Raw genomic sequence first — 107,761 nt, forward strand, 5'->3', positions numbered from 1 at the left:
CCTCTCTTTTCCAGTTTGGAAAGCACTACCTAGTACTTCCTCCCTAGAATTTTTCCAGTGGGCCACAGTGAGGTTTATGAGTCCATTATGTGATCCATACATACTCTTGCTCATAGATGCAAAGCCCAACCACTGAAAAAGGGGTTTGTCTATTATTTTATTCAAATTTATTTTATTTTCTCTTTAGTCTCTTCCACCTATCTTCTATCCAGGGGAGTACATTAATGGCAAAACCTCTGAATGCTGGCAGAGGGGAAGAAAGAATGAGAACTTGGTTATAAAAAATCTGAGTCAATCTCCTGAGTGACTGGGGAATGCCTTTCTTCATTGATACTGGCTCTGAGGGTGCTCTCTCTGCTTTTCAAAAGTTACTGATATTCTCCAATTATCTTCCCTACTCCCAGTAAGATCCAGAGTGCTTGATTATTTCTCAATTCCATACTCTCAGAAGAGCTACACTATTACAGGTAGCCTCTGGCCAGTTGTTCAGGCAGATCCGAGGAGAAGCAACTGCAAAGAAATTAAAATATATCTTCACAGTGAATTACTGACAGTTAAATTTCAAGCACTTAATATAGGAAGGAAAAAAATGTTTTCTCTTGACACATCCCTAGACCCTTCTTAAAGAAGAGGCAGATCAGACAATCTTTTATTTATTTTCTTATTTATTTATTGCTTTTTGGGTCATACCTGGCGATGCTCAGGGGTTACTCCTGGCTCATGTACTCAGGAATTACTCCTGGCAGTACTCGGGGGACCATATGGGATGCTGGGAATTGAACCCGGGTCAGCCACGTACAAGGCAAATGCCCTACCCGCTGTGCTATCACTCCAGCCCCCAGACAATCTTTTATTTTAATGTTCATTTATATTCACTTATTTTATTGAGGCCCGGGTCGGCTGCGTGCAAGGAAAACGCCCTACCCGCTGTGCTGAAGTGATGGCGGTAGGACGTTTGCCTTGCACGCAGCCAACATGGCCAACCGAGTTTGATTCCTCCGCCCCTCTTGGAAAGCCCGGCAAGCTACCGAGAGTATTCGATATGCCAAACACAGTAACAACAAAGTCTCCAATGGAGACGTTACTGGGCCCACTCGAGCAAACCGATGAACGGGAGGGCCTTTACCTTTACCTTTTATTGAGGCAATGTGATTTTACAAAGTTATTTGATATTGAATATCAAATGCATGCAATGTTCCAAACCAATCCTTTCACCAGTGTCCAGTTTTCCTCCCTCCCCTCAGTTTGCCTCTATGCCTGGCAACTTTTCTCCCCCTTTTAGGCACTGTGGTTTACAATACTGCTACTGATGTGGCTTCATGCATTCCACTTTACCCCCTTCCGGTGCCCCCTCTTCTTCAAGAGTGACCACTTCCCTTAGGATCAGACAATCTTGGCCAGCCACAAAGCTGGACCTCTATTTTTCTAAGAAGCAGGGATATTGCTAAATATAGTTCACTGCTGTGTCTAGGATTTGGCTCTGTCTACATCTGGCTATTTGGAGGCGCTAGTGATTACTTCCAGCAGAGGTAATCAGGGATTAGCTAATTCCCTGGAGAATTGACATCATTATTAATGCAAGGCCACGCGATTCATTCTTAAAGGGCGGTCACGGGACAAGATGGTGCGAGCTGAGTGAGTTGGAAAAGGCATGCACAGGACCATGGACATGGGAATCGCTCACAGCCAGGTGCAAGGGCCGGTCGCATTCGCTCCCAGGAATCCCGCGGGGCTTTGTGAATCTCCCTCACACCTAGAGTTGAGTTGCAGCCGGGTGTTAAAGGCTCAGCGCAGGCTCTGCGCTCAGCAGGGACGCTCACCTGCGCCTGAGGGGGAGGTGGAGCTAAAACCGGGGGTGGAGCTAAACTCGGGGGTGGAGCTAAACTCGGGGGCTGGAAATAAACCTGGGGTGGAGCCAAACCTGAGGGTGGAGCTAAGCCCAGGGGTGGAGCTAAGCCCGGGGCGGGGCTGGCGCGATGACGTCACGGGCACGCCGCCGCCGAGCCTCGGCATCCCGGAAGCGGCGGCCGTGGGGGAGGCCGAGGAGGTGCTTGGACCTGGGATTCCGGCGGCCCCGGCTCGGACGGGCCTGGAAGAGGCTCCAGGGCCCAGCGGGCCTACCCGTGCCGTGGCCGTCGCCGCCGCTCCCCTTCCCAGCCCAGCGATCGGGTAGGTGCGGTGCCACCCCCGTGCGCGCCCCCGTGTCCCCGCCGGCTGTGCCCCGTGGGGCGCCTGGACGCCGCGTGGGCTGCCACCTGCTGGCCCCGCCACCTCGGGCGTGGCCTCCCCCGGTTCGGGCCGCGGCGCCCATGGGGCTCTCCGGGTGGCCGCGAGGCGGTGGTCTAGGCCCCTGCGGGCGCGGGCCTGCTGCCCGCCATCCCGGGCTCCTGCTGCGCCCCCCGGGCTAGCACCCCAACTCTGCCCGCGGGGTTTTCGGGACCCCGTGACCTCTGCGTCCCCCTCCGCGTCCCCCTCCGCGTCTGAGCGCAGGTCAGTGCCTGTGGGTATGGCTTATGTCACGGGTCGCCCAAGACCCGCCGCCTCCTTTCTGCTCAGCGTCCCCCGTCGTGGGTGCGGGGAGGTGACAGCAGCTTTTAAAGGTGACCACTGCCTCGGGATTCCAGGAGGGGTCTCGGGCAGGGGGCCTGCAGGGAGCTGCTGGGAGCGACGGACTGGTCAGGGTCCAGGACTGGACTGCAGGAAGCACCAGAGGCATGGAGCTGTCCTTTGAGATGACGCATGTCAGGGAGAGTATGGAACTTTACACTGAGTGGACAGGTGTCAGTTTCTGGCAGGGCCCTCAAGTGGGGACTGGGGGGGGGGGCAACTGAGATCTCTCTCTGCTAGGGCTGGGAGGCCAACCCCTGAGAGAGGCGTGGACACAAACCTAGCCTAGGGCCCACTGATCTGTCCCCAGACACCCCTGAAGGATGAGTGGGCACTAACCCTTACCAGGGACCGCTCAGTTATCCTGGGACATCCCTGGGGATGAGTGGGCTGTGATCTGGACCAAAGCCCACTGAGTAAGTTATCCTAGACACCCCTGAGAAGCAGCAGACTCTAACTTAGTCCAGAGCCTGCTGTTATCCCAGGCTGGTCCTGAAGGAGGAGTGGACACTAACCTAGCCCAGAGCATGCTGGGACACGGTTTATCTTGAGAATGGGCACATGTTGGGATGGTTTGTGCTCTCGGGAGGGGGCTGGTGTGGGGCAGAGAACTTCAGGTATAGCCTTCCCAGGTGGGCTTGGTCAGTTCCCTTGTCCTTGCAGAATGTCCTTGTCTTCCGTGAAAGGGATATTCCCACCGCCCAGGAAAGGGGCATTCCCACCACCCAGGTTTGCTCCAGGCACCGCAGGAAATCGCCCATGGTCGTGGGCATCGACACAATGCAGGAATTATGGTTACAGGATGCAGACGGCTGAGCGTGAGGGGAGTGGGCCGGAGGCCAGCCCCACTATCATGTCCGAGGCACCCCCAGAGTCTCCACCCGCCCCTGCCAAGTCCCCAGCAGCGTTTGATCTCTTCAACCTGGTTCTGTCCTACAAGAGGCTGGAGATCTACCTGGAACCCCTGCGGGACGCGGGTGACGGTGTCCGGTACTTGCTCAGGTACAGACTTGTCAGGTTGCTCTGGCTCGCTCGGCCTAGGCCTCTCCCGTTCTTCCTCCCCCTTTCAGCCAGTGGCCCACTGGGCCTTGTAGTCCTTGTGAAGCGCTGTTCTAGGAGGTGCTCTGGGCATGGGGCTTCTTCCCAGCCCACCCTGTGTCTCGGGCTCATTGGGTCGGCAGGCCCTGGGCGTCTAAGCAGGGTTTCTGCTATGTGACTGCCGAAGCTTGCATCACTCCCTTGACTTGAACATGTGGACCTTCTTTTTCTCCCTTTCAGGCTTTTTGCTTTTCTTCTCTCCCTGTCTCAGTGTAATTAATATTGGAATCAATGTATCATTTTGAATGAGTTAAAGAAATACAAATACTTGAGAGGAAATGGGCACTGTTTTCACTAATAATTTTTCACCTTGGGATTAGGGATTTCAAATTTATTTGTTCTTGTTTTACTTTATCCTGGGTGGAGCGATAGCACAGCTGTAGGGCGTTTGCCTTGCACGCAGCTGGCCCAGGTGACCCAGGTTCGATTCCTCCACCCCTCTCAGAGAGCCCGGCAAGCTACCGAGAGTATCTCGCCAACATGGCAAAGCCTGGCAAGCTACCCGTGACGTATTCGATATGCCAAACACAGTAACAACAAGTCTCATGATGGAGACGTTACTGGGCCTGCTCGAGCAAATCGATGAACAACGGGAGGACGGTGCAGTGCAGTTACTTTATCCTGTGTGTGCCTTATGGTTCATGCTTGGAATTGTGGTACTGGTGGGTAGTGTGTGGGTCGGGGGTGGGGGAAAGCAGGTGAATTTTGCATTCTAGCTCTTTGAGCTATCTCCCCTGTTCTAATTTATTTTTTCCCCCTTTTAAAAAATAAAAGCCCCCAGGACTCAAGAGTCCTGGGGCCATCCCTGGTGATGCTGGGGAATCCGACTTGAGGTCTTACTCTTGCACGGTACATGGTTTACCACTTGAGTTGTTTTCCTGGTCCCTTCTGCTTTGATTTTTCTCTTCTGTGATCTGATTGTTTGGGGGCCGCTCCTGGTGGTTCTCCGGGATTACTTCTGGTTCAGTGCTTGAAGTCACTCCCAACAGTTTTGCAGGGAACTTGAGGTGCTGGGGAGTAATTCCTGAGTGCAGAGCTGGGAGTAACTCTGAGCATCTCCAGATGTGGCCCCAAAACCAAATCAACAAAACAAAAACCTTGTTGTTCAGCTGCATATAAACTCTGTGTGTGTGTGTGTGTGTGTGTGTGTGTGTGTGTGTGTGTGAAGAAGCTTCTAATTTTCATCAGATTCTCCTAAGGATGCTTTAATATGAATGAGAAAAATGGGTAGGAGGTCAGGTTAACCTCTTGAGTATTCATTCTTCCTTTAGTCTGGAGATAGTGGAAGATTTATTATTATTATTATTATTATTATTGTTATTATTTTCGCATGCTGGGGGTCAAACCAGGGTTGGTGGCCTGCAAAGCGTGAACATTCACCCCTGTGTTATCTCTCTGGCCCCAGGGAAGGAATTTTTCTGGGGACCCACACCTGGAGGTCCTTAGTGGCTACCCTGGCTCTGTGCTTGGGGGCCTGTCATTACTGGGAGAGGGCCGTGGTGTGGGGACCCAGCTGGGATTGGCCATGTGCCTTACCTGCTGGACTAGCTCTTTGGTCCCAGGGAAGGTTCTTACTGTCTGGCCAGGGCCCTAATTTTTCGTGTTCACTTTGGAATCCCTTTAATTTATGGCAGGACCCCTAGGAATGTGCAGGTTACTGCCCCCGAGCAGTGATTTTTGCCCTGTTGCCCCATCTTTATTGAGTCTGTGTTCCGGCACGGATAGGGAGATGGCGGTGGGGCTCATCTCCGGATCCCATCGCGAGCTGAATTGAACCTTGGTCTTTAGGGGTGGGGCGGCCTCCGGAGGGGGCTTGCTGGTGTTTACACTGTCCGTGTGCCCACACGCACGCAGCTCTCTCTCTCTGTGCCTTGCCAAATTAAACACGTCTTGACCTTCTCTTCTGCCCGTGGTCCATTGGCCTCTTGGTTCTGATGCGTGAAGAGTGTTTCCATCTTGTGAAATTAGAAATCTGAGGCTGTAGTGGAGAAGCTGGACTGCGAGTTGGGTTGGGCCTGACCTGCCCCAGGAGCTGTGGTCTCGGGTCTGCTGGGACGGGGAGCACTGGCCTGTGAAAGTGGCTGTCAGAGCAGCTCGTGCGCTTGATTGTTCTTTCCTGGGTAAAGAGGATTTGACTGCAGAGGGACCTAACCTTGAGCTTTTCTATTAGGTCTGGGACCTGGAGCTGCAGTAGAGTTCTTTCTTTTTTTCTTTTTTCTTTTTCTTTCTTTCTTTCTTTTTTTTAATTCCCCTTCCTGTCCCATCCCATCCCTTTGTTTTGTTCTCATTGCACACTTGATTTCAGTGCTTGCACACTTCGGGCTGCTTGCTGGGGCTCTCTCTGCTCGTCCACCCTTGGTTACAACGTGCAGGGCCTTATGGGGCTGGGGGTCCTGTGGGTCATGCTGCTGGGATGGTGCTGGGCACATGTAGGCTGTGCTGAGGAGCACGTTGTCACCGAGCTCTTCCCAGGTCCTGCAGTAGATTTTAAGAAAATCCCTCTCTCCTAGCGCCCCTACTCGAGTACCTGTGTCTGGTGTGGAGAAGTCAGATAGGATGAGAGAAGCTTTAGTGATACATTATTTCTGTTTTTTTTTTAAGCTACCGAGAGTATTCGATATGCCAGACACAGTAACAACAAAGTCTCCAATGGAGACGTTACTGGGCCCGCTCGAGCAAATCGACGATCAACGGGAGGGCCTTTACCTTACCTTACCTTATTTATTGAATCACTGTGAGAACAGTCACAAAGCCTTTCAGTTAAAGTCTCAGTTGGTCATACAGTGATCAAACACCTGTCCCTTCACCAGTGCACATTTTCCACCACCAAGAACCCCAGTATACCCCCCTTCCCCCCCTCTCCCCGATACATTATTTCTAAAAGGACCTTTAGACCTGACTTTTACTTTGCTTTTAACCTTGAAGAGGCTGCTAGTTCTGAGACCAAATAAGTGTAGTAGGAGTGGGTTGAGTTTTAAGGAGAAAGGCAGAGAGAGATCATTTCATTTCCTTACTCGTGACTTTTATTTAAAGGAATGAAAGAATGTAAATTAGTTGACCTCATTTAGTAGCTGTGAAATACCTTGATTAGGCTTAAAGAAACTGCATTCACGTTCAGGATGCATTGATTGCAAGCCACTGATGCACTTACCACTGCTCTTCTGAACAGTGGCAGTTCCCTTTTCCCTCCTACTGAATGTTCTTTATCAGGGATGAAGGCAGCTGGGTTTGTCATCCTGATCTTCTTTCTCTCCTCTTTTGGGGGCTTCTGAAGTGCCATTTATTTATTGGAGTGGGGGTGGCCGGGTCTGTGTGTACTTCTGTCTGTTCAGTTCACTTAGGGCACGATTGGTTTGTTTTTGGGCCACACCCAAATGATGCTCAGTGCTTACTCCTGGCTTGGCACTCAGGAATCATTCTTGGCAGTGCACAGGGGATCCTATGGGATGCTGGGGGTCCAACGCAGGTTGGCTGCATGCAAGGCAAACTGCCCACTGTATTATCACTCCAGCTTCCCCATCTTCATATTTTTGTATATTAAAAGAAAAAATTGTTCTCCTTTCCTTTTGAACTAATACGGGTTTAAAGTAACTTGAATGAACTCAGGACATTCTAGAAATAAGTCTCAGATGGGTTTAAAGAATTCCTTCATATCTCATTTCACTGATTTTCCTACTGGAAGAATATAGTTTCATATCTGTGTTCTCTTGGATTTGTAAAAGAATGAAGGCCGGTCATTGACAGCAGGCAATGAGGATTATCTGGGTTCCTCACGGGTGTGCTGTTGCTTCTTCCTGTGTCCTGCGGGTTCCGAGGAGAGAGCCTTCCCAGAGGGCCCCTTGCCAGCGCTTGCCTGACTAACTGGGTCCTTCAGATGTTCATGCTTCTGCTGGTCTCACCTTGCTCAAGGGTCTCCTTTGCTGCACCCAGAGATGGGGATTCAGTGGGTTCCTGTGAGTAGGGGATCCCAGGAGAGAGGCATCTTCTTTTTTTTTGAAAAAATTTTTTTTTTTATATTTATTTATTTTATTATTATTTTTTTTAAATTTATTTATTGAATCACTGTGGGAAAGGTTACAAAGCTTTCAGGTTTATGTCTCAGTCATGCAAATATCAAACACATTTCCCTTTACCAATACTTATTTTTTCCCATGAAGAACCCCAATAAAACCCCACCCCCACCCCTCCCCGTCCCTGTGAGGCAGATGAATTCTAGTTAACACTCTATCCGCTTTGATTAGATTGTTTCAATAAAAGATTCACCACTATTATTTAGAGTTTACCCCCCCCCCCCCAAATCAGACATGCTGAAAAAGCATTGTGAAGTGATTTGCTTTCTACAGCTGGGTTCAAGAATTAAATGTTGGTTTTGGATTTCTGCTATTTTACCTATTGACCCTGGAAGTATTTCTACTGAAAGTCAGATAGTTAAGAAATTGGTTTCTGTGTTCTGGAGTCGTGGCCGTGCTGGAGAGCCGCTCGTGGGGGGCAACTGGTGGCCTCGGTAGGGCGTGAAGGGCGGAGCGAAACGCCCCCCTTCCCATGAGGTTTTAGTCGCCCCCACACTCCCGGCTCATACCTGCTGTCCACAAGGCTCCCATGTGGCCGCCATCTTTCTTTCCAGAGAGGAGAGGGCGAATGGGGCAACACCCTTTCCCCTCCGGCAGACTTGATGGGCTGGATCAACGCATAGTCCGTTCACTTTTCTGCTCCAAGCTGCTGGGTTCTGCATTAAGTCCTTGTGCTTCTGGGGCCATGGCCGTGCTGGAGAGCCGCTCGCGGGGGGCGACTGGTGACCTCGGTAGGGCGTGAAGGACGGACCGGAACGCCCCCCGACCCATGAGGTTTTAGTCGCCCCCACTCCCCCGGCTCATACCTGCTGTCCACAAGGCTCCCATGTGGCCGCCATCTTTCTTTCCAGAGAGGAGAGGGCAAATGGGGCAACACCCTTTCCCCTCCGGCAGACTTGATGGCCTGGATCAATGCATAGTCCTTTCACTTTTCTGCTCCAAGCTGCTGGGTTCTGCATTAAGTCCTTGTGCTTCTGGGGCCGTGGCTGTGCTGGAGAGCCGCTCGTGGGGGGCAACTGGTGACCTCGGTAGGGCGTGAAGGACGGACCGGAACGCCCCCCTTCCCATGAGGTTTTAGTCGCCCCCACACCCCCGGCTCATACCTGCTGTCCACAAGGCTCCCATGTGGCCGCCATCTTTCTTTCCAGAGGGAGGAGGGCGGAAGGGAGCAACACCCTTTCCTCTCTGGGCAGAAATGATTGCCTGGATTAACGCATAGTCCTTTCACTTTTCTGCTCCAAGCTGCTGGGTTCTGCATTAAGCCCTTGTGCTTCTGGGGCTGTGGCCGTGCTGGAGAGCCGCTCGTGGGGGGCAACTGGTGACCTCGGTAGGGCGTGAAGGACGGACCGGAACGCCCCCCTTCCCATGAGGTTTTAGTCGCCCCCACACCCCCGGCTCATACCTGCTGTCCACAAGGCTCCCATGTGGCCGCCATCTTTCTTTCCAGAGAGGAGAGGGCGAATGGGGCAACACCCTTTCCCCTCCGGCAGACTTGATGGCCTGGGTCAATGCATAGTCCGTTCACTTTTCTGCTCCAAGCTGCTGGGTTCTGCATTAAGTCCTTGTGCTTCTGGGGCCGTGGCTGTGCTGGAGAGCCGCTCGTGGGGGGTGACTGGTGACCTCGGTAGGGCGTGAAGGACGGACCGGAACGCCCCCCTTCCCATGAGGTTTTAGTCGCCCCCACACCCCCGGCTCATACCTGCTGTCCACAAGGCTCCCATGTGGCCGCCATCTTTCTTTCCAGAGGGAGGAGGGCGGAAGGGAGCAACACCCTTTCCCCTCTGGGCAGAAATGATTGCCTGGATTAACGCATAGTCCTTTCACTTTTCTGCTCCAAGCTGCTGGGTTCTGCATTAAGCCCTTGTGCTTCTGGGGCTGTGGCCGTGCTGGAGAGCCGCTCGTGGGGGGCAACTGGTGACCTCGGTAGGGCGTGAAGGACGGACCGGAACGCCCCCCTTCCCATGAGGTTTTAGTCGCCCCCACACCCCCGGCTCATACCTGCTGTCCACAAGGCTCCCATGCGGCCGCCATCCTTCTTTCCAGAGAAGAGAGGGCGAATGGGGCAACACCCTTTCCCCTCCGGCAGACTTGATGGCCTGGATTAATGCATAGTCCTTTCACTTTTCTGCTCTAAGCTGCTGGGTTCTGCATTAAGTCCTTGTGTTTCTGGGGCTGTGGCCGTGCTCCAAACTTAACTCTGACTTTCAGTGAGAAAGATTGGGTGGTTTACTTCTCATTGATCACTTTGTATATAGAGAGATGTCGCTCGGCCGCATAAGCGGCCGCGCGGTTTTGAGAAAAAGTCCTCGTTCCCGCATACTCGAGCTGTGTTTGTAGAGATTTCTGGTCACCGGGGTTCCATCTGGGGGAGGCGGGATGCGGCACCTACTCCATCTGGAACTTGCGGGTGAACTCGGCTCTTTTTGGAACCTGTTTTTTCTTTTTTTTTTTCCTCTGGGATCCCGCACCCTCCATGTGTTCTTTCTCTTATGCTTAAGGCTTCAAAGATGGCGCTGGGGGGCGGGCTGTGGGCGTGACTTCCGGAATCCGAGGTTACCTGGGAGGTGTAGTCCGGCAGATTTGAGAAAAAGTCCTCGTTCCCGCATACTCGAGCTGTGTTTGTAGAGGCTTCTGGTCACCGGGGTTCCATCTGGGGGAGGCGGGATGCGGCACCTACTCCATCTGGAACTTGCGGGTGAACTCGGCTCTTTTTGGAACCTGTTTTTTCTTTTTTTTTTTCCTCCGGGATCCCGCACCCTCCATGTATTCTTTCTCTTATGCTTAAGGCTTCAAAGATCGAGAGGCATCTTCTTTTTTTTTTTTTTTTCCCTTTATTTTATTTTATTTTTTTTAAAGTTGTAGATTTACAATTTTTTGTGCTTTGGTTTCAATTATACAATGATCAGATACCCATCCCTCCACCAGTGCCCATTTTCCACCACCATGGATAATATCCCTCCCACCCCCATCCCCCCATCCCCCCGTCTCTGTGGCAGGGCAATCCCCTGTGTTCTCTCTCTCCTTTTGGGTGTTGTGGTCTGCAAAAGAGGCATTGAGTGGCAAACATGTTCAGTCCATAGTCTACTTTCGACAAGAGAGGCATCTTCTTAAAAATCTCCGGGCCCCATTTTCTTGCTCCTGTTCTGGGAGACTCCCATGCACAGTGCTCCCTGCCTTCCTGTTGGTGGGAGTGGCCTTCGCAGTGACCAGACTCTTGTGTTGCAGGTGGCAGATGCCTTTGTGTTCCTTGCTGACCTGCCTGGGCCTCAATGTCTTGTTCCTCACGTTGAATGAGGGTAAGTGCTGCCCCCAGGGCCAGGCTGCTTTTGTCAGTGGGTGTGGGGAGGGGTTCCCAGAAGCAGCATTTCTGGGAGAGGGCGTCTTCCTCCCGACTACTGGTGTACACAGGCCATAGTCCTGGCTGGACAGAGGGCTGACCTCAGGCCTGTTCTCCAACCTGTCTGTGGTGGCCTGGTGTTCTTCTCTGAAGGGCTTTCCTCAGAGGGTTCCTGTGGCAGAGACGGGATCTGTGGGTGACAGTGCAAGGGCCCAGCAGTCACTTGAGCTGCCGCCAGGGTGGTTTTTTTCTTTCACTGCTGGTGCAGTAATTCTTCAAGCTGATGCAGACTTCTTTTGGGGGAGGCGTGACATAGCTCGAGGGTGCTGGGTAGATTGGGGACTTTTTTTTTCTTTTTGGGTCACACCCGGTGATGCACAGGGGTTACTCCTGGCTCTGCACTCCGGAATTACTCCTGGCGGTGCTTAGGGGACCATATGGGATGCTGGGAATCGAACCTGGGTTGGCCGTGTGCAAGGCAAATGCTCTACCCGCTGTGTTATCACTCCAGCTCCAGATCAGGGACTTTTACCACCGTTGTTTTTCTCTAGCTCAGCAGTTGGGCCCAGCAGGGATGGTCACCAGCAGTGAGGTCAGGGGGGTAGCTGTAGGGATCCTGGGAGAAGTGGTGCCTGTGGGCCTTTGACCATCTGGTGCGCTGTCACCCAGCCTGTCCCTGGGTGGAGCTGGTGGATGGCTGCAGAAAAGTCAAACCCCACTGAAGTTTGGGAAGGACCGGGGTGGAATGTCCTGACTGACCGGATCCTTCATATGTTCATGCTGCCGCTGGCCTCACATTGCTCATGTGTATTTTCTTTGTTGCACATGAAGACAGGGATTCAGTGGGTTGAAAATGGACCCAGTTTGCAAAAGACCTCATTCTCTTTATCAGTAAGGCTGTTCTTCATCCACTCAGAACTCGGTTACCCTTCCTAGGCTGTTAGAGTTTCTAAACATATTCCAAAAATAAATCAGTTTATATGACAGATACTGGGCTAGAGAGATAGCTCAGTGGGTTGGAGCACATGCTTTGCATGCTTAAGGCCCAGTTTTGGTCCTGGACACTGCATGGTCCCTTGAGCACTGCTGGGAGTGACCCCAAGCACCAAGCCAGAGTAGTCCCCTGAGCACCACCAGGAGTGGCTCCCAAACAAGACAAACCACATGACATATTCAACGAGTGTTTACTCTGTGCCCAGAATGCCCCTTCCTGGCTCGCCCCTGAGAGAATCGCCTTTGAAGATTCTCTCAGCTTCACCATTTGTCAATGCAGTATCCTAAGAGCCGGGGAAAAGACCTCCAGGTCAGAATGTCAGTCACCAGTCAGTAACTCCCCGCAGCCAACCCCCAAGCTTGGGCTTCCCACTATGGACTCACAGTTTGATCATGTGGGAAAAACAGATGTCGGCCGACAGCAGTGGACAAGTGAAGCCCAGTCCTCACGCACAGAGGAGCCTGGGGCCGCTCCCACGCTGTGCCACTGAGGACGTTCTCGGGTGCCAGAGAGGGACGGGGAGACAGAGGAGGTGGGAGAGCTGGTGTGGGGGCGTCTAGCCGCCCACGGGGTTCCGGCCCAGGTGGCCTGCTGACATGCCCCGGTTTTGGTCTCCCAGGTGCCTGGTACTCCGTGGGGGCCCTGCTGATCTCGGTGCCCGCGCTGCTGGGCTACCTCCAGGAGGCCTGCCGGGCCCGGCTGCCCGAGAGCGAGCTGGTGCGCAGGAAGTACCACAGCGTGCGGCAGGAGGACCTGCAGCGGGTTCGCCTGTCCCGGCCCGAGGCGGTGGCAGAGGTGAAGAGCTTGTGAGTATGGCAGGGGCTGGGGGATGGGGAGTGACCCCCGTAACAGCATACCCTGCTCAGCGTGCCAGCCCTGAGCCGGGCTCTGTGTGGGGAACCCCCACACACTCTTTATTTTATTTATTTTTTTTTCTTTTTGGGTCACACCCAGCGATGTTCAAGGGTTACTCCTGGCTCTGTACTCAGGAATCACTCCTGGCCATGCTCGGGGGACACATATGGGATGCTGAACTCGGGTCAGCCGCGTGCAAGGCAAACGCCCTCCCCACTGTACTATCACTCCGGACCCCCCCACACGCTCTTTCCTCTCTTTTTAACCGTTCTGGGGGCCACCACTTAGTGATGAGGGAGAAGGCTCATGGCAGCTTGAAGGGGATCAGGCCGGGACCCATATTCAGATCTCAAGGGTGCAGCTTGTGTACTTTCCACTAAAGAAACATTTAGGGTCCTGACAGAGCAGGTGCACGTATGAGACATTGGCGGGTTCCAGTCCCAGCTGTCGTCGACTTGCCCAGTAGGAACACGGGACCAGGTACCCAGCCTGTGAAATGGGATAATAACAGGTGTCCCTCTGCGGTGGCTGTGAAGAGGTGTCTGTTGAACAGGTGCCTGGTGCCTGAGAACTGTTCAGTCACGGCCACTGCAGTATGGCACATGACTGAATAGTTCAGCTTCCTGAGTATGACGGAGCCGGTGCTTCCAGGGTGCCGTCTATTGAGTGATGCCAGCTGTGACAGCTTCAGTGGCAGCTGGCGTCTCCTGAGCCTTCTGGGACCCACCGAGCTCTCTCCACACGGCAGTGGGCTTAGCTTGCCTCCCAGGCTACTTGGACGTCTGTGGAGCCTCAGAAACACAGAGGCCTGGGGCCGACCCCGGAAACGCTCTTGCATTGTGGGGAAACTCCAGGCAGTGCTTGAGTGCCACCAGGGCCTCCTCCCATGGTACAGGGGAGCCAGACAGTGCTGGGGATCAAAACCCGGGCCTGGCACATGCCTGGCATGTCCTCTCCCACCTGATCCCCGACCCTGGCCCCAGTTATCTGGAGTGAGACTTGCATCTGGGATTTTTGTTGTTGTTCATTTGTTTTTGTTTGGTTGTATTCAGGGTTTACTTCTGGCTCTGTGCCCAGGGATCACTCCTGGCAGAGCTCAGGGGGCATTTGAGCTACCAGGGATTGAACCTGGGTTGGCAGCGTGCAAGATTCCCTACCCTCGGCACTATTGCTCCAGTCTCCACTTTGCTTTGGAGTGACTTGAAGCTTGCAAATACCAACTGGAGGAATAACACAAAATTCTATCTACCCTCTATTTAGATAGAAAATGGTTCTATCTTAGCACATTGCTTATCTCTCTATGCTCAGACAGTATCTTTTCCTTTCTGAACCATTTGAAAGTAAATGCAAACATTCTTTGTGGGTACCCCCAAATTCTTCACTTGAATTTCCTAAGAACAGGGACATTCTCTTCTGCATCTGCAGTCCCGAAATCAAAATGAGGAGCTCTGACATCAGTAACAGTAACATTTGTACGTCTGATAGTTCCTAGCCACATTTGTCATGTGTGTTTTTTTTTTTAAATAGAAATTTTCCTGATCCAGGATCCAGCACAGAATCATGTGTTACGTTCGATTTTTATGTTCTTTACTCTCCTGTGACTGAGAATAGTTACTCTGTCCTTATTTCTTGTGACTATGACGTTTTTTAATATGACAAGGTATATTGTACAGTCTCCCTCATTGGGAGTTACCTGATCAGACCCAGGCTGTGCCTTTTTTGGGTTTTGTTTTGGTTTCTGGGCCATACCCAGCTGTGTTTGGCGGTTACTCCTGGCTCTATGTTCAGGAATCACTCTTGGCAGTGTTTAGGGGATCATATGGGGTTCCCAGGTTCAAACCTGGGTCAGCTGTGTGCAAGGCAAGCATCCTATCCTTTGTCCTACCACTCTGGCCTTTTTTTTAAAAATTTTTATTAGTGAAACACCATGAGGTACAGTTGTAGACTTACAAATTTTTGTGCTTGGGTTTCAGTTATACAATGATCCAGTACCCATCCCTGCACCAGTGCCCATTTTCCACCACCATGGGTCCCAATATCCCTCCCACCCCCCACCCCCCTCTGGCCCTTTTCTTGATATATCTGTTTGTCTTTTTAATAAAGCACCATGATTTACAAAGTTATTCATAGATGAGTTTTAGACACACAATGTTCCAGCACCAGTCCCACCACCAGTGTCTTCTTCCCTCCTCCAGGATTCTCAGGTTCGTCTCAACTCCTCACCCCCCCCCCCCACCCCCCCAGCCTGTCATCCTTATAGGCACATTTTTGAGTTTGGTGTTGACTCTGTGGTTTGGGTATTTACCTAAACTACTCATTTATCTACCCCTCCAATGTGCCCAGATCCCCTTGACCCCTGCCCCTCTCTGCTTCCTGTCTGCCTCTTCTTCCTTTCCCCCCTGAGTTCTTTCTTTCTCTCTCCTTGTCCTCCCTATATTTTAGGACCAATGGTGAGCGAGGCATCCTGCCTCTTTAAAAGTTTACATCCTTTTGTCCAGTTATTTTTTGTACCACAAATAAATGAGATCATCCTGTGTTTGTTCTTCTTCTGGCTTATTTTGTTTAACGTGAGACCTTCCAGTTCCAACGATGTTGCAGCAAATTGCATGATGTCGTCCTTTGTTACCACTGCGTGGAATTCCTTGGTGTACATCTTCACGACCCACTTCGCTATTGTTGGACACCTAGGTTATCTTAGCTAGCATATTAAGTGCTGCGTGAATAATGGTGTGCATATGTCCGCAAGGGTGAATGATGAGCATTATTAACTGGCATTCTTCTGTTACCCATGTGAACTCAGATTTCTGATTCTATTGGACAGGTCATGCATTCTGGTCTCGGGGGCTGCCCACATTGCAGTGTCCTGTGGGCTTGTAGGGAAGAGTCTACGTAGGGATGGCAAGGTCTGCACGGCAGTATGGTCACTCTGGGATGTGCCCACTGATGGCATGACCCAGTTACACATTTCTTTGACCTTATCCCTGCCTCAGGTGCTACTTGGCGGTGCCTATTATTACTGTTTATGCAGTCTCAGGTTGGCCAGTAGGGGGAGTGCTGGGAGCTGGTGCCCGTGTTCTTCCCATGGTGCCGGCTGTTTTCTGAGCTGTTTTCTGAGTGTGGCTTTGTCTGCAGGACAGCTCTGTATTCAGGTTCCCTTACTCTGCCTGCCCGGCCTCTGTGATCAGCCCTTTCTCGAAAGAGACCAAGGTTTGGGTACCGCGCTCTTTGCTCCTGGGGGCGCATCTATTAAAAAACCGCGGCAACAGATACCGGGCAGTTGTTGGTGTGCGTTGACCTTACGCCTTGGGTGGCCGCACCTGGTCTGCCTTTGCCCCTGCATCTGAGTGTACCCAGCTGTGGGCCTCTGAGAGGGGAACTGCTGCCCTGCCGGCGTCAAACAGTTCAGTAGCCGCAGCGGCAGCCAGGATAAGAGTTTCTGTCTTAGTGCGGATGCCGGGCCTGCTGGGAGAGGCGGGGGTGGGGGGGCGGAAGGGGGCTTCTCCCGAGCCCTCCGTGTCTCCGGCTGTCCCTGAGCAGCAGGGCTGGTGAGTGTGCCGGGCCGGCCGGTGGGCTCACTACTGCCCCTGTGCCCCCAGCTTGATCCAGCTGGAGGCCTTCCTGAGCCGCCTGTGCGGGAGCCTGGAGGCCGCCTACCGCGTGCTGCACTGGGAGAATCCGCTCGTGTCCTCGCAGTGAGTGGCCCTCTCGCCCCACCGGGAGGAGGGAGGTGGGAGGTGGGGCCCAGGGAAGAGTGTTGCCCAGCTCCTGTGCCAGACCTTGCTCCTGTGCCCAAGGAGTCGCCCAGGCAGGAGAGGGACCCGTAATTGCATCCCCTCATGCAGCTCGGCCGAGCCTGGGCTGTGGAGGCGGAGAGCCCCCCCCCCCCCCCCCCCGTGGTTGGGACTCGCTCTCTGTACTGTGTCCTTTCTCTCCAGTGTTGGGAGTGGCTCTCGCCATTGTCTGGGACGTTTTTTTGTGTTTATAATAGATTAATGTAGTCAGTGAGCAGACTGTAACTTACAGACCACTTTTACAAGCTTTTTTTTTTTTTGGTGTTTTTTTTTTTTTTTTTTGCATCACATTTGGCGATGCACAGGGGTTACTCCTGGCTCTGCACTTAGGAATTACTCCTGGTGATGCTTGGGGGACCACATGGGATGCTGGGAATCGAACCCAGGTCGGCCGCGTGCAAGGTAAACGCCTTACCCGCTGAGCTATTGCTCAAGATCCAGGAGGGTTTGTTTTGCAGTGCCAAGGGTGAATGTAGACTGTGTGTGTTCAAGGCATGTGCATTACCCCTGAGCCACATCCATGGAGGTTTTTGGGGCTAATTTGTTAATAGTTTAGTCAATGTCTCCTTTTTTTTTATTCTTTTGGGTCATACCTGGCAATGCTCAGGGGTTACTCCTGGCTCTGCACTCAGGAGTTACTCCTGTCGGTGCTCAGGGGATCATATGGGATGCTGGGAATTGAACCCAGGTAGGCCGCATGCAAGGCAAACGCCCTAACCGCTGTGCTATTGCTCCGGCCCCTCTACTTTTTTTTTTTTTAAATAGAGTGACTTTTTAATTTAATTTGTATTTTGACTCATACAAGTTTAGTTACATATGCTCTCTTTTTATTTGCCTGCTTTCTACTGTTTATTTTTTTTTTCTTTTGGTTTTTGGATCATACCCATCAATGCTCAGGGTTGACTCCTGGCTCTGCACCCAGAAATTACTCCTGATGGTGCCTGCGGGACCAGATGGGATGGCAGAGATTGAACTTGGGTTTGCAGAGTGTAAGGGTGTTGTGCCTGAGTTTCGGATCCCCAATTGCAGAGAGACCAAGTCCACACACGATAATGCAAAAGGAACTTTTTTGCTAGCTCAAGCTAGGGTCCAAGTCTCATCCAACACAGTGGCAACGACAGGGACCCCCGACTCCAAATCACAAGTGGTTTATATTGGGCTCAGTGTTCAGAAGCAATTTACATACTGGTCTGTTTTTAGCATTGGCCGTATTACAGTTAGACAACAGTTTCTCAGTAACAGTTTGTGGTGTTTCCAAGGAGGGCACAGTGTCCCCTCGTGACCAGCCAGACCCAACTACCCAGTTCCTTATCTCGGCGAATTACTCAACTGAGAGTTTACCAGAAATCGCAAGTCCTGCTTCGGGGAAACAGACACTGAGGCCTAGTTGAGACTTAATGTTAGCTGCAGCCTATCATGGCGTTCATCTTGCTCTCACAAGGGAAGAGCCCTTCCCGTTGGACTCTCGCTCTGGCCCCCACTCAGTTGCATTTTGTCTTTGACTGATGCTAGACCACTACTTTCCGTTTATTAACTGTGTCTGCCCTGTCATGCTGGGCTGAGCGTCCAACCGCACTGTACAAGGACCTTGCCTGGGGTCACACGGGAAGTGGCTCAGACTCGAGTCTGTGTGTCTGTGAAGCTCAGAGCCTGGGCCTCTGAGGAGTGGTGGGTGTGGAACCCTGACCCTCTCCGTGGCTCCGGCCTCAACCACTGATGTGGTCCTCCCTTATGTCTGCTTGGGGTCAACCAGCCCGGATGTGGAGGGAGTTGTGAATCCATCCACCCTGTGCAGTTTCCTCTTGGCGGGCAGGCGGACCTTGCTCATGGGCTGTGCCCCGCGCCCCTCTGGAGGAGCACCCCGCTCTCGTTCCTTCCCATTTCAGGGGCCGCTGCTCCCATTGTTTTCTCTGTCCGTGTAGGTTCTACGGGGCCCTCCTGGGCACAGTCTGCCTGCTGTACCTGCTGCCGCTGTGCTGGGTCCTGGCCCTTGTGAACAGCACCCTCTTCCTGGGCAACGTGGAGTTCTTCCGAGGTAAGCCCTGGGCTCGGGCCAGGGGTGCCGGGGCCGACCGTGGTCCTGCCCTTTGTGCCATCCGCGAGGGGAGAGGGACACTCGAACTCCATCACTACGGGTAATGACTTTCCGCTTCAGACTCTGGTGGCTCTTGGTGTCGAGGGAGGGAGAGAGGAGGGACCTTCTCCTGGGGGTGCTCTGGGATGCAGCCGCCTGGGTGATCCCCGTGGATCCGGCTGCTGTCTGACTCTGAGCTGGGGGCGACCTGGAGAGGCCCTGGGTCCCGGAAGCTGGGCTCATCCACATGTTGGACGGGGGGCTTGATTTGTCCGTTCCCCCCCACCCCCGCAAGGGCCTGGGGTGGTAACTCATTATGGAAGCGTCATTTACTGGGCACTTTCTGCATGGACTCTCTGGAACATGCTCACGGGAGGCTGTCACTTTGTCACTTCTCGGGTTTGCCTCGGAGGCTTCCTTCCGGCTGTGTCAGGGAGGTGGTGCCGGTGGTGCAGCCAGCCTGCTGCAGAGGCGGTTGCCCCCCAGCGCCCCTCATTCCATTCTGCTCTGCTCCCACCCCATCCGCCTCGCCTGGGTAGTGGTGGCTGAGTGCAGAGCGTCCCTGCAGCGACGCCTGAACCCCGGCCAGGAGGAGCCAGCCTGTGAGAGCCCACCGCCGCCGGCCACTGTCGGGAGGAGCACGCTGCCCGACTACACACCAGTGTCCACGCCCACAGAGGTGAGTCTCGATCCTGGCACATAGCGCCTGCAGTCCCAGTGCCAGCTTGCCCATTGCTGCTGCTGAACACGCACAAACACACACACACACACACGCCTGAGCACACTGTGCTGCACGTACACATGCACATGCACACACACACACGTGCGCGCGCGTGCCCGCACAGAGCCCATACCTTGCGCAGCGCTGATGTCAGCGATACTAGTCCCGCCCTCTTTGTTGAGCGCTGACTCAGCTGTCCCCAGCACTTGGTCCATGTGGCCCCAGGGATACAGCCTCTTCCTGAGGACGTGGCTGTTCTGATTTCTCGAGGAGAGGTAAGGGCCCAGAGAACACCCCCAAGATTTAGTGCCAGGCCCCCAGCCTGAGCTGCTCACAGGACGCTGCTACAGACCCACCTGACGCTCTCCACCCAGTGGCTTCCTGCCTCGAGGCCTCGGTGGGCAGCGGCACACACTCAGGGGGGCTGGCAGGGCTGCCATCTCTCTCCTGGAACAGTGTCTCTCTTGCCAGGAGCTCACACCGGGCAGCATCGAGGAGGCAGAGGAGGCCGAACCCGACGAGGAGTTTAAAGACGCGATCGAGGTGGGTGGTCCTGTCCTGCACCCCCACACGGGCAGGGGCAGAATGGGGGTGATCCTGAGCCCTGGTTTCTCTGACTGCCATGCCTGGCTTGACAAAGTTCTTTGCGCTTGCCACGAGAAGCCAGGCCCGGCTCTGAGCAGGGAGGGGTCGGGCACGTCCATGTTCTTGCTGCTGACCCATCATCTGGGGCTCAGGTTGGGACTGGGGGGCTGGGTGGGGGGGTCAGGAGGCCTTCTGCAGAGCCCGCAGGTGTGGCTGTGAGGAGGGAAAGGCCCAGGGCTGCCTGGGCTGGGGCCTTTGACCCTGAGGCCGAGGGAAGGTTGGAGGGAGCAGTGCTTGCTCAGAGTCCAGACTTCCCTGACTTCAGGGCAGTGGCTCACCCTGGTCACTTGCAGAACTGTCTTTATTCAGGTCCAGATGATCATTTGAAACCTTTGAAGCTAATACTTGGGGCTGGGGCGGGGTGAAGGGGAAGATTTCAGTGAAAACTCTGGACTGTCACTTTTTTTTCTGGAAACCCAGCAGCTTTGGGGCTGGGTCTGCAGGGGCCCGTGCTGCTGAGCAGTGGCAGTCTCCTTCAGACTCATATGTCCCCCTGCCCTCCGCAGACGAGCCTTCCCTGTGGTGGTGCAGCTCTGGGGGGACTCATCTCCCTCCTGTCTCTCTACAAAGTGGGGTCTGCAGGAAAGGGGTGGGGTTCCCCGAGCCCACGTCCCTTGGGTCTCAGCCTCACCCATGTGGGTATTCTCTGTCTCAGCTGCTCACGAGCTGGAGACACAGTTGTAGCCTCTGGATCATCGTGGTGGTGATGGTGGTGGTGGTGGTGGTGGTGATGGTGGTGGTGGTGGTGGTGGTGGTGGTGATGATGGTGGTGGTGGTGGTGGTGGTGATGGTGGTGGTGGTGGTGGTGATGGTGGTGGTGGTGGTGGTGGTGGTGGTGATGGTGGTGGTGGTGGTGGTGATGGTGGTGGTGGTGATGGTGGTGGTGGTGGTGGTGGTGATGGTGATGGTGGTGGTGGTGGTGGTGGTGGTGGTGATGGTGGTGGTGGTGGTGGTGGTGATGGTGGTGATGGTGGTGATGGTAGTAGTGGTGGTGGTGGTGGTGGTGATGGTGGTGGTGGTGGTGGTGGTGATGGTGGTGGTGGTGATGGTGGTGGTGGTGGTGGTGGTGATGGTGATGGTGGTGGTGGTGGTGGTGGTGGTGGTGATGGTGGTGGTGGTGGTGGTGGTGATGGTGGTGATGGTGGTGATGGTAGTAGTGGTGGTGGTGGTGGTGGTGATGGTGGTGGTGGTGGTGGTGATGGTGGTGGTGGTGGTGGTGATGGTGGTGGTGGTGATGGTGGTGGTGGTGGTGATGGTGGTGGTGGTGGTGGTGGTGGTGATGGTGGTGGTGGTGGTGGTGGTGGTGATGGTGATGATGGTGGTGGTGGTGGTGGTGATGGTGGTGGTGGTGGTGGTGGTGGTGATGGTGGTGGTGGTGGTGATGGTGGTGGTGGTGGTGGTGGTGGTGATGGTGGTGGTGGTGGTGGTGATGGTGGTGGTGGTGGTGGTGGTGGTGATGGTGGTGATGGTGGTAGTGGTGGTGGTGGTGGTGGTGGTGGTGGTGGTGGCGGTGGTGGTGGTGGTGATGGTGGTGGTGGTGATGGTAGTAGTGGTGGTGATGGTGGTGGTGGTGGTGATGGTGGTGGTGGTGATGGCGGTGGTGGTGGTGGTGGTGATGGTGGTGGTGGTGGTGGTGGTGATGGTGGTGATGGTGGTGATGGTAGTAGTGGTGGTGATGGTGGTGGTGGTGGTGATGGTGGTGGTGGTGGTGGTGGTGATGGTGGTGATGGTGGTGATGGTAGTAGTGGTGGTGATGGTGGTGGTGGTGGTGATGGTGGTGGTGGTGGTGGTGGTGGTGATGGTGGTGGTGGTGGTGGTGGAGATGGTGGTGATGGTGGTGATGGTGATGGTGATGGTGGAGAGTCTTTTGGGCATTTCCACCCTTGGCAAATTTCAGCACCCTGTTTTCCATCATCACCCGTTTGACACAGAGAGCTTAACTGAAGCATGGTTTCCTCAACAGTGTGCTGCCAAGAGATCTTGCTCTGTTCTCATAAATCACGACCCACTTAATCAGCTGCACCCAGTTGCAGCAGCAGTGGGGCAGAGCCTTTCCCGGCAGTTCTCTTGAGCTTGTTAGCTGTCAGGGTCCTTTCGGAGGGAGCTGTTGGTGTCCTCTTTGGGACAGGCTTAGATGGGACCCAGAGTTGCCTCCTGCGTCTCCTCTTGGGGGGCCTCGCCTGCTGCCTCCTCTCTGCTACCTCTCGCTTTCTCTTTCTCTCTCTTTTCTCTCCTCTCCCCCCGCGCCATGGGAGACAGGAGACCCACTTGGTGGTGCTGGTAAGTAGGAACCTGGGGGAGGTGGGCAGGGTCTGGGCAGGGGGAGGCTGCACTCAGGGATCCTCCTGGCCGTGCTCAGGGGACTACACGGGGTGCCAGGGATCAAATCTTGGTCAGCTTCTCCACGCCCTGGGGGCCTGCCAGGCCAGGCGGGGGCACTGGAACGTGCTTTTCTCCGCAGGATGATGACGAGTGCGCCCCGTGCCCGGTGGAGGATGAGCTGGTCCTGCAGGACAACGGCTTCCTGAGCAAGAACGAGGTGCTGCGCAGCAAGGTGTCGCGGCTCACGGAGCGTCTGCGCAAGCGCTACCCCACCAACAGCCTGGGTAGGGCTGGGAGGCAGCAGGTGCCTGCTGGGGGAGGGGGGTGGGGACAGGGCTGGGGGCTCAGGCTTCATCATTCCGGCCTTTGGCTGCCCTCTGCGTGGGCTCCTGCAGTCAGGAGGGATGTCCAGAGGCAGGTCTTGGGCTGCAGGTGGGCCTCCGCCCAGTGGCCGTGCCAGGACCCTCTCCCTCTCCACTACTTCCTATCTGCCTTTGGGGTGGGGTCCCATCCCTCCTGGCGGGTCTGGAGCAGCTCCCCGCCTAGGGTCTGACCCAGCCTGGGCTGAGCTGGGCTGAACTGTGACTTCTGTTTTCCAGGGACCTGCACGGGCTGCTCGGCCACCTTCTCGGTGCTGAAGAAAAGGGTGAGTCTCCCCAGGGGGGCTTTGCAGGGACCCGCGGCGAGGGCGGGAGTGGGCTGGCCACCTCAGGACCCCCCCCCCCCCCACCTTCTGTGGCCTGTCACTTGGTGTCACTCCCTGGTTCCATGGGTCAGAGCAGCAGGCATGCGGGAGAGTGCAGCTGCCCCAGAGTGGGGGTGGGGGGGGGGCGCAGGGTTGATGGGGAATGAGGAGGGGGCCTGGTGCTGACGTGACCTTGCTTGCGGTTGCAGAGGAGTTGCAGCAACTGTGGGAACAGCTTTTGCTCTCGGTGCTGCTCCTTCAAGGTGCCCAAGTCCTCCATGGGGGCCACAGGTGAGCAGGGGCTGCTGGATCGGGCAGCGGGGCAGGGACCAGCGGGCAGCGACCAGGGAGGCAGTTCCATGGTAGATGCTTGTCTTGCAAGTAGGAGGCCCCTCAAGGAAAAATAAGGGGGTGTTGCGCTGTGAAAGGAAGGAGGTGAGGGCACTAGCCAGTTAGTCAAGGCCCTGCGACTGGGTCTGGCCTGTAGTCACGTCTCTTTCTTCCTCCTTAACAAACGAAACCCGGAACGTCCTGCGTCAGAAGGAAGCAGCACCGACAGAGCCCTTTCTCATAATTTGCCACACGTTACACAAAAAATCGTTTCCTTTTATGGAAATGATCATAAATAAACCTTGTCAATACTCACTGTAAAGAAACCATAGGAAATTAGACCAGAGAGATTGTCCAGGAGTAAGGCACTTGCCTAGCACACAGCTGACCTGGGCTCGATCCCCAGCACCCCATATGGTCCCCCAAGTGCCACCAGGAATGATTCCTGAATGCCGAGCCCAGAGTAACCCCTGAGCACGGCCAGGTGTGGCCCCAACTCATCCCCCCAAATATAAAATTGTTGATCAGCAGAGGGAAAAGCATCATTCCCAGGTTCTCAGAGACCACTCCCAATCGCTAGAGAACATTCCCAGTCTCGGAGAGTATTCCCTATGTCCCAGAGAGCATTCCCAGCTTCTGGAGAACACTGCCAGTCTCAGAATATTCCCAGTCTCTGGGGATCATTCCCAGTCTCAGAGAGTATTCCCAGTATCTGGAGAACATTCCCAGTCTCAGGGAGTATTCCCAGTGTCTCAGAGAACATTCCCAGTCTGAGAGGGTATTCCCAGTGTCTCGGAGAGCGTTCCCAATCTCTCAGAGGACAGTTTGGCATGAGCCCTTCCTGGCTGCCGGTGCAGGACAGGAGCACGTGTCCAACCTGAAAGCACTTTTCATCCCACTCTGTTAAGATGCATCATATTGAAGCAGGTGCTTCTTACCCCTTTGGTCATGCAAGTAACACATCCTCCAGCTGGAAGTCATAGAAATTACAGAAGTCATAGAAGTTACAGAAACTACAGTTAATAAGAGACATTATCCCGCAACCTCACCATGCAGAGCTAACCACAGTGAGGATACTTCCCTCCAGATATTTTATTGAAAACGTACTCCCACATGTTCAAAGACGTTCTATTGGCACCAGCATCATCTCCAGTTGTGGAACCCCTGGGAGAGGTCAGCTGTTGGCCTGATGACCCAGAGTCCCCTATCGGGGGTGGGGGGGGTGGGGGAGCGAGGCTGCCTGGGGCAGGCTTGTGAGTGGTCAGTGTGGGCGCGGGCTAGTACTTTGTGCCTGGGAAGGTGCTTCTGGCTTGCCGGGGAAGCCACTCAACGGTTCTTCTTTTCAGCCCCCGAAGCGCAGAGAGAGACTGTGTTTGTGTGTGCATCCTGTAACCAGACGCTGAGCAAGTGAGCAGAGGCCGGGCTCCTCGCTGGCACTGGGCCTGGCCGCTGGAGACCCCACGTCTGCTCCCCGGCACTCTGGAGCGTATGTGGGGCCAACATGCCCGACTTCTGAGTAGGTTTCCTCTCCTGCCTCGCTCTCTGCATCCGGAGCTGCTGGACCTTCAGCTTCTGGGGCTGCACCCTTGTCCCCCGATGGCCGCCTGGCCCCACTCCTGAGCCCCCCATGGGAGAAGAGTCCTCCAAGGCCTGGCTCAGTTGCCCTGTGCTTGTCAGGCTGTGGGAACTCCGCAGGGCAGGGAATGCCCACTGGAGGGCAGTGGTGAGCCAGGCCTGCTAGCCCAGAGGACTCCTAGCACCAGGGCCTCTCTGCAGGCCTGGGAGCTCGGAGACTGGACACCTGGCAGGGAGGTCCTGCTGCTGGCAGGGTCTGGGACAGCCGTACCCCAGCCCTCAGGAGTTCTTGGTTTCCCCCTTCAGAGGGCAGGGGCAGGGCTGCCGGGACCAGAACTGCTTCTGGAGACAGGGGTGCCTTTCCCAGCCCCCCTATCCTCCGTGGAAAGGCCTTTGGAGTTAGGCTGAGCAAACCCATGCTCAGCCCGCCCACTGCCAGTCGCTCCTGCTCTCCCATGCCGCCCTGGTTAGCAGCTGGGCCCCAGGCTGGTGCTGAGGCCGCCCCTGCTGCAGGACGGCCTCGGTGTGGAGCAAGGACCCCTGGGCTCCCACTGCCTGCTGTCCCCCCACCCCACGCTGCCCCCTGTGCCGGGCGTGTCCCCCTAAGCCGTGAGCAGGCTCAGGCATCCCTGGCCCCCGGGGCCGCCCCGCTCCTCCTGTATTTATTTATTTATTGCGTGGTTCCCGGGGGAGATGTGGGCCTGGGGGGGCTGCACTGGGTGGACCAGGGGCGCCTGCCCAAGGTGGCTTCCCCGGAGCTACCCATGGGGTGGAGACATCTGAACCTGAGCAGGGACCCCGGAGGCAGGAGGCACAGGACTCCCCCCGGACAAGTCTAGCTGTGAGGGGTGGGGTCGGGGGTAGGGTGGGGTGGGGGCGGTGTCGCTCAGGCCGGGGTTGGGGGGCGGGGTGTCTGCGCGTCCAGGGGGCCAGGCGGGCCTGGGCACACCCTTGCTGCGCCACAGATGCCCTGCGCTGTATTCGCCCCGTGCAGGGCCGGGGAGGGTTGTCAATAAAAAGATCTCGCACAGCTGAGCTCGTCCTGGTTCTTGCACTGTCCCTCCGTCTCGCGGTCCCGGCAGGGCTCAGCTGGGGTGGGGTGGTGCCTGCTGAAGGGATGGCGGCAGTGGGTGTGTGTGGGGGGGTCCCGATGCCTGAGCACAGGCCAGGGGTGGGCGCAGCAGTTGGGTGGGATGGACACGAGGCTCCGGACCGTGAGCCGTGCCCCAGGGCTCGGCTCAGGACCAACACGGGCCCTTTCCAAGAGGGGATCCATCCAAGGGCAGCTGAGGCCCAGCCAGGAGAGGACGGCTCTGAGATGGGGTGGGCAAGGGGTCCCTCTGCTTGCCCTGTGTGGGGAGTGCTTGGGTCTCCTGGGCTCTGAGCGTGAGGCTCCCAGCAGCCAGCATGTGGCCTTGGAGGCAGGCCCGACTCCCCACTAGGGGCTGGAGGGTGGGTGTCTGCGCAGTGGGAGAGGGCGGGAGGAGGGGTCTCAAACGCAGTTGAAGAGCTCAAGAAATACTTGCATCTTGCAGAGGAAGGAACCATGATTTCTATGGTAAGTGAACTCTGACCTGCCGCCTTGTTTTAGCCTCATAGCAAGCAGTATCAGTAACTTACTTTAACGTTGCTTTTCATTTACAAGATCAAATTTTTCTGAGCTATTTTTTTTTCAGACTCAGGAAGATTTTATAAGAGGACAAACAAAAGAGGAGTGGCGGGTGTGGCCCCAGCAGAGACAGGGCCCGCGCCTGCCCTTTGGGGAGGACGATCCCCAGGAGTCGGTGAACAGTGGGCAGCAGTGCTGAGTCCTTCTGGGGATGCTGTTCCAACATTGGCTGGTGGAACCGGCGAGCACTTTCCCTGGAGGGGGAGCAGCCGGGGCAAGAACCCGCACCACACGCAGCCCCGCTGTCTGGCCCAGCCATGCTGGGTGGAGTCTCCTCAGGACCTGTCCGCTCTCTCCCGCTGCCCATCTGTGAAGTGGGTATGCGTGTGGTGGCTGCTGCCCACGGCTGCCATGAGTTGCATAGGGCAGTGGGCGTAAGGCTGCAGGGCAGGGCCTGACCCATAAAGGCCAAGTACACGGGGCTGTGGCCTCCTGGGGTGTCCCTTGACCCCTACCCAAACTCTATGAACAAAACCCCAGCCTTTATTCTGATTTTCTCTACTGTGTGGGCTGACTTACACTGGCTTATTTATTTTTTATTGTTTGCTTTTTGGGTCTCACCCAGCGATGCTCAGGGCTTCCGCCTGGCTTTGCACTCAGGAATTACTCCTGGCAGTGCTCTGGGGACCATATGGGATGCTGGGGATCAAACCCACGTAGGCCACGCACAAGGCAAACACCCTACTCCCTGTACTATCGCTCCAGCCCCTATTTTATTTATTTATTTATTTATTTTTTAAGTTTTATTAGTGAAACAACCAGTTGTAGACTTACAAATTTTTGTGCTTGGGTTTCAATTATACAATGACCTATTTATTTCTTTTAAAGCTAGAGAACTGTCCTAGGTTTTTACTCAGGGAGAATCTGGCCAGGGTGGAGACTGAGAAGGCAGTCAGCTTTGTTCTCCTTTTTTTTTTTTTCTCAGTTTCACAGTTTACTTGGCACTTAAAAACTGAATCGATGCGATGCAATGTCAAGTCCTAATGATCTGGTAGTGACATCAGGTTCTGTGTCCAGGGAATCTCCTCTGACATCCAGGGAGCCAAAAATGCCTTCCAGCTCTCATGAACTTGCTTTGTTTGGATGCAGTGGGGGTTGGCCAGGCGGACTGGAACTGCAAAGCTGGGAAAAAGCTCAGGCTTTCTCTCTCACAAGGGGCATCTTTCTCCTGTGGGAACACAGAGAGTGTCCAGTGGGGAGGCCAGAGAGCATGACGGGGTCCCTGAGACACAGGACCCATCCTCCAGGGCAGTGGGGGCTGCCGCCTGTCCCCTGGAGCAGAGGGCTGCCTCCTTGTTCCCAAAGAGGACAGACTCCTGCCTGGGGGACCCGTGTAAGAGGCCTCCCTAACCTTCCCAGGGGAAGGGGTGATCTTTTCTGCCATGTGTTTGTCCATCATTTGTGTGTGTGTGTGTTGGGGGGGGGGACACAGTCTCCAGGCAGTGCTCAGGGGGCCACTCCCTGGGAAACAACTCAGTGCTGCTGGGGCTGAGTACTGCTGGGGGCCATTGGGGTGGCTCAGATGGTGCCCAGGGGACCACGCAGTGCCGGGAAGGGAAGCCGGAGCATCCGTGCCAGGTGCTCACTCCAGTCCCCTGAACATCCAATCCACGTGATGTGACGGGAGCATCTCTAGGGATTCCCAGCTGGCCCTGGGCTGGCCGGGTTGCTGGGGTCTTGGGAGCTGTTGTCCTGCTCACCCGTCCCTCAGAGCATCAGCCCTGGTCTCTCTGACGGTTCCTCTGAGCCCCGGTGCCCACGTGTGCCCTGCAGCTGGCATCCCTGATAGCGAGTCTGTTTGTTAGGCCCCATGTCTGGTAGCCTGCTGAGCATATTATTAGCTTCTTATTTATTTAGTTTTGGAGGAGCGATAGCACAGCGGTAGGGCGTTTGCCTTGTGTGCAGCCAGCCCTGCCAAGCCGGGTTCGATTCCTCCACCCCTCTCGGAGAGCCCGGCAAAGCTACCAAGAGTATCTCGCCCGCACGGCAAAGCCTGGCAAGCTCCCCATGACATATTCGATATGCCAAACACAGTAACAACAAGTCTCACAATGGAAACGTTACCGGGCCCGCTCGAGCAAAATCGATGAACAACGGGAGGACAGTGTTTGACAGCGTTTGATTTATTTATTTTTATTTTGGGAGCCACACCTGGCAATGTCAGGTTACTCCTGGCTCTGCACTCAGCTGGCGGTGCTTGGGGGACCAGACGGGATGCCGGGGATGGAACCCAGGTGGGCCGTGTGCAAGGCAAGCACATTCCTCGCTGTCCTATCACTCCTGCTCTTCTGTGTTTATTTTCTTTTCCTTTGGGAGGGGGCCTCCCCAGAAGTGCTCCGGAGTCTGGGGGCCACTCCCAGTGAGACTGGCCAGTGGGGCCCGAGGGGTCAGGGGCTTCCCGGGCTCTGTGACAGGGTCACTCCCCGGCAGTACAGGGGAAGCCGTGTGGAGCCGGGGCCTGCACCTGTGCTCCTCCCTTTCACCCACACTTGTCTCACTCAAGCCTCCTGTTATCTCCTAGACCCGTTTTTCTGATCTATGCCACCTAATGTCGAGTCCACTGAGCCCGGGGGCCGGGACGGGACCGTGCAGGGAGCCGTGCAGGGAGCTGCTGAATCCTGCGCAGATGTTGACAGATCCCCCTCAGAGAAGCTGGGAGAAGGGGCGCGGGGTCCTAGCCAGCACCCTCCCCAGCCCCCACCACGAGCTCCAGGAGCTTCTGAGTCAACAGGAGGTGCCTGCCCAACCCCCAGCCCACATGAAGTGGACTCAGCCCCCAGGGGGAACAGAGGCTGCCTTGTGGCAGCGCACCCCCCCCCCCCCCCGAGCCCCCAGCACCCCCATCCTCCCTTGGCTGGGTCTGTTTCCACCCCGAGCAGCACATTCCATTCTCCGGGCCCGACTGGGGGCTGAGGATTCCGGGTGCCCCCGGCCCCCTGTTGGCTTCCCAGCCGCAGCCTGTCCGGGACACTGGGTGCCCGCCACACACATTCCAGCGCCAGCGCCCCCCACGTTGGATTTCCCAGGGAGGGAACCCGAGCCAGGATGCTAGCCGACTAAACAGTTGTGGGATGTGAGCTGCTTTTGTGGGACGCAGGAGGCTGCGTGCGGAGAGGGGTGTGGGTGGGCTGCCTGGGAACCCGGAGAAGAATCCCGTGACCCAGCCTGGCTCCGACACTGCGACCCGGGTCCGTGGGAGGCAGCCCATGCTGGCTTCCCAGAAATCTTCCTGTGCAACAGGTGGCAGATGTGTGGCTGCCCGAACCCTTCTCTGCCTTCCCCAGCCCCTCTCGACCTCAGCCCCTGAGGGTACAATGGTGAAGGACGTGGGGCCAAATCCTAGCATGTTCACTGTGGGCAAGGTGTGTGTCCTCCAACAAGTTAGTTGGCTTCTCTGCACCTCAGCCTCATTAAAAGGGAGGTGATAGGGCTGGAGCAATAGCACAGTGGGTAGGGCACTTGCCTTGTGCGCGGCCGACCCAGGTTTGATTTCCAGCCTCCCAAAGGGGTCCCGGGGCACCGCCAGGAGTAATTCCTGAGTGCATGAGCCAGGAGTAACCCCTGAGCATCGTCAGGTGTGACCCAAAAAGAAAAAAAGATTAAAAGGGAGATGACAAGAGTGCCTACCTGGAAGGACTGTCGGGAGGCCTGAGTCAACAACTGGCGAGGGCTTCTGCTGACCGACCACCCCCACAGTGCGTCTCATCCTGGCTCACACACCAGTGGGGGTGGAAGTAAAACCCCAAATGGAAGTTCTATCCCCTCTTGCTGCAAGTGACAATTCGGGTTTTGAGTAAGAATATTACTAAATATTCTTCCTCCCAATAGTATTTTTTTCTTTTTTTTTCTTTTTGGGTCACACCCGGTGATGCACAGGGGTTACTCCTGGCTCGTGCACTCAGGAATTACTACCGGCAGTGCTTGGGAGACCATATGGGATGCTGGGAATCAAACCCGGGTCGGTCGCATGCAAGGCAAACGCCCTACCTGCTGCTATGCTATTGCTCCAGCCACGCTCCCCTCCACCGTAGTATTCTTAATTGACTAAAGAATTGACAAGGGAGGTGCCCAGCACCCGTTGGGGGGGGGGGTCACCAGGCCAGGGCATGCCCTTAATGATAAAGATACCAGTTACCATATCGTGAACCCCTATGTACCAGAATTCATTTCCAGGTACTTTTCATCCACTTCCCCATCCCACTTCACACTCAGTAGTTGTGTGAAGGACACTTTTTTTTGGGGAGGGGAGGGAGGGCAGGGGCACACCCAGTGGTGCTCAGGGGCTTCTGACTGGGGGGGTTGCTCCAAGTGGTGCTCTGAGACCCATGCAGTGCCCAAGACCAAACTTGGGCCTCCTGCATGCAACGTCATGCTCAGCCCCACAAGAAGGGCCTGTTTCCACTTCCCTTCTCAGCTGGGAAAAGTGTCTCCATGTCCCCGTGGTCACCAGGTCTGGGACTGGGACCCAGAAGGAGCGCTCCTGCCTCTTCTCTCCCCTACCTGCTGGTGGCGCTGTCCCGCTACCTGGCTGATGCCTGAGTTGCGTCAGGCCATGGAAATGGACCAGGCAGTGAATTTCCTGATCACGTCCTGCTGGGGGGTCTGGCTCAGCTCTGTGTCAGGCCCTGGGTTCCATTCTTGGCACTGTCTGGTCTCCAAGCACCCGTGGGTGAGGCCCTATACCCCAGCACTGTGACCATGACAAAAGGGCCTGGGTAGGGCCTCCTGCCCCTGGCACACCACAGCAGAAGGACAGGCAGCTCTTCTCAGCTGCCTGTTGGCTGTTAGCGGGCAGAGCAGGCAGACAGATGGGTCGGGACTCTGTGGACTCAGGCAGAGGCCCGCGGCTCCCTGGGGCTCATGCAGCCATCAGACGCCACAGCCAGCGGCTCTGTGCTCCTGTGTCCTGCTTCCAACCGGCAGAGAGGCAGCGTTTTGTGGCTGAAGGAGAGGAAGGGCGGGCCCAGCCTGGAAGGGCCCGTGCGGTGTCTGGAGGCCCCCAGGCCCCTTGCAGTCTCTCTCCGGGAAGTTTGACAGAGCCCGTGCCTGAGGCGTGGAGGGGTGCCGGCCGGGGTGGTGGGTCCTGTGTGCTGGGCGCCCTGTCCCTGGCTGCCAGCACCTGACAGAGCTGGGCATTATGCTGCGGCCAAAAGCAGCCTGAATCCTGTGTGTTGGCTGGAAAAGCAAATCCCGTCTGGGCGGACAGCGAAGTGTCCATAAACATTTGGTCAGAGCAGGAGGCCCAGAGACAAGGGGCAGATTCAAGGAGGCAGGTGGGCGGGGCCCCCCAGGTGGCACCGTGGCCTGGGTGGGGGCCGCAGGCAGCCGGGGGCTCCCGATGTGGGCAGCCGCCACCTGACTGCAGGGCTGTGAGGGCGGCTGGCACAGCCCCTGTGGATGCACCCGGCCGTGGCAGAACTGGGCCGTTGCCGCACCTCTGAGAGCTGTGGAAACAGTGCAGGGTGCCCAGCCAGGGAGGGCTGTCCCCCGTCCTTGGCGTCTCAGCTGCTCCCCCTGGCCAGGGCATCTCCGGGGTATCCCCCGCCTCCTGCTGTGTCCACCAGCCACATCCTTCAGTGGCTCCAGGAGCTCCTGGCACCGCCCTGCTGCCTCTGGCCTCTCCTTCCTGCCCTGCCAGTCCCCAGGGTGGACCTCTGGCCACCAGGCATGGCAGGTGTGTCCCCTGGAGCCTGCAGGACCAAAGTGGCCAGTCACTGACTCGCCCCTCCTGTCTCAGACGTGACTCCCCCAGATCTGTTTTCAGCAGGGCCCTGGGGAGGGGCTAGAAATGTGGGTTTCTCAGCACCTCCAGAGAGGCCTATTGAATTTCCTCATTGTTACTCTTATTTTAGATTTATTTGAGGGGCTACACCCAGCTGTGCTGGGGCACCATGCGGAGCAGGGGTGGAACCAGGACCTTGTACACACAGAGTGTGACAAGGACATTGCCCTTTTTCAGGCCCCATTTAATCGCTTTGAAACAATTCAGGGCCGGAGCGACAGCACAGCGGGTAGGGCATTTGCCTTGCACGCGGCCGACCCAAGGTCAATCCCTGGCATCCCATATGGTCCCCAAGCACCGCCGGGAGTAATTCCTGAGTGCAGAGCCAAGAGCAATCCCTGAACATCCCTTGGTGTGACCCCAAAATAAGCAAAAAAAAAAAAAAAAGAACAGGGCTCGGCATTTTGTAAATGCTCCCTCGTAGATTAAAATGTTATATGCTGAAATTCATATTCTGAGGCTGGGTATTCTCCCAAAGGCCCGGAGCCCATGCCTGTATGCCGGGGACACAGTTTAATTCCCAGCACAGTCCCCCGAGCACTGCTGGGTGTGCCCCCGCCCCCCTACCCCCAAACCAAGCTCAACCATGTCAGACTGCAGTTCTGCTGCTGCAGGTCTGAGTTTTCGTCCCCTCCTGGGGAGCCAGTGCTGGTGGTGGCAGTTTCGGCCTGTCACCCTTCAGGCCAGTTCCCGTGTTTCCATCTGGGGAGCACGTTGGGAAGACACAGGGGGCCACAGGGGAGGGCTGGGGAACTGGGATCGCTGCCTGTCCTTGGGACAGAAGGACCATCCCGGCTGTCACTTAGTGGTGAGAGGGTTGACCTGAGCTGTGACTGTGGGGGGACAGGGTCTTGGGGTGCAGAGATGGCCCAGTGGACTGAGCACACTATTGGCATGTGGGAGGCTCGGGTCCGGCCCCTGCACCACATGGTCCCTTGGTACCACTAGAGCAAGCTCTGAGCACAGTGCCAGAAGTAACTTCCAGCACCCGGGTGGGGCCCAAAAGCCACAAATAAATAAATGTAAACAATAACACCCCTCCTCCCCCAACCCATGGACCTTTTATTTATTTATTTATGCTTTTTGGGTCACACCCAGTGATACTCAGGGTTTATTCCTGGTTCTGTGCTCAGGAATTACTCCTGGTGGTGCTTGGAGGAACCATATGGGATGTTGGGGATTGAACCTGGGTCAGCTGTGTGCAAGGCAAACACCCTACCTGCCGTACTATCACTCCGACACTCTCCCCCCCACTCCATGGGTCTTCTTGAACTAGAAATTACAGAAGGGCAGTGGAGGAAGGTCCCTGTGCTCTGGTGGTGGCGAAGGGGCAGGGACTGAGCCCATCAAGCCGTGAACACTGCAGGACCATGGTACCCACCTACAGGAACAGTGAGAGCCGAGCACAGGGTCCTTGCCAGGACACAGTCTCCTCCTAGGAGTCGCCCCGAACCCCCCTCTCCCTGCTCTCCTTACCGCTGGGGAACCAGGGACAAAGAAACCACCTGCTCCAAAACATTCTTTTTTTGATTTAATTAAAAACGTAAAAAATAATACACTCAGAGACCCAGCCCCCCGCCAAGGCCTGGCTGACGCAATAACTTACTCATGGTGGGTGAGAGGTGAGGCTGGTTGAGGGAGAACCCCAGGGTGAGCCCTGCAGGCAGTCTGGGCTGGGCCTCTGTGCCGGGGGTGTAACTGGGGATATGGTGGCCCTAAAGTCCCCCCTGCCTCGGGAAGGAGGTGGACACAGGAGGAGCCGCCTCTAAGGAGACCCTCATCCAGGGGACGCTGAGACCATGGTCCATGCTCAAACTACTCCTCAGGACCCCCGAGCTGTCTTCCCTTCCTGAGACCCTCACGTTTCTCCCCAAATGAGAGGAAGTCCCCCTGGGGACCCCAGGCACCCTCAATGCAGCCCGGTAGACCCTTTCCTAGAGGCAGGCCTCACGGCTCTGTAGGAAGCCGCCCTCCGGCTTCCGGGGCAGGGGGCAGGACAGCAGGGGGGTGCTGCAGGCCAGATGGGCGGGCAGGAGGGATGTCCCCTATTGGGGCTCAGCGGCCCCATAGAAGAAGGGGTAGTAGAGGGAGCAGGGGTAGGAGAACATGAACTTGACAGCGAACTTCATCTCCTTGTTCTTCTTGTCCCAGCGGTAGATGGCCATGAGTAGCAGCTGCCCGTCCACCTTGCGGCCCAGGACCAGGAAGCTGCCGGCCAGGCTGTCCAGCTGCGGGCAGGGGCAGCCCGCTCCGCTCTTCATGTGCAGCACCAGCCTCTTGGCGTCCTTGCGCTTCAGGGGTCCCGGCTTGAGCAGCTTCTTCTTCTTCTGGGCTCCGATCAGCTTCCGGTCGCCGTTCTCTATCTTGATCTCCTTGATGCGCATTTTGACCACTGTAGAGGGGTTAGGGGGGGTTGGGCAGGGAGGTGGACAGAAGGACTGAAGGTCTGCTCAGGGGGTGGGGCCCTACTGATGGGGCTGAAGCTTGAGCACAAGCCTGGGGCTGGGAGTGGAGCTTGAACATGCACATTTGGATATTCATGACGCTTCTAAACCCCGCCGGGAATGAGATTTGCAGGGACTGGGACCCCGTCCCAGCTCTGGGGTCTGGGCGGAAGTGCGATCTGACCCCCACCAGAGAGCAGGCTTCAGGGAACCACATGGATGCAGGTGGATCCTCTTGGGAGGGGAAGCTGCCCACGCCAGCATCTGTGGCAGCCCACCCTGTCCCCGTGGGGGTGCTGTGCATGCATGCGTGAGGCTGTGTGTCTGGTCATATGTGGGGATAAGTCGGGGTGTCTGGCAGTGGGAGGGGTGGGAAGTGGGGTCTGTGCTCAGAGGGCGGTGAAGAACCCAGTACAGCGAGAGCAGGAGCCTGTGTTCCTCCCCGCTTCAGCCCTCTGCGGGCTGCCGGAGAAAATCTCGTCCACTCAGGGAGATGCGCCATAAAACCTCTTTCTTTCTCTTACTTTTTCTCCCCCCTGGCCCTGCCCCTTGCCAGGAGCATTAGTTCTCTCGCTCCAAACAGAGTAATGATGGGAAACCTGCTGAAATAAGGATTTCACGACAATCGCTTTCTCTGTAGACAGCGGGGCCGAGGCCCAGAGTAGGTGCTGACTCGGCTAAGAGTGCCCTCGGGCGGCACAGCCTGGTCCAGATCAGATCCCACTCTGTGCCCAAGAGTGGGGACACGCTGGGTGGGTGCCACAGGGACAGTGACCACAGGTATCCCCCTGGAGTCCATCCTTCCCCCTGCGGTCCAGGACTTCCTGGAGCACAGCCTGTCACCCTCCCTCACCCCGGAGGTGGCTTTGCTGTGTGTGTGTGGCGGGGGGTGGGGGGTGGGGAAGGGGGTGCAGGGAAGGGTCCCTCTGTGGATGGCTTCCAGGCCAGAACTGGATTCTGAGCCCAGGGGAGGAGTTGTTTGTGAGGCATCCTTATCCCTGAGAGAATGTACAGGAGAACGGAGGTACCCAGGAGTCAGTGAAAGGGTGTGGGGTGCCCACGCTGTGCCGGCTTTCAAGAGGATGTGAGTGTGGGCGAGGGAGCGGGGCCGGGCTGGCTACACTCACCAAAGTCGCTGGAGCACATCTGCTCCATGAGGGCGTCGGCGCTGTGCTCCATCTCACACTGGGCGCAGATCCGGGCCGCTGGAGAGAGAGAACAGGGAGCCTGGGGGGCGGGCTGGAGACCCCAGTGCTGCCGCTGCGGGTGCCGGCTCCTCACTGGCCGGCCCCGGCCCCTGGCCAAGCCTCAACTTCCTCTCTGGGGAATGGGGTAGTGGCAGTGACAGTGGGACCCTGTAGTGGCTGGGACAAGACACTGGATTCCCCTGGGACCGACGGCCTCGTGGCCCTGACACTTCCACTGGGCTGCGCATTCACTCCTAACCTTTGTCTCACGTACTCTCGGGCCGTGGAGTGTTGTTATTCCTACTGGGAAGGAAAGGAAACAGACGTCCAGAGAGGTGGCCACACCGGCAGAGGAGAGGGACCTGGGTGGGGTGAGAGTCTGTGACTCCCAGCCAGTGCTGGTTGTGCGGGTGTTTGTGGGGACAGGCAGACGCTTGGCTGGACAGTGGATGTGGGAAAAGGGGGAGCATTCCTCCAGGTGGGCAGCTGAGCAACGCCAGAGCTTCCTACTTGCTAAGGGAGGCCGACACTCTCAAATTTTCTATGGAACATCTGATTATATTTTTTCTTTTTGGATTACACCTGACAATGCACAGGCGTTACTCCTGGCTTCACATTTGGGAATTACTCCTGGCGGTGCTCAGGGGACCATATGGGATGCTGGGAATCGAACCCGGGTCGGCTGCGTGCAAGGCAAATGCCCTACCCGTTGTGCTATCGCTCCAGCCCTGTAGGACTGACTTATCTGTTGTTGCACCAACACTTAGTCAGGCCACCACACAGCTCTGAACCGCTGCTCTCCCGAGTCTCTGCCCAGGTGTGGGGGGCCCCATCCCAGGCCCGGGAGTACATGAGGGCACTGGGGATCAAACCCCTCTAGGCCAGGCTGAGAATGTCTGGCTCAACAAACCAGAAAGGCACCGGTGAGGATGCCTGTGGGGAGCTTGGGGGCTGGAATGTACCAACCCCCACCCAGCCCTCCTCTTCCCGTTCTAGCCTGAGGAGAAGGCGATTTCCCCTCTCAACACACCCCACTCTCCGGATCCCACTAAAAGGACTGCTGGAGACCTGATATGTGTGTGTGTGTGTGTGTGTGTGGATGCGTGTGTGAGGATGTGCGTGTGTGAATGTATAGCATGTGAGTGTGGATGGAAGGATGGAAGTAGTGTGAGTGTGTTAATGTGTATGTGGGTGAGAGAATGTGGGAGTGTGTGTGTGTATGTAAGTGTGTGTGTATACATGTGTATGTATGTGAGTGTGGGTGCATATGTGTGGGGTGTGGACAGCACGCAGGCTTAGTTCTGAGAGGGGTGGGGTATGGTGAGGCTGGGCTGTCCAGGGGGCTTAGGGAGGTCAGGAGGGAAAGGGGTGCTGCTAACCCTTGGAAGGCACTCAGAGTCAGGCTGGCCACTGGAGCTCACCCACTGACCCCTACTGGGATTAGGCTTCATTGGTGGGTGGGGTTGGGTCGGGGTGAGGTTCAGGCTCTCATAGGTTTCTGGACCCTGGGATTCTTACTATAGACTGGGAAACCGAGGCTCAGAGAAATCTAGCACCCGCTGAGGCTTTCTGTTAGGGGGTGCCCCCCTCTCTGCACTGACCCCCAGGCCACCCTGCACCCCTCCCTCACTTAGGGAACTCAGGTGCAGCAAACGGGGATGGAAACCACAGCCAGGACGGTTTGAGTTTAGGGAGTCCTTGGTGATACCCCATTGCTCTCCCCAAAGTCCCCGGGCCCGTGCAAAAACATTGGTTAGCGACCCCTCTCTATTTTTCACCGGAGAGGTGAAAAAAGTATTTAACCGGGTTCCCTAGGATAGAAGGACGCAGGGACCCCCCAGATTCCGGCGGCTTGTGAGGATGGGGTGGGGAGTTCAGGGCCTGAGGGGGTGAGAAGGTGTAGAGCGTCAGCCCCTGGGGAGATGGGGCGCCCAACCCGGGGTGCACGTGTGTGTGCGCGTGCGTGTGCGTGCAAATGGACTTGGCATCTGGGTGGGGCGGGGGTGGGGGGTCGAGGATCCAGGCTCAGGGGCGGATGGGGGGCGGCGGCACGTCCGTCGGAGAGACCCATTCTCGGGTCTCCCCCATCCCCACCCCTACCCCCATCCCGCGGGTCGGAGCGCGCGGGGCCGGCGGCGGCGGCGGCGGCGGCGGCGCTACCTGGGGGCGCGGTGGCTGGCAGGTGGCCGAACTGCACGGCGATGCAGAGGTCGTTGTCCAGGGGGAACTTGTGGCAGTGCAGCATCTCGGGCCAGGGGAAGCCGTAGGCCTCCATGAGCGGCGCGCAGCCGGCGCGCACGGCCTCGCACAGCGAGCGGCACGGGTAGATGGGGCGGTCCAGGCAGACGGGCGCGAAGAGCGAGCAGAGGAAGACCTGCGTGTCCGAGTGGCAGCGCTTGGCCAGCAGCGGCAGCCAGCTGCTGGCCTGCTGCTTCACCTCGGCCAGGCTCTCGTGCTCCAGCAGGTTGGGCAGCCGCATGCGCTTGTAGCCCACCGTGTGGCAGAGCGGCAGGTCGGCGGGGATGTCCAGGCACTGCGGCGGCTTGGCGTAGGCGCGGCCGTGCAGCGGCTCGGCCGGCCAGCCGTAGTAGTCGTAGTCCTGGCCGCGCGCCGCCCGCAGCGCGCCCAGCAGCAGCGCCAGCGCGGCCGCCCCCCGCATGGCTGCGCCCCGCTCCCCCGACGTGCGGCCCGAGCCCGAGTGCCGGCCGGCCGCGCGCCGCCCGCGGGCGCACCCCGGGCGCCTCCCACCTGGGGGCTCCCCCCGCGCGCCCCAGCCAATCTGCGCCGCGACCCGGGCCCCTCCCGCCGCGCCGCGCCGCCTCCCTCCGAGGGCCCTTGCCTGCGCCGCACCTTCTCCATCCTTCCCCCTTATCTCTCTCCCACACCGCGCGCCTCCTGGTCCTTCTCTCGCTCACCTCCCCGGGGCTTATCTCGGCCGCCCCCCGCGCCGCTCTGCTTTCTCTTCCCGACACCTCCAGCACCCCCTTTCCCCTGGCGGGGGCTCCCGGGCCGGGAGGGCAGGGCAGGGCAGGGCAAGAGGGTCGCTTCTCAGCGCTCCAGCTCCTGCAGGGTCCGAGGCCTGTGCCAGACGGGACACCCAGGGTCATCCCAGCCTAGCGGGGGCGACGACCCTCTGACTACAGGAACAGTGCCGCAGTCAGTCCTGGGGCCCACTGCCCGGCTCGGTCCTTTCTCACTGCAACGCTGGAGCTGCCGGGCATAGGTGAAATCAGGATCTGTGCCAGCGCTTGATTCCTTTTTCCTTTCCGTTTGGGCCACCCCCGGGGGTGTTCAGGGGCTACTCCAGGCTGCGTGGTTGGTGCTGCAGGACCCTGTGGTGCCAGAGCTGGAGCGGAATCTGTGCTCTGCCCTTTGAACTGTCTTCCAGGCAGTGGTGCCAGGACTTGAACCCACACGCCGGTGCCAGTGCCAGAGCCCAGCACCCACAGGAGGCCAATATGTGCCTCTCAGGCTTCCCCTCACCCCGCTGTTTTGTGTTTGGGCCACACCTGGCTCTGCTCAGGGCTTACTCCTGCTGGCTGGCTCAGGGGTCCATATGGGCTGTGTGCAAGGCAAGGGCCTTACCCGCTGTACCTCTCTGGGGTCCCTCCCGACTTCATAGGTTTAATGGGTATTGGGTGTGTGGGGGCAATGCACAGAGAGGTAAAGTAAGGGGCCCTTGGTCACATCACAGGGGCTGGAGTCAGGATAGGGGCTCGGTTTTGAGCCCCCAAAGCCAGGATGACCAACTCTGCTCTTGGGTCAGTTCTAGCAGGGCATGAGTGAACCCCTGGCAGTGAATCGTGGAAGGGGCTGGGGAGGGCGTCCTGGAAGGCTCAGAGAGGAGCTGGTTGTCAGGGATCATGGTGGGGGTTGTTTCCTCCTATTGGAGACCTGCCCTGCCTTTCCTGTGTGTGCGGGGAGGCATGAAGGGATGAGGGTTCCTTTTGAGAGTTGGGCAGAGACATCGCTGCCCAGTGCTGGGTGGGCAGGGTGCCTTGTGGATGCATCTCACAAGGGCTGGGGCTGTGCTGGGGTGCTCCCACCCATCCTGCATGTCTCTGGGGTTCCTGTCCTTGGGGCAGAGGGGAGAGGGAGAGGGTGGTGCTCATCTTCAGCAGACACCATGGAGCCCCTAGAATGGGCAAGGTTGGGGTGCAGCATCCTCCTGCCCCGGAAGTACAGCTGACTGATGCTGCAGCCAACAGAGCGTCAGGGAAGACACGGCAGGGCAGAGATGCAGGAGAATGTCCAGCCGGTGGCTGGACCTGGAACAGGGTGTCTGTGATCTCCAAGAGGACCCAATGGAGACTGAGCAGAGAGCCTTTCCTTCCACTTCTCTGTCCCCCATCATCCGTGGCCCCCCCACCCCTCCGGCACAGAGAGGTAGAGGAAGGAACCCCACAGCTTACCTGTCACAGCATAGGGAGTAGAAATGCAGGAACTTGGACTCTGCAGACAGGAGGTTCAAATCCCAGCTTGGGGAGCTGAGTGGCCACGGGCAGCTTCTTTGCCTTTCTTTCGTTTTTCTTTAAGGGTCACACCCGGCAATGCTTAGGGGTTCCTTCTGGCTCTGCACTCAGGAATTAGTCCTGGTGATGCTCAGGGGACTATAACGGATGCTGGGGATCGAACCCGGTTTGGCTGCATGCAAGGCAAATACCCTACCCGCTGTGCTATCGCTCCGGCCCCTTCTTCTGACCCTTGTCCCCAACTCCTCTACAGGCAGAGAGAAAGGCTAATGTCCCACGGGGCCGCAGACACTCAGTGCCTACAAGAGATGTGTGGCTTGAGGGCCAAATGTGGAGGCTAATGAATGCTCCCTTGACCTGGACCTTGGCCCGGCTCTAGTTTGGGGCTCCCTGCACCCTACACCCTGCTTAGGAATTGGCAGGGCCCTGCAGGGGGAGGATGGGGGGTGCGGCAGTGGACTCTGGCCGGGTTGGGTCCCCAGGTGCTGTGCATGGGGCCTGCTCAGGGCAGCCGGCTCTTGGTGTCCCCAGCACTGGCGGCATAGAGCGAGGCATTGTTCCTGCTGCAGGTTATGTAAGAATTGCATGGACCCTGTCCCCAGTTCTTAGGGGCTGCAAAGGGGTTGAGGTGGGGCAGGCTGGGGAAGCCTCATGGAATGCCTTCATCCCCGGGGAAAGCCAGGTGCGGGCAGCGCCTTGGGGGAGTCTCCATGAGGGGGTTCCCTGAATCTGAGACCTGAGAAGGGGGTGCCTTAGACAAGCTCTTCTTCGTCCTCCTTCTTCTCCTCTTCCTCCTCCTTCTCCTCATTCTCTTTCTCCTTCTCCTTCTTCTTCTACTTCTCCTCTTCCTTCTCCTCCTATTCCCCCCCCCTCCTCCTCTTCCTTTTTTCCCTCCTATTCCTCTTCCTCCTCCTCTTCCTCCTTCTCATCCTCTTCCTCCTTCTCTTCCTCCTCCTCTTCTTCCTTCTCCTCCTCCTCTTCCTCCTTCTCATCCTCTTCCTCCCTCCCTCTCTTCCTTCTACTTTTCCTCTTCCTTCTCCTCCTATTCCTTCTCCTCCTCTTACATCTCCTCCTCCTCTTCCTACTCCTCCTTCTCCTCCTCTTCCTTCTCCTCCTCTTCTTCCCCTCTTCTTCTCTTCCTTTTGTCCTCTCCTCCTCCTCCTCCACCTCCTCTTCTCCTCTCCTTCTTCCCCTTCTCCTCCTCCTCCTTCTCTTCTTTCTTCTCCTCCTTCTCTTTCTTCCTCTTCCACCTCCTCCTCCTCTTCATAACCTCCTACTCCTTCTCCTCCTCCTCCTCCTCCTCCCCCTGCCCCCCATTCTTCAGTTTTGGGTGACAGCAGTACTCAGGGGCTATTCCTGGCTCTGTGCTTGGGAGTGACCCCTGGGGGACCATATGTCAGCACCGAGTTAGGCAGGATGCAAGGCAAGCAAAGGTCTTAGCCCTTGTCCTATCTCTCCAGCTCTAGTTTCTTGTTAAAAAAAGAGAAAAAACCCCCTTATTGGATCACAGTAATGTTTATGTTTATGTTTGGACGTGCTAAGTTCTGCACCTTTCCCATCATCAGTGTGACAGCCCTCCTGCATAGGATTGGGCGCATGACCAAATCTGCTGCAGTTGTGGGCTGGACAGGAGCAGCTGCTGCCCGTGAGGACACACTCCCATCAGGGACTGTCCGTGCTAAGTGGAGTGTAATGCGGGTCCCACTGGGCAGCTAGTTCTGTTGTCAAACCCTGTGTTTTTTCTGCGTTAGCTATTGTCCAGGGGCCCCAAGTTCCCTCCAGGGGCCCCACAAGTTCAGGACTGTATAGTACATGATAGATTCATGAAATTTTCCTTTGTGGGGTGGTCAGAGGCTCCCAAATGGTACTCAGGAGGCCAGGGAGCCCCTTTCAAGAGTCTCTCGGCTCATGGGGCCAGTGCAAGGACCCGAGGACGCAGCTCTGCTCAGGCCCTGGGTGTGGGGGACGCCTCCAGGGCTGCACCTCGTGGTGCTTGGGGGACCAGGTGAGGCTGGGGATCGACCCGGTGCATGCAGAACATGCGCCTTTCCCTGTACTCTGTCTTTAGCCTTCACTCATAGAATCTAAGGACATAGCAAGAAAATCTTATTAGTACAGTTTCAGATTCTAATTTATTATCAACCTCTAAGGGACTTTCACATATGCATTTTTTTGGTGGTTTCAAAGACAAATAGTCACAGAACTGGAGCAATAGTATAGCAGGTGGGGCACTTGCCTTGTACGTGGCCGGCCGACTCAGGTTCGATCCCCAATATCTCACAGGGAGTAAAGATAGGAGATATGCCTCACCAGGAGTGATTCCTGAGTGCAGAACCAGGAGGAAGCCCTGAGCACCTCTGGGTGTGACCAAAATAAAAAAGATGAGTAATCACAATGTCTAAAAAAATGCTAATTTTGGAGGGGACCACATCCAGAAGTATGTAGAAGATACTCTTCATCTGGTGCTTCAGAGGTCCCTCCTCAAGGTGCTTTGAGGGTCAGCAGTGCTGGGGATTCCTGCAGGAAAGCATGAGTCCAGCCATGGGAGCTGTCTTCTGGATCCACTGATTTTTTTGGGGGGAGGGTCACACCTGTTGATGCTCAGGGGCTACTCCTGGCTCATGCACTCAGGAATTACTCCTGGGAGTGCTCGGGGAACCATATGGGATGCTGGGAACCGAACCCAGGTCGGCTGCGTGCAAGGCAAATGCCTTACCCACTATGCTATCATTCCAGTCCCCCCTCTTTTTGTTTGTTTTGTTTTTTTAATGCCAGATCCGCTGTTTCTTTCAGCACCATAGTCTTGGGTGTAATAATGCCATAGACCCACACTTGACTAGGGTCTGCCATGGGGCAGATGGGTTGAAGGATGCCCTGACTGCGTGGAGAGTGGGGACACAGAAAGACAGGGCAGTGCTACAGGGAGAGTCTGGGCATTGCACAGGACCAAAGGTGGTAGATTCTGAGCCACTCCCCGCGGTGTGACCTCATGGTTTATGTCTGTGGGGCTCTGAATCTCTGCTGAGCGTTTCACCTGGAAGGTGGGATTGAACGCCCTCATTGGACAGGGGGCCAAGCAGACTTGAGAGAAGCACCAGGAAGAGTGCTCAGCAACTGAGAGAGGTCAGTGTCATGGGCACCAGACCTCTGATGCACTCCCGGAAGAGGCAGAGTGCCACAGCCTGGCTTCAGACCATCTCAGCTCTTTCCTCCCTTCGGGGGAAATTTTTTGGATTATTTTGGGAGCCACACCCGGTGGTGCTCAGGACTTAGTCCTGGTTCTACGCTCAGTGATCACTCCTGGTGCAGCTTAGGGGACCACATGGGGTGCCGGGGACTTAACCTGGGTCAGCTGCATGCAAGGCAAGCACCCTACCTTCTGTCCTATGGTTCCAGTCCTGCGGTTGTGCGTTTTCAACATCATAGTGAGTTCTCCCACATTTGGAGCCTCGGTTTCCTCACCTGCGATATGTGAAGGGGCGGACCCCCACCTTGCCTGCCTTCTCCGGAGCTCTCTGAGGATCACAGGTGCTGAGGAGGTGGGGGCTGGGCTTGATGGAAGGGTGGTGACGCTGGGTGTAAGGGGAGTTCTTCTCTCACTGCCGGGAGGGGTCCTGAAGCACAGGCTGGCCTGTCCCTGGGGAGGCAGGGGGCCTGGCATGGGAGGGCAACCTGTCCTCGTGTCAGAGGCTCCTGACCGCCTCAGCTCACCCTGCTGCTGCATGCTGAGTGGGCGGGGTCAGTAAGAGGGCACTGGGCACTAGCAGGGACCCCTGGCTCGGTGGCTTCACGACTCTTCCACCCATGTCGCTTTCCACTAGAGGAATTTGAATGTGCTCCTGAAGATGCTTCCAACCACACAGCACTTTGTCCGGGCCTGCGCTGCCGGCAAACCCTGAAACTCTTTAAACCAGACTGCACTGGGCCCTATGCTTATCTGTCTCCTGCTCGGTGCTCCAACCCCCACTCACTGCCCCAGACCCTGCTCACTGCCTCAGCCCCATTGCTCAGGGCTTCCTCCAGCTCTTTCTCTATTCCAGACTATGAACTGAGAACCTCCCCTTCCAACCCCAGGCCCCCTCCCCTCAGCATCAAGTTCTTTCATTTTAGGGGCCACAGCCAGCAATGCTGGTGGGAGGCTTGGACTCTCCTGGCAGTGCTCATCAGGATAAGGTTCTTACCACACCTCCTCTGGTAGCCAGGCCTTCTGGCTGGGCACCCTGGGAGATGTCCATGGTAGTCTCAATGCCCAGGGGCAGGTCACTCATTTTCTCTGGTCGGACTCCCAGGAGCTCGGCTTCCATCAGAGCAGCCCTGTGGGGCTCACCTGCTTTTCTTGCTCCCGGTACCCACAAGCTGTCACTGGTGCTCAGAAATGCAAAGCCGAACAGATGGTGGATTCTTGGTGGGAGGAAGTGGCTGGAGAAAGAAATCTTTGGAGCCAGATGGACTGGGTCTGGAATTTAAGTAGTGTGGAGGCTCCTCTGGAATCCCTGGGCAGCCAGGGAAGACCAGGAGGGTCTTGGTGTGAGGGTGGGGAGGGCCGGGGGACTGAGTGCAGGTGTTTGGTGGGAGGCCATGGTGTGGGAGGGGCACGGACCAGCCCCTCAGCTCATGGCGAACCTCTTCCCTCCCTCTCTGGCCACTTTTTCGAACACTTGCTTAGAGTGTCCCAATACTGGACATGATGCTCTCTGCTTTCCCATGTATTATCACACTCCGTCACCCACTAGGTGCTTGGAGAGAGGAATTATTATGGAGCTTTAAAAAAAACTTTTTAAAAAATCTTTTTTTTTTTTATTTATTTATTGAATCGCTGTGGGAAAGGTTACAAAGCTTTCAGGTTTATGTCTCATCATGCAAATATCAAACACATTTCCCTTTACCAATACTTATTTTTTACCCTGAAGAACCCCAATAAAACCCCACCCCCCACCCCTCCCCGTCCCTGTGAGGCAGATGAATTCTAGTTAACACTCTATCTGCTTTGATTAGATTCATTGTTTCAATAAGATTCACCACTATTATTTAGAGTTTACCCCCCTCCCCCAATCAGACATGCTGAAAAAGCATTGTGAAGTAGTGATTTGCTTTCTACAGCTGGGTTCAAGAATTAAATGTTGGTTTTGGATTTCTGCTATTTTACCTATTGACCCTGGAAGTATTTCTACCGAAAGTCAGATAGTTAAGAAATTGGTTTCTGTGTTCTGGAGTCGTGGCCGTGCTGGAGAGCCGCTCGCAGGGGGCAACCGGTGGCCTCGGTAGGGCGTGAAGGGCGGAGCGAAACGCCCCCCTTCCCATGAGGTTTTAGTCGCCCCCACACTCCCGGCTCATACCTGCTGTCCACAAGGCTCCCATGTGGCCGCCATCTTTCTTTCCAGAGAGGAGAGGGCGAATGGGGCAACACCCTTTCCCCTCCGGCAGACTTGATGGGCTGGATCAACGCATAGTCCGTTCACTTTTCTGCTCCAAGCTGCTGGGTTCTGCATTAAGTCCTTGTGCTTCTGGGGCCGTGGCCGTGCTGGAGAGCCGCTCGCGGGGGGTGACTGGTGACCTCGGTAGGGCGTGAAGGACGGACCGGAACGCCCCCCTTCCCATGAGGTTTTAGTCGTTCCCACACCCCCGGCTCATACCTGCTGTCCACAAGGCTCCCATGTGGCCGCCATCTTTCTTTCCAGAGAGGAGAGGGCGAATGGGGCAACACCCTTTCCCCTCCGGCAGACTTGATGGCCTGGATCAATGCATAGTCCTTTCACTTTTCTGCTCCAAGCTGCTGGGTTCTGCATTAAGTCCTTGTGCTTCTGGGGCCGTGGCTGTGCTGGAGAGCCGCTCGTGGGGGGCAACTGGTGACCTCGGTAGGGCGTGAAGGACGGACCGGAACGCCCCCCTTCCCATGAGGTTTTAGTCGCCCCCTAAAAAAATCTTTTAATGAATCACCATGAGATACAGTTACAGACTTACAAACTTTCATGCTTATGTTTCAGTCATACAGTGATCGAGTACCCAACCCTCCACCAGTGCCCATATAATGCAGCTTTTATGTGAGAAGACGGAGACTCAGAGAGATTCAGCAATTTGCCCAGAGTCACACAGTCATGGCACAGGACTTCCTGTGGGCTGTGTTCCCTTGTGCTGGGCACTAACCCCAGCTGGCTGCAGGGGGGAGGACCCTGGGGCCCAGCAAACACGTGAGGCTGCAGCTGTGTGACCCTGGTCACTGGGGGTGGGGGTGGACAGGGTGCTGAAGGGACTTCCGGCGGGGGGCAGATTGGGCCCTCCTAAACCACCTTTTGTTGTGGAAAGGGGGTTAAACACCTACAGGGGTTTTGCCTTGTACTGCAAAAGCTGTTGGACAGTAAAAACTTGGCGAAAACACAACCCCCCTACCCCCCACCCCATGCCTCAGTTCCCTCATCTGCCAGATGGGATTTCTTTGCAGATGTGTTGGCAAGATGAAACAGCAAATACCTGGATTGCTCTCTCTCTTTGATTTTGGGCCACACCCGGCAGTGCTCAGGGCTTACTCCTGCTTCTGTACTCAAGGATCACTCCAGGCAATGCTGAGGGACCATATAGTGTCCTGGGGATTGAACCAGGGTCGGCTGCAAGCAAAGCGAAAGTCTTCACTCCTACCCGCTCTCTCCTCGGAGGTGCGCAGAATGGCTCCAGTGTAAGTGCTCAGAGCACGCCATGCCCCTCCAGGAGGCAGGCCGAGCCTTGGCGTCACTCTCTCCACCCACCCCTCCAGTGATAGGGACCCTCAGGAACCCGATTTCTAAACTGTTTCCCTGGAAACGTGACTTCTGTTCTGGTGGTTTCTGACCACCCAGGGTCTGTGAAAGCCACCGCCAAGCAGTTCATAAACTATTCTCCACATCTCCCCAAATCAACAGAACGGTTCGTTTGCCCGTAAATAAAACAGCAGATTTCTTTGCGTGGGGCTGGAATTACACGCTCTAGGGACAGAAACGCCTTTCAAGCTGAACAGAAGCCGATTGGCAGCCCATGCATCTCTGATTAATTTAAAAAACAGGCTGGTGCAGGAGGGGGTGGGCAGCCCAGCCTGGGGCGGGGGGGGGGGGTGGAGGGTCAGAGAGACCTCAGGGGTCTTTGTGCTCCAGGGGGGCCGGGGAGGAAGTCAGGAAGCCCGGGAGGTCTCCGGGACAAAACTGTGGAGGGGAAACCCAGGGCAAAAGTGGGAGGGGTGGGGGCAGCTGTTGGGGGCTCCCTGGGCAAACAATAGCCTCATTAAGGAAGTGGCTCGGAGGGGGGAGCAGGGCAGGGCCGGGCAGTGATGCCCACTCCCCCACCCCAGCCAATGGAGCAATTGTCCTCCCCTGGGTCCCCCTTCCAACACCACCACCAAACTGCTGGGGCCCGCCTGGGAACTTCTGGGCGTTTGCCCCTGGGGTCCCTGGTGCCGTGGTCTCAGTCCCTTTACCTGCTCCCAGATCTGCCTTTCTATGCTCCAGCCTCAGCATGGCTCCTTGGTGCTGGTGTGGCCTCTGGGGTTCAGGGAGGGAAAGTCAGATGGCAAAGTCCCGTCCCCCCCGCTGTCCCCTCAGCCCTAGTCCTCCTTGTCCATTTATTTGCTTCCGGGCGAGCTGGACTCTGGTCAGGTTTGTCGGAGACCATTTCTGCAGGTCCCACCTTCACCTGGCCCTGATCACTGGCCTTGCCCTGTGTGCCTGGCTTCCTTGTGATGAGTGGACAAGTGTCAGGACACAGCCAGGCCCCTGGGGGCTCTGGCCAGCTGTCCCCAAGGGAGGGGGCGAGGCCTTAGACAAGCACTTGACAGTTTTTTTGAGGGGGTCTTGCCCAGGCAGGAGACCCTGATTTCTGATGATATGGGAACTCTGCAGACAAAGTGGTTGTGTGTGTGTGTGTGTGTGTGTGTGTGTGTGTGTGTGTGTGTGTGTGTGTGGTGAGGGCAGGGCCGGGTCACCCCCTGGGCGCTCATTCCCACACCCCACTGTCCCAGTCCATGGTGAACTCTCTCCTCTGGCTGATGGCCAGCGTCTCAGTGAGGAGCCCCTGCTGGCCCCTCTGTGGCCCCTGACCGCTTAGACTCTGCTCTGTTTGCGGGGGTGAGGGGAAGGGGGGGGGTGTCGACTCCGTCCCCGGGCTCCGTGTCTGCTGGCACCGCTCACTCCTCACCCTTCAGTGCACCCTGTGGTTTTGGATGAGTTTGGGGGAGAATATGCACGCCTGAGGTTTGGAGCTGCATTTTCCCTGACCGCGAGTTTGTCTCTGGCTTCTGGGGCCTCCCTCCCTGCACAAGCCCGGCCGAGTTGCTCCATCTCGGGGTTCGGTCCCCGCCAGGAGAGGAGCGAGGTGCTTGAGTCTGCAGCGGGAACCAGCTCCCTCTGAGGCGAGTTCAGTTGTGCCGGGCCTGGCTGGCAGATCCCAGCGTGCACAGCCAGACCCTGTGGCATGGCGGAGAAGAAACACAGCCCTGCCCGGGCCTTTGTCGCGTTCCTCTCCTGCCCGTGAGGCCCCTGAGCTCTTAGCTCTCTCCATGCTAGAGCCCCAGCCTCCAGCCCTGGCTCTGTCTGGGTTTCCCACATCACCAGAAAACATCTGACCTTCCGAACCAGGCTCTAGCACAGGCTTAGGTCAAGATCAGAGGGTCAGTGACATTCGCATGTCCAACTGCTGCGGCCAGTGCTCGATCATCTCATTGACAACTGTCCACAATACGGAGAACTAGAGGATCATTTTTTTTCTTTTGGGGTTATACCCGGCGATGCACAGGGGTTCCTCCTGGCTCATGCACTCAGGAATTGCTCCTGGTGGTGCTCAGGGAACCCTATGGGATGCTGGGTATCGAACCTGGGTTTGGCGGATGCAAGGCAAAGGCCCTACCTGCTGTGCTATCGCTCCAGCCCCCTGGAGGTAGTTTTTATGATTGTATGATTGCAGTGTCAAGCACCCAACGCAGGCCCCATACATGCAAAGTGAGAGCTCTACCGCTGATCTACACCCTTGGCTGGGGGCAAGGTTACCATCCTCCTGGTTCACAGATGAGAAATGGACATGGACGAGGGGCTGGGCAGATGGCAGATAGACCAGTGCCTTCTCCCAGGCCTCCGTGTAGGGTCTCCTGGTCCCCCTGTGGAGAGCAGAGGCTATTATACTGGACTTCGCTGGGGTTCGTGCTAGAGAAGAGTTTCTGGGGGGCCAGGAGCTGGGGTCCTGTCCAGGGTGACGCTTTCTAGCATGTTTCGAAATCTCCTCTGCTTTGCCACTTTGTCCTTGTGGTAACGGCAGGTGAGGGTAGGGGTCGCGGCAGCACCTCCATCCTCACTTTACTGCCAAGGAAACTGAGGCTCAGGGACAGGCCGTAGGTGCTAGAGCTGAGTGAGCTGGGAGTCTCCCCAGGTCCTTGGGGCCCCCAAGGCATTGGGGCAGGAACATGTTGGAGTCTTTCTAGCCTGACCCAGGCTCCCCGGCACCCCCTGTCCAACCCGGAGGGCTCCGAGGACAGCTCAGGGTCCCCATGGAGACAGAGGTCTGTGCCCTCTTGACCTACTGGTGTGGCCAGAGCTTGTGGGGTCAGGGCAAGGCACATTCTTCCCCCGACGCGCGTTCCCCTGCCTCTGGCTTCCTGGAATTTCTGTCGAAATTCCAAATCACTTGGCACCGTGTCCTCTTCCCACAGATTTTGCAAACAGGAACTGCGCATCCCTCACCCTCCAGACCACACACTTTCACACCCTTTCCTGCTTTCAACGGGTGCCAGGGCCCCTTCGGGGGAAAAGTGCATCTGATAGGAACGGAGTGGTGGTGCTGATGAGGCGGGCAGGGCAGCCGGTGGGCTGGTAGGATCTGGGTCTGCCTTCCCGGCCCGCGGCTCACTGAGTGCCACACGGCGACTTGCTGTCTGATATGTCCCGGGCCTGCCCCATCCCCAGCCAGATGTCTCTGTCTCTTAAAGTAAACTGACAGGGGCTGGAGAGATAGCACAGTGGGTAGGGTGTTTGCCTTGCACGCGGCCGACCCAGGTTTGATTCCCAGCATCCCATAGGGTCCCCTGAGCACCGCCAGGAGTGATTCCTGAGTGCAGAGACAGGAGCAATCTTGGTGCATCGCCGGGTGTGACCCCAAAAGCCAAAAAAAAAAAAAAAGAAAAAAAGAAAAAGTAAACTGATGTTGTAACCCTGGGGAGCGGGAGGGGGGATGGTGCACATAGGAGGGTCTGCTCACTGCTCTCGGCGGACTTCCTCCAGGTCAAGGATGTGTAGAGAAACCACCACTGTAGAATTGCCTGCGCTTGCCAGGAGTCTCAGCCACATGCAGGCCATCTGAGGAATCGAAGACTTTTATCGTTCCCGTTTGTTTCTGTCTGGGGGCCGCACCTGGCTGTGCGCTCAGGGATCACTCCTGGAAGGGCTCAGGGGACCATATATGGTGCCGGGGATGGAACTGAGGTTGACTCTGCTCAAGGTGATCATAGCTGCTCCCTCCTGGACTCTCTCTGCCCTGGAACTGAGGATTTTCAAAATCCTAAATTCCCCCCTTCCCTTCATCTTCTGGTGCTGCCGAGGAGGATGGCAGTGGCAGTGGCCAGGATCACACCCACCCAGCACGTGGGGTGGGGGTGGGGTGCGAGGGGTCACGCTTGTGACCTCAGATGCTCGCTCCGGCCCCCTCCCCTGTCTTCACTTTTTTTTTCTTTATGGGTCACACCCAGCGATGCACCAGGGTTACTCATGGCTCATGCACTCAGGAATTATTCCTGGTGGTGCTCAGGGACCATATGGGATGCTGGGAATCGAACCCAGGTAGGCCACTTGCAAGGCAAATGCCCCACCCTCTGTGCTATTGCTCCAGCCCCTGTCTTTACATTTTTTTAGGAGGTGCAATCCACAATACAGAACGCATATTTTGGTGGCTGTCATAGTCCGATCACAGCCGGATCACAGCCGGTGGTGCCGGAGGGAGAGAATGACTCTGGCTCAGTGCTGGGGGTTGCTTCTGGCAGTGCTCAGGGGACCATGCAGTGCCAGGGATTGAACCTGGGCCTCCCCATGGACAGCAGGAGCTCTGGTCCATGGTGCGCTCTCTCTGTCCTGATAGGAACCATTTTGTTGATTGATTTATTTTTGAGTTTTGGGCCACACCTGGAAGCTTACTCCTGGCTCTGCACTCAGGGATCACTGCTGGAGGTGCTCAGGGGACCGTACGGGGTGCTGGCAATGAAACCCAAATTCATTGTGTATCAAGTAAGCATCTTAACCATTGTACTATCTCTCCAACCCTGACACAGTCAGTCCAGGAAGCTGCCCAGGTGGGCCTTGGCCCTGGGGCAGCGGCAGGAGCTGGGCACGCAGAGAGGGACTTGCCAGCCTCCAGCCTTCCTGAACTGAGGCCTGGGTGCCTCTTCAGGAGTCAGGAGGGGGTGATGGGAACCTCCAAGTAGGATCAGGTCACCACCATCAATTTCTCATTGTTTATCAATGAGTAACCTGGGCAGCGGAGCTCCTGGGCCCCCACTATTAATTGATCTGGGCCGGAGACTCTGTTAATTGCAGACGCAGGGTAAACAGGGCCGGGATAAATGGGCTGATAGCTGGAGCGTTCCTGGGCCACTGCCCTTTGCCCTTTGGGAAGGGGCAGAGAGAGAAGGGGCTGGGCTCCTCGGAATGTCTTTGGAGTGGGGGCAGGGAAGACTGGCTTCCCGGGGCCCCCAGAGTCCGTGCGTGCGTCTAAACTGGAAAAAAGTTCCCTGCTCCATTCCTGGGGGCCAAGTCCTTTGAGAGGGATGGCGCAGGGCCTGTGAGCCACTGACACCCATCTCTCTCAACCCCCCCCATCTCTCCCTTTGTCCAGCCAGCTCTCCACTCTTTCTGTGTTTTTCCTTGGTTTGTTTGTTTGTTTGTTTGGGGGTCACAGCCAGAAGTGCTCAGGGCTTACTTCTGGCTCTGCTCTCAGGAGTTACTCCAGGAGGTGCTTGGGGGACCATATAGGATGCCGGGGATCGAACCTGGGTCAGCCACATGCAGCACCCTCTCTGCCGGACTGTGTCTCTGGCCCCTCCACCTCTGCTTTCTCTTATTCCCTCACTTTCTCCTTTGATCTCTTCACTCCTTTTCCCTCTCATTTCACTCATCCATTCTCCTGCGGGGAATTGCCGGAGATGCCGTGAGCCCCGGGGTGTGGGGCTGGCCCCTCCCTTCCCCGGGTGGACCAACTCGACTCCCTCAGACAGGCCGGCCCCTCCCTGCTTGGCGTCCATCTGCTCGCGGGGTGGGTGTCCCTAACCGAGCATACACGGGAGCCCCAGAGAGCGAGAAGGGGCTGGAGAACAAGCCTAGAGCACGAGCAGAAACACATTCCAGGCCCTCTGCCTGGGGGAGGGCCTTCTCCCGGCACTCGGCCTGGATTTGGGGTTCTCTGCACAGCAGCACATGTCAGCATGGTCCCCTTGCTCAGCTTCACCCCGACCCCATGCTGGGTGCTGGGATGCTTTCCGCTAGGCGAGCCAATGAGGCCGCTACATGAGACGGGCTCGGCCTCGGCCCTGGGCGAAGAGATGCGGCCACTCCCTCCGAGGCCGCTTAGTCAAATTATGTCGAGCCTGTGGCCCCGATTCCAAAACCTGTGCGTTACCCATTTGACAGATGGGGCGCCTGAGGCCCAGGGGGAGGCGACTTCTCAGAGAGCCCCGTTGTGTGTGTGGGGGGGGAGGGGCTGTTCAGTGGCCAAGCCTGTGTTTAGCAAAGTGGGGCCACTCAGCCCCAAGGACGTCAAGAGGTAACAGCCTAACTCGGGTTCACTGAGTGCCCAGTACTGCCTCCTCCTTCTGCCTGACACAGGCGACAGCAGGAAGCATGGGGTTCCTAGGAGCAAGGTGGCAGCTGGGGAAGAGACCCTTCGCCCCCTCTCTGCTCCCCACCCTCCCGCAGAGCCTCAAGTTGATCTGGGGGGGCGGGCAGTGCTCCCCCCACCACCACCCATTAATCCCTAACCACAGCGGCTGGGAGATAAGATAGCCCCAGCCCATTAATCAAGGCTGCCTAGAGGGAGGAGAGGGGGGAGGGGGGACGACCAGCCCAGCAGGTGGAGATAAGGCCCCCTCCTCCCTGCTGGCATCAGATTCCAGTGCCAGGTAACCGACAGGTGGGCGGAGCTGACGGTGGGCTCTGAGGTTGCCCCAGGTGCAGGCTGGATTGGGATAGCAGGAAACTGGGGGTAGGTGGCAGGGGCAGGGGTGGGGGGTGCGGTTGAACCTGAGTCTCCGTTGGCTGCCTCTATCCTTCGAGACATCAGTGCACCTCTGAGGGCCCTGGTTCAAGATTCGAAGGAACTTGGGGTGGGGTGGGTGCGAGCCCCAAGGTCCTCTCACCCACCAGGCACGGGGGCAGCTGAGGGGGAGCAGAGTCTCCCATCCCAGGAGACAAGCAGGCAGGGCCAGGGCAGCGGGTGTGAGCTGAGAATCCAGTGCTGTGTTGCTTGATTCAGACCCCAGATGGCACCTGCCCCCTTGGGGGAGGTTGGGGGGGGTGCTGAGCTTATGGGCACCTCACGCTTCTCTCCTGGGATTCCTCTTAGGGAACGAGCTGGCGTGGCTGTTAGTGTTCCTCTGCAGTGACCAGGTCTATGGGCCTGGATGGGTCCTCCCCAGAGCACGTTCTCTGTGTCCACAAGTGTGGAGGAACCCGAGGGCCCCCAGTTCCAGAGCAAGTGCTGGCCCAAGGGTGCTGAGTAGACAGTGTATTAGCTAGGAATTTTTGGCTTGCTGCTTTGGGGCCATCCCTGACTGTGCCCAGGGCTCACTCCTAGCTTTGTGCTCAGAGCTCACTCTTGGTAGGGCTCAGGGGATCATATGTCTTTGACCCGGGTTGGGTCACCCTTCAAGGCAAGGGCCTTAACTGCTGTCCAAGCTGTCCTGCCCTGGAAACAGCTTCCTAGTGAGGGCCTGAGGGGCGTGACCTCTGTGGTGGGTGGCTTCCCCGGTTTCTGCAGGGTGGGGAGCAGGGTGGATTTGTGGGCGGTCGGAATCAGCTCTCTGGAGGTCGGGGTGGAGAAGGGCTGGATTTGCTGCTCATTCAGGGCCACCGCTGCCTGACTGCCCTCACGAGGCCACTGGGGAACCTGAGTGGGAGCTCTAGGACCGGGTGTGGAGGGAGAGCAAAGAGGAGTCCCCTGCCTGCCCGCCCTCCAGGGAACCTGGCCCAGCACCCTACTGTTCTCTTTTCTTAGTCTGGGACCAGTTCTGGAGCACTGCGCGGGCCCCAGGTTTCTCTGCTGAGGGGATCGTGCCCTTCCCACACCACTAATCACACACACACACACACACACACACACACATACACACACACATACACACACTCTGAGCCCCGCAGCCTCCTTTTACGCCAGGAACCATGTTTCTCCTGGGAAGGGAACCCAGAGGTGCAGAGACGTTAGTTACTCCATTTTCCTCAGGTCACCCCCCCACCCTGGAAGTACCCCTGTCTGCTCCTGGGTCCCCCCCATTCCAAGCCCCAGGACCCCCACATTTCCACTCACCCCATGCCCACCTTGGCTTGGAAAGCCCCAGTGAGCAGCAGGGTGACAAAACCTGGTTGGATGGACATTAGAAAGAATGCACGAAGGAGAGAGAGAGAGAGAGAGGGATAGGGAGAGACAGAGAGATAGAGAAAGAGAAAGACAGAGACAGAGACAGATAGAGACAGACAGAGAGACAGAGACAGAGAGAGATAGAGACAGAGAGACAGAGAGAAACAGATAGAGACACAGAGAGACAAAGAGACAGAGAGAGATAGAGATAGAGATAGAGAGACAGACAGACAGAGACAGTGACAGAGAGACAGAGAGACAGAGAGAGACAGAGAGACAGAGAGACAGAGAGACAGAGAAGAAAAGCGCCTGCCATAGAGTCAGGCTGAAGGGTGGGGTGGGGAGTGATGGTTGGGAACCTGGGGACACTGGTGCTGGGAAATGTACACTGGTGGAAGGATGGGTGTTGGAACACTGTATGACTGAAACCCAACTATGAACTGCTTTGTAAGGGTCTATCTCACAGTGATTCAATAAAAAAAAGAAAAAGTAAAATAAAAAGCCCATGTGAATGGCAGAGAGGGAAATATGATCTATTTTTGCTGTGGGCCACTGAGAACGCCTCACCGTCCCCTAAAGGTCGCAGCTGTGTCTCCTGCATTTCGCGGAGATGACGGGATTGGGGGCTAGGCAGCGCACTGTGGACTGTCACAGGTGAGTCTCACCAGGGACCTTTAGAGCCATCTCCGCCTGTGCTCTGTTCTGACCCCTCCATTCTCTGTGGGGATGGAAGCCGGCTCAGCCCTGGAGAACACGTGAGAGGCCCTACATTCCACCCCCAGCACTGAGAACGGTGACCTTCTTTCCTCAGTTTCCCCCTGAGAAGGAAGCTGGGGCGACCCTGAGCCCCTCCTTCGGGCATTCGGGGAAGGGGTCTCCATGCAGATGTGCACTTCAGCCAGCAGAGGGAGCAGGTGTTTGTCTGGGAGCCCGGGAGACTGGAAGCCCCCTGGCTTGTCCCAGGATGGGGTGCAATGGGGTGATGTGGAAGGCTGCATACCCCCTTCAGGAAGTACCTAGAGTCCAGAGATGAGGCCAAGGGAAGCGGAAAGGGGAGGAAGTTTCTGGACGGAGGTTTCCCTTGCTTCTCATGGCTTCCAGGGGAGACACCGAAGTCTTATTTTCCAGTCCTTCATCCATCCAGCAAAAGTCGCTGAGTCCTCACCGCCTGGCATCCTGGCAGGTGCTGGGTGCTCAGATCCCGGGAGCACTCTCTGAGGCCTGGCATTTGAGCGGGGAACCAGAAACCAGGCGAAATGGACAAATGTCTGCCAGCATGACACACAGGGCTGATTCAAACACCGAGTGCGCCTGGCTCTCCACTCCTCCCCTGGGTGGTCAGTCTGGGCGGGCACTGCCCCCTGCACCACAGGTGTGGGCTGCAGCCCCACTAGGGGGAGGCTCTGCTCCCTCCCCTGGCCGCCTGCAATCCCTTGACTGCAGCTGTGTGGATGCCTGACTTCTGTTGTGGCATTTTCAAAGCAGTGCTCAGGATTCCTGCATGTTGTGAAGACTGGTGTGGGCTCACCCCAACTCTGTGTCCTGCCAGGAGCAAGGCCGTAGGCAGGGCATCCGCCTTCTCTGGCTTTTGTCCACAGGCCCATGGAGTCAGTGCCTTTGAACAGCACGCATCTGCGGCCTCACAGTGCCTGGGGTGAGAAGCCCAGTCACCAACTAGCTGGGGCCTCTGCTCAGTGTCTCTCAAAACTGCCAAGTCGGGGCCAGAGCCATGATACAGCGGGTAGGGTGCTTTCCTTGCACATAGCTGTCTTGGGTTCAATCTCCAGCACCCCATTGTAGTTCCCTGAGCCCTGCTCGCAGGAGTGATCTCTGTGCTCAGAGCCAGGAGTAAGCCCTGAGTAGGCCTTTGCAGGGTGTGGCCCCCAAATAACCAAACCAATCCAAAGCAAAATAACATCCTGCAAAGTGTTACCTTGGAATAGGATCCTCGGAGACTAGGTCTCTCCAAACCTTGTGAGTTTTGGAAGATGGAAGGGAAGGGATTGGAATCTTTATTTTTTTATTTTTTGGGTTACACCCGGTGATGCTCAGGAATTACTCCTGGCGGTGCTCGAAGGACCACATGGGATGCTGAGAATAGAACCCAGGTTGGCTGCGTGCAAGGCAAGCGCCCTACCTACTGTGCTATCGCTCCAGCCCCGGGAATGGAATCTTGAGATCAGATAGTATGGATCCTTTGGTGACCTTACTTTCCTTTTCTGAGGAAGCACTATACTTTTTGTCAAATGACCTGAGAGAAAGCACAGGAGGTAAGGCACTTGCCTAGCATGAAGCTGACTGGGGTGATCTCAGAGGAGAGCTGGGAACAATTCCTGAGCACTGACTAGTAATTTACACTCCTCCAACACCTGTAGGGACTGTTTCTTTTGATACAAGCCGTTCTCAGGAGGGTGAGGTGGTATCTCATTGTGGTGTGACTTTGCATTTCCCTGATTATCAGTGGCCATGAGCATTGTTTCATGTGGTTCTCAGCCATCTGTCTGTCCTCTTTGAAGAAGCAGCTATTCAATTCCTCTGTGCATGCACACACATGTATGCACACACTCATGCACACACACATATTTTCCACACCCTCTGATGCTCAGGGATTATTCCTGGCTCTGCACTCAGGAATCACTCTGATATTGCTTGGGGGACCATATGGGATGCTGGGGATCAAATCTGGGTTCGCTGTGTGTAAGACAAGGGCCCTCCCTGCTATACTATCTCTCCAACCCATCTGTCCATGTTTTGATTGGTTATTTGGTCTTTTTTTGTTGTGTACCTTGAATATTATTCCCTTTGGTGATATATGATATGCAAATATCATCTCTGTTTCAGCAGTATGACATTTAAACGAACCCTACAAAAGTAGTCATCGTTGTCTTCCTCTTCTTCCTCTTCCTCTTCCTCTTCTTCTTCTTCTTCTTCTTCTTCTTCTTCTTCTTCTTCTTCTTCTTCTTCTTCTTCTTCTTCTTCTTCTTCTTCTCCTCCTCCTCCTCCTTCTCCTTCTCCTCCTCCTCCTTCTCCTCCTCCCCTCCTCCTCCTGCTCTTCTCCTCCTTCTCTTCTGCCACACTTAGCAGTGCTCCTGGCTCTGTACTCAGAGTCATTCCTAGCAGGACTTGGGGATCATATGGGGTGCTGGGGATTAAACACAGGTTGACTGTGTACGTGGATGTGTACATTCATTTTTCTATAAAGTGTAGGAAACCCCCTCCCCCATTCCAGGAGATTCCTGGGCTGTCCCCACAGTGTCCCTTCTGCACCTCAAGGCTAGTCTTGCATACAGCTCACACAGAGGCTCAGGGCATGGGGTCATGGGGTCTCTGAACTGGGGCACCTGAATACTTGCAGGGTTTTTGTTAAGGAAGAGAAGGAAACCCAAAGCAGCAGGCAATTGGCGGTTTCTGGCCTGATGACCTTGACAGAATCATTTTTCAACATTGAACTTGTCTGCTCCCTTACAGAAGTCCATGCTGAGAAGGCGAGGCACTCCGTACTTTGGGGGCTACAGTTCGTCACTGTTCGGGATTGCTCTAATGCGCTGCAGGACATTTACACCTCCCCCGGTCCTCAGCCCTGCCTAGGAATCGGCCAACTGTATCCCTGAGTACCCCACTCTCTTCAAATATCCCCTGCTGGGTTCAGCACTGCCCCCTGCTGAGAACTCTCTGCAGGGCAGTTCTACAGCCTGAGTCATTCTGGGGGAGTCCGTGATGCTCTGAGGTGGGATCTCAGCATCTCAGCAGTTTTGTCTGTGGGAAGGGTGAGGGTGAGTGGAGGGGAGAGGGTGGGGGTGCAGAGCTCTGCTTCTCTGTCCTCCCAGATGGGGGGTGGGGGGATGGAACAGTGATCATCGAGTGTTGAGCCCATTGCCCACAGGACAGGGAAGCAGAGTGGACGAAAGGGGCCAGAATAGAAGTTTCCAAGAAATAGGAGCACCAAGGGGGCAGGAAGCAGAGCAGGTGGCCCCAGTGGAGAGAGCTGGAGGGACATGCTGCCCAGGGAGCTGGCACGCGGGCCCTCGTCTGTCATGAGGCCCTCATCAACGGCTGCCCCGTCCATTGGCAGGACCTTATAAATGGGGCTGCCTGACCTTTGGGCAGTGGACGCGTGGCCTGGAAAGCCCATCAAAGAGTCCAGCGCCTGGCCCTTGCCTGCTGATCTCTGCCAGGGGTGGCACTCAGGTAGTTTGTGGAACTCAGCCCATGGGTGCGGAGGGAGCCAGTGGGCATGCGCCTGGATTCATACATGCCCCCCAATCTCCCTGCACTGCACGGCATAGGACAAGGTCTTTGTCTTGTTGCTTCATCCGCATGAGCAGGTGATGAGGGCACAGATGTCATAGGGTTGCCTAACATGGGCAGAGCGTGGAGAACGGTGCCAGCAGATGGCAGGTGCCCGCTCACTGATGTCCCTGGCTCTCTCTGTCCCCGGCCAAGACCCTGCTGCAGATTCTGTGTCTTCTCGGTTTCCAGCAATGTGCCCAGGCCGCCAGTCCTAGCCTCACTGGTGAAGGGAGAGACATCCTGGAGAGAAGCAGCATCAGGACGGATGGGAGAAGGGAGTCAAGATTAGGGATGAGCTTCTTGCCTGACCCTGGGGAGAGCAGGCAGGAGGGGGAGCCAGCTAGAGCCTCTTTCCCACTCCAGGAACAGGAAGGGCAGGGCCGGGATGGCATTCTGCTCTCCCGAACTCTCTGATGCTCGAGGTCCATGGTCTCAGGGCTTACTCTTGGCTCTGCACTCAGAAATTACCACTGGTGGTGTTTGGGGAACCACATGGGGTGCTAGGGATCAAACCTGAGGTGGTCGTGTGCAAGGCAAGTGCCCTACCCACTGCACTATTTCTCCAGCCCCTGGAACTGGTCTTTCCTTCGGTGGGGGCATTAAGAGGTGCTCAGGGAGGACTGTGGGCCACTCCCCGAGATTGTTAGCTAACCGGGCTGGTGGTTCAACATCAGGGACGAGGATGCAGTGCTGCTCAGGCCCTGTGGTCTGGGGATTACCTGGATGACCTGAGCAGTATGGAGGGGTCTCCAGAACCCAGTGTTAGAGGGGACCAGGTGATGCTGGGGGGGTGGAACTGGGGTCAGCAGCATGCAAAGCATGTCATTCACTCCTGTCCTAGCTCTCTAGTCCACTGTTGGAGGTTTTACATAGCAAAGCATTACCTAACTATATATTTTGAAGAGGGCTGGAGCGATAGCACAGTGGGTAGGGCGTTCGCCTTACAAGTGGCCAACATGGCCGACCCGAGTTCGATTCCTCCGCCCCTCTCGGAGAGCCCGGCAAGCTACCGAGAGTATTCGATATGCCAGACACAGTAACAACAAAGTCTCCAATGGAGACGTTACTGAGCCCGCTCGAGCAAATCGACGATCAACGGGAGGCCTTTACCTTTACCTTTAATATTTTGAAGAGGTATAATATTGTTCTCATTAAACATAGGTGGTTATATAAACTGTTTCAATGAAAAATTATTAAAAAAAGCCTTAAAACTCACGAATGACCTCAACTGCAGCCGAGAATGAGGAGCTTCAGAAATGCCCATTCCTCGTCGGAAGCAGAGACAGTTTGGTGACTGATTGCAAAGCTCAACAAGATACAGAAATTGTGTTTTGGGGTAGTTACCTGAATGAGTTCAGAAGTGAGGTTCTTGCAGGCATTTACACAGGAATGTTTATAGAACCCTTATTCATAATTGCCCAAACTGGGAAGCCCCCAGGATGGTCTACGGTAAACAGATTGTGATCCCTCCATTCAACTGATGCTCATTCAATGATAAAAAGAAATGACCTATGAAGCCATGAAGAGACACGGAGGAACCTTGAATGAATTTTGCAGAATTTTGCTGAACACAGCCATGAAAAGGCGCCATGCTGCAGTATGTCAACAACACGACATTCTGAAAAAGGCAAAACTCTGGCGAAAATAAGCAGATCAGCTGGTGACGGTGGGAGGGAGGTGGGTTAGAGGCGATCTGAGGGCCACTGACTCTCCTCTGTGATGCTGTGTCAGTGGACACTTGGCATGACGTTGGTAACAGACCATAGAATAGTAACAACACAGACAATGGGCCTGAGAGACAGTACAGGGGCTAACCACTTGCATGTGGTTGTACCATGTCCCTGAACACTGACAGGAATGACCCCTGAGCACTTCTAGGAGTCACCTGATCCCCCAAAATTGGAGGGGTAATTAAAAAAAATAAATATTTAAAAAATTGAATCACAGTGAGATACATAGTCACGAAGTTGTTCATGATTGGGTTTCAGTCATACAATGTTCCAACACCTGTCCTTTCACCAGTGTACGTTTTCCATCACCAGTGTCCTCAGTTTACCTCTTGCAGCTGCCTCTTGCAGTTTGCCCCACCCCCTGCCTCTATGACAGACACTTTTCTTCTCTCTCTCTGTCTCTCTCTTCTTTTGGGCAGTATGGTTTGCAATACATATACTGAAATGTTATCATGTATATCCCTTTACGTACTTTCAACACTCAGTGGTCATTTCCAACTATTATTGTCATACTGGTCCCTTCTCTATTCTATTTGTCATTTGCTTCCCCCATGCTTGTGACAAACTTTCAACCATTGGGAGGGCTAATTTCAAATTAAGTTCTAGTCAAATATATGAGACATTAAATTGATTGTTATAATGTTTTAAGTGGTTTAGTGTTTGATTCAGTGACATCAAATTATGCTATCATCACACCATTTTTCCCCCTGGAACTTTATAAAATCACCCAAACAGAAATGGTACCCATGAAGTATGACCTCTTCATGGTTCCCCCACTCCCCACCTCTCCAGGGCCTGGTCCTACCTGTTCTCCTTTCTATCTCTGTGACAGGGACTGCTCCTGGATGTGAGTAGAATCACACAGTATTTGTCCCTGTGGTGACAGAACTTCATACCTTACTTTTTGGGGGCAGGGATTTGTGTCACACCTGATGGTGCTCAGGGGTTACTTCTGACTTTGCACTCAGGAATCACTCCTGATGGGGCTCAGGGAATCATGGGATGCTGGGGATCAAACCCAAGCTAGCGCCCTACCCACTGTGCTATCTCCCTAGCCCACAAACCTTATTCCTTTTATCAAGAAGGTTTGGGCCACACCCAGTGGTGCTCAGGGCTGACTCCTGCCTCTTCAGTGAAAGGATCCCTCCTGGTCTGTGAGTTCAAGTGTGGATACATTTGGTGGCCATGAATTGCCTCCCAAGACTGGCTGACAGGAACAGATGAAGGAAAGGGGCCACGGGGTGGTTGGTAATCAGTGATTATTTATTATAGTCTCACAGCATAGTTATATAGAAATCTTGAAGTGTGGGGGTACACATAGGTGTGGTTAAACATTATCATAATCATAAACAAATGTAAAGCCCCTCCTTCAGGGGAAGTTCTTCTAGGAGATTAACTCAGGGACAAAATTTCATTTGGGGGTTCAGAACTCTAGATTACATTAGATTACTAGGAGATCTGCTCAAGGGCAGGATTCCATTTAAGGGCATATAACTTTCTCCTTTCTTTAGCTAGCAATCCATTTAAGCAATCATGTATTTATTTCTTACTAATAGCACACATAGATTTGCCTGTGACCGACTGGGGTTTGATTCCTCCGTTCCTCTCGGAGAGCCCGGCAAACTACCATGAGTATCCCACCCACACGGCAGAGCCTGGCAAGCTCCACGTGGCATATTTGATATGCCAAAAACAGTAACAACAAGTCTCACAATGAAGATGTTACTGGTGCCCACTCGAGCAAATAGATGAACAATGGGAGGACAGTGCTACAGTGCAATATTTCTTGTCATTTTGTCTGAACACAATAAGATATATATTAGGCTTAAAGAGGGGCATCTTGCCATATATTCCAGACTATGGTCCTCAGGCCAGGTTAGTCTTTCCTAACCCCAGCAGGATCCTTAGTTGATTACTTCTTTTTGGGTGATGACTCTTTTTGAGTTCCATGACCGTGCTCTTAACTTATTATACTTCTTATGGTGCTTAGCTTGTCTCTTTTTGATGCCAGAGAAGCTTAAGACTTTGCCCTGGGTCCACCCAAGTTCCTTGCCAGGACCTTCATTTTGGGGGTATTAGGAAGTAAGGGCAACTGAGGCTTAAGTCAAGAAAATATGATGTATATCCAGGAGTAAATATTATTTGGAATCAGTTAACTCCATTTTACGAAAGTATAGTATTAACTGTCTTCCTGTGTCTATACAAAAAGGACATTGCTAAACCATGCAAAGGACATAAAGGAAAGAGAAAAGCAATATAGGATTATTAGTACCTGATGGAATTGGGTGTGCCTTGGGAGCATGGTGGTGGGAGTAACTCAATAAACCTAAGCTCCCTGCAGGAGGAGCAAGGACAAACCAATGTTATTCAATGCTTGTGGGGCTCTGGGAACCCTATGTGTTATTGGGGATTGAACCAGGGTCCACTACATGCAAGGCAAGAGTCCTACTCCTGTAGTATCTCTCTGGCTCTTCATACAGTTTTTTTGGCTGCATAGTATTTCACTGAATTTTGTTCATTTATTCGTCATTGATGGACATTTGGATTGTATCCACCTTCAGCTATTGTGAAGAACCTCTGAACATGAGTGTTTAAGTAGGTATCTCTTTGTATCCCGTGGTTCTTTTTTTTTTTCTTGTTCATTATTTTTTCTTGTTTTTGGATCACGCTCAGTGGTGCTGGAATGCTACTTCCTACTCTGCCCTTGGGAGTCACTCCCAGAAGTGCCTGGGAGACCATGTGATGCTGGGGATCAAACCAGGGTCAGTACATGCAACACAAACACTTCAAGCCCCATACCCTCTCTCCAGCCCTCAGGGGTCAAGGGAGCTAGCTCCAGTGGGAGAACATATGCTGAGTGTGTGCGACACCCAAAGTTTGATTTTCAGCACTACATCCTTCCCTCTCCACCAGCACCAGTGAGTATAGGCCCTGGGAGCTTCAGAGCAACTGCACTAAGCTTCATGGAGCATGACTGAGAGCGAAAACTAGAATCCCAGTGGTTGCTGTTGAGATGCCTGTTGGAGTAGGACCACCAGGACAGGTGAGAGTAGAATGGAGACCACTGGCTTTGGGCTTGGTGTGGTGGTAGCTTTGATGTCAGGAAAAGGTTGTCAAGTATTCTTTAGGCCTCAGGTGGTTGTTTACTCTATTTGAAAATCAGTGTGAGGCATTAAAGCCATGAAATTGTTCTAATAAAAAGGAACCCAAATCAACTTTACTAAGTCATACATATAGGGCCTAGGAAATCAGGTTGCCACATGCTTAAATCCTCACTTCTTAAATTGTGGGTCATGACACCACATGAAGTCATGTAACTGAATGTGGGAGGTCACAAAAAGTTTGCTTTAAAACTGATTTATGGGGGCTATAAATCAATTTTATAGGGTACAGTGGATAGTACTGGCCTTGCACAGCTCACCCAGCCAGGTTCCATCCCTACATGGAACCCTAGGTGGGCCCTTGAGCTTACCAGGAATGATCCCTGAGTGCTAGAGTCAGGAATAAGCTCTGAGCTCTAGGTGCAGGCCCCAAACAAAAAAAAATCTGTAATTTATTATCAGTGTTTGATACATATACCTATTTTATTGGGCTGGAGCAACAGCACAGAGGTAGGGCGTTTGCCTTGTGTGCAGTCAGCCCGGTCGAGCCGGGTTTGATTCCTCTGCTCCTCTCGGAGAGCCCGGCAAGCTACCGAGAGTATCTTGCCTGCACAGCAAAGCATGGCAAGCTACCTGTAACGTATTCAATATGCCAAACACAGTAACAGCAAGTCTCAAAATGGAGACGTTACTGGGCCTGCTCGAGCAAATCGATGAACAACGGGAGGACAGTGACAGTGACAGTGACCTATTTTATTGGGCTGGAGCGATAGCACAGTGGGTAGGGCGTTTGCCTTGCATGTAGTCGACCTGGGTTCGATTCCTCCGTCCCTCTTGGAGAGCCTGGCAAGCTGCTGAGAGTATCACGCCCACAAGGCAGAGCCTGGCAAACTCCCCGTGGCGTATTCTATATGCCAAAAACAGTAACAACAAGTCTCACGATGGAGACATTACTGGTGCCTGCTTGAGCAAATTGATGAACAATGGGAAGACGGTGCTACAGTGCAGAGCTACCTATTTTATTACTAAACATTTTTTTTTGTGGGAGTCAGAGAGATAGAGGTAAGGCATTTGCTCAGCATGTAGCAAAGACAGCAGAAACCCAAGTTTGTTTTGAATCCTCAGTTTTATATATGGTCTCTTGAGCACCACCAGGAGGTCACTCCTGAACACATAGCAAGAAATAGTGCTTGAGCCCCCGGGGTGTGGCCCCAACCCTCTCCCCCTCCAATTTTCTTATTTATTGGGGCTATACTGGTGGTACTGAGTACTGGTGGTACTCAGAGGTGACTCCTGGCTTTGTGCTTAGGGGTCACCTCTGGTGGCACTTGGGGGGAGCATGTGGTACCAGGGAATCAAACCGGGATTCGCTGCATGCAGTGCAAGTGTCTTATCGCTCTACTCTCTCCAGCTCTATATTTCACATACACAAACTTAAGCAAAAGCAAAAACAAAACACAAACCCACCAAAATCTCAGTAGTAAAGGGTCATTAATGGAGCAATCCGAAGACACCCGGCCTTTAAAACCCACCTGCTGACACCCCAGATGCCACAGCCTCGTGTTATGCGGCTGGCCTGAGAGCTTGCAGTGTAGCAGTTTACAAATGTGAAAAGTGGAAAAAAAATAAAACTCAAAAAACTAGGCTGCCTCTAATTGGAGCAGTTGTTCCGTTTTGCCTCTTGGCGAGCAGAAGCCCAAATATTTACTAGCTGGTCCTTCACAGGGAATATGTGTTGACTCCTGTCCTAAATTTAGTGGCGAGGCTCCAACTGAAGAACAAGTACACCCAAGTGGGAATTGAAAACAAACAAACAAAAAAACAAACGGGGCGGGGTGGGGTGGGCGGGGCAGGCTAGTTTGAGAAGGTTCCAGAAGCACCGTGAGGGTTCCAGAAGCAACACGAAGATTCCAGCCACACAGGCAGCCTTGCTCGGGTGCCGACTGCAGCGCGGCTCTTCCTGCCCTCCCCCCGCGGGTGCTGCTCGGCGTGCCCACCCTGGTCGGGAGGAGAAGGAAACCCCTGGAAAGGAGCCAAATCGTCAAGCAACCCAAGAAGATTTCAGTCACATCTTGCAGTGGACTCGATGACGGTGACCTCGGGCTCTGTGAGGAAGTTGTGAGGAAGTGGCCACTCAGGCAGGAAGCCAGGAGCAAAGTGGCATTTGAGAGGAGGACGTGACCCCCACGGTGGACCTCGTGGGCCGGCTGGGGGACTTGCTGGCTCGGGAAGCCACCTGCCATCCTGAAGCGAGCCGTCCAGCCGGTCATCATGGGGAGAGACATCATCTCCCAAGCTCAGCCACTGTCCGCGTCTCCGTCCTTCAGGGCCTGAATGCTCAGGTCTGGGAGACCCAGGCTTTGATCCTGGCCCCGAAGAGAGAGTTGACCATGCAGATCCAGAAGGGTCTGCTCACTCTGGGCGACTACATGAATGTCCAGTGCCACGCCTGCCTTGGGAGCACCCACCAACGTGGGCGAGGACATCTGGAAGCTGGACCACGGGCAGCTTGTAGTGGCTGGCACGCCGGGATGGGTCTTTGATATGATTCGTTGCTACGGCCTGAGGATGTGTGCTATCAAGATGCTGGTTTTGGATGAAGCTGATGAAATGTTGAAGAAAGGCTTCCAAGAGCAGATCTATGATGTGTACTGGCACCTGCCCCCCCACCCCGCACCCCGCCACGCAGGTGATGCTCATCAGTGCCTCGCTGCCCCCATGAGATCCTGGAGCTGACCAACAAGTTCATGACCAACAAGTTCAAAACCCCATCCGCATCCTGGTGAAGGGTGTGATGAGCTAACCCCGGAGGACATCAAGCAGTTCTTCCTGGCGGTGGAAAGAGAGGAGTGGAAGTTTGATGCTGTGTGACCTGTATGACATACCATCACACAGGCTGTCATCTTCTGCAACACCGGATGGAAGGTGTTGGCTGATAGAGCAGATGTGAGAAGCCAATTTCACGGTGCCGTCCATGCACGGAGACACGCCACAGAAGGAGAGAGAGTCTATCATGAAGGAGTTCAGCTCGGGTGCCAGCCGCGTGCTCATCACTACAGACTGTGGGCCCGGGGCCTAGACATCCCTCAGGTATCCCTTATCATCATCAACAACCAGGAGCTGTACATCCACAGAATTGGGAGATCAGGCTGCTATGGCCGCAAGGGCATGGCCATCAACTTTGTGAAGAACGATGACATCCTCATCCTCAGGGACACCGAGTAGTACTACTCCACCCAGATGGACGAGTTGCCCATGAATTTGCTGCTCTCATCTGAGGAGCCGCTGGCATGTGGACTTCAGAGGCCGGTTGCTATTTTGTGCCCTTTGGAACTATGGAGGATTCTATGGATCCAGTTTCGAGGAACACCAGCAGGTCCCCACATGTATGGGGGACCAGAATGCAGAATGCTGGAGGCCGGAGATGGAGTGCTGCCCCTGGGCGGATCTCTTAGAACAATTTCCCTGGAAGGAAGCGCTTTACATCTGTTTATATTTATGTTCAACTAAACCCATGTTTATATTTATGAAATGTTGAAGAAAGGCTTCAAAGAGCAGATCTATGATGTGTACTGGTACCTGCCCCCCGTGCCCCACAACTTGGATTGTTTGACCAACACCCACGGATATGTAAAATTCTAATGCAAATAAAGAATAGTTGTAGTTCTAATGTTTACTGGTCCTAAGAAATAAATACAGCAAGCTGAGGACAGTCAGGTCTCTCAATCCACGAGGCTGTTAGCCTCCTAATCCCATGCTTTTTTTTCTCTTGAAAAGAGAAAAAGGCGGGGGTCACACCCACCAACTGGCCCCCTGGCGCCGTGTAATCCCATCAATGGCCAAGATTCAGAGACTATAAAAACCAGCTCCAGGAACTGCGCGGCCATGAATGCAGCTGCGCGACATCTTATTATGGCATCTTATTATCTCATTCCTACTTTGGACAAACTGGCAGGCTACCGAATGTAACCTGCCCACACTGCAGAGTCTGGCAAACTCCCTGTGGCATACCCAATATGCCAAATACCAGTAACAATGATGGGTCTCATTCTCCTAAAGAGCCTTGAATATAGCACTTTCCTAAAAATCTCAGGGCTAGGATGAAGGAGACATTACTGGGGCCTGCTCGAGGCAATCGACGAATAACAGGATGGTCGTGATTTGTGATTTGTGAAAAGAAAAACCAAACAAACCAATCCTCCTCTGCTGAAATCTTTCTGTTTTTTTTTTTTCCAATGAATGGTCCTTAAGCCCCACCCTCTGAGGGCCACAAAGCCACAGTCCCAGGGAGCTGAGTGGTGGAACTGATTAATGCCAGCAGCATGCTGTTTACCACCAGAAGGGATTTATGTGAGCCCCCTAAATTTTAAATGGAGTCTATGCTGCCCAGGAAGCTGTCTGGCTTAGAAAATTGCCTATGATAAATGTATGCAATAAATCTCTTATTTTGAACCTAAAGAAGGTATTCTAGTTTTAGGAGAGAAAATGAGTTCCCCCTCATCCTCTCTAGAGACATGTTGCGTAAATAATTAAAAACAATGGCTTGAATGGGTGCTCAATTATCAGCCCTCCAGAATGCCGTCACAGCTCTTATTCTTCCAATTAATCATACCAAAAAAAAATCCATAGTGAGGCTGCCTCCAAGCCTACGTTACCCCAGAATACAAGGGTCTTCGTCCAGTGTACTCAGCTGTGCTAAGGAGACGTTGTGGAGGGGACTCGTGCACCCATGGACCCAGTAGTCCTGGATGGATTTGCTTGTCTTGTCTGCTGGTGCAGCTATGTGAGGGCTTGGCTCCCCTCGCCTTGCAGTCTGCTGTTCTCAGACCTCCATTGTCCCTTCCAGTTCATGCTTGCTCAGTGCTCCAGGGGCTGAATTTGAAGAGAAAAATCAACTTTAGCTTCAAGCTAAGCCTCTTTCTTGAGCCTCCAGGGTCCATGGTTGGACCCAGAATGAGGGTCTCTGCCTTTCCATACTCCTTCCCTTTGGATGCTGGGGTGTGATTGCCTATGGGTCCCAGCATTAATGCCCTTCACTGGAGATCTTACTAATATGGGTAGGTAGATTAGGGAAACCCCCCACTCCCCCCACTTCATAGCAATAAAATTCCTCGGAAGTTATAAGGCCACTAGTTCAAAGGCTGACCCATCTTATGGATACAGAAAACAAGACCTGATAAAACCTTCTGCAGCAGCAGACCCTGAGGAGACTGGACCCCTCTCTACAGAAAGGTCCTGAAGGAAATTCTTCAAGGACCCTCAATTCCTTCCTTTAGTCTGATTAACCATGGGAGCTTTAGCCGGCTGGACCCACTCTCTGGAGAAGATCCCAGCACGAACAAAGGTCAAGAAAAGGAGTTTTCAAAGAGGACCATTTGCCACTCCCAGCTGTATTCCTTTGGCAACCCAATCCCCCTAGCCACAGACTCTTAGCTAGAAAGCCCCGCGTGGGGGCAGATTGGAGAAATCCTATAAAAACCACCTTGAACAAAAGAAGGGTGCACATATGCTGCCCAAACCCATGTGCTGCTTGTGCCCTTGTGGTTGAGCCCATGTGTCACCCACATCTCCCCTCTTGAAATGTGTACTTTCTTGCTTTCATATTGAATTCTGGGCTGTGTGTAGGCACTTGGAAACGCCCATGCTCTCTCTTGAGCAAGCTGTGCTCTCTCATTTTCTCTTCCTCCTCCCCCTTCCTAACCCCCTGGGCACTGGATAGCATCAGTGAAGCTCTGTGCTTGTGCAGCTCTGCAGAGACTGTTCAGTCCCTACTCTGGGGTACAGCACAGTGCCCAGAGGTGGGGACAGGGGGCTCTTCTATGCCTATGTCCAGAAACTGGGAACGCCTCCTGAAGGCACACAGGGTCAGGATGCTGGGCATGGAGGCACGGCATGCCCAGGGCTGAAACTCTGAAGCCCCGTGTGTTGCTGTGACTGGAACCGAGATGCCTTGGGCATGGGGGCACTCATAGAAGTTTCTTTTTGGCAGTCACTTCTGAGAGAGGACTCTTGGGGAGAAAGAAAGGCATCTGCAGGCTGGCACAGGCTGAATCGGAGGGACTTCACAAGTTGTGCAAAGGGTTTGGACTGCGCATTTGTAGCTTTGCTTTAGGGGCCCCAGCAGTAAATAAATTGATGGGGGTGCCAGTCACAGACTTTATAGCGAGTGGTGCCCTCTACCGGTGGATTCTGTCACTTCCCTTCTGTGGGGGTTTGTGGTCTCCCCTAGGCAGGCCTCCTACGCTGGGGGGACTGTGAGGGTGCTTGTTCTCATCTCTACTTCCCCAGAGATCGCATTGAATAACTTCTCTCCTGCGTCCCACGCTTCCTGATCTGGACCAGAATTCATTAGCACCCGCTCACCTCTCTGACCCCCTCTAGGGTGTTCTGTGTCAGCATGGTTTCTAACCATGCTCTGCCTCCACTCCGGGGGCTTTGAAACCTTGCCAGGGGACTCAGATTTGGTTCTGGGAAGCCTACACCATCCTGTGTTTGCGCAGGCCCACAAATTGAGAGCTGTTGAGTTTGAATCTCAGGGAGGGGGGCTCAGAGTTAGCTCTTTGAACTACTTCTCCACCCCAGGAGCTCTGGGGCATGTAGAACCTTGGGGATTACTATAGGAGAAAGAAGTCCTAACATTTTGGCGTGTTGTTTTCCCAGGTCAGAATTGGTGCAGTTAGCTCCCGAAGAAGCTGAGAGCCTGGCTCTAGTGAGATCTCCAGTAGGCTGTTCTTGGAGGAGGGAGAATCCTCCCTGCAAGCCTCCTTTCTTCCTGGGATTTCCATCCACAGCCTGTCCTGCCTCAAGAGTCATGACAAGTGAGTCTAAGGCTTCTCCCGAATGAGAATGCCTCTAACATTTGTGAAGCTATTGTCATATCAAGACACCTGACAGAGTTTGGGGCCTATCTTTACTTCAGTTGTTCTTCAGATACCTTGTTCTCCTAGCTCCTCTCTTTGCTTTAAAGTTTTATGGGTGTGAAGGTGGGGTTGATGAGATAATCCAGCAGGTAGGGTGCTTGATTTGCACACAGCTATCCCAGGTTCAGTCCCCTGTATCCTATTTGGTCCCCTGAGCCCGGTCAGGAATAATTTCTGAGTGCAGCGCCAGGAGTAACCCCTGAGTATTGCCATGTGTGTTCCAAGAACAAAAAAAAAATTGGGGTGGCCAAAAACAACAGAAAAAATATATGAAACCCTAGGTTCCTTGCAGCATTCTCCACAATAGCCCAATTCTGGAAACAACCCAAGTGCCCAAGAGCAGATGAGTGGATAAAAAAACTGTATTCGTGTACACAATGGACTATTACTCAGCCATAAGAAAAGATGAAATCATGCAATTTGCTGCTCTGTGGAGGGAGCCTGAGTACCATGCTGAGTGAAGTTAGTGAGAGGGAGAGGGACACAGAATGATCTCTCTCATATACTGAATATAAAGAAACATAACAGTGGAATAACATGCCCAAAGGCAACAGAAACAAAAACCATGAGAACTAGTCTTCGTAGGGAGTCTGCCACATGGGGGAGTTGGACAGGGAAGTTGGACAGTGGAGGGGGAAGTGTTCACAGGAGAGGGAGAAGGAACCAGAAGGTAGAAAAATGTTTTGCAGGAAGCCCTATCAGCAATGGCGCTGTAAATCACAATGTCAAAAGGTATAGCAACGTGCCTCCCTCTCGTGGAGACAGGTGGGTGGGTGAGGGAAAGGGGGGTCGTTGGTGGAGGGAAGTGGACACTGGTGAAGGAATTGGTGTTAAAACATTGTAGCACTGCAATGTAGCGCCGTCCTCCCATTGTTCATCGATTTTGCTCGAGTGGGCACCAGTAACATCTCACAACAAATTGTGAGACTTGTTACTGTTTTTGGCATCTTGAATATGTCACGGGGAGCTTCCCAGGCTTTACCATGTGGGCAAGATATTCTCAGTAGCTTGCCTGGCTCTCCGAGAGGGGTGGAGGAATCGAACCCGAGTCAGCCATGTTGGCCTTGTGCAAGGCAATGCCTTACCCACTGTACTATTGCTCCAGCCCTAAGTGTAAGAAAAAACATTGTATTCCTTATAAAATAACATAGGGACTGGAGCAATAGCACAGCGGGTAGGGCATTTGTCTTGCACGCGGTCAACCTGGGTTCGATTCCCAGCATCTCATATGGTCCCATGAATACTGCCAGGAGTAATTCCTGAGTGCAGAGCTAGGAGTAACTTCTGTGCATCACTGGGTGTGATCCAAAAATAAAATAAAATAAAATAAATAAAAATAACATAATATGAGACTGAAATCCAAGGACGGTAGACGCAAGGGCCAGGAGTAGTGCCCCATAGTAGTGCCTCATGAGTTGCAGGAGAAGGCAGCTGAATAGAGAAGGGATCACTAAGACAATGATGGCTGGAGGAATCATCTGGGATGGGAGATGTGTGCTGAAAGTAGATAAAGAATCAAACATATTAACCTCTCAGTATCAAAGCAGAATGTCCCAAAGTAGAGAGAGAGTATGGGGGAAATTGTCTGCTATGGAGGCAGGGGAAGGGTTGGAAAAAGGGGGGTATACTGGGGACATTGGTGGTGGAGAATGTGTACTGATGGAGGGGTGGATGTTTGATCATTGTATGATTGAAACTCAAACATGAAAGCTTGTAGCTGTATTTCAGGTGATTCAATAACAACAAAACAAAAGAACAAAAAAAAAAACCATTGTATTCCTGAAACCCAATCATGAACAACTTTTTAACTCACAGTGAATTAATTTAATTATATTTTTTAGAAGTGCATTAATTTATTTAAAAAACTAGATACTGAAGCGATAGTACAGGACTTGCCTTGCCTGTGACTGACCTGGGTTTGATTCCCAGTATCCTGATGTTCCCCCAAATCTGCCAGGAGTTATCCCTGAGTGCAAAGCCAGGAGTCAGCCCTGAGCACTGCTATGTATGGCCCCCAAACAAAAACAAACCAACCAACCCAAAACTTTCTCCTGCTGCTGCCCTGGCCGGGGATGGCGCACTTAGCTGTGACCGTGTCCTACTTGCTGGTCACCTCAGGGAGACAGCCCAGAGAGTCCCTGTACTGGGTTCACAGGGATGGAAATCCCGCCTAGGGACTCAGGGAGAGGGAAGTGAGCTTTAGTCTTCTGCACCCTCCTGGTGGCAGCTGGAACCTGAGTCGGCTCCACAGGGCCCAGGCAGGCATCTACAGAACACAGCCTATGATACTTCCACAGCGGGGCTGTGCTGTGACCACACAGGGGCCACGTGTCCTGGGGAAGGTCAGGCACACTGAAGTGCAATGCACATTCCGGGCTGCTGGCTCACGCTCCCCTCTGCCATCCTTCTCACCCCTTACAGTCTACACGCTGGTCTTCTGAACCCTCCCAGGAGGTACGCCATACTGACTTCGTAACCAAAGTTCAAGGCAGCTGTGCAGGACAAGGCAGTTTAAAAGGAGGCCTAAGGGGTTGGAGCGATAGCACAGCGGGTAGGGCGTGCACGCAGCCAACATGGCTGACACAGGTTCGATTCCCAGCATCCCATATGGTTCCCCGAGCACCGCCAGGAGCAATTCCTGAGTGCATGAGCCAGGAGTAACCCCTGAGCATCGCTGGGTGTGACCCAAAAAAGCAAAATAAATAAATAAATAAATAAATAAATGGAGGCCTAAGAGACAAAGACACATGAATAACCACTTGTCTGGTGAGAGGGAATCCAGCTCTTGGACCACAGGATGACAGACAGAGAGGCTGCAATGAGGTGTATTTCCTTCCCTATGGAGTACAGGGCCTGGGTTGAGTTGAGCTGAGCTGGGGGATGGGGTCTGAGTGACCAGTAGGGAAGGAAGGGTAACTGGGGGGAGTCCCCAATGAATAAAGTTCCCCGTGGACATGCAACGGATGTACTGGTTTCCCCCACTCCCCCCAGGGTGGCAGAAGATAAAGTAGTCACGGTCACAGCAGCACCCTGATTCTCAAGAGAGCACTGGTTAAGCGTGCCATCTCTGCTTCGTTTCCCGTCAGTACTGTTGGGATCCTCCGGAAGTTGGGAGTTGATCTGTCCATTGATTTTTTAGAATCAGTCCCGGAATCTCAGTTTGATGAAGTATTTACCTCTCAATCCTTGATACAAAGTAGAACAAAGAGACAAAGAGACAAAGGAAAATGAAAGGATTAAAACAGAATTAAGAGGTTAGAAAGTAAAGTGGGCAGGCAGGTAGCCTACTCAGGTTTGATCCTTGGCACCCCAGATGGTCCCCCTGAGCCCATCCCCCAGTGATTTCTGAGCACAGAGCCATAGTAAACCTTGAGAATAGCTGTGTGGAGCCCTAAAACAAAACAAAAAAGGGGGGGAATTAAGTTTTAAAAACTTCAGTGGGAGTTCCGGGAACTGGCAGTGGAGAATTATCCCTACAAACTAGTCAGTACAACTTAGATGGCAAAGTTCCTTTATTTATTTATTAACCTTTAATACAATGGATTATTTATGGAGTACATGGAGTGCCTCAATTTCCCTGTTTCCCCCCCAAATTTTACCTTGCGAAAGCACGGAGATTTACAAAGTTATTCATAGTTGGGATTTAGACATACAGTGTTTCATCACCGATCCCACCACCAGTTTCATCTTCCCTCCACCAGTGTTTCCAGATTCCCTCTCCTACCCCCACCCCACCCCCACCTGCCATCTCAACAGGCACCTTTCTAAGCTTGTTTATTTAAGTTTGGGCCTCACGATTTCAGTGTTGCTGATTCTGTGGTTTGGGCACTTAGCTCTGTCATTCCTTAACACCACGGATGTACCTTGCCCCTTGCCCCCTGTGGCTTCTCATCTGTCTCTTCTCCCCCTCCACTCTACTCATTGTCATTCCTTCTCCCTCTATAGTTTGGGACCAAGGGTGATCTAGGCATCTATTCTTTTATAAATTTTTTATTTTTAAAAATTTTTCCTTTTTGGGTTATACCAGGGGTAACTCCTGGCTCTGAACTCAGGAATGACTTCTGGCGGAGCTCAGGGGACCATATAGGATGCTGGGAATCGAACCCAGGTTGACCTTGTGCAAGGCAAACGCCCTACCCACTGTGCTATTGCTCCAGCCCCAGCAACTGCCCTTTAAACCACTGCATTTTTTATCCAGTTACTCTAAATACCACATGTAAGTGGTTTGCAGCACAAGGCTGCAGTGTCCTCTGATGCTCAGAAAAGCTGCACGTGTTTTGTTCAAGTGTGATCACTGTGCCAATAAGCTCTATTTTCAGCTTGCATGCTCTTTATAAAAGTCTTCAGTCCTTTAATGTAAGTCAACAACAAAAAAAATCAAGTGGAAACAGTAGTTTGGGAAATCAGAGGCAGACATTAGAGCAATTTGGGAGTCTTTCCTGTTCACAGATAAAAGGCAAAACCTTAGAATGATTAGGGACAGGGAAGATGACTCCACGGGAGAGCTTGTCCTTTGTGTGTGTGAGGTCCTGGGTTCCATCTCTGGCACCACACCAAAACCAAAAATAATTAGACCGTAATCTGACAGGTATGAAGGACAAGTTACTGAAGCATATCTTTCCCCCAGCTTTTCCCCCAAAATCTACTAAATAAGCCCAGGCAATTATTTTGCATAAGCACAGCAAGAACAGAGATAATCACAATTGGTTTTGCTAGACCTCATGATAACCTGGTACCATTCAACAGGACGGCTGTTCCCAGGGAGAGCTTGTCACACTTTCCAATCTGTAGGCCTCAGGCCTATCTGTTTTTAGTCCTCTGAGCCCCAGAGAATCCTCCTTAGGTACTGAGGAAGGAGTATAATTTCCCCCTTTTTGTCAAAACCTGTCTCATGATCCAGTGCTCTTGACAAGCTAGAGTTTGATTACCTTTGGGTCCTTGGGCCCTCCTTTGTGAAAACTGAAGTGACTTGGCAGTCCCCTCTGGGTCCCGCTATGAACACTATGGAATCACACATTTTGCTTTGGCAGCTCACAAACTGGGATCACTGGCATCACCAAATTCGCCATGAGAGGTGGTGAGGGGGATCCAACTCCCAGTCTCGTGCCTGCAAGGGAGCTGCTTTGCCATTTGAAGCATATCCCCGTGTCCCCGATGTTCTATTTGTTTTCTTGTCTTAATTTTTAAAAATTTTATAAAGCAGTTCACAATATTTGATTCCATTTAATATTCAAACACCAATCCCACCACCATTATACCTTCTCCCCACCATATTTCAGATGTTTCCATCCCGAATCCCAACCCCTGCCCTAAAGCAGAACTGAAAGAATTTATTTTGTATTGTTTGTTATGAGAAACAGTTGAAAATGCTACTAAAAAGTATCCTTAGAGGAAAGAGTGTGAATATTGCTGTGTTTTACCCCGGGGCCATTAAGCCCTTCTATAAGAGATCACTAACATGAGCGATAGCACAGTGGTAGGGCGTTTGCCTTGCCTGCAGCCAACCCAATCAACCTGCGTTCAATTCTTCCGCCCCTCTCGGAGAGCCTGGCAAGCTACTGAAAGTATCTCGCCCACACGGCAAAGCCTGGCAAGCTCCCTGTGACGTATTCGATATGCCAAATACAGTAACAACAAGTCTCACAATGGAGACGTTACTCAGCCCGCACGAGCAAATCTATGAACAACGGGAGGACAGTGATAGTGACAGTGACAGATAAGAGATCACTAACATGTTGTTAAAGGTTGAGCTTCGTGTGCTCATATATCTATATCTGTATCTATCATCTATATCTATATAAAGGTAAAAAAGGTAAAGGCCCTCCCGTTGATCGTCGATTTGCTCGAGCGGGCCCAGTAACGTCTCCATTGGAGACTTTGTTGTTACTGTGTCTGGCATATCGAATACTCTCGGTAGCTTGCCGGGCTGTCCGAAGGGGCGGAGGAATCGAACTCGGGTCGGCCATGTTGGCCGCTTGCAAGGCGAACGCCCTACCGCTGTGCTATCGCTCCAGCCCCTATATCTATATGTCTCTGTAAAAATATATATATATATTTTCCCCTAAGATTGGTTGCCTACTACTTTGAACCCCATCAAATGTGGGGTTCACAGCACTCTTGGAGTATGGGTAGGGTGTACCTATGAAGTGTCTCAAGGTCAAAAATGTGGCCACTCAGTCCAGGAATAGGTTCAATTGTGGGTGAGGCTCAGCCGGAGCATGTGGAGAGCAGCTGTGAGCATGGTGACGGTTGAGTTCTGAAAGTTTTCAGCTGCCAGGACTGGGTCCCCTGGGTGCAGAGTCTGGGGTGCCCCGAGAGAAACATCTTGGTGTGGGGTACGACGGCATGGTTATGGCGAGCATCATGTTATGCTCCCTTCTGGGAGAGAAGGACATGCGATCTGGATGGTGGCTGATGACAAGATTATCTCCCCGATGTACTCTTTGAATGAGGATAGCAAGTTATAAACTTTTGGGGTAGCCTCCTTTAATCCTTCCCGCATCCTCTTTATGCTGCTTTTTAAAAAAAAATCCCAATTTACAAATGAACAAACAGAATCTCAAAGTGATAGACTATACTAAAGCTGCATGACTGGTTTTGTGCCAGGGCTGGGATATAAGGCTAGCTAGAACACCAAAGCCAGAACTTGTTAAGATCCCCCACTTTACAGATGGGAAAAATGAGGCTTAGTGAAGTTAAGGACCTACTTCAGGGCAGCACGTGGAGAACTGGGATCACCCAGAGCCGGTGACTCCTTCTCCTTGTCCCTTTATTGTGGCTCTGTCCTAGGACTGCATATTTGGATGTCGTACTCACAGGTACATGGTGGTGGCATGTACTTGCTTGGAGTGCTCGGATACGCTTGACTGCAGTATGCAGGAGATCCCACAGCTGTGGTGCTGGGATCTCCATGGCAGCGCTGCCAGGATCACACTCAACAATGTGGGGTGGTACCAGGGATCAAACTTGAAGTCTCACACCTGCAAGGCAAACCCTCTGCCAAGTCACATCCTTGGCCCCTAGAGTGTCGATTCTTAACCAGATACCAAATACTTTTGTCCCATATAATCATCACAGCTAAGTCAGAGCCTCTGTGGTGTGAAGTGATTCAGAAAGGAAAAGATAACCATGGGATGATCTTGCTCACCTGTGGAGGACAAGGAAACGAAGCAAGGGATTAGACAATCTCCCAGGAAAACAAACCCTGAGATAATGTCAATAGAACTGTGATCTGAGGAGGCTAAGTGGGGAGAGAGGGACTTGGGCTAACGGCGCAGGGATATTGACAGTCTGGTGAGAGGATGGTAAGCAGCCCTGTAAGTCTAGACAGAACTAGCAGGACTGCTGTGAACTATAGTCTCAATGTGAATTACTGATTTGGGAGGCCAGAGAGATAGTAAGGGGTTCAGGTGCTTTCCTTGAAAGTAGCTGATCCTGGTTTGATCTCCAGCACCCCATGTGGTCCCTGAACACCTCCAAGAGTGACGGAGCCAGGAGTAAGCCCTGAGCATGGTCAGGTATGGCTCACAATTAATAAGAAAGAGAGAAAGAAGGAAAGAAAGAAAGAAAGAAAGAAGGAAGGAAGGAAAGAAAGAAAGAAATAAAGAAGGAAAGAAAAAAAGAAATTTGAAAAAAAAGAGCAACAATAACAAAAGAAAACCTCTGCTGGTTAATAGACTGGTGAATGTATAATAGGAGCTAATGAAACATTGATTCATATGATGATTGATATTCTTAAATACTGGTACTACTCCACCAAACATATAAAATATATTCATAAATACATTTATAGACAGATATACACAAGTTGTGTCAAAGGGAATGTATTTTCCATGTGAAATACTCTTAAGATATCAGAAGTTGGTACTGCTTGGGGCAGGGATGGTGATTCAGATCATCTTTGGGAATCATGATGTTTTTCAAAGTTACCAGTATCTGGGACCAGGAGAAAGTACAGTGGTTAGGGCACATGCCTAGCATGCGCCTGACCTGGGTTCAATTCCCTCACCACATGGTCCTAAGCATGCCTGGGTGTGGGCCTGCAGGTGGTCCGGGGATCCCCAGTGCTGCAGGGCCCAAGCAGTACCCTATCTTCAGACTCTTGCACTGAACCACTAGCTTGGTTGCCTGAGAAGTGGTGCGGCTCCTGGAACTCCTGATCCCTGCTTGGGAAGCCTCGTCCCTCCCCGCAAACCCCTCAGTGTTTACTGCACCTCTCACTCCTTTGTCCAGAGCAGCGACTCCCTGAGTCCGATCCCCACGTTGTTCACTCACCTGTTCACTCACTCTTCCTTATAGAAGGGATCAGGGGGCTGGAGAGATAGCACAGCGGGTAGGGCGTTTGCCTTGCACGCGGCCGACCCGGGTTCGATTCCCAGCATCCCATATGGTCCCCTGAGCACCACCAGGAGTAATTCCTGAGTGCAAGAGCCAGGAGTAACCCCTTTGCATCACCAGGTGTGACCCAAAAAGAAAAAAAAGAGAAGCGACAAGATTTTGTTTGGTATTTCCCCCAATCAAGTGCTTCCCATCCCCTTCCCCAGCTGCGAAGGCGAAATGTTAATGAGACCATTGTGTGTTCCATCTCTGATTGCCTATCCGAATAACCCAGGACCTTAAAACCTCCATGAGGAGAAGCACTTCAGACCAATTAAGACAGATGCTCAGAGTGGTGTGAGTAGAATCGCAGTTCTAATGAGCACTCATGGTCAGGTCGAAACCAATCCTGGAAGTCCAGTCCTACAGCTAATTGTTGCCTCAGACCTGGGTCAACTGAATAGAAAAGAGGGGCTTTATTGGCAAGAAAACAACCGTTGGTACTAACGATTGGTACTAACCAGGCTCTAGAGTGAGTTTCAGGAGGGGTAGGGGGTCTGCTGTTATGCAGGAGAATGACGGTGATGCAACGCTAATGTAATTAGTCATTTCTTAGGAAACACATGCATATTTATGAGGGGAAACAGTGGGCACGAGCAGTTGAGAAACATACCAAGGATATACATCATAGCCACAGGAAATAGCAGACAATGTCAACAGAGGTATGCTTTTCAGAATGGCAATGCAGATAAAGGTGACTGGAGGTCTCACTGGCTCCGTGACCAACATTGTCCAGCAGGGTCTGGGGACCCTTCTCAGTTACGAAGGCTCTCTCTAGGCCCAATTAGAGTGAGAGAAATGTGACAACCCCAGAGAGGGGTTGTTCTTACCCTCCAACTCAAACCTTAGGCCAAGATGTTCACATTCTTAACCCCAGGGAATTCTAAGTTTTATGGGGGCAGGGGGGAGGTGAAGGGGACAAGTTGCAGAAAGTGTTTATTTGATGACAGGTATGATGCTGGCCAATGAGACATAAATGAGATATGTGGTCCCAGGGGAAGCGCTATTTCTCCTCTCAACACGCTAATGTCAGTGCTTCACTTCCATCCTGGGAGGGACAGAACGTGATCATTCTGATAAGGGTGGGATGGGGGTGTCCCACGATTCTGCTCTGACACCACCCCAGAGAGCTCTGGGTTCTGGCCCCCGGAAGCGCCTGCCCCAGCGCACTTCAGACACTGTGCTTCTGACCTCCTGGTTAGAGTGTGGAGGTTCCCATGACCTACTCTGTGCCTCCAACTCGTGGGCTAGGATGGCTCCCAGGACTCAGGAAAAACTCCTTGCTAGATTGCTGTTATTATGGAAGGAGATAAGTCAGATGGGAGAGATGCACCGGGCAAGGTGTGGGTGCAGAGGTCCCCTCAGGGCAGACCCCCATCCCAGTACCTGCTTACTAATCTGAGTGTTCTCAGGAGCTCTTCATTTAGGGCGGGATTTTAAAAAAAAATTAAAAAAATTTTTTTTTATGAAGTCTCCTTGCATAGGCCTTCTTGATTGGATCAATGATCACTCGTGATTGAATCAACCTCCACACCCCCCTTCTGTTCCAGAGGCTGACGGCTCCCCTCTCTAATTACAGGGTTGCTTACCCTGGCAAGCAGCCCTCATCCTGTGGTTGACTGTCTAGGGGCTTTCCAGAACTCCTGAACTCAGGTGTGTTTGAAAGGGCCTTGTTAGAAATAACAAAAGGCTCTCCTTTTACCTTCCCTTCCCCGGCCAGAGTTTCATTTAGGAAATTCCAGAGGTTTTCTGAGATTTGAGCAGAGGGAACAGTGATGAAGACTGAATACCTGTTTCCTTTGATAATTCACAGTGTCATGGGCGGGGGGGGGGGAGCTGGGGGGAATTTACGTGGCTCATAAGATGAGGATCCTGGGGCTCCTTCCTGTTGTGAGATGTGGTTGTGTGAACCCAGATTGCTTGTCCCTGTTGCCTCTTGGGTTTCTTAGGGCTGTGGGGGGCAACGTATGGGTACCCAGATGCCTGATGACTCGACTGATGACTCTACTGATGGACGAGAAGAGTCCCTCTCACAAGACTGCTCTAGCTGGAGTCTCTTACGTGCAGCTCAGAACATTGCTGGCTCTTCTGATTTGAGCAGAGGGAACAGAGATGAAAGAGTATGCAGTGCTCTGGGGGCAGAAGGCCACTCTCAGGCTTGTGGCTGCGAGAGGCGGATGGACACCAAGCAGGCACTTCGCGGTGGGACAGAGGCTGGGTCAGTGGGGGCTGCCAGTGTGGGAAGAGGCTCCCGGAGAAGCAGGAGGAGGGGAGGAAAAGTGGGTCAGGCTGGAGATAACAGACGTGATTCAAACACTGAATTTGGAAACCAGCTCCCACATCTTATCAGCCAAAAGACTCTGGGAAACTGGCCTCAGTTTCTTCATCCGTTAAGTGGGGATAATAATAGAGCTTATTATCCTATTAGAGCACGGGACTTGCCGAGGGATTGAAAAGACCTTTGGCATGGTGTGTGGTGGATGGCGAGTTCTACAGTGCAAGGCACCGTGATGATGACTCCCGATGCCAGAATCATCATGGAATGCCAATGGACAGCCTGACACACACTGCCAACTGACCTTGTTCTACCTGCTCCTGAACCTAGATTTTGTTCCTCCCTTCATGTATATCCTTAACTCGCCTTCACATGTTGTTACTGTTACTGCTCGAGCGGGCCCAGTAACGTCTCCATTGGAGACTTTGTTGTTACTGTGTCTGGCATATCGAATACTCTCGGTAGCTTGCCGGGCTCTCCATGTACAACCTTTTTTTTTTTTATGTAGGAGTACTGTTATTTATTCAGCCACTGATTAGCTGATTGAATTGTGCATGAACTCCACCTTACTTTTTTTTTCGGTTTTTATAATTTTATTTATTGAATCACCGTGAGAACAGTTACAAAGCTTTCGGGTCTAAGTCTTGGCCATATAATGAAACACCCATACCTTCACCAGTGCCCATTCTCCACCCCCAACAACCCCAGTATACCCCCATCCCACACCCTCCCACTACATGTGGGACAGATGAATTCCACATTACTCTCTCTCTACTTTGATCATATTCAATATTTTGACACCAGACCCACCATTATTACTTGAGATTTTACCCCAAATACTCAGATCTGCTGAAAAGGCAACAGTAGACAATTTGTTTTCTATTGCTGGTTATGAATAACATATGATGTCGTGTGGCTGCAGTAGTGGCCGCGTGATTTTGAAATTCCGAAATTTTAACACTTAAATCTGGAGGGATTTCTGCCAAAACCTGCTGGGTTCCAAGATTTTCTCCTGAGTCTCTGGGATCATGGCCATTAAGCAGCTTGATCAGGTGCCAGAAAGACTGTTCGTGGGCGATGACTAGGGGTCTCGTTGGGGTGGGGAGGACAGGACTGGCTCCACCCCCATCCCGTGAGGCCCACCATGTCTCGTCACTGTGGGCCCAAGCCTGACTGTCCAATGGCCTCTGGAGGATGGTGGTCACCAAGCCACCAAGGGGGAAAAGGTGGAGTAACAACACCCTTTCCCCCCTGGGGTGGCCCGGCGACAGTAACCTACTGCGGGGTCTGGATACATTTCTGCCAAAAGCCACTGGGTTTCCAGATTTGTTTCTGAGTCTCTGGGATCATGGCCATTAAGCAGCTTGATCAGGAGCCAGAGAGGCCGTTTGTGGGCGATGACTTGGGGTCTCGTTGGGGTGGGGAGGACAGGACTGGCTCCACCCTTGTCCCGTGAGGCCCTGCGTGTCTTGTCACTGCGGCCCCAAACCTGACTCTCCAGTGGCCTCTGGAGGATGGTGGCCACCAGGCTGCCAGGGGGAACAGGCCAAGGCACGAAACCTATTCCCACCTGGGTTGGCCCAGCACCGGTAACCTACTGCAGGGACCGGATGCATTTCTGCCAAAAGCCGCTGGGTTTCGAGATTTGTTTCTGAGTCTCTGGGATCACAGCCATTAAGCAGTTCAATCAGGAACCAGAGAGGCCATGCCTCCAATTATATAGCTGAGCTGGAGGTGGTTTGTGGGTGTGTTTCCCACATACCTAACTTTTGTCCGTTTACTTTCTTGGTAAACTTTGCCCCAAGTTTTTGGGGTCTGGCCAAAGGCACAGCAGCAATTTTGAGGTATCTGGAAGTCTGAAGGCACCATCAGGCTGCTGATGCTCTTGCCTCACAGGTACACGTTGACCTGCGGCGGCACCATACCCCCATGTACAACGTTTTTCTCTTTTGTTTTTTTTGTCACATCTGGATGTACTCAGGGGTTACTTGTGGCTCCGCATTCAGGAATGACTCCTGGTGGTGCTTGGGGGACTATATGGGGTGCCGGGGATTGAAGTTGGATTGGCCATGTGCTCCCTCTCAGGCCCCAACAAGACCTTTTTCTGATCATGTGTCTGGACTTCCACATGTAGTTGGTCTGGAGGTCTTCCTTTGGACTGCCCGCCCCCCCACCTTCCAATGACGGGATGTCAAGTCTCTGCTGATCAGTTGATTCATGGGCTATGGACCTCCAGCTTCCCCCAGCACCCCGGAGGAGAGAGTGTGAACAGACACTTGGGCTGGTCACAAGAAAGCAACATACCTGAGGCCTCCCTCGTGTCCAATCCTTCATTAGTGTACATTTTGCAGCTTAATCCTTGACTTCCATCCATCGGTCATTCTACAAAAAAACTTGACAGTAACCACCAAGAAAGAGTCCAACTTCCAAAGCTGCCTTGGGTTAATGTGTGGACTGTGCTCACAGCTTCCCAGGCTGAGGGCAGAAGAAACATCTCTGACTTCCGGTCCCAGTCCCGCACCTGGAGGAAAGGTCACGGCTGTCTTGGTCAAACCTTGTCATTTCCCTGAAGCTCTGAGAGATCACCTGGGCAGGGGGCCAGTCACAGGAGACTGGCAGGTGAAACTCACCTGGTCTCTCCTCTGCTCTCTTAGCCAGGAGGCAGTGCTGGGCCCCAGCTGGACTGGATCAGGACCCAGTGCAGGAGGGGTGGGGAGTGGGGCAGGAGGTCAGGGAGAAGATGCTTTTCTGGGCTGGGGATGTAGTGGGGGCTGCTTTTCCTGGGGTGGGGCAGGTGTGTGTGAGGGAGGTAGGGCTCATGCCCCCAGGCAGAGGGAGGGGTTGCTCATCCTCAGATTTGAGAGGGAAGACTGCGCTGACTCCCCTTAAACCTCTGTTCGCTTCCCCTCCCGCCAGCAGAGGAGGAGGAGCAGGAGAGCCTTCTGGTTTCCTGTGCAGGAATTGCTGCCTTTTGGTTTGGCAGCTCCCCCCGAAGTCTCTGAGGAGCTTAAAAATGTCTTCATGTTGAGTCCATGCCTGGAGACTCTGACTGAATAGTTCTGGGTGCAGCCTTTGGGTAGGTTCTAACACCTCTAGGGTGAAGGAGAATTTGCTGCCCTGATGGTATTGGTGCAGGGAGTGCTGCTTATGGGGGCTCTTTGCATTGGTTTGTGTTGTGAGCCACAGAGTACCACGCACTGCACAGAACGGAAGGGAAAAGGGAAAAGGGAAAAGGAAGGAAGTCTGCAACAGGGCCCAGGATGGGAGGGAGCAGGGAAGAAAGCATCAAACTTGAAGCCCAGTCTGTGCCCATTAAGTCTGCCTGTTGTTTAACCGTGAGTGTGTGTGTGTGTGTGTGTGTGTGTGTGTGTGTGCGCGCTAGCGCTTGCAGTCCTGGCTCTCTTTACTGGTGACACGTCCATGTCCCACTGTGGCAGAGCTAGAAACGGAACCCACAAGTGACAAGCAGCGGAAAGGAATGAGAGACAGCATGTCAGTCTCCGCAGTGATTTCTCAAAGTGTTTCTGGTGTCAACTGGTGGAGGTGAGGGCTTGGGAAGGAAGTGAACTGCTCACTCCTCTCTGCCTGCAGGAAGGAGAGTGCAGGCAAAGAGTGAGGGCATGCTAGTTACTTCTCCCCCGTCAGATACTGTGCTGGGAAGGCTGGAATCAGTCGCTCCAAGTGATAAGAAGAAAAAGTGGGAATAGAGTACATCAGTTTTTTTTTTTTGCAAAACTATTTTATTTTATTTTGTTTTATGCAAAACTATTTTTTTTGCATTTGTGAAACTTTCTTATCTTTTATTTATTTATTTAAATTTTTATTAGTGAAACACCATGAGGTACAGTTGTAAATTTGCAGATTTTTGTGCTTGGGTTTCAGTTATACAATGATCGAGTACCCATCCCTCCTCCAGTGCCCATTCTCCATCACTAATAATCCCAGTAGGCCTCTCACTCCCTCATCTCCCCCAGCCCACCCCGCTTCTGTGGCAGGGTATTCCCTTTTGTTCTCTCTCTCCTTTTGGGTGCTGTGGTTTGCAAAAGAGGCATTGAGTGGCAATCATGTTCGGTCTATAGTCTACTTTCAGCATGCATCTCCCATCCTGGGAGGAATCTCCCAACACCCTTTACTTCGTGCTCCCTTCTCTATCTGAGTTGCCTTTTCTCCTAGCATGTGTGTTTGGCCTCCAAGCCATGGAGTGAACCTCCTGGTACTTATCTCGGCTATTCTGGGGTGTTAGTCTCCTGCAAAACTATTTTTTTTTATTAGTGAAGCACCATGAGGTACAGTTGTAGATTTACAAATGCAAAACTATTTTTTTTTAATTTTAATTTTTTTGGTTATTTATTTATTTATTTTTATTTGTTTATTTTTTAATTTTTATTAGTGAGACATCATGAGGTACAGTTGTAGACTTACAAATTTTTGTGCTTGGGTTTCAATTATACAATGATCAAATACCCATCCCTCCACCAGTGCCCATTTCTCACCACCACGGATCCCAGTATCCCTCCCACGCCCCCATTCCCCCCATCCCACCCTGCCTCTGTGGCAGGGCATTCCCTTTTGTTCTCTCTCTCCTATTGGGTGTTGTGGTTTGCAAAAGAGGCAATGGGTGACAATCATGTTTGGTCTATAGTCTACTTTCTATATATAGTCTACTTTCTATATATATAGTCTACTTTCTATAAGTATGCTTCTCCCATCCTGGGAGGATCCTCCTAACACCCTTTATTTGGCTGCAAAACTATTTTATATTTAATAGATATAGATTTGGGCTGGAGTGATAGCACAGCAATAGGGCATTTGCTTGTGCGTAGATGGCCTGGCTGAGTCTGGTTCGATTCCTTCGCCCCTCTCAGAGATCCCGGAAAGCTACCGAGAGTATCTTGCCCGCACAGCAAAGCTTGGCAAGCTACCCATGATGTATTCAATATGCCAAACACAGTAACAACAAGTCTTATGATGGAGACATTACTGGGCCCACTTGAGCAAATTGATGAACAACAGGAGGACAGTGCTACAGATATAGATTTAATTAATAGGGCCGGAGTGATAGCACAGCAGGTAGGGTGTTTGCCTTGCACGCAGCTGACCTGGGTTCGATTCCTCCGCCCTTCTCTGAGAGCCCGGCAAGCTATTGAGAGTATCCAGCCTGCACGGCAAAGCCTGGCAAACTCCCTGTGATGTATTCAATATGCCAAAAACAGTAACAACATGTCTCACAATTTGTTGTTACTGGTGCCCACTAGAGCAAATCGATGAACAACGAGAGGACAGTGCTACAGTGCTTGAAAAAAAAAAAAAAGGAGGTCCCCAAGGACTAAAAAAATAGCCAGGCAGGGGAGACGTCAGGACTCCCGAGCGAATTCAGAAACTCCATCTTTGTTCCCCAGGTCAAGAGTGAAACCTGACCACATATTCCTTCACCTCTCTAGAACATACTGTAAACATACAAAGATACCCTGGATGTAGGTTCCTAAGCACACTACAACACACAAGAAACAACTCAAACTGCAAAGGTCACAGTGGTGAAGCAACATGGAAACCCATCGGGCTGAGTGAGTGAAGATGCTAACCCAGATGACCCAACCAGTAATAATGAGCTATAACCTCTCTGACGGGGAATGTAGAATGGAATTGTTGATGCCCAAGGAGCTCAAAGAAACAATGGAATGCACTGCCAATAAAATACAAGAGGAAATGAGGGCAGAAATGAGGAAAATACAAATGAAATCACAAGCAGAAATAACAGATTTGAAAACCTGGTAGGTGAAATAAAAACTCACTGGTAGGCCTCAGCAGTAGAGTAACAGAATCAGTGAGCTCTAAGATGCAGTACAGAAAATCCCTGAACAACAGCAGACGGGGGAAAAGAAACTCAAAATAAAACAACTGATGACAAGAGAACATAGGGATGAATTCAAGAGGAACAACATAAGAATCATCGGGGGTCTCAGAGCGCCAGGAAGAAAACCCTGATGAAGAAGCAACTGTCAAATCATTGCTGAGAAGTTCCCGGAGCTGAAGAGGAGTGCATGTACCCAGATCCAGGAGGCCCGGGGGATACCAAACACCCCAAGACACATCAGAATGATGAAAACCATAGAGACAGAATTCTGAAAGCAGCAAGACCAAAGAAAGAAATGGCTTACAAAGGAGCATCCTTAGGATTTACAGCAGATTTACCAGATAAAAAAAGGGAAGACAGAAGGAAAAGCACCAACTATGTGCTCTCTCTCTATTTTTTGAGTACCTGGACCTAAAGTGTGTCACTATGTGATTAAAAAAAAGAAACCTGGGGCTGGAGTGATAGCACAGCGGGTAGGGTGTTTGCCTTGCAAGTGGCCAACACCGGTTCAATCCCCAGCAACCCATATGGTCCCCCAGCACTGCCAGAAGTCATTCCTGAGTGCATGTAAAAAAAAAAAGTAAAGGCCCTCCCATTGATCGTCGATTTGCTTGAGCGGGCCCAGTAACGTCTCCATTGGAGACTTTGTTGTTACTGTGTCTGGCATATCGAATACGTCACGGGGAGCTTGCCAGGCTCTGCCGTGCGGGCGAGATACTCTCGGTAGCTTGCCGGGCTCTCCGAGAGGGGCGGAGGAATCGAACTCGGGTCGGCCATGTTGGCTGTGTGCAAGGCAGATGCCCTACCCGCTGTGCTATCGCTCCAGCCCCTGAGTGCATGAGCCAGGAGTAATCTGTACAACGCCGGGTGTGACCCAAAAAGAAGGAACCTACCTCATGTCTCCAAATCAACACACACGTGCACACATGCACGCACACACATGCCCACGCACACGTACAACAGAGCTGCTGTAGTCCCACCAGTGAGGTCATTAGGAGATACTCATGGAGGGATGCACGCCAACCCAGTACACCATGCTGTGCCTTACTGATTAGTTTGCGGGGAGCTGGTCCCAGCATTCTCAGCAATTTCTCACTTATTAGCAGACAAAAAGCAAACAGCACAGCAACAGCCTTTAGAACAGAGGCTCCCAGAGATGCCAGGGGGCATTTAAGGTAAGGCTTGGAGGTAGCCAAAAAAGTGGCTCTTTAATGGGTACTTTTATGCAAACTAACCCTCATGCTGGTTTCCAATGCTGTGAGCAGGTTTTCTAGGGGCTTGTTTTTTTGTGTGTTTCTGCAGTGGTGGCAAAAGCCTACTGTAATCTGCTGCCAGCTTTCCGATTCCCAGGGTGGTGCATGCGGGTGTGGGGGAGGGCAGGGGACGCCAGGCTGCAGGGCAGCTCGGCTTAGAGTCCCGCCTGCAGGAGGGACTCGCTCCTCAGCCCTGGTGTCCTCACACATTCTCCACTTCCCCTTCTGTCCCAGACAGGGTGCCCATGGCGCTTCTGTCTGAATCAACTGAAAATCCAAACTAACAGACCCAATCCACAAAGCGATGGCTTTCAGGACATTGGCTCTCAGACTCAAATGTTATGTTTGGGGACTCCAGAGAGCTGGGTCCTCAGGCCCACTTACTGCTGCTGGAGTGTTTCTTGGCCCTGTGCAGGGAGGGAGAGGCCAGCGGGGGTCGGGGGTGGGTGGGGGGAAGAAGCACATCCTTGTAAGGTTCTCCTCAGCCACTTGAAGAGGTGCAGTATCTCTTGCAGGCAGACGGTGATAAGGTCCAGATGTCTGTTACAAACACTAAGGCTGCCACTCCAGTAACAAAGGGTTGGAATTGATAAACCAACGCAGGAGGTAAAGCATACCAAAATAAGGCGGAATAAGGTAATAGAAACAGACAGTACAAAGCAAAATGATAGACTCTAGGTCTATCAGCAATCACTTTTTTTTTTGGGTCCAACCCAGGGCCTCCCACATGCAAGGAGCAATTGCTTTACCTGTAAACAGTCTGCAGGCCTGAGGGACAGTGCAAAGGGTTAGAACGGGAGTCTGGCATGCACAGGCCCGGTCTTGATTCCCGGCACTGCAGGGTCTAGCCCCAGAGCCCTCCAGCAGCCTGGGGGAGGCCAAAAGATAGAGACGTAACTGTCTGAACACTATTCAGAGATTGGCATTTGTTTAGGGTATTAGTCTCTGGTTAGCTCTGTGGTAGGCAGACCTCTTCTGGAAGAGAGAAAGAGAGAGAGAGAGAGAGAGAGAGAGAGAGAGAGAGAGAGAGAGAGAGAGAGAGAGAGAGAGAGAAGAAGAGAAGTGTTCTTTTTTTTTTTAATTTTTATTAGTGAAACACCATGAGGTACAGTTGTAGACTTACAAATTTTTGTGCTTGGGTTTTAGTTATACAGTGATCGAGTACCCATCTCTCCACCAGTGCCCATTCTCCACCACCACTGATCCCAGTATCCCTCCCACCCCCCATCCCCCCATCCCACCCTGCCTCTGTGGCAGGGCATTTTCTTTTGTTCTTTCTCCCTTTTGGGTGCTGTGGGTTGCAAAATAGGCATTGAGTGGCAATCATGTAACAAAATTGGAGACTAACACCCAAGAATAGCCGAGATAAGTACCAGGAGGCTTACTCCATGGTTTGGAGGCCAGCCGCACATGCTAGAGGAAAAGGCAGCTCAGATAGAGAAGAGAATACCAAATAAAGGGTGTTGGGAGGATCCTCCCAGGATGGGAGATGCGTGCTGAGAGTAGACTAGAGAAGCATTCTTTAGGAAGGCTGATACCAGGAGCAGAATTCTGCCACTCCCCTCTGCCCTCCTTCACCTGTCCTGTTTCCTCCCTACCTCCTCCTGGAGGCCAGGCTCTGCCTTACGCAGGGGGTGGGGGTGGGGGTCTCCTTCAGAACCCCAGAAGCTGTGCTAGTGAGATGGTAGGTGGGCCCTGGCGTGATGAAGGCAGGAGGGTCCAGTGAGATCAACATTTTAATTTTTGGGGTGCCCAAGCAGTGCTCAGAGGGACCTCTGGGGCCTCTCCAAGCAATTTTCAGATAATCAGGCTCATGGTTCAAGGGGAAGGGCAGAGGATGCGGTGACACTCAGGTGCTGAGGTGTCAGGAGTCACCTGGGCCATCCTAGCAGAGCTCAGGAGTCCCCAGATTGCAGCTGGTGATGTTTGGGGGACCCTAGGGTGTCAGAAACTCAACTGGGGTTATTCACATGCAGAGCATTTGCCTTAATCCCTTTGTTGTTCCCCTGGCCCCAGAGATGGATTTTTTTGGGTTAACTGTTATATTTATTTTATTTTTTTAATTTTTATTAGTGAAACACCATGAGCTACAGTTGTAGACTTACAAATTTTTGTGCTTGGGTTTCAATTATACAATGATCAAATAGCCATACCTCCACCAAGTGCCCATTTTCCACCACCACGGGTCCCAGTATCCCTCCCACCCCCCCAACCCCCCACTCCACCCTGCCTCTGTGGCAGAGCATCCCCTTTTGTTCTCTCTCTCCTTTTGGGTGTTGTGGTTTGCAAAAGCACCAAATAAAGGGTGTTGGGAGGATCCTCCCAGAATGGGAGAAGCATGCTGAAAGTAGACCAGAGATGGATTTTTAAAAGTGTGTCACTGGTGTTTCTTTCTTAAAAACAGAGGTGAAATGTATCTAACACAATGGACCATTTGACCTGTGCAATCTAGCGTGAACTCAGTCATTCCTCACCATTCCCACCTTTCTTTCCTCTCAAAATCTTTTCACCTCCCTCAGAGCACCACTACCAGCTACCAACTAAGCTATCACTTCCCACTCTCCTCCCCTCCGACAGCCACTAATCTAAATCTATGTTATATCCCTTTGCCTGTTCTCATTACTTTAGATAAGAAGAATCACACAATATGTGACCTTTTATGTCTGGATTCCTTCATTGAACATAATGTCTTTGAGGTTTGGCCAAGGTTAGATCATGCCTTGATGCTCAAACCTTTGAATGGCTTTGAACAGACTCTTGTTTGCAGTCTGCACATACCAGGATTTTTCCGTTTGCCACTGGTGGCCTCGTGGCTCAAGTGGAGAGTGCAGCCATGAATGTTTGTGGGTACAATTCTGCTTGAAACCCCCTTTCGGACATAGGGAACCTAGTGGGCTGCTGGGTCATATGGAATTTTGTGTTAATATTTGTTTGTTTTATTTTTGAATCATACCTGCTCAGCGATTATTTCTGGCTCTGCACTCAGGAATTACTCCTGGCGGTGCTTGGGGGACCATATAGGATGCCGGGAATTGAATCCAGGTCTGCCATGTGCAAGGCAAACTCTGCATCCACTGTACTATCACTCAGGCCCTGGAATTCTGTGTTTAATTAAAAAAAAAAACTGCCAATGTGTTTTCCACAGTGGCTGTGTCTCCCTTTATTTAACTTATTATTATTTTATTTTATTTTATTTTTATTATTATTATTATTATTTTGCTTTTTGGGTCACACCCTGCGATGCTCAGGGGCTACTCCTGGCTTTGCACTCAGGAACCACTCCTGCCGGTGCTTAGGGGACCAGATGGGATGCTGGGAATCGAACCTGGATCGGCCACATGCAAGGCAAATGCCCTACCCGTTGCGCTATCGCTCCAGCCCCTTAACTTATTATTATTATTATTATTTTTTGTGGCACCTGGGAGTGAACCTAGGTCTCCTACATATAAGGCTTGAGCTTTACTCTTGAGCCATGTCCCTAGCCCCAGAATAAATGGTTAGCAATTTTTGTTGTCGTTGTTGTGTTTGGGACCATACTTGGCCATGCTCAGGGGTTACTCCTGCTTCTGCATTTAGGAATTGCTCTTGGCAGTGCTCTGGGGACCATATGGGATGCTGAGAATTGAACTTGGGTTGGTCACATGCAAAGAGAGCACCCTACCTCCTGTACTATCACTCTGCCCCCCAACCCCCGATTTTAGGCAATGCTGGGGATGGCACCCGGAGCTTCACACCAGTCTGGAGAGTGCTCTACTGCTGAGCAACATCCATTTTATTAAACTTATACTATTTAAGAGAAATTATATGCTTTCCCTTTCTGTTTTCTTCTCTTTACTCATGGTGCTGGGCTGGAGCGATGGCACAGCGGGTAGGGCGTTTGCCTTGCACGCAGCCAACATGGCCGAGCCGAGTTCGATTCCTCCGCCCCTCTCGGAGAGCCCGGCAAGCTCCCGAGAGTTTCTCGCCCGCGCGGCAGAGCCTGGCAAGCTACCCGTGACGTATCCGATATGCCAAACACAGTAACAACAAGTCTCACGATGGAGACGTTACTGGGCCCGCTCGAGCAAATCGATGAACAACGGGAGGACTCATGGTGCTCATTGCACTGCTGGGACTCTGCCAGGGCTCGCTGGGCACTTTTATCTGCCCCCCCCTCACTGAGTTGTGGAGCTTGTGCACAAGTGGTTGCTGTGACTGGAGACTGCCCACTTCCTGTTGTCACACCTGAGATTCCCACACTTCCAGGGAAGACTTTCAGGTCTGTGGAGTGATGCCAGGGATGAAACTTCCGGCCTTATGCTTGCAAAGCTAGATCTCTACCTCTGAGTTCTTCTGGGTCCCTCCCTTTAGTTTTCAGGTCAAGTCATTCCAAAGACCCACAGAAAATCTGAAAATTATTTGAAATTGGCAATTGTAAAACATTTTAAAGAAATTTAAACACAGTGTATAAATATTTGGAAATACACGCTTAGTGAATCAATTTAAATAGAGAAATTTCTAGAAGAGGGACTGAGCAATAGTACAGGAACACTTACCGTGCACGTGGCCAACCTGTGTTTGATCCCCAATACCACAAATGGTCCTTTGAGCCAGCCAGAAGTGGTCCTTGAGTGCAGAGCCAGGAGTAAACCCTGAATACTACTGATGTGGCCCTAAAACAACAACAATAACAACTACCACAAAACAAACAAATTAAAAAAAAGATAGGAAAGAAAGGAAAATTAATTTCTAGAAGAAAAATTCTCTTCTTTTGTTTTTGTGTCACAGTCAGGGATGTCAAGGGTTACCTGGATTGGCTGCGTGCAAGGGAAGCAACTACCCACTGTACGATCTCTCTTTTATCTACCCTCTCTGCCCTATCCTGCTCTGATCCTGTGATTGACCTCTGTTGATGCTTTGGTCTTTATCCTCCGAACATATTCTAGCATTTCTATAAAAAGAAAAAGTGCTTTTTTTTTCTTTTTGGGTCACACCTGGCGATGCATAAGGGTTACTCCTGGCTCCTGCACTCAGGAATTACCCCTGGCGGTGCCTGGGGGACCATATGGGATGCTGGGAATCAAACCTGGGTCGGCTGCGTGCAAGGCAAATGCCCTCCCTACTGTGCTATCACTCCAGCCCGCAAAAGTGCTTTTTATAAGCATTGTCACTGTCACTATCCTCCCGTTGTTCATCGATTTGCTCGAGTGGGCTCAGTAACTTCTCCATCGATAAGTATATTATATCTGTTTGATCTTGCTTTGAAATATTATTATACTTTTTTGGGGGGTGGGGAGGGAGAGGGTTTATAAGGCTTACACTTATAAGGCTCAGGTCTTACTCCTGGCTCTGTGCTTAGGAATCACTCTTGGTTGTGTTGAAGGAACAACATGTAATTCTGGGGATTGAACCAGGACAGCTGTGTGCAAGGCAAGCACCTTACCCCTGTGCTATCTCTGCCCCCACATAAAAGGTAAAGGTAAAGGCCCTCCCGTTGATCGTCGATTTGCTCGAGCGGGCCCAGTAACGTCTCCATTGGAGACTTTGTTGTTACTGTGTCTGGCATATCGAATACTCTCGGTAGCTTGCCGGGCTCTCCGAGAGGGGCGGAGGAATCGAACTCGGGTCAGCCATGTTGGCCGCTTGTAAGGCGGACGCCCTACCCGCTGTGCTATCGCTCCAGCCCCCACATACATTTATTTTTATTTTGATATCCCGGCAGACACGAGTTCGATTCTTCTGCCCCTCTTGGAGAGCCCGAAAGCTACTGAGAGTATTTCACCCAAACGGCAAAGCCTGGCAAGCTACCTGTGACGTATTCGATATGACAAACACTAACAACAAGTCTCACAACGGAGACGTTACTGGACCCGTATCGAGCAAATTGATGAACAACGAGAGGACAGTGCTACAGTGCATCCTTTTTAAAAATAAAAATTGGTGGAGGGTTATACCCAGAGGTGGTTAGGGTTTACTCCAGGCTCTACACTCAAGGGTCACTCCTGGCTGGTCTCAGTGTACTCATGTGGTGGAGGATTAATCTAGGTTGGTCATGTGCAAGCAATTGTACCACCCGCTGTACTATTGCACCACCCCTATTTATTTTAACTTCAGACACTGTGATTTATAGTACTGTTCAGGACAGGTTTATTTCATGCATGCAACATTCCAACACCATACCCTCACCACATCTGCTTCCTTCCACCCCTGCCTCGGGGCCTCCCCGCAGGTGTCCCTTGTGACGCCCTCCCACCCTTCCTAAGTTTAATTCTATAAAGCAGTTCCCGGGTTTATGAATTTTGATTGTTCCACCGACTGCCTGGGAGCCAGGGGAGAGACCCTCAGACCCGACACTTGGCTGTTTCCATAAACTCTGGGCCTCTTGGGGGGTCAGGCTGTCGTTGCGGGGCTGGAAAAAGAATGCATTTCGGTTCTGCTTTGGGTTTCTGCACTTCCACACTTTCAATCAAGTGAACATAAATTGCTTTCATAATAACAAAGTAGGGCTAATAAAAGCAGGAAAGAAGAATGGAGGGCTGAGGCCTGGCAGTCCCACCTTCTCTAGTCCTGGCTTCATTCCTCGGGGTTGCGTAATGAGCTGTTTGCCAGTTGCCTCCCTGGAGGGCATCCAGGCCTGATTCACCGGTGCGTGTGCAGGGCTCGGAAGGTTTGCTGAACAGACAGAGGGGTCGCAGGGGTCGTGGGAGAAGCTTTGGGGGACAGGGTGGGTCTGATCTGAGTCCCTCAGGGGTCTTGGGACTCCAAAGGTCACTTCCTGTCTAGGAGGGGCATCTGGCATCCTTGGGGAAGCTAGGCATGAGCCCAGACAGGGGCTATTTTTTGTGGGGGCCCCACTCAGGGTGCTATGGCACCCTACTGAGAAAGTAATTAGAGCTGCCAGGAGCAGGAAGCAGGCAAGCTTTCCCCAGAGCTATAAATAGTCAGTAGGTTGGTGGAGGTGGGGTGGCCTGGTCGTGGGAGCACTGGGCGGGCACTGTGGGAGGAGCTGCTGTTTCCTTGGGCTGGCCTGTCTGTCTGTCTGTCTGTCTGTCTGCTTTGGGACAGCACTGTCAGGGAAGGGCGTGGGTCTCTGCCAAAGTGTGAGTGGCACCTCCTTTCCCTTCCTCCACAAATCCAGGCCTCTTGGGTTCCTGTTCCCACGTAGGGTGCAGACCACCGGGGAGTGTCCACCAGCTCTGCCGGCGTCAGCTTCCAGACTCAGCCCGCCCTGGAGAAGCTGGTGAGCCATGGGCTGTGAACAGGGCCCTGCATCCTTCGCGGCATTTCTGTGCCTGCAGGCAGCTCTGGGCCCGCCTCAAGTTATAAGCCAGCGGGAGGAGGAATGTGGAACCCTGCCCTGGGGTACCCCAGATTCTCTGAGCAGGGGACAGGTGATGAGAGCCCCAGGGGGTCTGAGAGGTCACAGCAGATTGGAATATGCACCCCAGGTGCTGGGCTCCCCTGGAGTCTTCTCTCAACTGTGATCTTGTCAGTGCCTCCTATTTCTGGGGGTGCCGTGAGGCCCTGAGTTGGGGGAGGGGGACTCAGGAGGTGGTCCTTTTGGGAGCTACTTTTTGATGCTGTGACCGGCTTGTTCTAAGTGTGGGAGCAGGGACACAGATGTGTGAGTGTGTGTGTGCACAAGAGGCGCAGCAGAAACCCCTGTCTGGACCCTGGGTGCTGGACAAGAGGGCTCCCATCTCTCCTTAGTGAGGGCCTGGTGGGTATGGGGGATCCCTGGCCCGGGGCAGCTAGGAGGAGGCCAGGGATCTGAAGGGGATGCTCGGAGGGGGCCTTTGCCTTGAGTCACTGGGCCAGGCTGGTGAGGGTCCCGGAAGCTACCTGCAGCCTGGCCCAGCCTGTGCTGACCATGGGAACATGACCAGCGAGAGAGGTTGGGAGTTTGGGTTGCCATTGAATGAAGGGCGGACCAGGAAGTGAGAGAGGGGCTGCCCGGAGTGGGTACTCCCCAGCCCTCCTGAGCAGGACTGTGGGCAAGAAGTGGGTGACCTGGAGTAGGGATTCTCAGCCTCCCTCATGCCATGCAGGACCTGAGAACTCAGTGCGACAGAGCGACTGTGGACCCAGTTCAAGAGACAGGCCTGGAGATGGAGACGATGAAGGTAAATCAATGGACTTGGCCACCACCACAGAACCGGCACACGTGACTTTCTTGAAGGCCACGGAAACCACAGCGGTTCCGAGCTTTGGGAAGGAGCATGCTGAGAGGAGGTTGGTGTCTTTGGAGGGAAACAGAACTAGAGGCTGTTAATTCTGCCAGGGGGTCAGGCCACACTGAACCCTGACCACAGAACTTGGCACAGTGGAAATGGTAGGCCAGCCTGACTTTCTGATCAGAGACCCCCCCTCCCCCCATTCCTTCCTCCCCTCCTCTTCTTCCTTGTGAAAACAAGGTTCTTCCTCTGTACCAGGCTGTTGTGAGGTCTAAACTAGGTAAAAGAGAAATAAACAGGTGAGGCTGGCTCTGATGCAGGTTTTTATCTTCTTCTTCTTCTTCTTCTTCTCCTTCTTCTTCTCCTTCTCCTTCTCCTTCTCCTTCTCCTTCTTCTTCTTCTTCTTCTCCTCCTCCTCCTCCTCCTCCTCCTCCTCCTCCTCCTCCTCCTCCTCCTCCTCCTCCTCCTCCTCCTCCTCCACTCAGGGGTCACTCCTGGCCAGACTGGGTGAACCATACATGGTGCCAGGGATTGAACCCAGGTTATCTACTTGCAAGGCAAATGTCTTACCCACTATACTATCTCTCTGGCCTCTAATTATTTTTTTTCCTCTTTCTTTGCAGTGCTGGGAATTGAACACATGCAAGGCAAGTGTTCTACCACTGAGCCACATTCTGGGTCCTCAGTATTAATATTCTATTTCAGTTGGTGGTGTTGATAAAACAATAATACCAACATTGTCTGCCATTCCTAGCTTTACTCTGGTCCATTATTAACACAGAGGCAAGAGTGATTGTTTTGTGTCCACTGTGTGCGTGTGTGTGTGTATGTGTGCACCTTTCTGAATAGTTTGCCACTTCTGATTGCACACTTAAAGAGCACTTAATTTTTGCATGATTTGGGACTTTCTGTAGTAAAGCTGGTGTTTAAATTCTTCCATTTTCCTGAAACATTTTATTTGGAGGGCCCATATCCAACAGTGCTCAGGGACTACTCTCAGCTTAGTGCTCCAGGTCTCATGCGGTGCTGGGGATTGAGCTTTGTCAGCCTCCTACACGCAAAGCAATGGCTCTAGTCTGTTGAGTTATCTCCCTAGCCCTTCTCACCACATGTACCTTAAAAAAAATCTCAACATTATTTTCTGAAATTTGTGCACTCTGCATGCTGCTTAGGAATAGAGCCTAGTTGAATGATCCCTTCTCTGGACTAAGGATAATCGGGTGATTTTTTAGTGTTTTTCTTCTCTAACAAACAATGCTGCTGTGAACATTACTGTTCAGAACTCAACACACAACGATCTCAGTCTAGGAGTGGAATTACTTGGCATCAAGTTGTTAGAGACTCCAGGGGTTCTGGCTTTTGGCATAAATAGAAACTGACAGCAGCCCAAGGAGTAGTTCAGTTATTGTCAGTCGATGCACAGGGTGCCAGCCCAGAGCAGGGAATCTTAAATTCCAACAGAGGCAGGGCAAGTTGTGTGTGTGTGTGTGTGTGTGTGTGTGTGTGTGTGTTTTGTTGTGGTTTGTTTGACTTTGGGGGACTCATACCCAGTGATGCTCAGGGGTGACTCCTGGCTCTGCACTCAGGAATTATTCCTGGTGGTGCTTGGGGGACCATATGGGATGCTGGGGATGGAACCCAGGTCGGCCATGTACATGCAAGGCAAACGTCCTCCACACTGTGTTATCAATCTGGCCCCAACAAGGGAAGTTCTAAAGGGGTTGGACACGGGCAAGCTACCTATGATGTATTTGATATGCCAAACACAGTAACAAGTCTCACAATGTTACTGGGCCCACTTGAGCAAATTGATGAACAACGGGAGGACAGTGACAGTGACAGTGAATCACTGTGAGATAGACCCTTATAAAGCTGTTCATGATTAGGCTTCAGTCATACAGTGTTCCACACCCATCCCTCCACCAGTGTACATTTCCCAGCATCAGTGTCCCCAGTTTCCTTCCATCACCCCCCAGCCTGCCTCTGTGACAGGCCTTTTCGTCTCTCTCTGTCTCTCTTCCAGGCACATAATGAATTTACTTTATATTGCTTATTCCAACAAAACTTTAGAAATGACTAATAGAATGATTAGAAAATAAATCAATAAAGACCCAATTTGTGATTTCCTTATGGTTTGGCCTATGTAAACAAGAAAATTAAAACCATTGAATGCAGTATAATAAGATGCCTATTCTCATTTATATATATATATATATATATATAAGTTTTCAACACTGGAATCTAAAATATATTACATTAAATTTTATTTATATTTGGATCTCATTATGGTAATAATCATCTCTCACATGTCATTAATAAAACTTGTAAAGAAATTCTAGTTATATATATATTTGTGAAGTAAAAACAGATTTTATTTGGAGGTTTTGAGGAAGGAGAAGAAGGGAGAGAATGGGGGAAAGAGTAACATGTCTAAGAGAGAACGCAGGGGGCGGGAGCGATAGCACAGCGGGTAGGGCATTTGCCTTGCACGTGGCCGACCCTGGTTCGATTCTCAGCATCCTATATGGTCCCCCAAGCACCGCCAGGAGTAATTCCTGAGTGCATGAGCCAGGAGGAACCCCTGTGCATCGCCGGGTATAACCCAAAAAAAGCCGAGAGAGAGAGAGAGAGAGAGAGAGAGAGAGAGAGAGAGAGAGAGAGAGAGAAAGTAAAGGTATGCGAAGCCCCCAGTATACATCTCAAGAAGGGGACAGGCAGGCAACCCATAAGTTTGAACTCCTCATGTGCGTGGCCACATGAACACAAGCAGCACAAGGGCTCGGGCATATTTTGGAGTTGACATGGAACAGGTGAGGCCTACATATGTAAATTCCCCCCCTACACTTTATATAAACACTGTGGTTTATAAAATTGCTCATGATGATTTGTTACATTGCTGTGATTTTCTAGTGCATTCCACAAAGCAGTCCTCTGGGCTCATTGCCGAGATGGAGATTAGTGCTCTCTCTTTAGACGGTTTCCATGCCTACTGCTGCCCCGAATGTCCAGGGCAGAGGAGACGAGCTTCCTGCACACTCCAGCCTGGTCCCTTCATCCCATCCTGAGAAGCCCAGAGCTCCTTGCCGGCTTCCTGGCGCCTTTACTCCATTGAGGATTTTCAGATTTTATAAATGAGTAGTGAGGTAGTCATTGCCGGGTCTCTGGCTGGTTCCTTTGTCTTCTTCCTTGCCACACTCCACCGTTTGAGTCTACAAATAACCGAAATGTTTCTTGCATCTCAGCACGACCTGTGTGACCTAACTCTGGTCAGTGAGACAGGAGGGATGTTGGCTGGGAGGCTGCTGGGAAATTTGGAGGATTTATTTCCCTGAGAGAAGACGGTGGCTTCCCCACCCCCTGCAGGGAAGTTGGGATGGAGAATGTGATGTTTGGGACTCCAGTCCTCATGGCCTGACTCCCTGTAACTGTGCCTGAGGCTGAGGAACCTGTGTGTTTAGGATATTCTGGTGCTGCTGATTTAGGTGGAAAAGACCTGGGATTCTGGGGAACTAATTCTGGGGCTTCCACCCTCCGGGCTTCTTGTTATGCTAATTAAACATCCTTACTGCTTATATCATGCTAGTAAGATCATCTTTTTATAGCAGAAACAGGCTGGCTGATAGGGGTTGCCTCTGAGCGTTGTTCTCCTGTCACTCTTCCCCTCTGCCCCCCTCGCTCCTTGAATTCCACTCCCAAAAGCTTCTTTGAGGATTCAGTCTCTAATTCAGCTGCTCTTGAACTTGTGGTTGTAGCCCGCCCAGCTCACTGTCCCTTCCTCGGATTCTCAGGCTCTGGGTCTCCATCTGCCGCCACTCCTTGCCCTGACTCTCCTTGAAAGCCACCTTGGCTGACCACTGGGTATGGATGCGAAAGTCAGACCTTGCTACCCAGAGGCCCTTTGGTCTGCTTGCCAAGAGCCCACCAGTCCTGGAGTGTGAATCTCTGCTCTGTTCAGGAGAACAGGTAAGGGAGTCTGGATCCAGGTGTCTTTGACTTCAGTTACCCCCTCTAGCTCAGAGGCTAGACAGTCAGTCCCTTTCTCAGAGTGCCACCCCTTTCCCAAGGTTCAGCCACCCCTTCTACTGGCCCTTCCTGATCTGTTCCCTGCAGGCTTGCATTGTGCTCTCACAGAACGCGCTAGCTCCTCAGGGCTTTCCCCTGCAGCCCTCAGCCCTATCTCACCTGTCTTTGTGATTTCCTTTCCGCAGGGAGAGGGACTGCATGAACTGGAGTTGCAGCCTTTTGTCTGCTTCTCTGTCCTACTGAGTCTTCAGCAGAAGCAGCAGCTCTTGGGGGAATTCCATGAAGGCCAGGCGCTGCCCCAGGGATTTACCCTGAAAATATAGCCCAGCCCCTGGGCCATCTCTGGAAGTGATGGATTATTTCCACCATTGTGCTCAGGGGCACTCCCATGCCGGGAATTGAACCCAGGGCTCCTGCATGCAAAGTATGTGCCCAGCAGCTTGAACCTTTCCCCTGGTCCAAGCTATTTCTCTCTTTTTTTCTCTTTTTTCTTCTTTTTGGCTCACACCCGGTGATGCACAGGGGTTACTCTTGGCTCTGCACTCAGGGATCACTCCTGGTGGTGGTCAGGGGACCATATGGGATGCTGGGAATCGAACTTGACTTGGCCGCATGCAAGGCAGACGCCCTTACCTGCTGTGCTGTCATTCCAGCCACCCAAGTCATTTCCTTTTTTCTTTTTGGGTCAAACCCGGCAATGCACAAGGGTTACTCCTGGCTCTGCACTCAGGAATTACTCCTGGCGATGCTTGGGGGACCATATGATGGATGCTGGGAATCAAACCTGGGCCGGCCGCGTGCAAAGCAAACTTCTTACCCGCTGAGCTATTGCTCCAGCCCCCCAAGCCATTTCTTGACTCTGTCTCTTTGCTGTCTTTCCTTGACCCATGTGCCTTAGCCTGGGCTAGAACAACATCTTCCTTTCTGCTCTTGAATCAGACCCTCTGTCATCCATCCTGAGACGGTCTAGGGATGGACCTCAACTTGACCTCCCGGGCTCTGACCTGACTCACCTTGTTTCTCTGCAGACGGGATCCATCAGCCGACCTGGCTGGCTGCGCGGCTGTCGGTCCCCGCCCTGCTCCTGCTGCCATGGCTCATCTCCTCCGCTAGGTGTCACTCACCTCACCTCCCTGAGCCCACCTCAGCACCCTGGGCCTAGGGAGAGACACCAAGTCCTCAGCTCACTGGTGACAGCACGGAGGCCCTGTCACTGTCAGCTGCTCATGTGTACAAGCCTCTTGAGTCATCATTTCCTGATGTGTCTGTGATGTCCTTTAAAACTACACCAGTCCTGCTAAAGTTCAGTGTGGGGAGCTGAATGGTCCATGTGGGGCCGTAGAACTGTGTGTGTGTGTGTATGTGTGTGTGTGTGTGTGTGGTGGGGGTTGCAAAAACATGTTAAAATGAATTTATGCATTATCAGTATGTGCAAATGTTTGGTATATACACACAAACATACACATATCTATCTTGATTATTTAAAAACTATTTTAGGGTGCAGAGGGAGAATACAGGAGACAAGGCACTTCCTCTGTATCTGGCTGGGGGGGTCCGTGACCCTGGTTCAAATCCCCAGCATCACAAACAGTCTCTTGAGCACTGCCAGGGGTCACTTCTGAGCACAGTCCCTTTAGTTGTGGTTTTGGGGCACTCCTGGTGGTATTGAGAGGCTACTCTGGTTTTGCGTTTAAGGGTCACTCCTGGTGGTACTTGGGGAATATGGTGGCAGGGGTTGGCTGCATGCAAGGCAAGTGTCTTAACCCCTGTACTATCTCTCCTTTGGGGGATTTTGGTCCTAGGGAGAGAAGGGGAGAAGGGCCGGGAGGGTTGGAGTAGGACTCCAACGGGCGGGTTGCTGGAAAACTGAGAGCTGGGTGGGGTGTTGGTAAGGCCAGAGTGAAGGCTTCTCTGGAAGGAAACTTTAGCTTCGGGGAAAGCAGGGAGCCCCGAAAGGGGGATGGAAGACAGAGGTGGGGCTGGAAAGGCTGGCAGAACTCTGGAGACACGGGGAACATTCTGAGCCTGGAGCCTGCCTTGTGAGCTGGCAGTGGTCAGGCATTCCAGAAGCTCTTGATGGTGTTTGTCAGGCAGAGCACGGGAAAGCAAGAGCCAGGAGGTAAAGCCTGAGGTGGCGGAGCGGATGTTCCAGAAACACCTCCTGGACTAGGGTCTTTGTGATGCAGGAAGGTGAGACGGGGAGCCAGGGAGACGGTGTTGGGGGCTCAGGGAGGCAGTTTGTCCTTCTTGCTCATGCCTGGGTCCAGCCCTTGGCCTGAAGGAAGTAGCCACTCTGCCTGTCAGCCCAGCAGGCCCTGTCTGGGAGAGCGGAGCTGGCCGAAGGCCACTTTCTGGCCACTTGTTTCCTCTCTGGCCTAAACCAACCCAAGCAAACAGTGACCTTCTTGTCCAGACATGCAACTCCAGTGCGTGGGCACTGAGTAATGGTCTGCTTCTCCTCTCCATCCTCCAGGAGAATTTTGTTTTCTCTCTGAAAATGAAATTTCTATTTACTAGCCTTCTAAGAGGACAAGTCAGATGCAGAATGATGATTTCTAATTCTGGTTCAAAGAAACTCTGTTTAAATTTTTTTGTTTTAATAAAAAAAATACTGGACCAGAGAGATAGTACAGTGGGTAGAATACTTATTTTGCCTGCAGCCAACCCAAGTTTGATCCCCTGATCCTGCCAGGAGAGATCACTGAGCATAGAGCAAGGAATAAGTCCTGAGCACAGCAGGGGACAGCCATAAAGAACAATAGCAGCAATATATATAGAGAGAGGGTGGCTGAATATGTGGGCTGGAGCGATAGCACAGCAGGCAGGACATGTGCCTTGCACACAGCCAACATGGCCGACCCGAGTTCGATTCTTCCACCCCTCTCAGAGAGCCCGGCAAGCTACTGAGAGTATCTTGCCCGCACAACAAAGTCTGACAACCTACCGTGATGTATTCGATATGCCAAACACAGTAACAGTTGTCACAATGGAGACGTGACTGGGCTTGCTCTAGCAAATCGATGAACAACGGGAGGACAGTGACAGTGACAACTGAATATGCAGGTTCTAGGTTTATAATCCAACTGTACCATCCATCCACACCATCCCACACCACCAGACTCACAGTCCCTCCACCACTGTGACTAGGTCCCTTTCTACACCTTCTATCTTGTCCCATTATCTCCCTCAGTTCTGTTGGCAGTGTGTCAGGATTTGTTTTCGTAGGCCATTGTCTATTGCCTAGATTTATTTCTTTATAGTTCACATATGTGTGAGATCACTGAGTATTTGATTTTCTCCTTCTGACTCAGTTCTCTTAGCATGATCCCCATATGTTTCATCCAAGTGGTAATGAAATGCAAGATCTCATCTTTTCTTACAGCTGAGTAGTATTCCACTGTGTAATCATATTGCATTTTCCTTATCCACTCATCTGTCATTGGGAACATGTGTTGTTTCCAGATCTTGACTTTTGGAAATAGTGCAGCAGTGAACATAGGTGTGCATATATCTTCACAAATTAGTGTTTTGTGTTCTTGGGATAGATGCCACGGATTAGAAATACTGGGTCATATGGAAGTTCTATTTTTAAAAACTTTTTGAGAAGTTTTCGTACTGTTTTCCTTAGAAGCAAAACCAGATGACAGTTCAAGCAACAGTGAATGACATTTTTTTTTCTTCCTTCCTGCCAACGGTAGTTGTTCTTGATATTTTTGATATAGGCCATTGTCACAGGCATGTCATCTTAACTTGCATAATAATCAGCGATGATGAACTTTTTCACATGCCTGTTGGCCATCTGAGTGTCTTCTATGTTCAGGAAATCTGTTCAGTGTCTCTCTGCATTTCTTGATAGGATTATTTTGTTGTTGGACTTTGTAAGCAGAATACATATTCTGAGATTAGATTTTTGTCATAAGTATGGTATGTTCTCTCTTTCAGTAAGGCTTTTTTGACTTTAGTCATTTTTTTGTCATTCACAAACTTTTTAATATGAAGTACCTGTAATCTTGTTTATTTTTGCTTTTTTTCCTTGCCAGTTGGGGCATCATTGATAATTCTAAGATCAACACCAAGGAGAGCTCTGTTTTCTTGATATATTGATCTGGATCTAATAGCAAGGTCTTTCATTCATTTGATTTAATCTTTGTGTATGGTGTGAGATAGGGATTGAGTTTAATTAATCAATCAATTAATTAACTTTTGTGTGTAGCTAACCAGTTTTCCCAGCTAACCAAACAGTTGAAGAGGATTTTCTTGTCCCATTTAATGCCTCAGGGAAATTGGTCTGTAATTCTTTAGTTCTTTTTTTTGGGGGGGGGATGTTGGTGGAATGGTCACACCCAGCAATGCTCAGGACATATACTCATGGCTCTGTACATAGAGGTCACTTCTGGTGGGGCTTGGGAAACAATATGGGATGTTGGGGCTCAAACCCAGGTTGGTCATGTGCAAATCAAGTATCCTACTTGCTGTGCTCGTTCTCTGACCCCTAGGTTCAGTCTTGAGAGGTTGTTGAACTCTAATAAAACATTATACACTTCTAGGTTCTCATATTTAGTGACACAAAATTTTTCATAACTATATGTGATTTTTTTTTCAGTGCTGGGGATAGAACCCAGCAATATCACACACACAAGGCAAGTGTTCTACTACTGAGCCCCATCTCTGGTCTGTCTTTTGTATTTCTGTGGTGGTATAACTTTTGTTCTCTCATTTCTGATATGATTTATCTGTTTCCTCCTTTCTTCATGAGTCTACTAAGGATTTAACAATATTACTTATTCTTTAATTAATAAAAGCAGCTTTTGATTTTATTGATCTTTTGTATTGCATTAAAAACTTCTATATCATTGATATATACACTTTAATTTTTAGTAAAGACTTGCCAACCTGTTTATCCTTTTGATTTTACTAATATTCTATATTGTATTAAAATATTCTATATAATTGATATGTGCTCTAATTGTTATTATTTTCTCTAGTTCTACTCTGAGCTTTCTTTGTTATTCTGTTTCAGTTTCTTTTCATGTGAGGTTAGGTGATCTATTTGGGCTTTGTAAAATTTACTGATGAATTCCTGTATTATTATTATTATTTTTTCTTTTTTTTTAAATTTATTGAATCACTGTGGGAAAAGTTACAAAGCTTTCAGGTTTAAGTCTCGGTCATGAAATTATCAAACACATTTCCCTTCACCAATACTTATTTTTCATCACCAAGAACCCCAATAAACACCCTCTCCCAACCCTCCCAATGCCTGTGAGGCAGATGAATTCTAGTTAACACTCTATCTACTTTGGTTAATTTCATTGTTTCAACAAAAGATGCACCATTATTATTTAGAGTTTACACCCCCAAATCAGACATGCTGAAAAGGCATTGTGAAATAATTTGTTTTCTACAGCTGGTTACAAGAATCAAATGATGTCGCATGGCAGCGACTGTGGCCGCGCGATTTTGTATTTCTGGTATTTTACTTATTAAGCCTGGAAGTATTTCTGCCGAGAGTCAGATAATTATGAGAATGGTTTCTGTGGCTCTGGAGCCATGGCCGTGCCGGAGAGCCGCTTGTGGGGGGGCAACTTGTGACCTCGGTAGGGCGTGAAGGACGAGCTGGGAACGCCCCCCTTCCCATGAAGTTTCAGTCACCCCATCACGACCGGCTTATACCTGGCTTTCCATAAAGCTCTGAAGCAGCTACCATCTTTCTTTTCAGAGGGAAAAAGGCGGAAGGGAGCAACTCCCTTTCCCCTCTGGGCAGGCATGGTGGTGTGGATTAACGCATAGTACATTCACTTTTCTGCTGCAAGCTGCCGGGCTCTGCATTAAGTCCTTGTGCTTCTGGAGCCATGGCTGTGCCAGAGAGCCGCTTGTGGGGGGCAACTCGTGACCTCGGTAGGGCGTGAAGGACAAGCCAGGAACATCCCCCTTCCCATGAGGTTTCAGTCGCCCCCTCACGACCAGCTCATACCTTGCTTTCCATAAAGCTCCGAAGCGGCTGCCATCTTTCTTTCTGAATTCCTGTACTATTATGAGCTTTCCTTTCTGAACTATTTTTGCTGTCTCTGAACTATTTTGCTGGTAGCTCCTGTCTTCACTTTTGTTTGAAGGAAACATTGCTTTTCTTCCTCTCGTTTTCCCCAGTGAATGTTGACTAGAATAAAAGAATATTTTTGACCTAAATATTATTGTAGACCTTTGGGATAAATTTGAAAACATAATAAAGATTCCTTCCAAAATTTACAACTTAGCACCAAGACATAAGTGAAACTATGCAGTTTGCTAGTAATGGTAATGAATGCTAGAGAAGAAGAACAAAGAGCTAAACAGACTTCTCTGTTCCTACAAACCAATCTACCTTAGCAGGAAAGAGCATAGAAAAAATGAGAGGAGAGGAAGAAATAGGTCGGAGCTCCTGTTTCCTGCTAGAAGCACTTGGCCTTGGTTGGAATTTTAAACTGGTTGTATATTTTACTTTGATAAAAATGAAAATTAATTCAAATAGTGTTGTAACTATATTAGGAGGTGCGGGTGGCAGTGTGAGCTAAGTTTGCCTCAGT

The 107,761-nt window shown here is 52.7% G+C and overlaps 2 protein-coding genes and 1 pseudogene across 3 annotated transcripts; 2 read left to right on the plus strand and 1 right to left on the minus strand.

Annotated features, from left to right (window-relative positions):
* The first annotated feature begins 2,001 nt into the window (after positions 1-2,001).
* ZFYVE27 (zinc finger FYVE-type containing 27) lies at positions 2,002-25,940 on the plus strand. Of its 2 annotated transcripts, XM_056120506.1 has the most exons (13): positions 2,002-2,169; positions 3,409-3,609; positions 11,001-11,071; positions 12,726-12,912; positions 16,558-16,653; positions 18,675-18,787; positions 19,366-19,505; positions 20,019-20,090; positions 22,452-22,472; positions 22,654-22,798; positions 23,114-23,160; positions 23,409-23,490; positions 24,876-25,940. In XM_056120506.1, the coding sequence occupies exons 2-13, from the start codon at positions 3,410-3,412 to the stop codon at positions 24,938-24,940; spliced, it is 1,239 nt and encodes a 412-aa protein (XP_055976481.1). In that variant the 5' UTR covers positions 2,002-2,169; position 3,409; the 3' UTR covers positions 24,941-25,940. The 2 variants fall into 2 exon arrangements, with proteins under 2 accessions (XP_055976481.1, XP_055976482.1); XM_056120507.1 differs by lacking the exons at positions 2,002-2,169; positions 22,452-22,472 and having other exon boundaries at positions 3,376-3,609.
* Positions 25,941-34,600: 8,660 nt separating this feature from the next.
* On the minus strand, positions 34,601-38,848 carry SFRP5 (secreted frizzled related protein 5). The gene is made up of 3 exons (XM_056120959.1): positions 38,347-38,848; positions 36,127-36,204; positions 34,601-34,947 (listed from the first exon to the last, which is right to left on the minus strand). The coding sequence occupies exons 1-3, from the start codon at positions 38,843-38,845 to the stop codon at positions 34,601-34,603; spliced, it is 924 nt and encodes a 307-aa protein (XP_055976934.1). The 5' UTR covers positions 38,846-38,848.
* Positions 38,849-66,430: 27,582 nt separating this feature from the next.
* LOC130029822 (eukaryotic initiation factor 4A-III-like) lies at positions 66,431-101,521 on the plus strand (annotated as a pseudogene).
* The last annotated feature ends 6,240 nt before the right edge of the window (positions 101,522-107,761 follow it).

This window comes from Sorex fumeus, unplaced genomic scaffold (assembly GCF_029834395.1).
Source record: "Sorex fumeus unplaced genomic scaffold, SorFum_2.1 ptg000043l, whole genome shotgun sequence".
NCBI lineage: Eukaryota > Metazoa > Chordata > Mammalia > Eulipotyphla > Soricidae > Sorex > Sorex fumeus.

Coding starts and splice junctions, on each gene's coding strand:
- ZFYVE27 (XM_056120506.1), top strand. CDS start 3,410: ATGCAGACGGCTGAGCGTGAGGGGAGTGGGCCGGAGGCCAGCCCCACT. Junction 3,610..11,000: donor GGTGTCCGGTACTTGCTCAG/GTACAGACTTGT, acceptor CTTGTGTTGCAG/GTGGCAGATGCCTTTGTGTT. Junction 23,161..23,408: donor TCTCGGTGCTGAAGAAAAGG/GTGAGTCTCCCC, acceptor TTGCGGTTGCAG/AGGAGTTGCAGCAACTGTGG.
- SFRP5 (XM_056120959.1), bottom strand. CDS start 38,845: ATGCGGGGGGCGGCCGCGCTGGCGCTGCTGCTGGGCGCGCTGCGGGCG. Junction 36,205..38,346: donor GCCAGCCACCGCGCCCCCAG/GTAGCGCCGCCG, acceptor CTCTCTCTCCAG/CGGCCCGGATCTGCGCCCAG. Junction 34,948..36,126: donor GATGTGCTCCAGCGACTTTG/GTGAGTGTAGCC, acceptor ACCCCTCTACAG/TGGTCAAAATGCGCATCAAG.